Source organism: Stegodyphus dumicola, chromosome 8 (assembly GCF_044657685.1).
Source record: "Stegodyphus dumicola isolate Sdum_Otavi_A_Nest chromosome 8, ASM4465768v1".
Taxonomy (NCBI): Eukaryota; Metazoa; Arthropoda; class Arachnida; order Araneae; family Eresidae; genus Stegodyphus; species Stegodyphus dumicola.
In genome coordinates, this window is record NC_140775.1 from 181,433,460 (window position 1) to 181,577,638 (window position 144,179).

Genomic DNA, 144,179 nt, shown 5'->3' on the forward strand with positions numbered 1-144,179 from the left:
ACTAAAATGTATATGATATTTCTAAAATTTACTAAAATATGTGTAATTACATGAAAAAACACAGTTTTTTGTAAAATATTTCTTATCGTTTTATATAGAAATATTTATAAAACAATCAAATTAATAAATATTACTTAGATTGTAGCTTAAAACCTAATAAATAATATAGAAAACATTTTAGTGAAATTTAATAGAGATATCTTTAGAACATTTTGAGTAATTACATTTCTTGTATGTAAAAACACTAGAAAAATTAGTTTTTCAGAAAACGTATTTAAAGATTTCACATTAACAGAAAAACTGTTCTGTTGTATTTACACACTTAAAATTCTCCACATTTGTACATCACACTCTCCATATCTTTATACTTAAGTAATTTTGATTTCCTATTTGATTTTAATTTTTTTCTGGCTATTTTCGAAATGAGCGACGAATGAATTTTCGAGTTCTTTATTCTTTCGTTATCAATTCCAAAGTAATTTTTAATCATTTCTTGTTCAATTGATATGCCTAAATGTTCAAACACAGGAAGTAATCCAAGATACCCTGAATTAAAAATTAAAACGGCTATATATGCACCCAGCAACATAGTCTTTATACCTAATCGCAATGTTGCCAAACCCAGTTAAAAAAACCGCAATGTTGCCAAACCCAGTTAAAAAAACCGCAATGTTGCCAGTCCCAGTTCAAAGAATTAAGGCAAATAATTATTCCCAGAAACAAAAAAAAGTACCCAGAATTAAAATGAAATGTTTTAGCACAATTTTACACATAAACAGTTAAAAAAAACACGGATAACAACATTGTTTACCTTTACGTTGAGCCTTTTAAATGGCACTTCCGGTCTTTCTGCTTTCACTTCCAGTGCAGTTAATTGGCTATACCTTCTCTTCTAATTATCGCAAACGTAAAAATGAACCATTTTCGGAATCCTACAAAATTGACCTTTCAAATTGGGCAATAAAAAAATCGAATTTTTTCGCCGAAATCTTTTTTTAACGTAGGCAGATAGATACCTTAACTTACAGGATTTGAAAATTACTGCGGCAGTGAATTAAAGAAAGCTATTAGTACCATTATCTTTTAACCAAGTATTTTAGAATTTAGCAGCATTGCTTTCTGCGTATCATTTTGAGATTCTAACTTATTGTTTAGTTGTAAATATCAACGAAATTCTCTATGCTTTTTCATAACGATGCATTGGGTTATCATATAAATAATTTTTTCCCTATTGAGCTAAATGTCCTGGGGGACGGGATACAATACTTGCGTCAACTTACTAGAGCAGGTAGTAATTTTATCTCGGTCTTATTCTTAATTAAGATTTGCAGAGGGCACTTCGATTTTAACAGTTATTTTTCCAAAGTGGCAAAGGGGTTTTTAGGCATAATTTGATTTGTGAGATCAGTTAAATAATTATTAAGAAGAATATTAATGTTGTGTATAAAGATCGATAGTAAACGTACTCCAGTGTAAGCGGAGCTCCAGGAATTACGAGCCAGAAAATATAGCCTAAAAGACGATCGTCTTCCTGGATGATCTCTTGAGTTCGTCAAGGACGTTCTCCAAACTCTGGCAGCAAAAAATACCATCGTAACTATTCAGAATAAAATTTTGATGTGTGCACTACATGACGTCCTTGCACGGAATATTAAATTATACCCATTTTTTTTTTGCATTTCATTTAAACTTATCGGATTGAATTAAATCTACTTCGTCGATAGCGCATGAACCACAATAGAATAAATGCACTCTTTAAAATTCACTACATTTGTTTACCACAGCGACACTCGTGCCCTAGGTTCACTTAACAGCATTAAATTTCATTCATTTTTTAACTCAGAATGCACAAAATTTATATCATCTTACGAATTATCTAATCGTTGCCACATGTTCTATACAAATACTATAATAAATCTAAAATTAAGCAAAGAACAACAACATGAACAACAAAAAAGAAGTAGTTTTTGACAGACGATTCAGTATTTCTCATTCAATTAATTCAGTTCTCACTTCGCGACAAGGCAAAAATATATTAAGATTCAAGATGTCTGTATTGAAAATCAGGAAGTAAATCTTAAACACTTATTTCCTTGAATAAATTGCAGAATGGATTAAGCATGATTTAATTTGCAATAATCAAAGAAGGCGTTATCTTTGTTATTGCGAAGCTTACAATACTTGCGTCAACTTACTAGAGCAGGTAGTAATTTTATCTCGGTCTTATTCTTAATTAAGATTTGCAGAGGGCACTTCGATTTTAACAGTTATTTTTCCAAAGTGGCAAAGGGGTTTTTAGGCATAATTTGATTTGTGAGATCAGTTAAATAATTATTAAGAAGAATATTAATGTTGTGTATAAAGATCGATAGTAAACGTACTCCAGTGTAAGCGGAGCTCCAGGAATTACGAGCCAGAAAATATAGCCTAAAAGACGATCGTCTTCCTGGATGATCTCTTGAGTTCGTCAAGGACGTTCTCCAAACTCTGGCAGCAAAAAATACCATCGTAACTATTCAGAATAAAATTTTGATGTGTGCACTACATGACGTCCTTGCACGGAATATTAAATTATACCCATTTTTTTTTTGCATTTTTTTTTCTCTAGATTGGCAACAAATCTACTATTCTGCTGTTTCAAATGTAAACAAGCAATGGCCGCCATGGAAAATTATTAGGCTTAGCGGCACTTAAACAACTTTTAAATTGTTGATAATTCTGAAAATACTGCATACTGATTTACTAAAGGCATAAAAACATTAACTGGAAGATAAGAACTACATAATTCAATCATTTTTAAAGAAAAAAAAATTACAAACATGTAAGAATAAAGAAACTGAGATCACTGAGCCGAGTAACAAAGTGGATATATATATGTATATATATGTATATATATATTTATATACTTTTGGGGCGGCCGATTGCAACCAAAATACGAGGTGCACATCTACATGTTATAACAGACCTACCTATACACAAAATTTCAACGTTCTGAGGCTACTCGTTTTTGAGTTATGCGAGATACATACTTACGTACGTACGTACATACGTACGTGCGGACGCCACGAAACGTTCTCTTCAGAATTCATTTTAAATTAGTTTTATAATTTTGTCGGGGGAAAAGAGTCTTTTATCTTGTCCTTACGTACAGATGTCACGCAAAAACATCGTTAAATTGCATTCGATAGCATTGAAAATGTATATTTGCATTGGAATAGCATGATGCCTAAAACTTTTCGCGATTACAATACTTCCTTTTTACTTCGTACAAGGAAGTAAAAAAGATGAAAGAGAGTGTACTTTAGATTAAAAATTAACGTTATCTTAGTTTTGAAAAATAGAAGAAGAATAAGAAAACCGCATTATGGGATGAAAAATCCTTTTTTTTCCTTGTACGAAAAGGAAGTAAAAGAAGTACTGTAATCGCGACAGATTTCGCGTATTATATTTTAACAAAAATATCCCTTTTGACAGCTCTTGAATCCATCTGAATAATGTCTTTGATATCTACATGTACGAACAGAATAAAAGTCTCTTTTTCCCAAAACGGATTAAAATATGGATTTAAAATAGTTTCAGAAGAGATTTTTTTCCGTGATGTCTGTGAGTACGTACGTATGTATATATCTCGCATTACTCAAAAACAACTAGCTTCAGAACGTTGAAATTTTGTATATGAGACTGCTATAGCATGTAGCTGTGCACATCCCTATTCGGTTGCGATCAGCCTCATCGGAAGTATATATAATAATATATATATATACATATATATGTAAGATGTAAGAAAATAACGATAGCTGCTTTAAAAATAATTGGCGACCTCAAAATTAATATTCTAGATTTTGTGCTCTCCCCCTAAATTCATCTGTTCTCCCAAATTCAAGATCCTTCCATGATTATATAGCAATCCCAAATTAACCAATCATAGCTTAGGGTACTTTCTGCATGTACTTGGCATAAATACAGCTCGCAAATAAACTATGTAATCCTCTTCTCCTAGCTTCCACCCTTCCAAGATCCACGCTGGTTTGCTTGTCCGTCTAAAAATCTGCGTATATAAGAAATTACTGTAATTGTTTATGATCTAAATATATATTGTCCACGAAGAATTATTCTAATGTGCCTTGTAATAAAGATGGTAATCAGCTGAATTTGGTTTGGTATCAACATCTTCGTCCTGTTTTACCGCTCTGTTATCACAACAAAGCTTCAAAAATATTACATATATATATATACACCCAATCTCGGTGCTCGGTGAGCTCAGTTCTTTAGTCATATACGTTGTCGATAAATTGCGCATTTTTTACTTCAAAATTAATTGAATTATGTTGTTCTTATGTTCCGGTTAAGATTCTTATCCCTTTAATTAATCTGCATGCAATAGCTGTATAATCATCAATAATTTAAAAGTTGCTTGAATGCAACTAAGACTAGCACAGCAGCCATTTGTTTACATTTAAAACTTAGTAGAACAGTAAATTAAGTCAGTTTCCGCACCTTCAGTGTCTTTTTGCAGAGTGGGACCAAAAGTTAATGTTCAGTTTTGTGCACCGAGAAATCTGCCTTCCAGCCCGCTGGCCGAACTTCTTGTTTTTGCGTAGAAACTTTAATTTTAATTGTAAAAATTGCTTTTAAAACTATTTTAACTGTATTTGGCGTTTCATGTTTTTCTATATTTTGTGATTTTATGTATTTTTGCCTTGTCGTGAAATTATAACTGAATTAATTGAATGAGAAATATATCTCTAATGAAATAAGTTTAAATGAAATGCAGCAAAAAAATGTGTATCACTTAATAGGCTGTACAATGAAGTCGTGAGGTGTCCACAGCACATTTTTTTTCCAAGAATTGCTATACAATTCTTTTCAAGAAATGTGTAGCTGGAAAGTATTAAATTAAAAAAAATCTATCGTGTTTGAATTTCATAAAATATGTATTAAAACGGGCTTGAAGTCTTTGTTTTGATTTATTGCCCAATGTCAATAAGTTATCACGGTTGAAACAATATGCATGCCTGTAATACTGGTTTCAGTGCTGACTCATTAGCTGTTCGCAGAAGCTAAATATCAGGCTCCATTTTACAGCACGTCAGCAAATGTTTTTTAATGAATCGTATGTTATATAATGAACATAATGCTATTTCAGATTTAATCAGGTACATACGTAAATTTTTTATGTGTTGATTAAAAGTATTAAATGAGTAACAGTATTCTAAGGTATAAAAACATTTTTCAATCCTCATAAAGCTAATTTTATTAAGGGGACTCATACACCTTAAAACCCATAAGATCTTCAAATATGTGACTATTGCAAGAATTGGCATAACTTTGTTATTTTATAAGGAATTACTTCCAACGTTTTACAGCTGACTGCATAATATAGCTGATTTCTGAAATAGTAATTAGAAAGTTTGTGTTGCCACAAATATTTTTATAATTTAATCCGCTTTGTGACAAAAGTTTTCGTCATGTTTCCACCTTACGCGCACAGTTTAAACATTCTGTCGCATAATTTAATTCCATATTTAATATATAGCTTTTATAACATTTGAAAACTACTGTGAACCAAAATTTCTAAGAATTTCGTGTTAAATTTTTATTTTATTTGGAATTGTGTTTATAAAATGTATTTTATTAAAAAAAATTGTAATGTTTACGTCCATAAAATTTTTCAATATTAAAATATTTATCAGATATTTGGTTCAGTTAGAAAATAGTGTCCATATAAAGAATTCCATCGAATTTCAAGTATGTACCATTAGCCATTTTTAAAATATCATGCGCGCAAGGTGGAAACATGGCGAATTTTTTTTTCACAAAGAGGATTAAATTACAAAAATATTTGTGGCAACACAAACTTTCTGGTTACTAGTTTCCAAAGCAGCTATATTATGTATTATGTAGTCAGCTGTAAAAGTTAGAAGTAATTGCTTTTAAAACACATAAAATAGCCTAATTCTTGCAACAGTCACATATTCGAAGATCATAAGGGGTTCAAGGTGTATGAGCCCCCTTAAGGATGTGAAAGGTGTGCTTGTAATTATTTTTTAACATACACAATTGATTAGCTGAATATAATTTAAATTGAGACTGAAATGGTAAAATAAAGGAACGCTATTTTAACAAAATACAGTTTTTATTTTGGTTAATTATGGAGTTCTAAGAAACAAATGTTAATTAAAGGTATGTTTAAATCATAAGATAGGATTTTATATGTTAGCGTGTTTAAGAAACACTTCATATATACTTTCAGTTAGAATGCACTGAAATAGATAAATATCATTGTGATTTTCCTAACTTTATGTATGTCTAGGTATGTATTTCTAACTTTATATATTTCTAAGTAGTAACTTCATGTATTTATGTAATTTATGTATTTCTATTTGTGTATTTTTCTAACTTACCTAACTTACTTGGTATGTATTTACGCATTTCTAAGGAAAGTATTAGATAAACAGTAATTAAAAATATATGAGTGCTTGAAAAAGTGATAATATTAGCTTTCACAATCTGTTTCTGACGAGAAAAGTTTGGTAAAATGCAATTTTAAAAACTATATATAAATTTAATTTCGAAATCCAAATTTAATAATTATATACGCGCATAAAAGAATTTAAATATATAAGAATTAAATCTTACCCGTTTTCCAAAATAAAAGTTTTAGGATTCCATTCTAAATTGCTTTAGATATCGTTGCCAAATTGAGATGTACAGACTAATTAAATTAAACGTGTATATCTAAAAAAATAATTAAATTAAACATTTTCATTTATTTCCATTGTTTTCAAATACTAAATATTTTTGCTATTAACAATTCATATAAACTTTGTGAATAAATATTCCAGAAGAGCAAAAGAATTGACCAGAAAAGTTTAATCTTTTTACTAACTCCAAGCAGTAACAATTTTACAGGTGAAGAATTCCGGATATCTTCATCAATTCACGTGCCAAATATAAACAGTATATCGAACGTAAAATAATTACGTTCGATATATCGAACGTAAAATAATTACGTTCGATATACTATTATAATTGATCAGCTAACAGTATCCACGACCCTCCCCACATTTTTCATATATTTTCCTAAATTTTAAGATAGTTTAATAAAACAAAGAAACTTGAAATTCTGGTCTAATGACTAACAAGATTTCAAAGGATACCCTCAGCTGGGTAGAAGATTAAAATCTGGATTGAATTTACAATCGTGGAGACAATCGTGATCAGCAATTATACAGTTCAATTTTACAGTCAAATATAAAGCTCAAATTAATGCTGCAATTTTAGTCTATGTTTCTAAAATATATATAATACATTTCCAAAAAATGTATAAACATTTTTATAAATCTTCATGTATACTTCAAGAGAAGGAAGTAAGTATGTTTACGAACAAATGCACAAGTTATGAATCTGATTCAAGTATACAGACATAGGTACAAGGTTGTACATACATATACTGTTTTGTGTATAATTTATTTTACACATGCGTATATGTATCCCGTAGAATCACGTACACAAATGTTATATAATATATTTACAAATATATATATATACGTAGATACACTTAAATACTGTAAAAATAGATATACATAACAATAGAACACTGTACCAACTTACGTAAACCGTAACAATATATATATATATATATATATATACATATATTGAATGATCTAAAATTCTTTGAATTTGAAAATATTTTTTCTAATACTTGCACAATAGCTGCAAAGTAAGATAATAATAATTTATTTACTAAAGAAATATTGATTATATTATCTCCTAATATAAATTTACTAGAATGTATCAAAATTAGGTAACCCATAAGTAGGAACTCAAATTACGAATTTTTTTTTAAATGAACTTGAATGTAAATCATGAAAACACTTTTTAAGGGGACTTGAATTTAAGCCAAGACTAACAAAATTTCAAACTTTGAAAAAGAAATTACAAAATTAAATAAATTAAAAAAATATCTGAAATGTTACAGATTTTAAATTACGTCTGAAGGGGCGGTTTTTTAACGTTTTATGAGTTACCTTTATTTATTAAATATCATGTTCTTCGAACTTAAACCATAAAATTCAATTCAATAGCAATGTCGCAAAATAATTTTAAAATGAGACTATCTTTAGAATTTCCGATACACAGTGCCGCGCGCTGGAGATAAAAAGGTTTGTTTTCCTCCCGTAGAGTGTTGACATTGCTCGCTTTGAAATCCTTGAGTTTGTTAATCAAAAATTTGTTAATGTTTTACAAAATATGAAATCGATAATAAAAAAAAATTTAAATTTGGTCTTCCACATGCTCATATTCGTAGGAGGATTACGTCATTCAAAATTCGGTGGCTCTATGTACCGTTGTTTTATCACAATGCGAGAAACATACATAGAATTATGCAGATTTATCATTATTTAATTTCTTCAAATATAATGCAGGACTCTAAACATTTGGTGGCAACAGTTTGAAAAGTGAATCGGACATTTATAGTGATTGAACGCAAAATCGCAAAACAGAAACAACAGTCCTTCAGAGACAAACAAATCAACTCCCGTTCAATGAACAATAATTAATAAATGCGAAGAAGTTTCGTCCATATATTTACGTACACACATATATATGTATGTATATTTTGAACGTATGTATAATTTATTTTACACATATATATGGCTTTGTATATATATACATACTGTTTTGTATGTAATTTATTACACTATTTTGCATACTTTAATATTTTGTTTGCTGTTTTTCAGTCATACATTGTGCTAAATGAAGTTCGATAGGGCAGGGGTTTTCAACCAGTGGTACGTAAAGATGCAATGTTTTTTAAAAATTAAATTCAAAAATTAATTAAAACCCCAACATCCTTACTGAGGTTTTTTCTCTAACACTCGTAAAGTTATGCGATCTGAGCTTTGTTCAGGATAGGTGGTGGTAGTAGTACTTTGTAGTGGTGGTAATAAAGGTTTTCAGTTTTTGTTTAGGACATAACTGTTCATAAAATTGGAACAAGCCGAGGTAAGATCAAATTATTCTTAAAGATTTAACTTTGCTCATGTCAGCTAAAATGAAAAGTAAATTTTACTCACTCAGAGTCGTTTGACAGATATAAAAATGTATAAACACATATTTAAAAGCAGAAAATGGGATATTTACAAGGAAATTACAAAAGTTTACATTGAAACACATATCAATTTCACACGGCAGTGAAGCATAAAATTCCCAAATTTCTCTTGCTTAAAAAAAAAAAAAAAAAAAAAAAAAAAAAAAAAAAGATAATTTTAATTCTCTTTCTTTTCTATGTGATTCTATGTTTAGTTTAATATTCATGCATTTTCAGTTTCTTTGTACATATTCCATACTGTCATATATTTTAAAGGGGCTCATACACCTTAAACCTCTTATGATCTTCGAAAAATGTGACTGTTGCAAGAATTGGTATATTTTATTTATTTTAAAAGAAATTACTTCCACCTTTTTACAGCTGACTACGTAATATAGCTGCTTTAGGAACTAGTAACCAGAAAGTGTCTGTTGCCACAAATATTTTTGTAATTTAATCCGCTTTGTGACCAACGTTTTCGTCATGTTTCCACCTTGCGCGCATGATATTTTAAAAATGGCCAATGGTACATACTTGAAATTGGATGGAATTCTTTATATGGGCACTATTTTCTAACTGAAGCAAAAATTTTATGAATATTTTAGTATTAAAAAAATTTATGCGCGAAAATATTACAGATTTTTTCAATAAAATACATTTTATAAACTCAACTCCAAATAAAATAAAAATTTAACATGAAATTCTTAGAATTTTAGGTTCACAGTAGTTTCCAAATGTTATAAAAGCTATATATTAAATATGGAATTAAATTATGCAATAGAATGTTTTAAACTGTGCGCGCAAGGTGGAAACTTGACGAAAACTTTTGTCACAAAGCGGATTAAATTATAAAAACATTTGTGACAACACAAACTTTCTGATGACTATTTCAGAAAGCAGCTATATTATGTAGTCAGCTGTAAAAATTTGGAAGTCATTGTTTTTAAAATAAATAAGTTATCCCAATTCTTGCAATAGTCACATATTCGAACATCTTATGGGTTTTAAAGTGTACGAGTCCCCTTAAATTCTCATTTTGTTTAGTGTTTTACTTTTTCGTTTGTGTGTTTATATATTACTGCTGTTTTTCTATTTCCGTTTATATATTTTTCTATTTGTTAAAGTATATACAGATGAAAAAAAGCACATATTATTCAATGTTAAAATTAATATTAATTCAATCCAAAATAATATTCTTATTCAACTGCATATAAAGGTACATAAACACTAAAAACGGTCGCCAAATTTAAATATAATACGTATTTTTAAGCCAAACAGCGAATCTTCGCCAAGAAAATGAAACGAATTTTTCATTACTAGGTGTCATAAAATTCGAACATTAGCAGGTGGGAGAGAAGAAAAAAAATATGGAACAAAATTCTATCAGAACATTAAGTTCCTTGATGCTACGGTTGGATATCTATAGAAACTGGCTCTTCCTTAGCATTGGTAGATATATTGGAAACCCACAACCCTAACAATTTCGACGGAACATTTCTACCTTTAAAAAGTGCGAAATAATAATAATGAAAAAAATCTCATCTCTTGGTTTTTGATTTATTTCACTTTCCACCTCTCCTTATCTTTTTTGGAAGGTTTCAGCGTTTAAAAATAGAAAAAAAAAGTCAAGTAAAATAAACGTAAAAAAATTACCCACACGAGCCAAAAAATTAAAGCAGAAACTTATGCGTTAGGAAAAAAAAACTCCCCCCTTCCAAAACGATAAAAATGAGAAGCCAACGCTTTAAAAGTGAGGCGAAAAAATATTTAAAATAAAGTTATCAAGCCACCGTAGTGGAAAAAGGTGGTAGGGAAAAAAGAGCATTAGATTCTCTGCTCTGGGTGATTAATGCGTCATAACTGCTGGCGAATTAAGACTCTTCCCCATATATCCCCACTTAACTAATGACGTCAGAAAAATATATCTGTCCCTTTCCTGTCTAATACCATCACTTAGCTGCCTAACATGGAAAGGAGGTTCCAACGTACTTGCGAGTTTCAGCAAACAGGATTAGTTTCATATAATTTTATTTTATTTTTTTATCCCTCTTTTTTTCTCTCCAGCCTGTCCTACCATTAATGCTTCGGGGTTTTGAAGAACTGTTAGCAAATTACCGGGTTTCGGTTTCTTATAATAAATAGTAAGCTGTTGCAAAATGTAGATGCCGCAGTAGTTTAGTATTACTAAGCATTAGTAAAATACGATATTTAAACGTAATTTTTTCGCTTCAACTCGCAAAGAAATCTGACAGTACTTCAAAATGATGAATTATGCTAAAGTACTTTTCAGTAGCGATTACTAGACGGGGGAGATGATGTTTACCAAGATGAATTGTTGTCCAGTGGGAATAGATACTTCAAGATGCAGCGAAACATTTCTCAGCGTTTTAATTGGCATTGCTAGTCTATCTTCTGAATATAATGTTCTAAGTGGAGCACTCAGAACGATTTTTGAAAAACCATTTATCTCCTGTGGGAATTATTGTTGCTTTGGTGTTTGATATGTCTGTTTTGAAAAATGTTAAATATATCACATTTCTTTCAGAAACCCTAATACTTTATCTTGGAGATAAAGTACTTTATCTTGGAGATAAAGTATGAAGATGGAATAAAAGATAATGTAATTTGTTTTGAATATTAGAATTATTTAATGTCAACAGCGAACCATTAGTGCTATGTTTTAACTGTGACACATGTTTTTAGAGAAAAGGCAGAAAATTTTGGCTAATTAGATGGGGAACTTCAGTGACTTCAAACTGAAAGAATATTTACCACATGTGGCCCTTGAACCAACTTTATTGAGGTGTTCGGAATGTAATTTCGTTTTCCCCAACAGAGAGTTTAATTTTCTTTTGTTCTTTTTTTACAGCCAACTTCACACTTAAGATGTGAAGCATAATCATTATACATTTTGACAGCTGATATAGCAAAGCTTGTTTATGTTGATACTGCGCAATAGTTTTTGGTTGGTGCCCTTTCAAATATGGAAACTGAACTACAGCATTTTCGGCACATTTTACATTTTTATATCGAAACGGTTAAAATGCTGTTCAAGCAAGAAAAAAAATTATCGGTTGCATATGGAGAACATGTATTGACAGAACGCCGAAGTCTAGGTTCGAGTCCCAACGAGTGACTCTACAAATCGTCTGAATTTTTTACAATATTAATATTTCGCTCTTGTCTGATTTTTCTTCGAATAAATCTGAAATTCGCGGCGTTGGCTTGTAATGTGGTCAAGACTCCAAACCATTTTTAACAGCTCTATGCAATTTCCACCGTAATATTACATTAAAGATAGTTAAAAGCTTTATATCAAGGATTTGTTGAGTATTTCGCATACTCTTCACGGTTATTATTATTTATATTAACTAGTTATTTATAATTTAAACTTTTACGATAACTTCTCCCTTTCGTTTCTCCACCAGAATGTAAATGAGTTAGATAGTACTTAAACTGAAGATTTTGGATTGTAAGCCAGAACGTGTTTCTGCCAACTCAGATAACTTGTAATTATTCGGCTTTGTGTGATCGCTGCCAACATTTAAATTTGGTACTCCGTTAGAATCAATGATCCAACTTAGATTAAAATTTAATTCTATGGTCTTTGACTACTATTCTACTTTTAAATTGGAACTGACTGTTCCTATTTAAATAAAAAATCTGATGTGTATACCACATGACATCCTTGTACGAAATATTAAATTATACGCATTTTTTCTTGCATTTCATTTAAACTTATTGGATTCAATTAAATCTACTTCGCCGACAGCGCATAAACCACAATAGAATAAATGCATTCTTTAAAATTCCCTCTAGTATTTGTTTACCATAGCGACACTCTGGCGCTAGATTCACTTAACAGTATTCTATTTCGTTCATATTATAACTCATAATGCACAAAATTTATATCATTTAAAGAATAGAATTATCTAATCGTTGCCACATGTTCTATTCAAATACTATAATAAAGCTAGAATGATGTATGAAAGAAAATAAGTAAACAAAACAAAAAAGAAACAGTTTTTCACAGACTATTGAGTATTTCTCATTCAATTAATTCAGTTCTCACTTGGCCAGAAGGCAAAAATACATAAAAACTCAAACTATCTCTATTAAAAATTACGAAATAAATCTGAAACACTTATTTCCTCGAAAAAATTCCAGAAAGGATTAAGCATGATTTAATTGGTAATAATAAATGAAGGCGTTATCTGTTGTTGCGAAGCTAAGTTTCTCTAGATTGGCAACAAATCCACTATCCTGCTGTTTCAAATGTAAACAAACAATGGCCGCCATCAAGAGAAGTATTAGGCTTAGCGGCACTTAAACAACTTTAAAATTGTTGATAATTCTAAAAATATTGCATAGAGATTTACTAAAGGCATAAAAACATTAATCGGATGATAAGAACAACATAATTTAATCATTTTGAGAGCAAAAAAATTTACAATTTACAAACATATAAGAGTAAAGAAACTGAGATCACTGAGCCGGGTAACAGAGTGGATATTTATATAAATATATTTATATACGTTTGGTGCGGCCGATTGCAATCAAAATACGAGGTGCACATCTACACGTACATACGTTCGTACAGACGCCACAAAAAATTCTCTTCAGAATTCATTTTAAAGCAGTTTTATAATTTTTTTGAAGGAAAAGAGTATTTTATTCTGTCCTTACGTACAGATATCACACAAAAACATCGTTAAATTGCATTCGATTGCTATCAAAATTGATATTTTCTTTGAAATATGCTGCCTGAAACTTTTCGCGATTGCAATACTTCTTTTTTACTTCGTACAAGGAAGTAAAAAGTTTAGGTAAACTTTTATCTCACTCTTAAGTTACTTCCAGATATAAGAGATAATTTGCTCTGTTATGAGATTTTGGACTCTTTATCTTTCACCAGATCAAGAAAAACTCCACAACTTCTAGCATTTTTGAAAAGACGAATTATTGAAAACATAATTGGTATTCACTGCGGACATCGAACTATTAATACATTTTGCTGAACAAGTAAAAATTTCCAAATGGCAGACGATAAATGTGATGCATTTTTATTTCAAAGAAAAAGAAAAATTTTTTGTGTGTTATCTTTAATTATTAAATATAATGTTCTTCGTACTTCAATGACATAAAATTCAGTTCAATAGCAATATCACAAAACCTTTAAAAACCCCGAAACAGCATATCTTTAGAATTTCCGATGCATAGATAAAAGTGTTTTTTCTCCGTGCAGTGTTGCCATTGCTCGCTTTGAAATCGTTGAGTTTATTTGTTCGTTGTTTAAATCATTGAGTTAAATCGTTAATAAAAAATTCGTTAAAGTTTTGCAAAATTTTAAAATGATAATAAAAAAATTCGAAATTCAAAATTCGTTCTTTAAAGTGCCCATGTTCGGTTGGAGGAATACGTTATTCAAAATTGGATGACCCTACGTACCGTCGTTTTTTCACAATACGAGAACAATTCATGTAGATTCTTCATTATTTAGTTTCTTTAAATATAATACATGGCGATAATATTTAGTGGCAACAGTTTGAAAACTGAACCAACGCAGAAAGTGAAACGACGCAAAATGCCGTCTTGTGACTAATAGCTCTTTGTGTCAGACGTTATTTTGGACTAATAACAAGAAACATTGTCTACCAAACCATTTCAACAAAGTTTCGGAGTGCCTAAATTATTATGTGCATTACTGGTTAACACTTTTGAACAAATTATTTTATTACAAGGAATATTTTGATGCTACGTATTTTACAACAAGCAAGGTTTAACCCTTTGCGGCACAGTGTGTCCTGTCTGAACACACCTAAAACTTTCCTTCTGTACGCACAGAAAAATTGAATGAGAAGGATTTATAGGTTACTCTGAACCTTCTTTATTTATAGTAGATGGTAGCTCAACACAAACCAGTACATATATTTTAGCCATGTTTAGTTTTTTTAAGACCCTCATTTTTCAAAGAAATCTTCCAGATTTTTTAGGGTATAAAAAGAAATGTTTGAAAAGGAATTTCTATGTTATTTTTTTGGCTGTATGCCAATCTCCTTATTCTATATTAGTTTTAAATTTTTAACTTCTAGATTTCATGAAGGTAAAAATTTAAAACTAGTATAGAATAAGCAGAAATTCTTCTAGAAATAAAATAAATTCTTCTAGACATGTTGCCTAAAATCAAACAGCGAACCTTAGTAGTGCCCAGACCGGGCTCACCGATAATCTAGAACAACTGAGAGTCTGTATTCTTTGTTTCGCCGCATCTCATCGGTCAATTCATTGTTTCAGCACTCTTTTAGAAGCTCTATTCCAATCAGTGTGCCCACGTTGGGCACATCCACAGATTAAAACGATAAGTGCTATCTTCCACAAAATTTTACTTGTGTACTCCTCTAGTCCTAATTAGACTGCCTACTTTTTTTTTTTTTTTTTTTTTATCAAAATTCCAACTTTAAAATGTAGCGTGCCGGAAAGTGTTAAAGAAGAGAAAATATAACACGTTAAAAAAATGTAGTTTTTGTTTCAAAATTTACTACAAGCGCTGTGCAAATAAATTTCAAAAATAAAAGTGTCCGAAAACAATGTGAGCCATTGTATTTTATTTACATATAACATTAGCAACATTTATACAAACAGAAGAATATAACAAAAATAGATCCGATACATCTCCAAAATGAATGAAAAACATTTTGAGATTTGGAATCATATTAAAATTTCTAATCCCTTCATAAATATATTCATAAGTTATGCAAAGAAGTGAGCTAAAATTTGCTCCGGAGCGGAACAAGCATAATCAAAAACCTCCAATCTTTACTTTTTTTTTATCCCATCTTCGTCTTTTTTTTTTCCTGGAATTTTGTACTCGTGTAACACGCCACTTAAATAGATTAAACAATTCCAGCGGCTTAAAAGTCTAGATTCCTCATTAGGATTATCTCAAAAATAAATGGAGATATATGTATACAAAAAAGGGAAAGATTAGTCCAGCTTTTTGTGCTCCCTCATTCATCCATTGGTGATACCTTTCTTGCAAATATTACGCAGGGTATTAGACCCACTCAACATTAATAACAACGAGAATATTTAATGAACGGATTTGGGAGGAAACTTTCCAATTATTTCCCCTCTTTTTGCACAAAGCTGGAAGGAGTTAATGACATTAGGCCTAAAGAAGGATTAGCGGTGGAAGGTGTACCGGCGATGTAAGAAAAAATTAAAAAATGCTAATTGCATATATGTGCTATGCAGCTCTGCTTGCATGTGTTGAGTAATGTAATTATACGGAGTTGCCGCTATCCGGTTAGTTTTCCCCCATCCGCTGTTCTTTTCACAAGCAGCGCCACCTGGTAGATCATTCTTTAACGTTCTAAGAAACGGTACTACAAAAGGTGTTTAAAAGAAATAGCGCGAAGTAGTAAATTGCATCTAGTTTTATTCTCTGAAGAGATTTTACTTCAGGAGGCATTTTGTCTTGAGGAAATGTTTAATTTGCCCAGTTGTTTTGTTTGTTAAACTGGAGAGGTTAGAAAAAGTTGGAAAGAATTCGGTTTATGCAAACCTTTTTTCGAGAGTTTTTTGTAATCATTCGGACCTTAGATTACGAATGTACCGCCTCTGCAATCTTTTTGAAAAGCAGACGTTTGTTTCAACGGAAACATTTCTTCTGTGTTAAAATTTGTTATCTTAATGTTATTTAACATCAAATTAAACCGCATAGATCTAAAGTAAATTAATAAAAATTGTTTTTTAGTATATTTTAATACACAGACCATTTTGTTTTGATTAAAAAAATTATAAATTATTATTATTATTTTTTTTAATTTGCCGCCCAGTGTAGTGGTTAGGAGAGTCGACTGCGATATCAAAGGGCCCGGGCTCGAATTCCGAAGAAGACATGGTTGCAACTGTCCGTCCCGTCATATTGATATGGATATGGTGAAGTGTGGTGAATATTCATTGTTCCGTCCCTTCATAGGAGGCAAAGGTTAGGTTCGTCCATAATAAAGTAACCACCACTTCTGACCTTAGTAGTGGCCAAGCCAAAGTCGTCTAAGGGCCTTCCATTGAGGAAAAATATTTTAGGCAGTAAAGTTTACTCACGTATCAGTACATCCTTCATATAAATATTGTTACGTTTTTCTTTTCTGACACCAGTTGTTACATTATTTCCTTCCTTCACGTTCGTACAGGGTTCGTGTGGATCTGGAGTGAACAACGACGACAGCACTTGATGGAATATCGAAACACACTTTATTTATCAATATTAATCAGGACAGCTCCAAAGTCACGTTTTACAGTCGTCGAAGTCAATCAGCGACACAGCCTTCAGATTATCAGGCCGTAACGGTGGAGAGAGCGTCACTGCAAAGCCCCAGAGTATAGCTCCTGACTCTGCTCGGTCGTTCTCGGAAGTCCACGTACTCTCGAGACTTTCCACGCTACAACTCGCGATGCACTCGACGACACACAGAGCACAGCTCCCGACTCTTCGGTTCAGAAATTCTCGGAGTTCAATACACTCTCTCGACGATACTAACTCGCGATACACTAAAGACTCTCTCGATGCACTCGACGACCCACTCGGCGCTAGACTTCGAGACACTCGCTCAATGACTGACTATCAGCTCGCTAGACGAGGCACACTGAATACGGACTAGCAGGGTTTATGCAGCTTTCGGTTTGTGTTCGAGAACATTCTGAGCTAAACCGGTAAGAATTCGTTCCAGAAGGTTCTCCATCCGTCCATGGCATATCGCCAAAAAGAGATTTCTAGCCAAATGTGGTAACCCTGCCTTCCCTTGTCATTTATGGCAACCCTAAACCTGCCTTGCGTGGAAGCTATCTCACCGTGCCTGTACATTTCGTAACAATATTATATTACTTAAGCTAATTTAACGGTGAAAGCTAGTTGATGCCGCTGACGGTGGCAGAACTTGTGGGGTTGGCTGGAGTCACAATTTCATCACGACTCGAGGAATGTTGCCGGAATGTTGCTGGTTTTCTAGTTAGTGGGGCTAATACCTAGGGAAATATTAGGTGGCCTCTTCACTTCTACATAACATAACATAACATATAAATATCATATTGATATCATGATTAGAATGCATAATATAAAAGCTTTGCGGGCCTTATTTGTATATAAAAGACAGTTAAATTAAAAATATCGGAAGCAAATCTTTTAGTTTGCGTTTTCATTGCATTACCAGTGGTACCAATAGAACCCGATAATTACCGATGTAGTAATTACCGAACCCGATGTAGATAAGTACGAGAAATTTTAACTACTTTAAATCAAGCTATCCTATGTGCAATAGATCGAATCACAAAATTCAAACTGTGCCACAAAGGCAAAATTATTATTCATAGTGTGTAAACATTTCGAAGAGAGAAATTAATATTTTTCACTTTTTTAATTGTCAATATTACGTACAAATTTACTTCTCAGAACTGAAGCATTTTAAGTTGAAAAAAAACTTCAGATTTCATAAATTAATTTTAAATAGCATTTTTAGAGAAAAAGTACATTTGATGCCGGAAAACAATAAATTAACTAGCCAAAAACACTTCTAATGTTACTAACTATCTAAATTAAATATATGAAATTTAATTAATTAATTTAAAAACAATAGAAATTTGGAATAGGAAGTTAACTAATTAAACAATAAGACCATCAGAGTCCGTTTGCTAGGCATATAACTGGAAAATGAATAAAAAGTTGGATGCATGTGAGGATGGGTTTGAAACTGATGATGTCTTCAACTTGAGAATTGTTTGGATCATTTTAAATGGATATGAGTTCTTCCTCAATTGAAATGTATACGCCTCTTTAAAAATAAAATCAACTGATAAAATATGTTTCAGACACTGGCAAAGACATAATTTGAAACTAAACTTAACTCTTTAGCACTGAGAGAAACCAAAACGTGAAAAACCCCTAAAACATTTGAAACGTCCATGTATACGAATTTCTTTTGGAAATGGATTTCCTTCCTTTCTTTCCTTTGTAGACTGCTACAGCGTTAATAATAACAAACTTAACTGAAGTGATTACTCCCTCTTTGTGCAGTCTTCCTTTAGGGCAGGATTGCAACTGGTATTACCATCAGCTAAATGTTGATGTTAAACAAAGGAGAGGGAAGGTACATTCAAATAACACACCTACTTTAGTTGCTTTCAAAGAATGATTGGCATATCATTTAAAAACTTCCGAAACCAATGAACCATGCACCAACGTAATGGGGGAAAGCACCAGATAGAAAATGAGCATAAGCTTTCGGGCGACCTGGGCGATATTGCTGTAAGAATTAAACTGCGACAATATTAGAATCAGAGCAATAAAATAATTTACTCTGAAACCCTCCATCTAGATACAAATTATTAAAAAAAAACAAAACATAGCTGTCATTAGTTGCTATTTTATCAGAAACTTCAGAACATCACAAAACACCATGAACATTTCAGCATTTTGCTACTGCATTTTCAGTTGATATCGAATTTCTCTTGAAGTGAAATTAGGCTTCGAATAGGGAAGTGTGAAAAATTAACTATTCCGTCGGTATCTTTTGAATCACAGCTAACTTCGATGTGTAAGTTGCTAACTGGACATGCTAACCACATACAGAACAGAAGTACATACTGGAGAATGCGATAATTCTTAACATATTTACCATTTGGGAGACACTAGAGAACCAGTCGACCAGCAAGCTGTGTTCTCGGCGGGATTAGAACGAATCTTCCAGCTGCTAGCTGGAGGTGCCAACCATTCAGAGTAAGACAGCATGTACGGAAGAGGGGCTACATTCTTAAAATATATCTCACTGAAAGGATGATTGAGAAAAGACACGAAACAACGCCGTACAAATCCAAATAGTGTATCATGCGCGCCTCTAGAGAATTCAGAATTTTTTTTAAAAGTAAACGGGAAAAATAAATTGTTTTTTCTCCGAAATGCGAGCCATGGTTTTTCAACTTCTAATCACTTGCACTATAACAGCACGTATGAGGGAATGGAGTAATTCTTTACAGTCTGAGAAACCTGGAAAGGAAATGCATGGATTTGCAAACTAATGTGCTACTTAAAATGTATTTATGTATAGCTTTATAATTAAGAGGACATTTATTAAGAAGAGTTGTTTTAATTAATCAAAGAAACTGATGGTACTTCATGAATATATAACTGAATAAAATACAATATACATCTACCAAAAGAGGAGAGTTAAGGAAAAACTTAGAAATGAAACCTCTCTCTCTCTCTCTCTCTCTATATATATATATGTAATAATAATTTTCCATAGTCAAGAATACACTTAAAATTCTAACTGTATGGTCTTTCCATTTTTTTTAATGGCGACGTTCTCTTAATTGAAAGTACGTGGAATTAAATCCACAGCCCCGTAGTCAAGTTGTTTTTCCCGCCTTTTCTACACGTACAGTTATAGAATGTTCTGGAAATATTTAAAGCGAAATGGAATGGCTGATGAGTCTGACGTCATTTCTTGGAAGCTCCGCCTTTCCAGAGGCTATAAAAGGACTCGCAAAAGAATATCGGTGTCTTTTATTTAATGTAACGATGCAATAAACTTCATACAAAATATTATTAGTAGTTCTTTTTTATTTACTCCGGATATCTGATTTTATAACTGCATTTTTCTCCTGAAATATAATAAATGGATCCTGTTTTTTAAACCTATCGTCTGATAATTTAAGCTACGACTACATCTATGATTCTTCACCTATCTATTTATTCTGGACAAAAGCTGGTGCATCACATGTATATATATATATATATAAAAAAAATTTTAAGACTAAATAGGTCTTACGTCTAATTACTTGTTAGCTTTACAATTTCCTTTTCAATTATATATATATATGTGTGTGTGTGTGTGTGTGTGTGTGTGTGTGTGTGTGTGTGATGAAAAGGACTTAGCAATATTGACGGCGTAGAACGTAGAATGTTAAATCCGTAATGAACAGCAAACTTGTCAGCCGAGGCATATTAAATATTTACCTATAATCACAATTGATATTTGCAGTCACAATTTATTTGGCACTCTAATCACACCTATTCAAGAGCCTTTACATTTTTCATGCTGTTGCGATAGGAAGAGAGCAGCAAGGCAGCGTCTCAACAGGAACAGAGGCAGGAGCAAAGTGCACAGTTATCCAGTATGGAAGCTAACAAACAGACAGGTTTCAGTTCTCGAAATTTTGAGTTCATGTTCCGAATCAGTTACGTTAAAGTTTAGGCTTAGGTTCCGAATTAATTACACCATCAGCGTTATTAAAACTTATGTATGGATTGATCTAGAAATGACGCAGTCGGGAGAAATTTCAATGCGTTGCAGATGCTAGGAGGAAGGTATATAAAAATCTAAAGAACAAATTTAAAGAGGTATTGCTAATTAAGTTAGTATTTTATTAGAGACTTATTTCCTCATTTTATATTTTACACATTAGACTTATTTTCTTATTTTATATTTTACACACACACACACACACACACATATATATATATACAATTATGCATAGTCATCCACAGATTTGCATCTACTTATATGAAGAGTCTTGGAAATTATGGCGCCTTTAACGAACAAGGACGATGCAGCGAAACTCATAACATAATGCCCACGTGAAACGAAGTAGAGACAAAGAAAAATGCTAACAAATACGTTTTTCTCCTCTCATTTCAGTAATTATATCCGCGTTCTTGATCTCTTTAAAAAACCTTGTCAACAACTATTAAAATTTATATCTTAATTAGTTTTCAGGAATAATGGGTCACACACTTTGAAGAATACCGTCTCTGCAAGGGGGGACAGCGTAGAAAGAAGACATCGGTAACAGCGGTGCATACCTTTCTTAATTATGTAAGTTCCCGAATTCGTAAATGCTTGCATTTAGAAAGGCAGGGAAGGTATTATTTTTAGGTAGGAACGCGTTTCCCTTTCATTTTAGCTTACAGAATTAATGCTTAAGTATTTTTTTTTCTTTAAAGTCTTGAACAAATCTGAATGAAATTTATAAAAGCAAAATCCAGCATGAGGTTTCTGATTTGAACTCTTGATGAAGTTTTTCAACCTAAGTGACTTTTAATTTCAATGAACTCATAAAAAGAATTTATTTTTTTTAAGATTGTTTACTTGTTCAAAAAGATGAATTTTTACGTTCATAGGACTGTACTATCTTTAAGACACAATAACACGCCGAATAAATAGTAGTTCAGAAGTCAAACAACAAAAATCAGCGTTATATTTACAAAATTTTCACAGGACTAGTTTCGATGGTTTTACCGAACCACCATCCTCAGCTGCAAAACCGCAAATGAACAAGATAGGAAAAAATGATTAGATAAGATTAAGAAAGCCTGGACAAGAATAAGCAAGTGGCGCCATCTGTTGGTGAAACCAGAACTAAAACATAATTTCTTTAAAGGCCGAAGGCAAATTTGGATTGGAATTAGGATCGTTAACTAGAACAGAAAGATATTTATGAATGTGAAATGCCTCTAGAAAATCCAGTTCTCCAATGGAAGATGTTTTATGAATAATTTTGGCAGCAGAAAAAATTGAAAGTGTGATTTTCGGACCAACAATGTTGCGCAACAGAAGACTTCTGTGTTTCCTTTTTTCTAACGTATGCCTCATGTTCCTTGACGCGAAATTTTAAGGCTCTCTTAGTTTGGCCAATGTAAATTAAACCACACTGTACTATCTATAAGAGCTTATAGATAGATGTTCCGAATTGCATTTTTTTTTTTTTTTTTTTTTTCTACAAAAGCAAGCTCTAGCCGTTTATAGGCATTGGCCACAACTAACGCCGGACGTGGTTGTTTTAATAGGTGGACCACCGTTTCTTCCTGTGAAGGCAGAGACAAATCACATCCATAACATTACAAAAACTATAAATTTTCACGATTTTTAGAGATCTGAACTAAGTCTGTCATCAAGGACTGTCGAATTCAGAGGGCCGACCGCTTAGTGATATGACTGATATCACTTTCAACTGTAATGAGGACTAAAGTGCAACAATTAAAATGATTAAATTAATTTAAAAGGAAGAACAATTAAAAAGCTGTGAGTAATTCAGTCTGCAAAATGTTTCCGATAAAGCAAATACTCAAAACGCTCTAAGACAGCGGTTTCAAACCCAGATTGCATGCGGGCCGAACCCTTAAACTGAAAGCAGCTGAGGGTCAGAACATATTTATCCAATTATCTATAACCATATAGGGTATTTCTCCCGCCTTCTTAGCGTGCCTTCATGGTGCAGTTGTCTGCACGTTGCCCGCGTATTCCAGAGTTCCGTGGTTCGATTCCCGGCGAAGTCGTTGCTCATTTTTCAAATCTCCTGCTTCACCCCCCCACAAAAAAAAAAAAAAAAAAAAAAAAAAAAAAAAAACTAATGTCTCTACACTGGCGCCCGAACTAAAAGGGTCATGATTGATGATTCTCCACATCCAGGAATTAGATATTGGGTCTCCTAAAAAAACCGCAGTCACCCTTTAAAAGGGGGGATATATAAGGTATTTCTCCCGCCTTCTTAGCGTGCCTTCGTGGTGCAGTGGTCAGCACGCTGGGCGCGTATTCCAGAGGTTCGATTCCCGGCGAAGGAATTGCTCATTTTTTATCTTGCCTTGCTTCCAAAAATACCTAAAGTCTCTACAACCAAAAATAATAATCATAATAAATAAAGAAAATTCAAATTTATATTTATTTTCAGTTTGAATTCTGCATGTTGGTACTTGGAAAAAATTTTCGTTGGTTATACATCGTAATTCAAACGAACTGACAGCTAAATATGAGATTTTAAACTGCCATTTATTTTAGGCAATTCCAGCATGTTGATTTAATCCTTAAATAATTTTAACCGCTAAACCGAAAATTTCAGAATACTGAAGCGCCTCAGCTTTCCTCTGCAAACTAAATTTACTGACTGTACCGATGTGAGAAATTCTTTCACGTTACACTAATCACGTGGTCTCACGTTAACTACCATATAATGACGAAGATCCAACCTATTCATTCTCTCTTTTTACCTTCAAAAGCAGTCGCACATAGTCCATATCTCACAAGCTCAGTCAATATCTTTATGTCTACCAAACTATAAGCAACTTCTTTGCAAGCAAAATCCATAACTAAAATGTATTCGCGGGCCGCATAAGATTGCTTAGAAGGCAGCATACGACACCACTGCCTCTAAGACTCTCGACTAAGAAGAACTCTTACCTCCTGCGAGATCCTCATAATGAGAAAAGTAACTTAAATTTAAATAACCATTTCCATGTATTCAATAGTAATTGTCTACATTGTTAATAGAGCGTGTAAAGGTAACTTATCTATTCTCGTTGCCCACTTACTATTCCGTACCAGAATAAAGTTTTTAGTGGTAGTAGTAACGAATAAGTTTTTAGCATAGCGTTGTAGTATGTAAATTATGCAGAAAGGGTATTTAAAGGAAGGTTTCACTTACTTCAGAAGAAGAGCTTAGGAGTCTTTAGCGGCGCTTTTTTGACGTTCGTTGGTTATACATCGTAATTCAAACGAACTGACAGCTAAATATGAGATTTTTACTATGACTTTATCAGACTACTTCGTTTTTTACGTTACTTCGTTAATTTATGAGACTACTTCGTTTCGACATTTATGAGACTACTTTGTTGTTTAAAGCTCGGCCGTATCGCACATGCCTGCTGCTATTCGCCGGTTAACTTAATTAAGGACCAACTACGTTACCATAATTTTGCACAGCTTCGGCTAATTTAGTTTAGCATTAGATTAGTTTTTTATTTCCTTATCTTGTTTTCATTTCTTGCATCTTTCTTATTTTAAGTTTCTAACAGTTATTTTAATTTTTAAACATGCTTTAGTATCTATTCTCGTTTCCCACCTACTCTCCCGTATCAGGAATAAGGATTTAGTATCACGTTTCATCTAAATGAGGCGAAAAGGGTCTTAAAGGAACGTTTCCATTTACTTCAACAAAGAGCCCAAGTGGAGGCTTTTCTGTAAGCCCCAGAAAGGGGCCATCTGTGTTCTTAGTTTGAGATAATAAAGGGTGAGTTTAAGGGGAGTTGGAACCCCAAAATCTTCAAAAATTGTAATTTCGGATGTTTACATTTTCAAATTCTCTACACTTTTACCTTTCTAAAAATACCATTCTTAATCTCTATGAAAATTAGAACTGTAAAAAAATCTAGTTTTAATTTATCATCTACTGCTTTGATCAATGAGGATTTCTACATAAAAACGTTTTTCTCCAAACGTGATTTTTTTTATACTCGATGTACCTTTTCTCAGAAACTACTGCTCACAGGTATCTAAACTTTTTATTACTTATTTATTAGGTTCCCTAATATTTACTGAAATGAGCTTTATCTAATAAACTTAGAAAAAAAATTTAATTTTTTTGTGTGAGAAAAGTGCTAAATTTTACTATGCCTAACAAAATATCCTGTAATTTACTCTAAAATTCAAAATGTTTCAAAAGCTCATTTCAGTATAATCAGATATGTATACTTTAATTACAGAAAAAAATTCAAGCTTGCATCTACAGCAGATTTTGAGAAAAGGTACATCGAAAATGGCCAATTTAACATTGTCGGTATAGGGGTTTCTGATACCCCTTAAACCTTCTCGCGACTTTTCATTTAACTTCTTGTACTCAGCAATAAGTTGCTACTTAGTTTAACAGGATTTCTAATAAGTTAAGCATAGACAAAGTAGTTAGGAACATTACAAGCTTCTGTAGATTTATAATAAATGTATTTTTAGTTTCACACGCAGTAATACGTACCCTGACAAACCCAACGAATACCAATTACTTCATGGAGTTGCCCCATTAGCTCACCAGGGCCCTCAGCTGAAAAAAAGCGTATTTCATTAGACAATGGTGCAGTTTGTCTTCTTGAGCAGCAATAATTCAAGCAAATGAATGCTGAAACTTATGGTTTGGTTTGATTTATGAGATTACGGCAAAGCCTCGAGGGTTAAGGAAGGGATGCGTTCGTGGAGGACATTCTAAGGGAAACTGGCTCCTATACACGTTGCATGTGGGGAAAATCACGAGAACGTCCATGCAACCAGTCCATTTGCGAGCTTCGATCACCGAATCTAACTACCAGTGTTCAATGACTTTACCGCTTGGCCGCTGGCGGGCCTGCTGAAATTTACGAATTGTTAATCTCCAAGTTGAACTGTTTGTGCATATTAACTCTTTAAAGGGCGGTGGTTACCTACAGTAACCACCTTTTCTATGAACATCTTACTCGCTCGTTTAAGTGGTTTTTCAAGACTGGTCGTAGGGATGTGTTCTTGTGGGTGGTGGTCACTGACGCTAACCACCACAAGTGGTCATTTTTTTCACGCGTCTTGGAAAAATATATAACCAACCAAAATTGTATGTAACTGTCGCATATAATTTCATTGTAACACCGGATAACTCTACATATAATAAAAGAAAGAGTCCGTGTGTCTTTCGTTCGCGTTGCGAGTAAGCTAATTGACCCAGAGCTACGAAATGTGTACATAAGTGCATCTAGACAAGAGCCAGTGCACCTCGAAGCGAATTTTTCATAAATTAGAATCAGATTTTTAAAATTTTATCTTTTCAATTTTATCGCATCATTCTGAATAGTTTTAATCTTTTAGAAATATGGTTTTCGCAAAAGATTTTCATTCAGAATGTTGAAAATATGAGACAAAATGCTGCCTTTTTTTCTTTTGATTTTTGGATACAGAACACGCACATTGCAATCTTCTTATTCTGACGCGCGTGTGTCTCGCGAGGCACAACAGAAAGAATTCCCCTTTTTTCCCCCCCCTCTCTCTCTTTTTAGCTAATGGCAAACAGGTTTGTATATTTTGAATTATGTCATCCACAAGGTACATTTTGATTGGTTATTACGATAGTTTCATTCTTTTAGAAATGTGTTTTTGGCAACATGTTTTCATTCATTGTTTTGGATGCTGGACTGAAGACTGCTTTCTCTTGAAAATATGAGATTTATTCATTAGTTCATTGTAACTTTTATATTATGTTTTAGTTATATAATTTTAATTATATAAAAGGTTTTGCATGATTTGTTTTAGGAAACAAAGCTCTTAACTTCCTTTATACCATTTGAATTCTTAAGAAATTCTTTGCAACGGAAAGTTAATTTATTTATTAGGATAATTAGTACTTATTTGTATTAAGGGATATTGCTTATTTCATTGTAATTTTATTATATATAATGATTTTTTTTTTATTTATTAGTCCAAAGGATTTGAATCCCGAAGGACTATTAGTTTCGTTTTGGCATTTGCGTCGGACTCATAAATGTCGGTTCACTTTTCAAACTGTTGCCACAAAATGTTAGAGTCCTGCATTATATTGAAGAAATTAAATAATGAAAAATCTGCATAAATGTATGTATATTTCTCGTATTGTGATAAAACAACGGTACATAGAGTCATCGAATTTTGAATAACGTAATCCTCAAACGAATATGAGCATGTGGAAGACCAAATTTGAAATTTGGAAATTTGTTTTATGATCGATTTCCTATTTTTAAAACTTTGACGAATTTTTGATTAACAAACTCAAGGATTTCAAAGCGAGCAATGGCAACGTTGTGCAGAAAAAACATTTTTTATCTCCAGCGCGTGAGTCTCTGTATCGGAAATTCTAAAGATATGCTCGTTTTACAACTATTTTGCGATATTGCTGTTGCACTGGATCTTATGGTTTAAGTGCGAGGAACATGATATTTAATAAAGAAAGGTAACACACAAAATGTTAAAAAAAACGCCCACGTAATTTAAAATCTGAAACATTTCAGATTTTTTTTTTTTTTTTTTTTTTTTTTTTTATAAAATGAAGTTGTTCTGCAGAGTAAAATTCTGCGCATTTTTTTAATTAAAGGGGGCTCATACACCTTAAACATCTTATGAGCTTCGAATTATGTGACCTGTTGCAAGAATTGAGATATTTTATTTATTTTAAAAGTAATTACCTCCAACTTTTAACAGCTGACTACATAATATAGCTGCTTGGAAACTAGTAACCAGAAAGTTTGTGTTGCCACAAATATTTTTGTAATTTAATCAGCTTTGTGACAAAATTTTTCGTCATGTTTCCACATTGCGCGCACGATATTTTAAAAAATGGCTAATGGTACATACTTGAAATTGGATGGAATTCTTTATATGGGCATTATTTTCTAACTGAACTAAAAATTTGATGAATATTTTAATATTAAAAAATTTTATGCACGAAAACGTTGCAGATTTTTTTAATAAAATATATTTTATAAACTCAGCTTCAATTAAAAATTTAACATGAAATTAACAGTTTTTTTTGGTTTACAATAGTTTCCAAATGTTATAAAATCTATATATAAATTATGGAATTACATAATGCAACAGATAATTTTAAACTGTGCGCGCAAAGTGGAAACATGACGAAAATGTTTGTCACAAAGCGGATTAAATTATAAAAATATTTGTGGCAACAAAACTTTTCTGCTTACGATTTCGAAAAGCAGCTATATTATGTAGACTGCCATAAAAAGTTGGAAATAATTGCTTTTAAAATAAATAAGTTATCCCAATTCTTGCAACAGTCACATATTCGAAGATCATAAGGGGGTTTAAGATGTATGAGCCCCCTTAACGTTCGGTATTCCCTTTAGGCATTTTTCCGGTACATTTGAAAGCCAGACGAAGGCTAGCCACGTAGCTGCTAAATAAAACAAGAGTTTTGCTGAAAAAGCTAACTGCCTTTTGCTGCCGCTCAAAGAGTTAAATATGTCATATTCAGATTAATTAAAGTATTTTGCATTCGAAGAATATATATTTGGTATTACGAAGGGCTTTAGAAAACAATATATTTTATTTAATACGCATTACTATGCGATTACGAAAAGAAACAAATTGAATTTGAGAGCATTATATAAGGGTTTTGAACTAAGAAGGTAAATAAAATGTTTAGTAATATACTATAGCAAAAACGGAATAATTATATTCTTATATTAAAATTGGAAAGTTTCGCTGCAATTACAGCTTTTTATTTATAATCAAAATTATCGTAAAGGAAACTAAAAAATAATAAAAAATGTTTACATCTAGAGATTTTACTGAAACAGGATTAAATACTTTCAGATGCAAGCAAATTTTTCCGTGTTTCTAATTATGACCATATGCTTTGAGAGATAAATTTAATTCAATTTCGCGAGCGCTAAAAACAGAAATCCCCCCCCCCCCCCGAAAACTGACACAGCAAATTTCCTTAGATAATTTATCCAGAGTTCACATTCATTTACATATCACGTCTACTCAAAATTTAATTCATTTCATACAATCCGGAATGGAAATCACAAAGCAACATCCCGTCTCCCCCTTCATATTAGTTTTAATAATATCACCGTCCTCGAGAAGTTAGCTTCTTCTTATTATTTGTTTTTTCATTATCCACCGATACATATTCCATTATTATTTTCCATTAATTTTCTCGCTGCAATTTGCTAATGGGAACCGAAGGCCGCTATTAGCCGGAGATAGCACATCAGGAAATATAATCTAAAACCGAGCAGTTTGGTTCGCTTTTCTTTCCCCCTACCCCCACTGGGGAGCGTGATTACAAACGAAAGGGGAGGAGGGAGAGAATTTCTGGTATAAACGCACCTTATTGTAATTTTCTAAAACGCCAAAATTGCAGTCGAGTATTAGAAACAAAAGTTGAGTATAATGGAGCAACGGAGTTTTAAATTAAAAAATAAATAAATATTGATAATAAATAAATTAACTCCGCCAAGGAAATGATAATAATGATAATAATAATGATAAAAAAATCCTTTTCACTCGGAGCATTATACCTGTTAAACTTCTCTTCAGAGGGAAATCCGCAGCGCTAATGCAGTAATTGGTTTTTTAATACTCCCTTTTTGTTTTTCTAACATTTGCATTTTTGGTATCGTGCGCAAAAGTTAGGCGCTTGATTTACTCTAAGGTATACGGGTTTTGATCTCACATGTTGTTGTTATTATTATCATCACTATTCATGTTTATCTTTTTTATTATTTTAGGTTACCTTCTGATTTGCGCAAATCGACAGATTTCTGCAATAACTGCATTTATAATTGAGGAAATTTTAAGCCTGTCGAGGCGCAGAATTCGCTCTAAACGTCGCACCGAGTAAAAAAGAAGCGAGGAACTTAGAGAGTAGAATTTGAATACTAATTTTGCCAGTTTACGTGCAGGTTTGGTGTTCGGATTCTCTGGAGACTTTCCTTCCAAGCACGAGTCAGTAAATGAATTACAAAAGCGTTAAATTTAATTTTCCACCTAGAATTTGGAAGGCTGAAAGACGTTCTTAAGAACATGTTCAGCATTCTGATGCCATTTTCACTTTTTGGAAGCGTAAAGTGAAAATTACTCTCCACTGAGATTTATATTAAAAATTAGAATAATTCTACTTATTACATATTATGGTACATCTTCGCAACCTTTTGATATTACTTCAAAATACCAACTAAACTTTCAATGACTCAGTGACTCGATTTGTTACTTAGCCTTTAGAAACATTGCTTTATTTCGAAGTAGGAGACATGAAAAATAAGAAACGCCTTCACGTGTCGAGATCTATGTGGTTCGCGGGGGCTCGAACCATATAACTCTCCACACGCGTCGAGCGTGCTGACTACTGCACTACCAAGACATGCTAAGAAGGTGGGAGAAATACCTTATATATCCCCTTTTTAAAGGGCGACTGGAGATTAAGGGACTCAATCGCCAAATCCTGGTGGTGGAGAATTGTCATCCCCCACCCTTTTTAGTTCGGGTGTTACTGTAGAGAGCTGGCTGTCACTGATATCAATGGCTATAAATGGCTGTCGCTGATATCAGCACTGTTGCCACTCGAAAAATGAGTGCGATAATTCTGTGCAGTTTTTAAATTTAATGTTTCTCTTAGATACTGAATGTTTGTCGAGAGAAGGCAAAGGAAAGTTGGTAAATTTATTTATTAGGATAATTAGTATTTGTATTAAGGAATATTGCTTATTTAATGGTAATTTTTTTTATATGTAATATATTTTTATTGAATTTTGTTTTATAAAATTGTTCTGCAGAGTAAATTCCTATGCGGTTTTAAAATTTAATGTTTAGTGTTCGCTTTAGGCATTTTTATGGTACATTTAAAAGCCAGACGAAGGCTTTTGAGATAAATTAAACACCATATAACAATAGATAAATTCAAAACAAAATAATAAAAAAAAATTAAAATCTGAAATGTTTCAGATTTTAAATTAGGTCCAAAGGGGCGTTTTTTAACATTTTGTGTGTTACCTTTCTTTATTAAATATCATGTTCCTCGCACTTAAACCATAAGATCCAGTGCAACAGCAATATCGAAAAATAGTTTTAAAACGAGCATATCTTTAGAATTTCCGATACAGAGACTGACGCGCTGGAGATAAAAATGTTTTTTCTGCACAAAGTTGCCATTGCTCGCTTTGAAATCCTTGAGTTTGTTAATCAAAAATTCGTCAAAGTTTTAAAAAATAGGAAATCGATCATAAAACAAATTTCAAATTTGGTCTTTCACATGCTCATATTCGTTGGAGGATTACGTTATTCAAAATTCGATGACTCTATGTACCGTTGTTTTATCACAATACGAGAAATATACATACATTTATGCAGATTTTTCATTATTTAATTTCTTCAAATATAATGCAGGACTCTAACATTTTGTGGCAACAGTTTGAAAAGTGAACCGACATTTATGAGTCCAACGCAAAATGCCAAAACGAAACTAATAGTCCTTCGGGATTCAAATCCTTTTGGACTAATTAAGCTTTACGATATAGTAGCTAAAATACGTAACGTAATATGGGAATAATTTAAAGTGTAAAATTAGTATGAAAGGCATCAAAGTTCACCCTGGAAAGACACCTTTAATTATACCATTATACACGTAATTAAAGTAGCCAAATTAATTAAAATTTCACACTACTAATCAAATTTTACTTCCTTTTCAAGTATTTGTCAATACTGCAAGCTTTCAGTCTATAACTTCATTTGACAATGGTAATCATTTCTCACAGAACCCTAAATTCAATAAAATTCGATTTATTGAAAGTAACGAGGCAGAGTATAACAAACCCAAGCTTCTCGTGGAGCATCGAAGCCCACGGCGTAAAGTTCATTAAGACTCAGCGCGAGGCTCCAGTAAAAGGATACAGTAATAGGATGCCAGATCCATCAGCCACAGCAAAGGAAGAAGATGCGTGAAAACTGGACTTGCCTGTGGCTCTGCAGGTAGCGTAGTAATTGAAGCCCATATCTAAAAGCTCACATCTGCTAATGGAAACTCCGTCTAACTTTAAATTTCTCCAAGGAGTTAGAACAGCGGTGCCTCTGTCCGCAAAGTCCGTTCTACGAGTCAACGAGATCAGATCTTTAAGTTCTGGAAACTTTTCCGTACCTCGTGGATTCTTCGTTTGTGTTTGGATTCTTTTGATGTTTAGGGAGATGGTCGAGGAAAAGGTGTTTTCCTGCCGCACAGTGGTGGTAATATATCAAAGATCTACATTTGCGACTTTCCTTTGTTAGGAGAGTATGGACTCTCCAAATAATATGTCTCGTAATGAGCTTAAAACTGGCTCTTCTTCCGCACGTCGTGCTATTGAGAGTTCCTGTTCTGAAAGAAATCATTAACTGACGTATTAATACTTTTATAGGTATTCAGTCGAATTTCCTCTTATATTAGGACTGAAATGTATATATCCGGGGTATAAGAGAAACATGTTTAACCCGGCTGAAGTCGCACCAAGAAAAGTTACTAGAGTGGGCGCGTGGGGTGTCACATACCCCAATATTTAAAATACGATAAAAAATAGTTTTATTTAGTTTTAAGCGGTTTTTCTTGTTCTCGTGTATTATAAATACGTGAATAATAATTGGGTTTCAAAAAATTAATTTCCAAAATAATCTTAAAATTAAGGTAAATGAAAATAATTAAAAAATAAACATCATGCCTCTAAGTTTCATTGCATCTCTTATAAACAATGCTTATTTTATTTCTTCACACTTTGAACGAAATACATTCATGTGTTCTTGGCACAGAATGTTTTCACATTTTAAACATTGCATTCACGTTCTTCTGTCCTTGGCGCGAGGGCAAAAAATGTATCACATCTTTCTTACTCAGTTGTTTCGAATTTCATGTATTCGTTTTAATTCTTCGTCGAAATTTCTGCTTTTGTTTTGCATGCAGTACGTCAGTTTCTTGGTAAAGTATTAATCTCTGATCTTTGTTCAATACATTAGCATTACAATTTCATTAATTGTAATGCTAAGTTCTGCAAAAACAGACTTCTGTTTGTGGTTGGTGAACTAGCAGTTGAACGTAATATAATTCAAGCATTTATTACAGCAACATTCAGTGCAGGAAAGAAAATTATCATTGGCAACCCCCTTGTTATTCTGGCATTTGAATAAATGGCTGACATTTCATCCCCCATATCCACTGCTCCTTTAGTCATATTATAAAAACATATAATTCCTTACGTTTTATTTTCTCCAATAGTATCATCTATAGTATGATCGTTATGTAATGTTGAAAGCATAAGAACAGTTTTTCCTTTTTTAGGAACATTAGACATTAATGTTTTATCTTTTTCGAAACGAAAACACTGTAGAATATATTCCTAGTTTCATCTTCAGTTTCCGAAATGCAATCTTCATCGCTTTCAAATATTTCTAATAAATATCACAGGCGTTGCATCTGCAATTCATAAGGAGTCATTCTTTTTACGATAATGTGGTTAGAAATTTTCAAGAATTTAATGTCAAGTACTTTAAAATCACTTGCGAGTAGAAATAATTACTGTTACACTTCAGAAATAAATTTCTGAACTAAATATTCGGTCAGAAAAACACTTACGCGGACAGGCGCGTGGGGTGTGTCATACCCCAGTTCCAACAAAATACCGATAAATCTGTTTCTGAAACACACAGGCAAAGAAAAAGCTGTTCTGAAAGTCAACCACAACTAGAAACTCAGCTACTGAATGCAGCACAGAATTTCAGTTTCACAAGTTAGGAATATTCCACTTTTATGTAGGGGTGGGGTATGACACACCCCACGCGCCTTCCCGCGGGTTAAATGCGACCACTATCATAATTATGGAATTTTAATTTATTTTGTGGTTAAATGAAAATGCCAGTGAACACAATAACGCACATTTGATTGACTATTATCATTTTTCGAGCAATACTGTAACAAAAGTGTATTATCTTAAAATCTGAAACCTCTCAGATTTATCATTATTATTATTATTATTATTATTATTATTATCAGCAACTGAAAAATCGTTTGTACAGCACTGAAATTTCAGTATTCATTTGTACCTGGCATACTAGATGTTTAATTTACCTCGTGGTATAATTTAATGTTATTTAAAAATTATTCTGCTTTTTATTATCCTCATTTTGGATAAGATAAGAATTCAAAATATATGTTACCCTGAAACACCGAAATTGGAGAATGTCGACTTTCACCGGAGAATGTCAACTTTCACCAAATACGTCGGTGAAAGATCGAATATTTCATTACATTCTTGTACATTCGGACCCTCACCGGTGTATGTCGACAATCACAGATATGCTCTGGTGTAGGTCGAAAAGAGAGGAGTGTATGTACACGCTGCCATTCCAAAAGGAAGTGTTCCGCAAATAAATGCAGTTGTAAAAGCAAGGGCCTCTTGTGCAATTCAAAGTGTCATAATAGATTAAGTTGGTGCAATAAATAAGATTTGAATCACATAATTTGGTAAGTTTATAACTTCTATTATTTTCTTTTCTCATTTTGAATGTACTGTCTGTTTTAAGTTCTTACGTTCTTCAGTTCTTATTCTGAGTCTCAAGTGCGTTTTTTCGCGAATGAATTACGGAGAAGGAAATATAATATTCTTATATGTTCAACATTCACCATTAGTACATGGTGAATGTCGACATTGCCCGGTGTAAGTCAGAAATAAAAGTATTTCGAAAATATTTAGGACATACACCAAGCGACTATGTGAATGTTGACATTCACCGGTGAAAGTCGACATTCTCCAGATTTCGGTTTTTTACCGTATCATATACACATTATATGCTAAGCGGTCGCTAACCTAATTGTGGTAACAGAGTTCACCCTTTAAGAGGCCATTTATAATTTTTTGAAGCCATGAAACATGCAGAATTCGCAGTGCCAGGACTCGAGCTCTGGAACGTGGCGTAAATAAGGGTATGCAAGGAATGCAGTCGCATAGGGGCCCGAAGGCTTAGGTGGCCCATGAATGTCCTGCTGAACTACATTTACATATTTAAACTTAAAATACGGATAAAAATCATATATTCGAGTAGTTTAGTGTACCAAAAGGTTTTCTTAAAAGAAAGGCGAGGCGGGGATATTTATTTTCTACAAAAATTGTATATTCAAATAGTTTTCTTTATGAAATTTATGATAAATACGTTTTATATTTAACAAATGTATCATTTACATTATAAAAGTTCTTGTTTATGACTTGTACATTATTGCATAAGTCATGTTCGTAAGCTCAATTGACCACAGAGCGCTATATATTAGTGTAATTTCTTCTTTGTATGTTTACCTATCAGGTTGTCTGTCAGTTTGTAACATAACCAGTTATTTACTAGCTTGCTAAAATAAGCGAAAAACTTTGATTGGCGCAGATTTTATATAGAAACTCGAAATATACTTGCATGTAAAACCTACTGGATTTTATTTAAAAATCTCCGCAAATGTACACTTTCTTTCCCCCTTTTTTTAAGCACAGTACATTTCTTGGGGGGGCAGGAACATTTTTTGCACAGGGGTTCAAGAGTTCTAGCTGCGCCGCTGGCTCTGGACCTTCCGACTGCTAGATGGATGTGCATCTAATTACAGTACAAAGGCATGCGTTAAAAATGAGATATATTCATTACATTCTCCCTTAATGTCATTATGTAAATATGTATATGCACAGCACTATTTATACGTGCACTGAAGTAATTTAGTTGCAACCGCCTTCTGCGCACATGTAGTGCATATGTACTAGCCCTGCATGAAAGCTCCCCCAAGTTCATTTGCGTAATTACAGAAATAATTATTATGTTCTATACGTAGCTATATGAAATCTCTCGCCAACTTTAGATAAGGGTGGACGTGGTGCTGTACTGATTAATCTTTACGGCAAAGGGACAGTGCCCACGTCCACCGTCACTTATCACTTACATTCTCCTTCACATAAAAGAAGATCCGGTGGGGAGGTAACACGGTCATGAAATACAGGTGACGACGAATTATAGTCCTATGCATTTCTGTTCGGGCGCCATCTGTAGACCATTTTATACTTTTTCAAAGCCGAGAAATGACAGAAATCAGCGACGCCCTCGCCCCTCGCTTGAGGTTGAATTACGAACATTTCGATTACTATCCGGACGTGCTGCCAATTATACCATGAAGGCACGCGGTAAGAGGGGAGAAAATTCCTTACAGCCTCAGGTTAGGTAATTGAGGATGTGGTACATATTAATATCCGAGGAAATTTATCTGCATGTATTACAGTGACAAAAGCAATTTAGTCAAGTGTACCTGAACGTTCAAGTTCTTTACAACAAAGGCTACGATCATTTTAACCAAACAAAATGCATTGCTAGGGAAGTTTAACATGTTTTTTTTTTTTTTTTTTCGAGATTTTAACATATCTTCACACTCTGACTTAATAACTTATATCGCAGAGAGTAAAAATTACTTTTTCTGGGGTTTTTTTTTAATACCCCTCTCTGGCATAAATAATTTGAGATCATGCAAGACATGCGTCTTAACAGTAATTACCTTTCTTAACAGGCAAGCAGAAAACATACTTTGTAAGCAGAAATTCCCCGCGTCATAATTTTTCGGATTTAAATGAGTTTACTTCATCATCACGTCTAACATCATTAGCAGTAATTAGCACAAAAATTTTCTCGCTATTCGCAATATTATGTTTATTGCGAGGTACTTCTGCGAGAGAGAGAATCTAGCCTAATCAGCGTAATTGCAAAGTAGGAGAAGTAGTAGTTTTCTTTTGCAATGCAAGGAATACAATCTTTTGGGAGAATTAAACCAAGTTTTTTTTTTTTTTTTTAACATTTTTTACTTTTACGAAGTTCTTTGATTAAAAAAAAGATTCTTTAATTCCGAGGACGTGTAGGGGAAAAATATGCTACTTTCTAGGGAATTATGCTAAAATACACCAACGTTTTCATCAGATTTCAGATATATTCCCTGAAGACATACGAAGTACGAAGAACAATAGCTTTATAGAAACAGAGCAGAAGGGAGGGAGGAGCAAAAAAAAAGCTTCTTTTTTTTCGTTCCATTCCGTCCCCACGCCTAGCAAGCATTTTTTTACGCCCTGCTTGGATTAAATTTAATGCCAAAGGACAATAACTTCAAATAAGTAGGAAAAGAAATGAGAAATGTTATCGAGACTGTATGTAATGAGAGCTGAATATCTCATTAGTAAAAACTTCTTCAAATATGATGCTCTAAAAAATCCTTAAAAAAGTAGGGACCTGTTCCTCAGGATTTTCGCAATGCATAGGGGAATTTCACTACGCTTTACTCCTAATTAAAAACATCTCGAATTGGGTGGCGAAATTTATTATACAAATAATAAAAATTAAAGCATAGTGATAACAACTCCTCGAAAATAAGCGAGCAATTATATTTTCCTTTGCATTTGGCGTGATCTTTCTTTTCCCACATGAGAATAGAATTCAGATTTTCATTTTTGTTTCTTAACTTGGTTTTGATCTTACTGCGAACAATGAGACTTCGCCCGTCTCCTTTAACTATTAAGCACAACTAACTATTAATTTCGTACTTTGATAAAATTCATGATTTGTTGAGTTATTTTGTCCTTCATGAGGAGGGTAATTATATTTACATTTAATTAATTTTGATATTTTCTTAAAAGGAAATTGCTCTGTTAGGGAAGAGAAAATGAGTTTTTTTTTTTCAAATAATTGAAAACTCTAATTGAATGTTTTAAATAAATTAAAATTATAAAAACTTAATACTTAAGATTTTAGGTAGAATGGGAAGGTAAATAATCATCTTCAAATTTAAGCATCTGTTTAAATAATAAACTGTATTTGAAGACGTAAAACTGAGTTAAAAGAATCAATTACGTGATTCTTTTCGGGTTTCAGTTTAATTAATGTGCAATGTAATAAATTTCAGGGGATTATCCGAGAACATATCCGTTAATTTACAGAATTCTTTTGCTAAATGTATGATTGTTAATTAAGATATGCAAAAGTTGATAGTTAAGCGAAGAAAATAATATAATTAGTATAATAAATACGCAGAATAATTACTAACGTAATGAGCTGCCCAGACGGTATAGTAGTTAGGGGAGGTAAACCGCTGAGTTGGCTTCCGACCCAGCTATATACATCCATGCATAATTGGTTACCAACAATAGCGGGAGTCAACCACTAGCTACCAGACCCCAGCCCTGGGCAGCCCCGGCTGAGCAGACGACATTTATAAAATGACAAGGTATTTGAAGAAGAGTAAAATCAAAATATATGTATATACATATAAATACAAACTCATATACAGATATATACACACTTACATACATAAATATTCCGAAACAAATAAAAGTATACATACTCTCACTCATATTGATATATACATTCATACATATACGTTATCATGATAGTTAAAGTTTACAAGAAGCATGTTATTGAGGTACGCGTGATCCTTAGTATAAATTAGGTACCATAAATAAAAGATATAAACAAGTACGGATACATTACAGCATTCAGATACAATACGAACTTTATGTATGAGAACCTGGCACAGCATAAATACAAAATTACATACTGAACATACATATCACATACTCTGTTGCTGACATATTGAACTAACTTATATAGACTTTTATGACTACTATCTTCCAGTGTCAGAAGAGTAATTGCTAGTACAGTAGTCAATTAATGTTTTCTGTTTCCGCTGGGCAACTCTGTTACTTTGTAGATTCTGGAACCAATTTGGCCAGAATCTGGCTCCTGGTTGCTTGAGGCTGTTAAATGATGTGTGTGGGCAGGAGAACACAAAATGATCTGGATGACCTTCCTCCCCACATTCACAGTTACCATTCTTTCTCAAGCCGAAGCGGCAGAGGTATGAAGGAAAGGGCCCATGACCAGTGAGGAAATACATCATGTAATTGCTATTAGTTTGTATTGTTGTCTTGACCTCGGGAATGAGATTGTAAACACGTCTGCCTGTGGAGGCTTGATCCCAACGTTCTTGCCATATTCTTAGGAGCTGATGGAATGTCCGACTCTTTAAGTTCGAGACTGGCCTAAGGGTCAGAACTTCTCGCAAAATGGGTGAATCCGCTGCTTCCTTTGCGACAACATCTGCTCTCTCATTTTCTTCTATTCCCGTATGAGCGGGCACTCACATGAGTGAAGGGTCTTTGCGAAGCAGGCATGTGGGTTAGAATGTCTCTAATTCTTAGGGGACTCTGACTGCGATACCGAAGACCCCGGGTTCGAATCCCGGAGAAGGGATGGATGTAAATTGTCTGTCTTTTCATAGGAGGCAAGGGGGGCCTATTTCCACCAATTGGGTGCTCCATAATAAAGAGACCATCACATTTGGCCTTAGGAGTGGCCAGTGCCGGCACAGGCAAGCGCCCGCCATTGGGGAAAAACCTTATTAAAGTAATGAATCCCCAATTAAAGCTTGAAGGAAGAAATCATAAAATGCTTTGAAATTACACTAACTTTTGTACTAGTTTAAACCTCAGAGCTAGCTTCCGCCCCATATACCCATACGATTTTTGTACTAGTATACATCATCGTCATACTATGTAACGTACCTCCTTACAATTAACTTTTTGATAGTTATAAACGAGCACAGATCGCATTACAGTTCGTACGGCAAATGGGCACAAACGAGCACGGCTCGTATCACATATTTACTACTGATAGATATGGCTTCGTATTTGGAAGAAAGAATTGCTTAATCTGGCAGTCGCTGAAGGCTTAAAGATGCTCCTTTAATTCAGGTACACTACGCAAAAACGAAAAAAAAAAAAAAAAAAAAAAAAAAAAAGACAATTTTATAGCTCCCGTTCTACTGGACCGATTGACAAAATTCAAATTCCGTTTTCATGTCTCTAAAGCGCGGCTTAGGCTATATATTAGATATATTAGATTTATATATAGCATTGTTCTAACATAGGTATTTTGACACAAAATTGGACTTTTTCTGATATAAATTACCTTTCTTTCCATACTTCGATTCTACGACTCAAATTATGCCTAGATATTAAATTTTGTAAGATTTGGGGCGAATTTTACGGAAAAATTCAAAAATTTAACTTAACGCAATTTTGCCAGTTTGCGCCAAGAATAATTCACTTGGAAAAAAATGAACAAAAAATGTGAAAAATAGACTGTCTCCCTCCCCCAGAATTCGAACCACAGACCTTCCATATGCATTCTGGCTGTTGAACTAACCACATAAAACACGGAATTGAGCTTTAGATGGTCTCTTGTAACTTTAAGCACTCATTTAATTTTTTTCTAGAAGACACCAAATAAGTACAGTAATATATGTTTACGGAAATGGAGTAGCTAGCTAACTAAGATCTGTACCTACTCCTACAACTTAATGCTACTATGGGGGTTCTCATACGTTAGCTAGTGTCCTCCTTATTGAGCAGGGAGCACGGTTCGACCACGCAATTATCAGTCGTCCTCTGCGACTTGCCTTTGCCGGGAAGTGCAACACATCGGCAAAAGCCTTTCCCAACCAACAACCCTTATGGGGAAATGGCCTTCTCAACAAACTCCGCAGAATTTGGAGATATTGGAACCGTTAACATGATGACTGGTCCATCATGCCACCCAGTAAAATAAATATTAAGTAGGAACCCAGCTCGTATTTTTCGGTACAGGTCAGTTCGACGCCAACGTTTCGACGCCAACGGTTCGACGCCAGCGTTTCGACGCGTGGTCAATGCGACACGAGGTCGTTTCGACGCGGGGTCAGTTCGACGCCATACTTTTCGTATTTTTATTTATTTTTAGAATAAATTTGCATCATCATTCAAATAAATTTGGTGTCATCATCATTTGGTGTTTCACACCCCACATTATGGGAATTCATAGATGGTGTCAGGCATGTTCAAAAATCACTGGATCAATGTTATGAGCAATTTTCACGTGGAGATGAACCGCCGCACAGCGGAATAGGTATCTGCGAGCTGATATGAGAATGTAAGTAATAGTTGGAGATTTTGAAAATCGAGAAATAATGGAATACCTGAAAGGTGTAGCGCATAATTTTGCAATGGATTAGTATAGTAACAGTTCTGTGATGTAATTTTATTATCTCTAATCTTATTTTAGTGTGTAATCTTATTTATCTGTAATTATATTTGTCTCCAATATAATATAACTACTTTGTAACCATATGTTTATTTTCCATTTGAGTATTTTTGATGCTGTTTTGTGAAATAAATAAATAAAAAACCCTCCCTTATATCCCGGAGCCTTGACGTTGGCGAGGGGGCTTCTCACTAATCTGGGACACAAACAAAAATCTAGAACACTTTCACACATATACACACATATATTTATTTCAAATAGGCATGCAAACAATCGCTAATTCAATAAATAAAAATCAGTCATATTACTTTTATATTACTTTATATTTATTCTAAAATAAAAATACGAAAAAATATGGCGTCGAATTGCCCCTGCGTCGAAACGTACGGCGTCGAACTGCCCTGGCGTCGAAACGTTGGCGTCGAACCGTTGGTGTCGAACCGTCGGCGTCGAAACGACCTGCTTCGCGTATTTTTATTTAGAGCATTAGACACGTGGTGACTGGAGGCAGACTGAAGGAATCAGTATGATTTCAGAGTTTGCAAGAACGAATGCAACCACGCGACAAAAATTTGACATGTGTTTACAGCCACATGAAGTCAATCATGTATCACCTCCGAATTGAATCGCATTAATATTACGCATTCAAAAACACTAAAACCGCATGTAGCCATCCCGTTGACGCTACGACGTCAACGGGAAGGTTGTTGAAGCTACGACGAAAGTTGAAAGTTGTTGAAACTACGACGAAATAGTATGCTTCACGGTTTCAGACACGTGATATTTTGTAGAGGGGGCGGATGAAGAATTCGTATCGTTAGAAAATCCATCAAGGAGAATGCATCCACGCAGCACCAAATTAGCTAGTATTTACAATCACATGCAGCACGTAAGCACATAACCATTGAACTGGTTTTTATTAACATTACGCACTCCAATGAAAGAACTCGACATGTAACCATGACGTTGAGGCGTTAGCAGAATCGAAAGTCAACTAACGGTATTTGATGGCATTAAACACATAGTTATTTGTGAAGAATGGTTGCGAAATTTGTTATGGAAGAAAGCTAACTGTGGTAGAAGCAATCGAGGCTATTTGAAAGAAACTAACTGGTATTTACATTCAGTATTCAAAACGACGAAAATCAGGTACAACCAATCTGTTTAGCCACAAGTCATTGAATGAGCCGTCCAACCGGTATAGTAGTTAGCGTTGCTGACTGTCGTGCCGAAGGGCCTGGGTCGGAATCCTAGAGAAGTCATGGCATGTTTGCAAATGTATAGTGGCGGCGCTCTAAATATGCGGAGAACCAAAAGTCCTCTCGTGTGGTTTGGTGGAAGGGGACAGGTGTTGGAGACCCTCGGATCGTCCCCCTAGGGTGCTCTCCATCAAACTTTGGGGCGGAACTCAGATAAATCGCACTGTCACTTGAATGGTGCTCAAGGCTGTTGCCAACGGCAGGCGTAATCTAGCATTACTCGCCACGAGGAATGTCATGGCCTTAAGCTGACAACGTCAGACAGGTAAGCATAAGCAACAGCATGTTGCTTATGCATGTTACAGCGGGGTTCATTTGAATGACGAGGTTTTAGAATCGTATTTAATGGGGGTGTAGGTGCTATGATAGGGGAATTTGTGCAGTCTCGGAATTCTTTGTTTTCCTGTTTTCTGCATTATTTTTTAATCTACTTTGCAGGATAATTTCGTTCTGAGACATTCACCAGAGGATGACTAAGTACTTCGTGATTTCCAGAACTAGAATGGTACCCAGTATGCACCACTACTGATGTGTAATTATTGCACCTACATTATTATAGTTATATATATACCTAAATTATTACAGTTATATTATTATAGTTATTGCACCTACTAGACGAGAAACTAAATCACACAAATGTACCTGGATTCGGATGCATTAGTGTGCAAGCTGGTTTCTACGGCACAATAATGTATGGAACACGCGTACTGAAGTTAACTGCATTTTTTCATAACTTGGCAAGAAGGAGAAAAAAGACGAGAAGGTGAGATTTTAAAACAAAAATTGTATAAATTTATTCTAGTAACCCTTTACAATTCTTACAAAGCTTAAATATTAATTTTTCATTCCTGAAAGACTTCTTTAGCCAATGGTGAGTTGCAGATGGAACTTTTGAAATGTCATCAGAATTTTATAAAGAATCAAGATTTGTTTTAAATTTACATTTATATTATTATTGAAAAGCCAGGAAAAAATATGTGGCATTATTAATAAATTTAAACATTTTAATAAATGTAATTAAGGTTCCTTTCTCCTAATACCCAATTATTCTACCTACACAGAGATTCATGGTTGTAAGTTATAAGGTATTTTCTCCCTTGAGTATGGCTTCATGGTGTAGAGGTAGCATATTCGACGCGTATTCGATAGGTCCAGGTTCGAGTGCCAGCGAAGGCATTGTTCATTTTTCATGTCTCCTGTTTCAAAATTCCTAATATCTCGACAGTGGTTAAAAGGTGGTGGAAGACAATTGGTCACCACCAAGATTATGGCGCCTCTAATCCTTAGTCGCCCAATAATAGGGATAAGGTACAGTACACCAAGGAGAAGGCTCACCCAGATTTGGCTAGCTCGAAACCGCTTAAAGTTCTAATCTCATTATTTTTCGGCTGTGCGGGACTGGACGTCGAAAAGGACAATTCTCAGAACCGCACATTTTCAGGGAACCCACGTAGCTAGGTTACCATTTTCCGTTACTACAAAGACTTCATCGCCAAACAGTAATCGATTGGGAACCCGTGATCCTTCAGAAGCAGAACTTTCGTCTGATTGGTTGATCTCTATCCGGGACAGAGGTCCAACCGAGACATTCTCGGTGAGGTTTGAAAAAATCCCGCGTCGATCAAAACACCGTTTCCGTAGCTAGGCGGGACTTCGTTTACAGCGGGGTTCATTTTCTAGGAATCCTTCCGTTTAAACCAGTGCTAGCAGAATCTCGTTTCTCAGAAATGTGCCGCCTAGCAGGGACTGTCGCTAAAAGTGATAACCTCTTTACACGGTGAAACGCCCCAATACCTGTCAGCTATCCAAGACGGCGTAACCCCCCCGTCAACTCTGGGAGGACATATAACTTCACACTCTCGGGGGTTTATGTAAACAAAATGAGAGGTGGACGGCCACGCATCCACCAACAAAGAGACAAAAAAGTACATGGTAGTCCGTCCTCAAGAGTCGAAAAAGAGGAGCCAAACCCGCAAGGACAACCTTCGTAATCTCACCATATAGCAACCCCACAGCCAAGGGGCAGACAAGACAGTACCAGTACAGTCCCTGCCAAGCCTAAACCCATCCACCGAATGAACGGAGGTTCTAGTCCTGTGAAGGCTGATTGTGGTTGAGACTGTCTAAGTACAGATCCGACCAAGTGCTTCCCAGGAATTCTCCGAGTAGATAAGGTATTTTCTTCCTCCTTCCAGCATGCCATTGTGGTGTAATTGGTAGCATACTTGACGCGTATTAGAGAGGTCGAGACTCGAATCCCTCCGACGACACTGTACATTTTTCGTGAGTCTATAAGGTATTTCTCCCGCCTTCTTAACGTGCCTTCGTGGCGCAGTGGCCAGCACACTGAGCCGGTATTTCAGAGGTCCCTGATTCGATTCCTGGCAAAGGCGTTGATAATTTTTCATCTCTCCAGCCTCCAGACAAATCCTAATCTCTATACAATGGCGCCCCAACTAAAAGGGTTGTGGATGATGACTCTCCACACATAGGATGTGGCGATTAGGTCCCCTAAAAACCCCAGTCGCCCTTTAAAAGGGGGAGTATATAAGGTATTTCTCCCGCCTTCTTAGCGTGCTTCGTGGTGTAGTGGTTCTGCACGCTGGGCCGGTATTCCAGAGGTCCGTGGTTCGATTCCCGGCGAAGGCGATTGCTCATTTTTCATCTTGCCTGCTTTCAAAAAAATCCTAATGTCTCTACAAGTCTAGGACTTTCCGCCGTCGCCATTTCCTCGTGTCCGTTTCGCCGTCGGGGTATTTCGCCGTCGGGACGTTTCGCCGTCAAGAGTTATTTTCTTTACATGACTGTATTACATCTTGCCATATTATGCTCGTAATAAATTTATTTAGTTTAATAATTCTGTTCATTTTTTGTATACGTAATTATAGTTAATTACAAATTTGAGATACAAAGAAATTAGACATAGTTAGTTAGAAAATTATGTCAGTATGAAAGAGGACTGGGTAACAGAAGTTACTCTGATGGATATCAGATAATCTGATGGATGGATAATAATATATATAGATATATTTGAATAAACAAAATTTGGTTAACTTGAACAGAAATCAGATTATCCATCCATCAGATTTACATATCAAATTTTGTTATGTTCTGTCTGTTACTCTGATGTAACAGAAGGTATATTATCGATTTCAAATTATGCAGGTACAATATTTACATGATTCGTCAAAAATTCTTCAAATTTTAATGGACTAGTTCACTATTATATACATACAATACACCTAATTATCACACTTCGAAAACCCTTGCAAATATATTGTTTCTCGAGAAAAACGTTAATTCTAGGTGATATTTAGTAATTCTAGAAGATGTGTTTAATTGCAAAAGTTTTTTTTTCTTTTAAATTTTCAGACAGCCAGAGGTATGGAATAGGTAAACAAAATTCGTAAGTTAAATAAACTTAATAATATAATATGGCAAGATGTAATATAGGCATATAAAAATACAGTGGATGGACAAAAATATGGAAACATTTTGTGAAATGCATGTTTGAAAAGAAAGATTGATTTTAATGAAATATGTAGGTGGCGTTGGCATTTTTGACTACTGACGCCACCTATAAAACTTCGTAAATGTGCTAAACAGTTCAGTTGTTGTCGGAGTACTGTTATGTGAGGTTATCATTGCATTATGTCAGAGTTAACAGACTTCGAACGTGGGCAACTTGTTGGAGCACGTATGGTAGGTGCTTCCGTAAGCAAGGTAGCAGAGGTGTTTAGTGTTTCAAGAGATACTGTATCGAAGATTTATTCCGCATATTTGAAAAGCGGAAAATCATCATCTGCTAAATCACAGCGCGGACGAAAGTGTGTCCTGAGTGATCGTGACAGACGATCATTAAGGTCAATTGTGACGAAAAATAAGAAGACCACAGCCGCAAAAGTTACTGCTGAAATGAATGTTGTGTTACCGAACCCTGTGAGTACCAAAACAATTAGAAGGGAGCTTCATAAACAGGGAATTGCTGGCCGTGCTGCAATTGAGAAGCCACTCATCAGTGATGCTAATGCCCGTAACAGGAAAAGGTGGTGTTTAAGTCATAAAGCCTGGACTATAGAGCAGTGGAAGCGAGTAATATGGTCTGACGAGTCTTCTTTCACATTGTTTCCCACTTCTGCCCGAGTTTACGTCTGGAGAACGCCATCTCAAGCCTATAATACAGACTGCTTGTTGCCAAGAGTGAAACATGGCGGGGGTTCTGTTATGGTTTGGGCAGCCATATCGTGGTTCTCTGCTAGCCCCATGATAACTGTGTCAGGGCAAGACTTATGTGAACATTTTGGCCGATCAAGTTCATTCCATGGTACAAACTTTGTTCCCCGATGGTGATGGTGTCTTCGAAGACGACAAAGCCCCTGTTCACACAGCTCACATTGTCCAGGACTGGTTTTTTGAGCACAAGGATGAGTTGTCCCATCTCCCCTGGCCACCACAGTCACCAGACCTGAATATTATCGAACCTTTGTGGTCTACATTGGAACGGAAAGTGCGTTCTCGTTATCCACCGCCAACATCGTTATCTGAACTTGCCACCGTTTTGCAGGAAGAATGGTATAATATTCCCTTGGCAAACATACAGGAATTGTATTTATCCATTCCGAGAAGACTGCAAGCTGTTTTGGATGCCAACGGGTTTCCTACACCATATTAAGCAAAGAAACATGTTTTTTTAAAGGTGTTTCCATACTTTTGTCCAACCCCTGTATCTCTTAAATATAAAATAGGTAAACAGAATTATTAAACTAAATCAACTTAATATTATACAGCAATGTATAATACAGTCGTGTAAATAATAATATGTACTGACAGCGAAACGTCCTGACGGTGAAACATCCCGCGGCGAAACGGCCACGTCAAAACCACAACGACGAAACAGCCCTGGCGAATAGTCCCATTCTCTTTTTCACAACTCCTGGCTTCAAAAAAATCCTAATCTCTTTACAAAACCGTTATAAAATGAAATAACAGTGCAGTTCCAAAGCATAACGTAATTTCGAATTCAAAATAAAAATCATATTTAGTTTTGCATGGGTTTACTAGATCTTTTAAGGTATCCGACCTCGTCCGGGTACCATTTTTTTAAAAATGGTTTTTATTTTAACTATAAACATATTAATTTGAAGATAAGCATATTGATTAATGAAAACAGCTTAAAACATAAGGCTGAGTAGTTTCAATTTTGAAAAATAATGAAAAAAAGGATAATTTTTCTTTAAATTTTGCCTTTACGGCAACAACCACGGTGAAAAATTTATATATAAATATGCAGTTTTTTTAATATGTATTTATATTTACACTTGTTTTGTATGCAATGAAGCAAAATAATTAAGAAATATTCAGATATTCTTGAGATATGTCAAAATGTATAGTATTTACCGTATATTTTCCTATTATTGCATCCAAAATCTAAAAATAAAAAGTAACAATTCAACTTCTAATTAATATTTCTAAAATCTTCCGCTTCAGAGCATGCATCAGATTATATGAAACATGGATAGAATGCATCATTTAATTTTATAATTTCATTTAATAAGTAACCTTTTACGAGTTTGAACGAAATACAAATCATGTCGTAATTATAATAAAGCGGGACAAGAAAACATCTTGTTTTGTTTCTTTAAAAAGAAGAAGGAAAAGAACCGTTTGCAGCATTGCAGAAGTGAATTTGATAAATGAAAGTTGTCAGAATTTTGTTGTTTTAAATATTTCAAACATTTTTGACGAAAATCTAAACATTTTGATCTCAAGAGTAATGAATAAGAACAACACTATGAAAAAAACGGCTTATTATTATCATTTTTTTGTTATCCTTGATTAATGAAACTAGGATTTAGTTTAATAAATTGAATTATTTCCTTCCTTCGGTACAATTTCATTCGTTACTTAGATTTATGTGATTAAGAAATAATGATTATTGATGCAAGTCTCTTATGCAGGAAAATAATTTATTCAATTAATGCAAGGAACTAAAATAAAGAAAATGTTTAAAATATGTATTAGATTTAAAACCATTTCTCAGGCATGGGGAAGCCGTTGTTTCGAATTTCACCAAAACATAAAATACGAACATCTTTTCTTCCATGTAATTCAAAATAAAATGTTTAAATTTCAATCTTACGAAGCTTGTTCTTATACGTAGATTAATGAAGATCTAGGCATAAGTTAAAAATTACGAATTTTACTAATATTTCCACACCTCAGAGATAAAAAGATTCTAATTGCAATTGTAATTAATATTTTTTACAGTTGCAATAAACAGAAAGAATTATTTTTTTTTCAGTACAACTGCTGTTGCGAAAAGCGCAAATTTTATACTTAGGGATGGATAATAATATATATTCCTCTACATGTATAAATTTTGAATATTTCGATGAGCTGAATTTTTTACGTATTCTCTAAAAATATTTTTTCATTTAACTCAGTTATATTTAATTTGTTAATATTTTAGCAGAAGGATAAAATGATTAATAATTGTGTTTTTCGGAGCAAGAAATATGTAAAAACACCTGTACTCTTATCGGAGTTTTATATCTTATCGGAGTTCGGGCTGCACAAGTGGCTGAGTGCTTAAGACCACTATATACTGGTTTGGGTTCAATCGCAGGCGAACGGGCATGGTTGGTTTCAGTGGTTTTTCTCATGTATAACGTGAATACGAGCCACTTTCCCTTAGAAGTCCTCCACTTTCCCTTTTTCCTCCATAAAGGCATCCCTCCTCTTACGCAGAGAACGCTCGTGGCTTTTGATATTCAAACCTAACCTAACTTCACTGGAATTCGAACCAGTAATCTTTTAAATGCTCGACGGACATGCTAACCAGTTACATCAGGAACACCTGCACAGGGAAATGCAATAACTTTTTTTAAACTATTTTCTTCCATATACAGAGGATGACATGGGGGAAGCCACGAGACACAATTTACCAAATCCAAATGATGGCGACATATTGTCCATTATATTTTTGGTTCCGATGCCGTTAGATTATTCGAGAAGGAAATGCCAAAAATCAGTATTCTTTCCCTCGAATTCGAGTCATTTTAAGCGTTTACGCCACTAGAGTACGCAAGGAAAGATGAAATAATTAACCCCTTAATAAATTAAAAACATATTTTTTATATTGTAGCTAGTTTAATTCTGATTTTATATCGAACTATGTATTAAAACCTTTCTAGTTATTTAATGTACGTTCAGTGTACATAATGTACGCTTATTCATGTTTAGTGAAAGATATATTCTATGAGCATGCAAATTTACAAAATATGAGAATTTGGGAAAGTATGTACAGACTTAACCATTAGTCATGAAATTATGATTCATGACTGGATTAGATCAAGAAACGTATATTGATTTATCTTCGAATAAACTGAAGAAGGAAATGAAAAGAATAAATAGAAGAATAAAAGAACAGATATCATTTATCCAGTGATTTCTGTTCAAGTTAACCAAATTTTGTTTATTTTACAAATGACAAACATTAAAGCTTTAAGCCATTAGGTCACGGGCTATCCAGTATTATGTCTTCATACCGAGAAAGTTCAACAGAATTATTTAAGCGTTCAAAAATCATAGGATGATTAGAGTCACACAAAATGCAGTATGGGGAATCTTCCACTCCAGTTCTGCAGAGCTGATCTCGCAAAGAGTTACTCCGTTTAGACGTCTAAATAGAGCTACCCCGGTCTTTCCTGGGAAACTGGGGATGAAAGTTGTCTTTTAGCCCAGAATCCATACCACGTTGAGTCATATCCTCTTAAGAATTTTCTTAACATTCAGGTTAACAAACAATTTAGTCGTATAAAAAGGAAGCGGTCGATTAATGCGTTGCATTATCAAAGTTCACTTATTAGCCAATATGCCAAGACATCAGCTTTTTCATTTCCCATAATTCCACAGTGGGCTGGAATCCACTGGAAAGACATTCTGTGTGCCGTTGCCTTAAGCAAAGGCCTACCGTCTAAAATTCTTTGGAACTATTTTGATAATTCAGAAGAGCTTAAAACGCATGGTTGGAATCTCACAATTTGACTGCCTTTACAAAAGAGTGGAAACGAATCAACAGTTGTTGAATAGCCACAGCAATAGCTTCGATTTCCCCATCACAAGTGGTAGTAAGAGGGACCATTGGTAAGTAGAAGCTAAAAAGTTCGGTATGGATACCTGCTCCAACACCGCGCATTCTCTCTAACATACAGCCATCAGTGTAGAGCCACTTCAACCACTCATTTTGAGGATAACGAACTCCCAACAGTTTCAACTTTACCAACTAAACTGCGTATTATGCGATTAAATATTAAAATGAGGTAAAGTAAACAAAATGAAAATACTAAATACTGTAAAACCTGAAATTAGATTTTAGCTATTTCGAAACAAATATCACTTACGGTCTTCAAATACATTGCACTTGAAATCGAAATTCAAAAAAGACAGAGCAAGTTTTCTGTAATTTTTATTTTATTTCATTTATTTTTTAAACGGCATTTTGAGTCCAATCACTATAACAGGCTGTATCACTTCTCAGATTGTTGCCACCAAATATTATCGCCTTCTATTCTATTTAAAAAAAATAGATAACGAAGAATATAAACGTATGTGGGCATTTTCGTATTGTGAACAAACAACGTTACCTAGAGTCATCAAATCTTGAATAACGTAGTCCTCTACGAGAACATCAGCACCTGGAAGCTTGAAATCGGAAATTGTTTTAATTTTCTGCTTCATACCTTGTAAAAATTAGAAGAATGTTTGATTAAATAAGTTAACAATTTCAAAAAGAGTGGTGCACACTCTGTACAGAATAAGACATTTTTTCCTTCAGCGAGCGAGAGTCGGAAAGTCTAAAAATACAGTTTTAAAAAATTTTTAGTCAACGTGGAGTATGCCCAAATGCTCTCGAAACATGTAGGTGTCTTTAAATAAAAAGAATTGCCCGTTTAAGCTTAATATAAAATCTGAATTTTCCGATTTTATCAGCGCAAACGGCTTTTGTTTTGACATTTTGCGTTGGAAGCTTTAATTTAATTTTAAGTCTGAATCATTTCTCAAATTGTTGCCACCAAATATTATCGCCCTATATTATATTTAAAGAAATTAAATAATGAAGAATATGCTGTAAAACAACGGTACCTAGAGCCATACAATTTTGAATAACATGTAAATCTCCATCCGAATATCTGCATCTGAAAGCCCATATTTGGAATTTAGAATTTGTTTTATTATCTATTTCATAAATCATTTAGGAGTTTTTTATTATGAAACTCAGATATTTCAAAGCGAGCAATGGCAACACTGTACAAAATATATATATATGTGATGTACCAGCTTTAGTCGTAGCTTAAATTATCAGACGATAAGTTTTTTTTTTTTTTTAAAAGGATCCATTTATTATTATTCAGGAGAAATAACAGTTACAAAATCAGATATCCAGAGTAAATAAAAAGAATTACTAATAACTTTTTGTATGAAGTTTACTGCATCGTGACATTTAAGAAAAAGCCCCGATATTCCTTTTGCGAGTCTTTTTATAGCCTCTGGAAAGGCGGAGCTTCCAAGAAACGACGTCAGCCTCGTCCGCCAATCCAGTTCGCTTTAAATACTTCCAGAACATTCTATAACTGTACGTGTAGAAAAGGCGGGAAAAACAACTTGACTACGGGGCTGTGAATTTAATTCCACGTTCTTTCAAATAAGAGAACATCGCCATTAAAAATAAAAAGAACGTACAGTTAGAATTTTAAGTGTGTTCTTGACTATGGAATTTTATAATTACATATATATATATATTTCTAGCACGCGAGACTGTGTATTGGAAATTCTAACGGATATGCTCCTTTTAAATTATTTTGTGATATTGCTGTTGAAATTAATTTTATGATTTAAATGCGAAGAACATAATATTTAATAAATAAAAGTAACACACAAAACGTTAAAAAACCGCCCCTTTGAGTAATATAAAATCTAAGAGGTTTATTTATTTATTTATTTTGTGTTTTTTTTATTAGTACAAAGGGGCTTTACCCCTGAAGGACTATTGTTTTCGTTTTGCGATTTTGCGTTGAATTACTATAAATGTCCGTTTCACTTTTCAAACTGTTGCCACCCAATGTTAGAGTCCTTCATTATATTTGAAGAAATTAAATAATGAAAAATCTGCATAAATGTATGTCTATTTCTCGCATTGCGATAAAACAACGGTGCACAGAGCCATGGAATTTTGAATGACGTCATCCTCCTACGAATACGGGCATGTGGAAGACCGAATTTGAAACTTGAAATTTGTTTTATTATCGATTTCATATTTCGTAAAACTTTAACGAATTTTTGAGTAACAAACTCAACAATTTAAAAGCAATGGCAACACTCTATGGGGAAAAAAATTATCCCCAGCGAACGGAACTGTGTATCGGAAATTCTAAAGATAGGCTCATTTTAAAATTATTTTGCGATATTGCTGTTGAACTGAATTTAATGGTTTAAGTGCAAAGAACACAGAATATTTAATAAAGAAAGGTAACACACAAAACGTTAAAAAAACGCCCCTTTGGACGTAATTTAAAATCTGAAACCTTTCAGATTTTTATTTATTTATTTGTAATGTTGCGCGCTTCCAACCTGCACGCAACAATAGTGATGACTGCTAAGAACTGGAAAGTAGACCAAAGTCTTGAGAAGGGTTTAAATCCCTTTTTATTCAACTTTAGAAATTACAAATGCGTGCTCTTGACGCTCACAAACTACGCCGACCCGGCGGTAAAATAAAAATAAGAAACTAAGAAAAGAATAGTAACAAGTGACTAACTACGAGGCTCTCTAAAGGGAACTAACCTCACCGCGTTCTAAAATACCGCTGATAATTCAGCAAACTTCTGAATATTACGTTGAAAGATTCACAAACTGCCGAGGCAAGCACACAGGCCGAAACGCGTGGTTCTTCAATTTCTAACAAGCCACCTCCACGCTCGTGAATCAAGAAAAGCCCACCTTCAAACTCGTTTCCCTTCTATTTAACTCAGATTACTTCTGCTGACAATTTGAATCCTTGCGCGTTCTACTAAAATTTACATCTTCTGGCATTGGCAATTCCAGGGGAAAGTAAGGCTTGACAGGAAAGATGGTTTAGACTTAAAATAAATGTTAGTTAAAATAAATATAAACCCTACATATTTATTTATTTAAATCAAATATATAGATTAGATGGTTCACAATGTGTAAAGGATTCCGGTGTCATAAAATCCAACTTAAACCTTGCCTATTTTAAATACTAACTTATGAATCTGCTTCATTAGAAATCTGAGGGGGCGCAGGAAATTCCAAAAGAGATATATGGTCCACTACATCTGAGTAATTAGTTCCCGCAAAGGTTCAAGTGGACTCTTCCAATTCCTGTCTGTACCTGAAACCAAGTAAGTCTGTCTCGGTTAAGCCTCGGCGCATGTATCATTCTCGGGCACTGCAAATGAAGCGTATACCGCACTAATTGGCACCGCTGTCATGCCCCCCTGAAGATGGCACCGTAGGGAGCCCTCTCCCGTTTTCGAATCGGCGGCCAAGATGTATAGGGGCTTCGCGGCTCGTTGGCCCCAACCAATGCGGAAAAGAGTGAGGAATTAACTGACGATTGAAATACTCGAGAGTCGGCGATTAATTAGCGACCGAAATGTTAATGAAAACTCCTGAGTCTTCCATCTTTCGCTCGCTCTCTTCCTCGTTCGTCTGTCCTTTGCTAAAGTTGTCCTCTAATGTGCTTCATCTTCCGGCGGTAGGATGCTCTATTTGCATGTCGCAACTCGACTTGATGATGATTTTGCATTTGCATACATATTTACTTGTAGTTTTAAAAATTAAAGAAGGAAATCATGTCATTAAGGACAAAAAATAGTCATTATCACTTTTAAATTAGAATATTTCAAAGCGCACTGAAGTAGCCGGCGATGAAAAATGGATTACAGAACGGCTTAAATCTTCAAAGATTAGCGGTTCCTTGCTACTTCTAGTCATAAATTATACACTCTAATTTAATTTAAACTCTGGGTAATATTACTTATTAGATTGCTGTATGACCTTTCGTCCTGTCTTAAAACACCGTACACACACAGTAAATACGTGTCTTAACTGCACACACTGTAAGGTATTTTCTCCCAGTATAAACAGTTGATTTTAATAAACTGTGCGGCTGATCTTTGGAATATGGTAACAGGTAGTTTGGCAACATTTTGGAGGCGATAAAGGTTACTACCTAGGACTTTAGTAAGAATGTGAGAAGTACTCAGTTCCGATTACGCATTATTTTGCGTGAGGGAAATGAGAGATCATGAGATATGTCATGTGACTTTAATGGACGAATTACAGTTCTTTAATCGGAAAAGGGGGTAAAAATTTGGAAAAATATCAGTAGTAATATATTATTTTGTATTAAGCTTCATTGCGCGTTGTGTGAAATAGTGTTGATTAATTTTCGGATTGCATGGCGCTATGTAAAGTGAAAGAAATTAGCAGTAGTACTGCAGCCGATTGGAACTCTTTCTGTAGGGAATTGTATTATTCATTGCGCGTTGTGTGAAATAGTGTTGATTAATTTTCGGATTGCATGGCGCTATGTAAAGTGAAAGAAATTAGCAGTAGTACTGCAGCCGATTGGAACTCTTTCTGTAGGGAATTGTATTAAGCTTCATTGCGCGTTGTGTGAAATAGTGTTGATTAATTTTCGGATTGCATGGCGCTATGTAAAGTGAAAGAAATTAGCAGTAGTACTGCAGCCGATTGGAACTCTTTCTGTAGGGAATTGTATTAAGCTTCATTGCGCATTGTGTGAAATAGTGTTGATTAATTTTCGGATTGCATGGCGCTATGTAAAGTGAAAGAAATTAGCAGTAGTACTGCAGCCGATTGGAACTCTTTCTGTAGGGAATTGTATTAAGCTTCATTGCGCGTTGTGTGAAATAGTGTTGATTAATTTTCGGATTGCATGGCGCTATGTAAAGTGAAAGAAATTAGCAGTAGTACTGCAGCCGATTGGAACTCTTTCTGTAGGGAATTGTATTAAGCTTCATTGCGCGTTGTGTGAAATAGTGTTGATTGATTTTCGGATTGCATGGCGCTATGTAAAGTGAAAGAAATTAGCAGTAGTACTGCAGCCGATTGGAACTCTTTCTGTAGGGGAGTGTGCGTGTCACGTAATGAAGATTCTGAAGAAGATTAGGTAAGTTAGTATTTTTAATCATTTGAGGATATTATTTTTATGCATTGTTCTAAATGTAAGGAGTAAATAAATTAATATGCTATTATGGAAAATTGTTATTAGCAATGATTTAGTTTAAAGTAATTAGGATTGTAATCTAATTTTTATTAATTTAATGTATGTGCTTATTTATATTTTAAGTAGTGTTTTATAATTTAATTATATTTTAATTTAATGATCGTGATATTGTGAGTTATATGTTTGTAGTATTTTGGAATACGTTTGAGAAGAATACATTGAGTATTTTCCCGCATTTTCGTGAAATTTTTCTAATTTATGAGAAAAAAGCAGTGTACATGGATATAGTGAAGAGTGTGCGCAATGCCATTTTTGTGCAATTCTGGGATGTTTTTTTAAGTAAAAATAAGTCGACGTGTTCATGGTTTAATTATATTTTAATTAAATGATAGTTTTGTGAATTTTATGTTTGTAGGAATTTGGTATACGTTTGAGTGGATGTAAACGTGCATGGAAATAATTTAAATATTTGAAACTAAGTATTTGTAATGCTTGCGGTATGAATTCGTTGGTGACGTTTATAATATAATAGATGATTTAGAGGTAAAAGTTTTTGGATATTTTATTTATTTTATATGTGGAAATGTTCATATTTGGAAAGGGTATATACTTTTTCACGATCAGGTAATTTCATATATGTTCTTTAACGGGTTTAAAAATTCAGAAAATTGTCATGCATTTTCGTGAAATTTTTCTAATTTATGAGAAAAAAGCAGTGTACATGGATATAGTGAAGAGTGTGCGCAATGCCATTTTTGTGCAATTCTGGGATGTTTTTTTAAGTAAAAATAAGTCGACGTGTACATGGTTTAATTATATTTTAATTAAATGATAGTTTTGTGAATTATATGTTTGTAGCAATTTGGTATACGTTTGAGTGGATGTAAACGTGCATGGAAATAATTTAAATATTTGACAGAAAGTATTTGTAACCATTTTTAATGTTTTGTTATGAATTTGTTGGTGACGTTTATATAATAGATAATTTAGAGGTAAAAGTTTTTAGATATTTTATTTATTTTATACGTGGAAATGTTCATCCTTGGATAGGGTATATACGTTTTCGCGATCAGGTAATTTCATATATGTGCTTTTTACTGAGTTTAAAGATTCACAAAATTTTCCTGCATTTCCGTGCAAATTTTTGTAATTTATGAGAAAATAGCAGTTTAGATGGATAAATTCAAGAGTGTGCGCAATGCCATTTTTGTGCAATTCTGGGATGTTTTTTTTAAGTAAAAATAAGTCGACGTGTACATGGTTACTGTGTATGTGCGATTTTGAAAAAGGCGGCAAGGAGTTTGCGATTCTGCACTTTTTCCCAATTTTTCAGTTAATATTTGTCATGATTAAGCAGTTTTGTTCCATAAAATTTCTAGCATAAGTGTAATTCGGCTAGGAGATTGTTGGAAAAAGTGTTGAGTAAATAAAAAGAAAAGAAATATGTCTTTACTCCGTGAAGACAAAATGGCGGCGAAAAAAAAATAGGGGGTTGCTGTAGCAGAGTTGGTCGCCAAATTTTCGCCAAAATATCGCCAAGTTACCATAATCCATTTTTGTGCAATTCTGGGATGTTTTTTTAAGTAAAAATAAGTCGACGTGTACATGGTTACTGTGTATGTGCGATTTTGAAAAAGGCGGCAAGGAGTTTGCGATTCTGCACTTTTTCCCAATTTTTCAGTTAATATTTGTCATGATTAAGCAGTTTTGTTCCATAAAATTTCTAGCATAAGTGTAATTCGGCTAGGAGATTGTTGGAAAAAGTGTTGAGTAAATAAAAAGAAAAGAAATATGTCTTTACTCCGTGAAGACAAAATGGCGGCGAAAAAAAAATAGGGGGTTGCTGTAGCAGAGTTGGTCGCCAAATTTTCGCCAAAATATCGCCAAGTTACCATAATCCATTTTTGTGCAATTCTGGGATGTTTTTTTAAGTAAAAATAAGTCGACGTGTACATGGTTACTGTGTATGTGCGATTTTGAAAAAGGCGGCAAGGAGTTTGCGATTCTGCACTTTTTCCCAATTTTGCAGTTAATATTTGTCATGATTAAGCAGTTTTGTTCCATAAAATTTCTAGCACAAGTGTAATTCGGCTAGGAGATTGTTGGAAAAAGTGTTGAGTAAATAAAAAGAAAAGAAATATGTCTTTACTTCGTGAAGACAAAATGGCGGCGAAAAAAAAAAATAGAGGGTTGCTGTAGCAGAGTTGGTCGCCAAAAATTCGCCAAGTTACCATAATTCAAATATCAACCAACTGTGCTGCAGAGCAACTAGTATTCTCTCAGGTGACAGAGATCCCATGTTGATCCAAGTCAACAATACAGCACCCATGGTGTCAAAAATATATTTTCTACGCTCCTCCATCATCTTTCTCTCTATGCTGGACGTTCTCCCTCCTTTCTGCATGCCTTCGGGGTGTAAGGGTTAGCAAACTCGGCGCGTATTCGAGAGGTCCATGTTCGCGTTCTGGCGAGGGCATTGCTTATTTTTCACATCTTCTGCTTCAAAATAACCTAATGTTTCTACAACATCGCATAGAATACTACAAAATATTGATTTATATTGCAGTGGCACACGCTAATAACAGCGAAAATGTAAAACAATTAAAATACCAATCGGTGCTTAAGCCTGAAGTTTACAACTAAGGAGAATAATAAAACTGAACATCGATAGTATCTGCCGAAAACATCGCGTCAAAAATATTGCGAAAGAAAACTTTGCAGAGAAAACAACGGTGAAGAAAAGAAAGCGGTTAAAAAATAATGCACCTACGAATCATTGCAGGCGTGTGTTTTTAAGGTTTTAATAGTTGTAAATGTACGTTCGCATTATGATCTGTGAGCGCTAGAAGGAACGAGGAATATTTTTACTTCTATATTTTCTAAAAATTGAAAATTATTTTATGCAAATATGCATCATTTGTAATGAAGAATTACCGTGCGCCACCAGGGATGACCACTGTTTAAGTAACTGTCTCTTAATATATCGTCATCCGGGCGTAATTATTGTGACTAATCAAGATTTACAGAATACAGGGTCTACATAAATACACAAATTCTGGTGAGTTTATTAGTTACTACTACTCCTACTACTATCGGATACTACTACTACTACTACTACTATTAGGCCCATATCACATGTCGTTTGTTTCACTTGAACAACTGTTTCGGACAATATTTTTCACTGGTTTACTTGTAAGGATCTTAAGTTTTACTAACGTTTATTTTATTTTAAATCTTTAATATCACTTCTTATTTTCTACTTCCGGCCAGAATTAAAAGCGTTAACTTATTTATGCAAAATTTGTCTGGCGAACGCCAAGTACTTAAGTTGTGGCTTTTTGCCAAGCGAGAGAGAGGAAGAAGTTAGTCGAAGCAGGCCGCTTGCCTTAGAAGTTTTACTCGGTTGCTGGTTGCCTTCCAGGCCAGAGGTTTAATCCTCGTGATAATTTTAAACGTATTGTAGTGTTAACAGTTCTCTGTACTACATACGGCTTCCTGTTAATATAAGGCCAATCTTCCACGTTTATTATTCCAAATTTAAGTTAGAGTTTAGTTATATCTTTATATTCTTACGTTCAGACCACAAGTAGTTGGTCTCTGTATTCCGAAGTACGGAAATTATTGTAAAGAGTGAAAAATAAAGGGTTTTGTATACCCTTCTTGTGTATCTTGTCTACTTCCCACAGTTATTGAACATAGCTTTAGTAAGCTCCCTGTTCCGAGTCAGGTCCTTGCATGTTCCCAAAGAAAGTAAGAAGGAACATTAAACCTGATATACTATTTAAAGAAAGACGTGCAACTTTTTCCTTCCTTTCCAAAAAATTTCAAGTTGTTCGTTTTCAACCAATCAGCTATCACCTTGTTTGTAATGAGGAACCAGTTTCTACTGTGTTAACCCCAAAGCGATCTATGGTGATTGGCTGTTGTGACAAAGCAGGAAAATTGTTCCAAACAGTTGTTCTTCCGAAACAAACCGCCGCGTGACATCTGCCTTAAGAGCTTCTCATTCTCATAAGAATTTTCATTTAAACTCCAGTGAAGATTATTGCCTTCATATTTCAAATTTAGGCATAAAAGTCTTGAAAACGAGTCTTCATGCACTATTGCAACATTTTTTTTTTTTTTTTTTTCATTTTTATCTTCGTTTGATATTTTTAAGCAAGCATATAGGTAAGCATCACAAAAGCATAAAGTAAAAAAGTTTCGAAATTTTCGAATGCCAACACCCACTTTTTCCCTGCGAAAATTGATCATCAATGACCAAAGTAACATTGCAGAAGGAATCTATATACAAGTTAACGTTTTATGGCATCTTTCAAGGTCCGATAAATTTTGGGGATTTGATGTGCGTCCTAGACTTCAGATAACCCCAGAGCTAGAAATTCATCGGAGTGAAATCTGGAAATCGCGGTGGCCACGAAACTGTAAAGTATGGGGGACACCAGCGATGTACCATAGGTCAACTGGTAATGTCTTCCCATACTAACTCTTTGAGAGCGAATAAAAAGGGGAGGTAATTGCAAGTTTTATAAGAATTTGCATAGACTGAAGCTTTTCAAAAGGTCTAAAGTTTGCCTATTATGGTACATAGTGCAATTCCACAGTACGCCCCGCATCCAGTATTGATTAAAAATAATGGTGTAGGGCATAAGTAGATTACAAAATATTAGGAATACAATTTGAGATTCACAAGATAAATTGAACATCTGATTTGGTGCAACAAAAATAGGAGATAAACATAATTAATAAACAAATAAACATAATGAGATAATTATAATTAGTACTGGCAACACAATGTTAAATGAACTGTTATAATAATGCTAAAGAGGTGGGTGTCCATGGGTTATTTCAGATATATTGGTTTATTGCAGTTTATAAAGTTCACAAGCGGATCCATTTTGTCCGTAATCACAGCATGTAAAAGTTCACTAAGTTTAAACTGTATGTGGACTTACACTTGACAGAGATCTAGGCCATAGGAAGAGAGTCGTTGCACAATTTTCTGAAACTTTGGATATTGATGTTTATCTTTAATTAATATTCTTTGGAATGCCAGGAGGACAGCTCTTGGGGATTTTATGTGAATATCCTCAGTTAAGGGGAATGAGAAAACGTAGTGATCAGGAGTTCCCTGTTCCCCACATATGCAGATGACAGAATTTGCCAAATTTCTTGCGTAGAAATATGTGGGGAAGGGTCCATGTCCTGTTATAAAGTAATTTAGGGAAGGATTCGAGTTCAGAGATGCTAAGCTTACATTGGGCATCAAGTTATATGTGCGTCTTCCCTGTGGAGCATTGTTCCACAAATCTTGCCAAGATTTTGAAGCAAGTTGTTTTAGTTGGTACTTGAAATTTGAGCGAGGCCACGGAATGATGATTTCAGTACCATCTTGATTAATAGCTGCTTCTTTGGCTAGTTCATCTGCCTGATCATTACCAAAATGGCCACTATGTCCTTTGATCCATGAAATTTGAATTTTGTAGTTTGGGATTTTTTCCAAGAAGAGAATTTATGTCGGATATCAATGGGCCACGAAACTGTAACGTTACGAGAGATGATAACGATTGAAACATTGTTACACGATGAAAACTTGTAATAACGGTAGACTTTTTTTCTCCCTCCTTTCTTGCGCTGTTTTTGAACTTTTACAACGCTCTCTTCTTTACATATATTTAACATCGGCAATTTTCCTCACATATGTATTGTACCAGTGCTGTTTATGGTTTTTCAACGCATTGACCAATTTGCGAAAACAAAAATCTGAAAGCTTTCGGATTTTATATTACGCCCAGAGGGGCGTTTTTTAACGTTTTGTGTGTTACCTTTACTTATTAAATATTAAGTTCTACGCACTTACACCATAAAATTCAATTCAACAGCAATATCCAAAAATATTTAAAAAAGCATATCTTTAGAATTTCCGATAAAGAGACTCACGCGCTGGAGATAAAAATGCTTTTTTTTTTTTTTTTTTTCGTACAGTTTTGCCATTGCTCGCTTTGAAATCATTGAGTTCGTTAATCCAAAATTCGTTAAAGTGTTGCAAAATATGAAATCAATAATAAAACAGACTCCAAATTAGGGCTTCCAGGTGCCCATATTTCGGTGGAGGATTACGTTATTCAGAATTGGATAGCTCTAGGTACCGTTGTTTTATCAAAATGCGAGAAACATACATACATTTACGCAGATTCTTCATTATTTAATTTCACAGGACGACAATATTTCGTGGCAACAATTTAAAAAGTGAAACGTGCATTTATTGTTTTCGACGCAAAATGCCAAAAAGAAATCAACATCCCTTTATGCTAAAAAAATTAATTAACAAAAGAAAGCAAATAAAATCTGAAAATTTTCAGATTTTAAATTGCGTCCAAAGGGGCGTTGTTTTAACGTTTTGTGTGTTACCTTTATTTATTAAATATCATGTTCTTTGCACTCAAACCATAAAATTCAGTTCAACAGCAATATCGCAAAATAATTGTAAATTGAGCATATCTTTAGAATTTCCAATAAACAGTTCCGTGCATTGGAAATTAAAAAGTCTTTTTCCCACCGTAGAGTTTTGCCATTGTTCGCTTTTAAATCGCCGAGTTTGTTAATCAAAAATTTGTTAAAAGTTTACAAAATATAAAATAGGTAATAAAACAAATTGCAAATTTGGGCCTCCAGATGCCCATTTTCGGGTGGAAATGTACGTTATTCAAAATTGGATGGCTCTAAGTACCGTTGTTTTATAACAATGCGAGAAACATACATACACTGGTGTGCAAAAATTAAGGACGAGACGGTTTTTTCAATATAACTTTGTACAAAAGCTTTCCAAATCAACACATTTAATACCGTAAGATCCCCAATACGTAAGGACATGAGTAATGTAAGCAACACTTACTAAAAGAGAAATCAGAGGGATAAAAAGAAGCTTTATTGAAAAAGTAGCATGGAGCGCAATGCGACTGAAGGCCGAAACATCCCTGTGATGGGTGTCCAGCAAGAAACATCCGGTCTTTAATAGGGGATATGATCTCCCCTGACTGCTAGGCAGGTTTCACAGCGTCTGCCCATGCTGAGAATGAGGGTGTCAATGAGTTGTTGAAGCATTGCTGCCCACTCGTCTTGCAGCGCCAATCGAAGCTCCGGAATCGTTACTGGTGGTAAGGTACGAGTTGCCAAGCGTCTGCCTAGAAAATCCCATACATGCTCGATGGGATTGAGATCCGGAGATCGTGACGGCCAATCCATACGTTCAATATCCTCACTCTCTAAGAGCTGCTCGGCAGCTACTGTGCGATGACATGGTGCATTGTTGTCCATGAAAAGGAACTGCGGACCCATAGCGCCTCTAAAAAGACGCACGTATGGAAGAAGAATCTCGTTACAATAACGGGTCCCGTTGACTGAACCTGCGTCGAAGATGTGAAGGTCTGTACGACTACCAAGCATGATGCCTCCCCAAACGAGAACACCGCCACCTCCATACCTGTCCCTTTCAATGATGTTCGAGGGATGATCGCGGCTTCCCCGCTCTCTTTAGATGAGTATGCGATGAGAATCGCTACTCAGACTGAATCTGCTCTCATCTGTAAAGAGTACTCGTCTCCATTCATTGTCTCTCCAATTCGGGTGTTCCCGGGACCACAGAGAACGCCTTCTCCGATGGGCAGGCGTTAGAGGTACACACCGTACAGGGCGTCGTGCAAACAGACCACCACCGTGCAGTCTTCTGGCCACGGTGAAACGGGATATCGGTCGTCCAGTCGCCTGTGTCGTGTGTCTAGCGATTTCTCTCGCTGTCCGCCGCCTGTTTCTTCTGGCCTGTAAGGCAATATACCGGTCATCTGCGGGTGTGGTTCCTCGTGGACGACCACTACTAAACCCCCGGATAGCTGTTCCTGTAGTTTGAAATTGTCTCCAAAGTCGTGAAACGATGCTGTGAGCAATTCCGTACTCTGCAGCCACACTTGTCACATTGCGGCCTTCCTTCAACTTCCCAATGATTCGACCTCGGGTAAAAGCATCCAGATGTCGTCTAACAGATTGATTATTCGCCATTTCTCGCTGAGGCAGCAACTCGGTGTGATTTTAATTGCTATACGGCGTGCAATCTCTTTGCCAGAATTACTGATCTTACACCGACAACATGCTTTATACTACTCAGACACTCCCCCATTACGTCTACCTGCATATCTGCGCATGTGCTACAGTACATCACCTTACTTAATCTCCTGATTAGTCTTTCTGTCCGCTCTGCCTCTTCGTTCAGCTGATATGCTAATTTTTCGAGTTCGTCCTTAATTTTTGCACTCCAGTGTACATTTTCCATTATTTAATGTCTTTAAATATAATATAGGGTGTCCTTCCGCGCAAATTGCTCCTTTGAACTAAAAAAAAGTCGGCTTCCAAATTTCCAAATTGTTTTATTGTAACCGTAACCTTAAGAGCACTATTATCTTAAAACATCAAAATCTCGAGCAAATAACTTCAAATAACAATATCCGGAATTCCCTTTCTATTGGTTGAGCGTATAGGTCACTAGGGGTTCATCATATCTGGGAAATTTGTATCTATGACGCCCTGTATTTTAAAGTGAATTGAAAACATTTTTAACTTTCCAGTTTGGGGGGGGGGTGTTGCAATCTGCTATTCAGGTTCGAAGTCATGCAAAGTCAATTTTACACTAAATTTTAGAAATTTTTTTAAAAATATTTCTCAAAGCTTAAAATTTGTTAAACTATTTTATAATATTTTAGTGAATTTTTATCTTTACACTACCATTATTTTATCCCATATTATTATTTATTTTTATCATATTATCATGCAGTTTGTTTCCTTATTTTATCACGTTTAACCCAGTTTTTTTGTAACATTTTATCATCACAGTAAAGAATGCACCAAGATATAAATATTTGTTTTAAAGGGAGAAAAATGCATTTACACGTCTGATAATACTCAAATCAAAAAAGAAAGTGCTATAGTGCCATTATTTTAGTTCGAAGCAGAAGAGATGAAAAGTGAGCAATGCCCTCGCCGTGACTCGAACCTTCGACCTCTCGAATACGCGCCGATTGTGCTGTTCATTACACCACGAAGGCATGCAAAGAAGGCGGGAGAAATACCTTATATACTCCCCCTTTTAAAGAGCGAGTGGGGAATAGGTGACACAATCGCGAAATCCTGTTGGTGGAGAAACATCACCTACCACCTTTTATTAGCTCGGGCGCCACCTTAGAGACATTAGGATTTTTTTTAAGCAGGAGAGATGAAAAATGAGCAATGCCCTCGCCGGGATTCGAACCACGGGCCTCTCGAACACGCGCCGAGCGTGCTCACTACCCTCACGCTTGTTATCACGAAGATGGAAGAAATACTTTATAAAGTTTTTCAGATTAACTATTAAACGCATCTGGATTATCTGTTGTAAACTCACTAAAAGAACACTCAGGTGCATCTAAAATTTACTTTTCGCCTGAATTCTGTGAAATCTTCAGCGAAATATCTAAACTAGTTCCCCCCCTTCTTCCCATAAAATTTTTGGAGGTTCGAATCCCGCAAACGAGCTGGCTGCATGGACATTTTCGTGGTTTTCCCCATGTCTAACGTGTATACGAGCCAATTTCTCTTAGAAAGTCCACCCCAAAGGTATCCCTCCCCTTAGGCAGATAGCCCCAGTGTGCTTTGCCGTAATTAAATAAACCAACCAAACCAAACCCATAAAATTTTGCTATGATATCATACTATAAGAATTGATATGCTAAAATACGGTTAAATTCCCCCCCACATTAAAATTTATTTATAATGATAAAATATCTATTTTAGTATTAGAAATCTAAAACTGCAGTCGAGAAGATGAAGGAAAGCTGTGAAAGGAATATTATTATACAGAAAAGTGGCTGAGATCTTTAAAAAAAAAAAAAAAAAAAAAAATAGTTTCTATAACAATGAAAAACTACACTCGCCTCAGATATATTTTAATTACACTTCATAAAATGATTAAAAACTTTATATTATTATTTTTATTGATAAAATTGGACTTCGGAAATCAATACCAGTATTCCACAGTTTCTTTTTTATGTCTATACATGTCATTATTTACTAGATCGTAAATGCAATTCCAGACAAATTTGTTAAAACAATTTTTGAAGTTTAAAAATCTTTAGCGGAATCTTTCCAGAGCTTTTTGGACTTTTATATGCAACTTATGTTATCATCGTCATGAATGTTTCATCCTTACACTTTGACACGCCTTGCCAGTGGGTTCAGTTTAAGATCTTTAATTTTTTTCTCATGAAGCCTAGCGCCAAATTTATTATCAAGGTGTTGGCATTCAACAAAATATAATATGTTTAATCAAATTACCTGTCCAAAATCTACCTGTAATAGTTTAACAAATTCAACAATTTAGATTTTTTAATTTTTGAAAATATACCTGATTTATTAAAACTAAAATATATGTAACGTATTGCAAAAATAAAAAATCTAATGTCAAACATCATGTACCCGGTACAGCAGAGTTTTTAGCCCAAAGGGCGTTAGCCCAAAATGGCTATTAATTTCAAAACGGAATTTTGCGTCAATTCACTTTTCAAAGTGTTGCCATTAAATAATAACGTCAAGTATTATATTTAAAGAAACTAAATAATAAGGAATCTGCATGGATGTTTCTCGCATTGTGAAGAAACAACGGTAACTACAGCCATCAAATTTTGAATAACGTTGTCCTCCAACCGATCATGAGCACTTGGAAGCCCGAATTTTGAATTTTGAATTTGTTTCAATAGCTATTTAAAATCTGTAAAACTTTAACGAATTTTTGATTAACAAACTAAACGATTTCAAAGAGAGCATTGGCAACACTGTACGGGAAAAAAAAAAAAAAATTATCTCCAGTGAGCGAGCCTGTGTATCGAAAATTCTAAAGATAAGCTGTTTTTAAATATTTTGCGATATTGTTGTTGAATTGAATTTTATGTGCTTTAAGGTAACTCATACACCTTGAAACTCATAAGATCTTCGAATATGTGACTGTTGCAAGTATAGGGATAACTTATTTATTTTAAAAGCAATTACTTCCAACTTTTTACAACTGACTACATAATATGGCTGCTTTCTGAAATAGTAAACAAAACTTTTGTGTTGTCACAAATATTTTTATAATTTAATGCGCTTTGTGACAAAAGTTTTCGTCATGTCTTCACCTTGCGCGCACCGTTTAAAACATTCTGTCGCATAATTTAATTCCATATTTAATATATAGCTTTTTTTAACATTTGGAAACTACTGTGAACCAAAATAAATAATAATAAAAATTCTAAGAATTTCATGTTAAAACTTTATTTTATTTGGAGTTGGGGTTATAAAATGTATTTTATTAAAAAAAATCTGTAAAGTTTTCGTGAATAAAATGTTTTAATATTAAATTATTCATCAGATTTTTGGTTCAGTTAGAAACTAGTGCCCATATAAAGAATTTTCTCCAATTTCAGGTATGTACCATTAGCCATTTTTAAAATATCATGCGCGCAAGGTGGAAAAAGGACGAACAATTTTATCCCAAAGCGGATTAAATTACAAAAATATTTGTGGCAACACAAACTTTATGGTTACTAGTTCCCAAAGCAGCTATGTTATGTAATCAGCTGTAAAAAGTTGGAAGTAATTTCTTTTAAAATAAATAAAATATCTCAATTCTTGCAACAGTCACATATTCGAAGATCATAAGAGGTTTAAGGTGTATGAGCCCTCTTAAATGCGAAGAGCATGATAGTTAATGAATAAAAGTAACACATAAAACGTTAAAAAAACGCCTTTTTTGCGTAATATAAAATTTGAATGCTTTCAGATTTTTTTAATGCATATTTTTTTTCCCTTTTCTTTTTCTTTTTCTATTTTTTTTTCTGTTTCCATTTAATTCCATTTACAGATTTGCAGATTTAGAAAACGCGTATTTGCTAGGACATAACTATTTTCCAAAAAAAGCTGAGATGATTGCTTTTAAATCCCTTAGTCTGTTTAGCAACTACAGATGGATTAAATTAAGGAAGTCGTTTAAACGTTTTAGGTTTTGCCAAATGGCAATACTCTGAGAATTGGCATATGAGATTGGAGTACGTGCTTACTTCAAACTGATGCTAAATAAATCAGTGAAACTAACAAATTATCTTTATAACCATCAAAAAGAAATCACTTTCATCAAATAATATACCTAATAACACCTACCTATACTTCCAATCCTGCATAAAATAAAACTCTGCAGAGCAGATTAAATATTTCTTATCTATACCGAGCGAAGTAATGATTGAGAGTATCGGATAAAAGAACGCTTCTGCAAAAGCAATCCTTTTTATAAAAGTGCTTGATATGTTGAGCTAACACTTCATGATCATGATGAGACTACGTATTCGCCTCCGAGGTATAACGGAATACATTAGATTCCTGGATCCTGTCGTCATCATCCTGCGCAATGGAAGGAATCAAATTCCGACCCTTAAAAGGTCTACTCGGCTGTATTCAAACAAAATCTCTCAGATCAGAGGTAAAACTCTCTTTCCCATTCACGAACCTTCCAAAGCAGGAGCAAGCGACCCTTTGTCGGCAAGCATATACTCAATCATTCCTCCTCGTTCATAATTTATTCCAGATTGCTCTCCTTTTTCCGATGTTCCCTGATCCTGTTGCATCCCTTATCCCCTTAGGGGATGACCCTACTATCCCTTTCTCCCAGCAAAAGACGGAATAGAGCTTCTTGTGTAGGCTGGGCTAGGGATCTTGTATGACTAGGATCAGTTCTGTCCGATGTTACGCCGTTAAAATGGAAGGATTTTGTCCATAAAAGCGTCTATGTATACTTAGAGGCTGTTGACTAAGTTCGGGGTATAAGATCTAGGTAGGTTTCGCAACAGATGACAGATGTAAGTCTTGTGATGGGTTATACACAGTGCTTACAAAATAATTTTCGTAATTATAGTTCAAATATCGGAGTCAAAACCACTCTGAAAAGGCAAAACAAATTTTGTTTTTGAATTTTTAGCCCAAAGGGCGTTAGCCCAGGAGGGCTATTAATTTCAAAATCGCATCTATATCATTCAGTATTCATATTCGCTTAAGGGGTATCAGAAACCCCTAATACCGACAATGTTAAATTGGCAATTTTCGATGTACCTTTTCTCAAAATCTGCTGTAGATACAAGCTCGAAATTTTTTCTGCAATTAAAGTATACCTATCTGATTATACTGGAATGAGCTTTTGAAACATTTTGAATTTTAGAGTAAATTACAGGATATTTTGTTAGGTATAGTAAAACTTAGCACTTTTCTCACACAAAAAAATTAATTTTTTTTTCTAAGTTAATTACAAAATGCTCGTTTCAGTAAATATTAGGGAACCTAAGCCATAAAAAGTTTAGATACCTGTGAGGCTGTAGTTTCTGAGAAAAGGTACATCGAGTATAAAAAAATCACGTTTGGAGAAAAACGCGTTTTTATGTAAAAATCATCATTGATCAAAGCAGTAGATGACAAATTAAAACTAGATTTCTTTACAGTTCTAATTTTCATAGAGATTAAAGAATGGTATTTTTAGAAAGATAAAAATGTAGAGAATTTGAAAACGTAAAAATCCGAAATTACAATTTTTCGAAGATTTTGGGGTTCTAATTCCCCTTAACATTATAAGCAAGAAAAACTAGAATACCGTTAATGACTAAATGTTATAAAGCGTAAAAATAAACATCTATTTAATGAACTGTAGATTTACATAAACTCAAGCTGTTAGCAGTCAAAAGAGAATTTTCGTTATTAATTTTGCGATGGGAATCAATTTCAAGCAAAATAGTGAGCCTCAGACAATCTGCAGCATATTTTAAATTACAATAATTCATTAATTATAAAAGTAATTATGAATGTAGGGTTCTACTATGTAAATGATAACATGGAATAGTCTTTTAGCAAATTTCTGCAATAAAAATAAATTTACATAATTACATAATTATAGTAAATACATAATTGCAATAAATACTGTGATAGAAAATACATTTAAACAACTTTTAAACTTTTCAATAACCAAGCTAGTTCATTTGCTTTTATTTAGGATGATAACTGACCAATATAATTTATAATTAGCCCAAACAGCGTTATCCCCAACGGCATTTCAAAATGGCGTTTTGCTTTGATTCCCTTTTCTAAATGTTGCCACCAAATATTATCGCCTTGTATTATACTTAAAGAAACTAAATAATGAAGAAGCTGCATAAATGCATGAATGTTTCTCGCGTTGTGAAAAAACAAAGGTACCTAGAGTCATAAAATTTTAAATAACGTAGTCTTCCAACCAAATATGAGCACTCGGAAGCCTGAATTTTGATTTTTGAATTTGTTTTATATTCTGTTAATTAAAATTTTGTAACACTTTAACGAATTTTTGATTAAGAAACTCAACGATTTCAAAGCGAGCAATGGCAATACTGTACGAAAAAAAATGTTATCTCCGCGCGATAATGTGTACCAGAAATTCTAAAGATATGCTGTTTAGCTGTTTCTACGTACTTTGTGATATTGCTGTTGAATAGAATTTTATGTGTTTTAAGTGCGAAGAAGATGTTATTTAATATATAAAGGTAACACACAAAATGATAACACAAAAAAAGCTATTTTGGGAGTAATATAAAATCTGAAAGCTTTCAAATGTTTTTTTATATCACTCATCTCATAACATTTAATATGCAAATCGCTTGTGATTCTAAAAATAACCTTAAGACAACCTAATGTTTACAAACACTGACGAACATTTTTGTGTCGTACTATAAGGTACTCCCGCCTTCGTAATGTGGTGGTCAGCACGCGCTACACGACGCGTATTCGAGAGGTCCGTGGTTCGAGTCCCGGAGAGGGTATTGCTCATTTTTCATCCCTCCTGCTTCGAAATAACCTAATGAGACAACCATGGCGCCCGAACTAAAAGGTGGTTTATCATTACCAGGATTTGGCGACTGGAACCCCTAATCCCCAGTCGTCATTTAAAAGGGGGTTTATATAAGGTATTTCTCCCGCCTTCTTAACATGTAGTGGTCCGCGCACTTAGCGCGTATTCGTAAGGTCCGTGGTTCGAGGTTCCGGCGAGGGCACCCCTCATTTTTCATCACTCCTGATTCGAAATAATATAATGATTCTACAGTACTCAGAGTAATATTCGTCTTTGCATTTAATACGTATTTGTCAGAATTTTAGAAATATTTTGAAAAATATTGGATTGGCAAGAACTTAATTTCAGTTCGAACATACGGACAGGGACGTTTCTTGCTGAGGTGTAGCATGTGAAAGTACGCGGGTGGCTAAAATCAGGGGCGGCCGGACTATCGCCATACCACGCCTAAATATTTTAAATTCATTGTAAGTACTTGTCATATGTAATTACGTTTTATACAATGCGTCATATGTAATTAGTAAGTGAGTATAAAGTAAAAATTTTATTAATCACTGAGTATGTTTTTTTTTAAATAGGGGGCGGACAGCAATCTTAGGAAAGTATGCGGGCTGCCAATGGCCAATGAACGGCCCCGCATACAGATAGCGTTATGTTCGTTTTATTAATCTTATTATTTTTTTCTTTTGAGATTTGGAAGCTGACACTTGTAGCTCGTTATAGAAACCAAATTCCGCGTATTTTTATTTGAACCTGTTAGCTTACGGTTAACTTTTAACATGGGGTTCAAAAATAAACATTTTCGACATATTTTACTTTTTTGTTCTCATAAAGGCGAGAAAGTGGCTGAGGGCTCACAAAGAGATATGTGAAGTTTATGATGCTGATTGCTTAACAGAACACATGTGTCAGAATATGCTTGGAAAATTTCGTTCTGGAGATTTTTCACTTGAGGATGACCAGCGTTCTGGCCAGCCTTCTGAAGCTGATAATGGCAACATTAGAACCATAATTGAATCGAACTGTCACATAATTGCGTGAGAGACAACAAGAATATTAAATATATCATATACAACAACTAAGAACCACATAAGATGTCTTGGACTCGTTAAGAAGCTCGATATTTGAGTTTCACCACGAACTGAATGAAATTCATTTAACAGCTCCTACCAATTTGGCTCCTGTCGATGCTACTATCAATTTGGCTCCTGCCGATGCTCCTACCAATTTGGCTCCTACCGATGCTCCTACCAATTTGGCTCTTACCGATTCCTTCCTGTTGTTACTCAGTGTGGAGATGCTGGTGAACGATCATAAGATGTCTTGGACTACATAAGAACCACATAAGATGTCTTGGACTCGTTAAGAAGCTCGATATTTGAGTTCCACCATGAACTGAACGAAATTCATTTAACAGCTCTTATCAATTTGGCTCTTGCCGATGTTCTTACCAATTCGGCTTCTGCCGATGTTCCTACCAATTTGGCTCCTACCGATGCTCCTACCAATGTGGCTCTTACCGATTCCTTCCTGTTGTTACTCAGTGTGAAGATGCTGGTGAACGCTCATAAGATGTCTTGGACTACATAAGAACCACATAAGATGTCTTGGACTCGTTAAGAAGCTCGATATTTGAGTTCCACCATGAACTGAACGAAATTCATTTAACAGCTCCTACCAATTTGGCTCTTGCCGATGCTCTTACCAATTTGGCTTCTACCGATGCTCCTATCAATTTGGCTCTTGCCGATGCTCTTACCAATTTGGCTTCTACCGATGCTCCTACCAATTTGGCTCTTACCGATTCCTTCCTGTTGTTACTCAGTGTGGAGATGCTGGTGAACGATCACCATTTCCACCAGGGCAAAGATCCAGAGCGAATTGTGAAACGATAAGGAGTACTATTTTCGGTATAACTTCGAAGTAATATCATAAAGTCATTACTCTAGCAAATGGTTGGAACGCTGAGACATGTAATTATTTCGAAGACATGAGACATGTGACTCCTCAAAATAACCATTTCGAAGGTACTGATATTCACATTTAGGTTCTTAATACATTTTTTGGCAATAGGGCTAGTCTGAGATTTTATTGGTAGAAGTATGCTATAAGAATTACGTTAATTTTATTAACAAATTTTGAGTTAAACTTCCTTTCCTTTCGATTCTTAAATTCAACTTACCACTTCCGGCCAGAACGTAATTTTAGAATCACGTTTGAATGCATAATGAGGAAGAGCGGTATTTAACCATGAAGTTCTTCGGTCTTAGTGAGAGAAATAACAGGTATTCTGTCTGCACGCGTCCTCTTTTTTTTAGGCTACTCTCTCATAAGCTATTATTACTCTCGACAGTACTTTAGACCCTTGATAGTTTCACAGTCTATTAACGTTAAGGGGCCAAATCTGTTAGAATTTTGATAGCTTCGGCTATATCTCTTTAGTTAAGATTGGTTTAGTTTAATTCTTAGTTTCTTAAGTTCAAGCCCAAGTGTCGGCTTTATTGTACACTCCAAGACGGAGTTTTGTTAAACTTTATTTTAAATATTGTTGTTTCCTGTCACACGAACTCAAGCGATTATTCGCTTACTAGTTCTTATTCTTCACTTTCAACAGTAACTTAGAATTACCCAGTGTGGAATCCTACAATGTGAATTTCAAAAATCTATATTTTCATGTGGGGGTGTTGAGCATACTAACAAGCTGAATATAAACTTCCTTACACTACTTAATTTAACTTACTGCATGTTAAGAAAATTAACTTTACTTACCCCTTGCTAATTTAACCCTTTGCGGCACAGTGTGTCCGGTCTGGACACACCTAAAATTTTCCTTCTGTATGCACAGAATTGAATGAAAAAGGCTTTATAGGTTGCTCTGAACCTTCTTTATTTATAGTAGATGGCAGCTCAACACAAACTAGTCCATATATTTTAGCCATGATAATTTTTTTAAGACCCTCATTTTTCAAAGAAATCTTCCAGATTTTTTAGGGTATAAAAGGAATTGTTTGATAAGAAATTTCTATGTTATTTTTTGTCTGTATGCTAATCTCCTTATTCTATATTAGTTTTAAATTTTTACCTTGGAATCTTGCCTAAAATCAAACGGCGAATGACAGGTGTGCCCAGACCGGGCTCACCGATAATCTAGGACAACTGAGAGTCTGTATTCTTTGTTTCTCCGCATCTCATCGGTCAGTTCATTGACAACAATGCTCGTTTCAGCACTCTTTTCGAAGCTCTATTCAATCAGTGTGCCACTTTGGGCACACCCACAGAATTAATAAGATAAGTGCTATCTTTACAAAATTTTACTTGTGTACTCATCTAGGCCTAATTAGACTGCCTACATCTTTTTTTTTTTTTTTTTTTTTTTTTTTTTATCAGAATTTCGACTTTAAAAGTTAGTGAGCTGGAAAGGGTTAAAGTGAAATAGAAAAACTGAGTTTTCATTTTAATGTTCTTAGAACAGCGGTCTCCCACTGCCGGCCACCGAAGAAATTTCATGCGGCCCGCGAAGGCATTTCATTTATGACTTTGTTGCAAATACAAAGATTTCAAGACTTTTAATTATTTGAAGTCCGAGTTTATATTATTTTCATTACCATTAAAAGTTAATGTAATCGCATCAAAAAGTTTATAAATGGGCTAACTGTTGTGGAGGTGCCCGCCAAAAACATCGCAGCAAAAACATCGCGGAGAAAATAACGCAAGGCGTAAACGTCGTAATATAAAACATCGTGGAAGAAAAGAAAGAAACGAAAACACGTCGCAGTTCTAAAACATTGAGGTACGAAATATCGTGGTCGAAAATGAAGTGGTTTAAAAACTTCGCACTTTATAAACATAGTCTTCGAAATTATCGTGGTAAAAAATAAAATACCTGTAAATCATCGCATGAAGATAACGTCGCAAATAAGCGTTTGTCAAGTTTTAAAAGTTGTAACTGCATTTTCGAATTATGATCTGGGAGCGCAAGACAAAACAGATATTTTTACTTCTGTATTTCATATTTTTGGAATGAACTAATGTATTTTCCCTGGAAAATTGAGAAGGAAACTTAAGCATTTAAAAAATTAAAAATGAGTAGAAAATTAATGCAACTCATAGCACTTAATAGAATCTTAAATTTACATAGCTAACAATGGTTATTTTTAAATTAATAAATTTTTATAAAGTTTTACTGATAATTGTTCATGAAAAATACAGTTTTCGTTTCTAAAAATATTTAGAAAAAGGAAGATAAATAATTGCATAAGGTTACCTCTATACAAATTGCTTAGTTAACCCGCGAGCACAGGCGGCGGGTATGTCATACCCATGTGCATTTTTCTTTTTGTATATTTCTCGCCCATTATTTCATAAAAGGACGAAACTTGGTGTAGCTGAGTTCAAGATCACATACTTAAATGGGGGAAATTCCTGAGGTGGCAAGTGCAACGGTTTTTTAGGAACAGCATTGTTCGGGCATGTCATACCCGTGCGTGTACTCGCGTTTCTCAGTGAGTCACTTCTCACTCCTCGTTTTCAAGCTTTTAGTATAGGTTTTTCTTGAGTTGTAAGCATGGCGCCGTATATTCCTTACGATGAAGAGATGAACAGATTGAGAAATCTCCTTGAAACAGTTTCTTCTGATGAGGATTCATTTAGTTAAGAAGAGGAAGATGTTAATGACGAAGAATATAATAATAATCATGATTCACCTATAGAGAGTAGTGATTCAGATACAGAAACAGAAAATGAAACTCTAGAATGTAGCAATAAGTTTTTATGTTGGAAAAAATGGAACAAAAATAAATTTCGGTCTAATGCTAGAATTGGCGCCAAAAATATTATAACTAAACTCCCTGGAAATACAAAGTATTCTAAAAACTTCTCAACACCTTTAGATTCCTTGTCATTGCTTATCGATGAAGATATGTTAAAACATGTAGTTAACAATAAAAATATTTATATTTATTCAATACGAGAAAATTTCACTCGTGAACGGGATGAGTACTTTTCTCAAAGCCTTAGGGATGCAGCTAATAGAAAATGTTCAAACTGAACGACGGCGAGCATCTGTGGTTCCTGATTCTGGACAAACACTGACCACCGATGAACATGTTAACAATGAACTGTCCCCCAAAAAACCTAAAATGACTTACAAGAGGTGTACAGAGTGCCCCCCAAAAAAGGATAGAAAGACTACTTCACAACTTCATTTGTGAAAATTGTAGCAAAAATATATGTATGGAACATATGACCTCATTTTGTAAACAATGTTCACATTTTTATTTATTTTTTTTTGTAAACAATGTAGTTTGTAAACAATGTTCACAAAACATTTTTTATAAACAATTTTGTAAACAATGTTCACAAAATTGTAAGTAAATAATTTTTCCTGGCCTTATTGTTTCCTATTTTGTCTAAAATGAAGTATTAACTTGGTTTTACATTTAATTTCTTTTAAAAAAACGATTAATTTTTTTGACAAATTTTTAATTACAATCTTTTTATTCGGGTATGACATACCCGGCGCGTGTTCTCGTGTTCGTCGGATCGGTGCGTGTGCTCGCGGGTTAATGATGAAATTATTTCCTTTCACGTTTATTAATCTGTTATTGTTTTAATGAAAATTATATCTCGTTTTGTTTTCGTTTATTCTTATAGCGACGTTAACATTTTCACCCTCTTTCCTTCTTGCATTCCCAAATCATTTTGCAAACATGCATTTACAACTTTTAAAACTCGAAAAGTGCATGTGTGCGATGATTTGTACGTATATTTTTTACCACGATATTTTCGACGGCGATATTTTTAAAGTGCGAAGTTTTTGAAACGCTTTATTTTCGACCACGATATTTTGTACCACGATGTTTTAGAATTTCGGTCTTTTTCTCTTTGCTTTCTTTTCTACCACGATATTTTGTACTACGACGTTTTCACCTCGCGTTGTTTTCTCCGCGACGTTTTCGTTCGCGATGTTTTTGCCGCGATGTTTTCAGCAGTAACCGTTGTGGATATAGTCGCACACTCAGCCTTTTCTCTGCTAATAATATGATTTCATGTTTTAAGGTTATAAGTGAAGCATGTATAGCTCACCTCAAGGTCCATGATATTAACCAATTCTGATTGGTGGATTCAGTGAGCTATGCGTATGTAAATGAAGATATATTTAGTCTTAGAATGCTGATTTTATAGACTATCTATTCGAGTATATAGTTACACTGTAGTTAAGTGAACTACGTAGTATATTGCAAATAAGCTTAGCAGCAATAATTGCTGTCAGCGGATTTATTGCGGTAAATCTTTTGCGCAGAATTGTATCTTTTCCTATGATATGTAAACAAATCTTTATTTTTTGTCTAATGGAACCTTTGAAATTATTTATCTCACAAATATTAATTTAACACGTGATATTAATCTCATTCAAAGATTTCAGGATGAAAATTTTATTAATTTTTATTCTTAATTACCAAAAATAAATCAGTTACGAATTTTTGTACCAAGATCAATCTCTTTTTTGGGGAAAACCTTCAAATATGAACAGCTTTTTTTTTCACAGTTGAAAATTAATAAGAAAAATTAAACGATTGACTGATGACCGATGACCATCTACCATCTATAACGAAGATAACTGAGAATAATTACTCACCAAGGTTACAAACGTTACCAAAATCGAAACGCTATCAAGTGTCAAGCTGTAGTAAGAGATAAAAGAAACTTACAGTTATTTACATACAAAAGTCTGTATTTTTATTTATGCTTCGAAGAAAAATTTAATAAATATGAGAAGCAGACCCAGTTTTCGATATTTATTCTTAAATTTTTGTCTTACTTGGAAACTTTTCTTCTGAGAAATTAAGAAAATTTTCATAATTTCTTTAAGTAGGTTACTTAATGATAAATTAAACATGTTAGGAATATTTTAAATAAACATTAAACCCAAAATTTGGTATTTAGCTGTTAATGTATTTGAATTATAAAATATAACCAACAAAAATGTCCGACAGATATACAAAACTTTAGATTTCAGATAGAAAATAAATATAAATTTCAATTTTTTCCCTTTGCGATATTATTATTATTATTATTTCTGTATGTTGTGAAAAATAGTTAGTAACCGAAATTTAATATTTATTTAAAATATCTTTTATTATGTCAATAAAATTTTTTTAATTTTGTTGAAAAGGATTCGCTATTTTCAAATGTGGCATATGCCCTCGGGCAATTTGAGTATGAGAACACTGTCTTAGAATATAGACTTTCTTACGATCGCAACTAATTGCCCAGAGCCATTTTGTGCAGTTCATTCTATAAGGAGCTATAATTAGTCTCAGTATTAGTCACTTGATAAAAAACATATGCAGTTTTGTGTAATTTTCACTCAATTCCTTTTCACAATCACTATAGCTGATGTCTTTCACTTAGTAACGAAATCGTGTTTAAATATTTATCATTAATACTGATATGTGTAAGATTAGCGACTTAGAGTATATAGAATGTGAGTATATAGAACTGAGCATATAGAACCAAAATTACGATATACATTACACTCTAGTTTGTAGATTCATAAGGGTTTTTATTGCTGCAGACGTTAAAAATGTACAATCCCCTCGCCGGGACTTTAACCTGGACCTTGTAACATATACCCACCTCTGACACACAAGACTTCCTGTTTTTGTTCAGAGACTAATCATCAGTTAGAACTTTGAGGAAAGGTGTTGCGGAAATCCTCTGGTGCGGTTCATGGATACAGGGACTTGGTAATTACCCCATTCCAGGTATTTCCGATAAGACTTTTAACAAAACGAAAGAGAGGATCTTGCGTGTGAGATTTTTATGTAGTAAAAGACTCGGAAGAAGACGCAATCCAGCGTCGTGGCTGCATCCAGCGGCCATTGTGTGAATTACGGCTGTAATGGTTGATTATGTTATTTAATAGTAATCAAGAAATTCTTATTAAGTTTTTAAAATAAATATTTAAAAACAACTGTTCTTTTCTTTCACCCAACCCGGGTGTTCAGACGTTACAACCTCTCGAACAACTAATTGTCCAGAGCCAACAACCTCTCGAATACGCGCCGAGTGTGCTAACCGTTATAACACGAAGGCATGCAGAATGGAGGGAGAAAATATCTTACATACTCACCCTCCTTTTAAAGGGCGACTGGGTGTTAGGGAACCCAAACGCCAATCCTAGCGGTGCGGAATCATTTTCCAGCACCTTTTAGTTCGCGTGCTACTGTCGAATTATTAGGTATTTAAAAAAATAGAAATAAAAGCCTGTAAGCATGAAAAATAAGCACTGCCCTCACCGGGATTCGAACCTAGAGCTCTGGAATACGCGCCAAGTGTGCTACCGTTACATCTATGGAGGTAGGGAATAAGAAGGAGAGAGCCTAACCGGTTTCCCCCATACACTGCTTTGAAGAACTGGCTTTGAACATTACGTAGTTCATATTTTGTAAACCTTTAACGAATTCTTGATTAACAAGCTCAAGGACTTCAAAACAAGCAATGGCAACACTGTACGGGAAAAGGGGGGGGGAAATCGCCGGCGCGCGAGACTGCGTAATGGAAATTCTAAAGATATGCTCTTTTTAAATTATTTTTGGATTTAGCTGTTGAATTGAGTTGTATGATTTAAGTGCGAAGAACATGATATTTAATAAATAAAGGTAACACACGAAACGTTAAAAGCAAGTCCCTTTGGGCGTAATATAAAATGTCAAAACTTTCACATTTTTTTTTATGTCTTAAAGGGTATCAGGAACCCCTATACCAACAATGTTAAATTGGCCATTTTCGATGTACCTGTTCTCAAAATCTGCTGAAGATACACGCTTGAATTTTTTTTTGTGTAATTAAAGTATACCTATCTGATTATACTGAAATAAGGTTTTGAAACATTTTGAATTTTAGAATAATTTACAGAATATTTTCTTAGGCATAGTAAAATTTAGCACTTTTCTCACACAAAATAATTTTTTAATTTTTTTTCTTAGTTTATCACATAAAGCTCATTTCAGTAAATATTAGGAAACCTAATAAGTAAGCCATAAAAATTTTAGATACCTGTGAGCAGTAAAAATCCCCGTTGATCAAAGCATTCGATGACAAATTAAAACTAGATTTTTTACAGTTCTAATTTTCATAGAGATTAAAGAATGGTATTTTTGGAATGATAAAAGTGTAGGGAATTTAAAAATGCAAAAATCCGAAATCACAATTTTTTGAAGATTTTTGAGTTCCATCATTTTTTGTTTGTTTGTTTATTTATCTCTTCTTTTTTGTCTACGTAGAACCTTTGTTTTATTCTATTATAATTAATAACTTTAATCCATCTCACCTTCATAATTTTTGCGCTCATACATTTGATGATTAAGTGTCTTTCCCTTAACGAGACAATAATCAATTGTAAATTCTGAAGCCATATGAAAGACTCTTTACGCTGGAGGACCTGGACCTACATCATCAACCTTTCCTCGCTGAGAACACAAATGAAGAGAACACATCACGTTGTGGACGTCTAGATGTCAATCTTGACAACTAAGAACGTGACAACCATCGTTTAATTGCCAGCTCCCCCCCCCCTCCGCTCCTTACTCACTCGTTGTCTGCTTCTCCGCAGATACCCATTAGGCTTAAGAAGCCGAAGACTTCCACATACCCCCTCGCCTCACACTTTACCACCTCCCGTAAATGTTTGATGGGCTGTTCCATTAGGGGTGCCTTCCCCCTCAACAAGATAAGCAATATTCGCCTTCGCAGTCTACCCATACACGATTCTTGCTTTAAATCCGGCTGCTGTAGACATGGTGGGCTACTTAGGTGGACATGCTTTCAGACTTACTGAAGTAAACAGCGCCGTTGGTCCTTCTTTTCCATCCCCCGCCTTCTCTTTGTGTCTCCCCCGCTTACAATCAAGTATGTGCCAGAGCTTATCCCTTTTCCGCCTTGAATCTAGGATAGTCTTCTTTTTTTTCCCACCCTTTTTTAACGTTTGGAGGGGGCCATTCATAAAAGGCGTTACATTGCTTTTCAATAAAAGCACTTTGCCTCGGCATCAACGATTGCCAAAATTTTCTCCAAAAGTGAAGATTTTGCGCAACTGGGAAGTTCTGTATGACGGCTGTGCAGAGATTATATTGCTCCGGAGCCCGCAGGAGCCTTGCTCCGGGAATACTAGTTTTGGGGATAATTCTTAATTCTAGCCGGATCGCTAAATAAGAAGACTCCGGTACATCTTTTATGCAACTGAACAACAATTTCTATAGAAATTTGATGTTCAAAATTTCATTCTTAGTAATAAAATTTTATTAAAAGTCGCTTATTAAATTTTAATTTATCTCTTCGCATTTTACTAAATTTTACTTTATCTCCTTGCATTTTATTAAATTTCAATTTATCTCTTTGCATTTTATTAAATTTTTAATTTATCTCTTTGCATTTTATTAAATCTTTAATTTATCTCTTTGCATTTTATTAAGTTTTAATTTATCTCTTTGCATTTTATTAAATTTTAATTCATCTCTTTGCTTTTTATTAAATTTAAATTTTAACTATTTAATTACTTAAACTATTAATTATTTCATTATTTTAATAAGGAGTTACTTGATTTTTTTTCAATTATTAACGATTTTATTTAGTCATTATATTTATTTATTTACTCTTGTTTCTCTCTCCTGAAGGCCTTTTGTAGGGCTCCGCTACTTCTAATTATAGAAATTAAACCCTGCAGTTGTGTATTTGGGAAGCCTGAAATAAGGGAAAGATGAAGCTGAGCGTGTAGTTAGAAATACGTATATTACAAATCACAGCAGGTACTGATGTAAAAATTGTAAAACGCAAATTCAAGTAGAATACAAACGGAAAAAATAATTCAATGCAAATTAGCTGCCAGTCGTTCGAAGAATATTAATTTTAATGATTACATAAGACTACAATTTTCAGATGTAGATTTAAACCTTCCGTCAAATAAAATGATTCAGATTTAAAACAAAACAAGCCCGAAAAAAAAAACAATCATAACCAATCTTGTTTTGGTTATTATATTAATAAACAACAAAAAAACTACAAAAGCATAATTTGAAATTGATTTCAGTATTATCCAAACAAGCGATTTTTCGCTCAGTGAGGCGGCCTGTCAGTGTTATATTTATTGGCTGAAGATGAAATAAAATATTTAAAAATTAGATTTTTTATAAATCAAAATTTAAAAATCTGATGTGTACACCACATGACTTCCTTGTACGGAATATTAAATTACACGCAATTTTTCTTGCATTTTATTTAAGCTTATTGGATTGAATTAAATCTAATTCGCCGACAGCGCATAAACCGCAATAGAATAAATGCATTCTTTAAAATTCACACTATTTGTTTATTATAGCGACACTCTGGCGCTAGGTTCATTTAACAGTATTATATTTCGTTCATATCATAGCTCAGAATGCACAAAATTTATATCATTCAAAGAATTATGGAATTCAAAGAATGGTCTCTTGCATCGACCGTCCACTTCACTAACTATATTTGCCTAAAAACACTGTTTTATAGGTCTCTTGCCTTGACCATCCACTTCACTAACTACATTTGCATAAAACAGTGTTTTTAGGCAAATATAGTTAGTGAAGTGGATGGTCTCTTGCCTTGACATTCCACTTCACTAACTACATTTCCACAAAACAGTGTTTATATGCGAATATAGTTAGTGAAGTGGATGGTCTCTTGCCTTGACCATCCACTTCACTAACTACATTTCCATAAAACAGTGTTTTTATGCGAATACAGTTAGTGAAGTGGATGGTCTCTTGCCTTGACCATCCACTTCACTAACTACATTTCCATAAAACAGTGTTTTTTTGCAAATATAGTTAGTGAAGTGGATGGTCAAGGCATATGCAAATATTGTCACCACTAAAAATTCCGCCAAGGCGGACCGCTACCTTTACCCTTTTTTTAAAAAGCTACTGCTCTTTCAATTTTTTTTTTTTTTTTTTTTTTAAGAAAAGCCACTGCTTTCTTGATCATTCTATTAGACATTGTATCATCAATATAGCTTCATTTTGCCAGACTTATTGCCTAATAATTTCCATCCTTAGGAAAAGGTAATAGCAGCATTTGCACATGCAAAATTATAAGTCTTTCAAGCCTTAACTAATGAACTGATGTAAATCTCACTAAGAAAATTGTTAAAAAATTTGCTAAAACTTCAATTATTAAGTTTAGAAGCGACAAGTAGTAGTCTATTCGTTTCCCATTTCAATACGGCTTCAGAAATATGTAAATTGATTAACTGTATTGTATTGATTAACTGTATTGTGTTATTATGTAAATTGATTAACTGTATTGTATTGATTAACTGTATTGTGTTATTATGTAAATTGATTAACTGTATTGTATTGATTAACTGTATTGTGTTATTATGTAAATTGATTAACTGTATTGTGTGTCTGTATTGTTGTGCGCGTACAGGTTCCTAATGGTTTGAATGCACACAGATCCGATGATAACTTGATAAAATGTATTTTACTAAACGAAACACTTCAGAAACTTTTCACAAAAATACTCGAATAGCTCTTCGTAGTATCACACAGCGCAATCAGTAGTTACACTTGAAACTACTAAAAGCGTTAAACACAACGCATTGCAAAGAGCATAAATAAACAAAATTCCGACGGTGATCTCTCAGTACTCTGCCCTCATGGATTACGTTTAGGGACGGGATGCGATTACAGTTACACATAGGAACCAATTACAGTGCCAATTATAGTTATACAGGGACTGGACTAAAATGTCGCCAAGTTTGGCGAGATTTGGCGCTTACTTTCCACATTTGTTGACAAAAATCAAACGCAAAAACCATCGCCAGCTTAGTGATATCTCGCCACTTCAGCGACAGCCATTTAGTGTACGTTTAAGAGACTAGCCCCTGTATTCGTATTTTTTCGGCACAGCTTCATCTCTTTCAATCACTTCATCTTACATTATAGCACAATTATACCACATTATACTACATTATAAGCTACTACAATTTCCATATAATTTAAATAAAATTAATAACATGAATCAAAATTCCTAACAGTATATTTACGTATATATAACTAGCGGAAGTACACGATGCCAGTTAAGTTAGACTGAAAGCAATGTATCTAACAACAGAGAGAACGATACCGCTTCTATAATAATGATGCAAGAAATACGATTCATAGTCATATATTTTTCAGTTTGATGCGATATGAAACCCACATAAAAATTCCATAAAAAGTAATTCAAAAGCTAATTCATTATATCAGCAGCAATGGCAGGCAGTTTTTAATGATTTTCGTCTTTCTAATCAAATGGTCGTAAAAGCTTAAGTTCCATCCAATATTTTACCCAGCTTCAAATTTAGTCGATTAAATAGCGCAAAAGATTGATCATAATTGATCAGAAATCACTGCAAACAAACAAACACACAAACAGGCATTCTTCTTTATATGTATAGATTTTGTAAAGCTTACAAATTTTTTATTAACAAACTGTACGATTTGAAAGCGAGCAGAAGCAACACGTTTCGAAATAAAGCACTTTTATCTCCAACGCGCCAGACTGTTGCAACTCGGAAAAATGAGTGCGAAAATTAATGCTTTCAGAGTTTTTAATTAATATTACGGCTGATTAAAATCGTACGAAGACGGAATAGACGAAATGGCTTCCCACGAATTTTTTGAATGGAAATAATGAATTTAATGCTTGGCAATACAATTTTTATTGCATCGTAAGACTTAGGAATTTTTTTATTAACAAACTCTGGAATTTGAAAGCGAGCAGTGGCAACCACTTTCGAAATAAAGCAGATTTTCATCTCCATCGTGCGAGACTGTTGCCACTCAGAAAAATAAGGGCGAAAATTAGAGTTTTACGAGTTTTTAATTAATATCGCTAATTTTAGCTATTTTTCTTTTTTTGGAAAAAAGTGGACGTCGACACCTTTTCCAGGACCCAGAAAAGAATAGTAGAAAGTTTGGTGACAATAGGCTATAGTAGTGATTAAGTTATTAGCGAACAAACACACACAGAGACTTTCTTCTTTATATAGTACTAGCAGCTTCGCTGCCAGCCTTCGTCTGGCTTTTAAATGTACCGGAAAAATGGCTGAAGTGAACAAACACCAAAAGTTAAATTTAAAAACTGCGTAGAATTTTACTCTGCAGAACAACTTCATACAAAAAAAGTTATTACGTATAACAAAATTACAATCAAATAAGCAATATCCCTTTATACAAATATTAATTATCCTAATATTAACCAACTTCCCTTTGCAAAATCATAAGAACTCAAATGGTATAAAGGAGGTTAAGAATTTTGTTTCCTAAAAAAATGACTCAAAACTTTTCAATATCTTAAAAACAGTAAAATGAGCCATAAATAACATAAAAGGATACAAAAAATAAAAAATTATGTAAAGCAAAGTATAATTAATGATATTTTATCTTATATTTTTAAGAGAAAAAATTACAATGAAGTAAGCTATATCCCTTAATACAAATATTAATTATCCTAATAAAAAAATTAACCAACTTTCCGTTGAAGAAAAAAAGATCATGCAAAACGTGTCAACATCTTACAAACAGTGAAATAAGCAAAAAATAACAAGAAAGCAACTCAAAAAACATAAAATTCCACGTAGAATTTTACACTGCAGAACAACTTTATAAAAAATCAATAATGTATTATATATATATATAAATGACAATGAAATATGCCAATCTCTTAAAAACAGTGACATAAGAAATACGATGAAAAATTGTTGCCAAACCCACATTTCTAAAAGAATGAAACTATTCAAAATGATGCGATTTCATCAAAAATCTATCAACAACAATAAGACAGGAAAACTGTTGCCAAAATCACATTTTTAAAGATGTGAGATCTGTACTCGGAAGCTTCATTTAAAAATCTTTTAAAAATACAAAATATTATCATTTTTCCAAAATTCTTTTTGTAAAAGCAGTCGCAAGGATGAAAGTTTAACGTGTCCAAAAATCAAAGAAAAATAAGCTATACATTTTTAAAAATAAACTTTTTTAGAAAAAATCCCGTTGAAAAGCTGTTAAGCTCCCTTTGTTAAATAAATTCGTATTTAATTGATTTATTGAAACACGAAATTTATTTTAAGTTCGTAAAATAGCTAAGTGCCTACGTTTCATGACGATGTAAAAATGGAGTGTGTAGACAGAGTAAAATCTCGCTTTCCTATAGACCATTATGTCGCAATATGACGCGATTTCGTCACAAAACATAAAATAAAAAAAATTCGAATTCGAATTTCGAAAAAATCGCTTCGCGGTGCACTGGCTCTTGTCTAGATGCACTTATGTACCAAATTTCGTCTATTAGCTTACACGCTTATGGGTCTATTAGCTTACGCGCAGCGCGAACGAAAGACACACACACACACAGACTCTTTCTTTTATTATATGTAGAGAAGAGATATAGATATCAGTAGATGAATTGTTGCTCGCATCCTTAACTTCAGACAATATATAAAGGCGAATAACTACTGTGTGTTTATTTGGCCACCTCTAACAGAATAAGAGAATATGTATCGAAAGAGAGTAAGTAATAAAGTAAAAAGTATCGAAAGAGAGTAAGTCGTAAAAGTTGTGTATCGAAAACACTGTAAATACAACTGCCGTGTTTGTACTGTTAAATTTGCCCCAACATAAATCAAACATTTCTTACAAAACTTAAGTGAAAGTTTTGTTAAAATATCAAGCTTGCAATATAATTAAAATTTAACCAAAACTAGCCAGTGCTACTTACAAGATTTCAGAAATTCAGGTATTTGAACTACATGCAACAGACTTTACAAAACAAAAGGCAACTTACAACTCTTCATAAACGCAGCTCCAGGAGAATTTTAAAAAAGAAAGAAAGCAAGTTGGCTGACTTTTGCACTATTTACTGACATTTCTAGAGATGATCCCGGATTTTTTTTTCAGGAAAAAAGAAGGAGAGAGATTTTTCATTTGCTGAAACTTGAAATTAGTATCAACTTGTCAATATTTAACATTTTTTGACGGAAAAGGTCGTTGTTCTCGAATCAGATGTTAATCTCGAAACCGAATTTTGTGTTGAATCGCTACAAACGGCGTACCACTTTTCAAATTGTTGCCACAAAATAATATCGCCCTGAATTATATTTAAAGAAATTAAACAATGAAGTATCTGCCTGAATGAATGCATGTTTCTCGGACTGTGAAAAAACAATGGCACTCTAAACCATTTAGTTTTGAATAACGTAGTCCTCCATATAATATCGAATATAAGCACCCGGAAACCTGAATTTTGAATTTTATATTTCATATTTTATAAAACTTTAACGAATTTCTGAATAAAGTCAACGATGTCAAAGCGAGCAGTGCAACACTCTACGGAAAAAAGAAACATTTTTATCTTCAGCTCGCGGGACTACATATCAGGAATAAAGATTATGATCGGCAATAAAGATTATTTTAAAGGTATAATGTGTTTATAAATGTTTTGTGATTTTGCTGTTGAACCGAATTTTGTGTGGCGCAATGTGAAAAATGTGATATTTAATAAGTAAAATAAACACACAAAACGTAGATAAAAATATAAATTAAAGATAAATTAAATAATGATAAAAAGATAAATTAAAGATAAATTAAATAATGATAAAAAGATAAATTAAATAATGATAAAAAATAAATTAAACAATGATAAAAAGATACATTAAAGTTTTGTAAAGCCATCTCAGTAAGAAAACTGAACATTGATACTCTGAACTAAAATAAATAAATAAATATAAAAAGACAAAAAAATCTGAAAGGTTTCAGATTTTAAATTCTTTCCAAAGGAGGCGTTTTTCTAACGTTTTGTGTGTTACCTTTATTTATCAAATAACATGTTCTACGTACTCAAACTATACAATTTAGTTCAACAGCAATATCGCAAATTAATTTTAAAATGAGCATATCTTTAGAATTTCCCATACAGAGACTCGCGAGCTGGAGATATTTTTTTTTTCGTACGGCGTTGCCATTGCTCACTTTGAAAGCGTTTCGTTTTCTAATCAAAAATTCGTTGAAGTGTTACAAAACTTGACATCGATAATAAAACAAATTTTAAATTAGAGCTTCCAGATATCAATATTGGGTGGAGGATTACGTTATTCAAAATTGGATGGTTCTATGTACCTTTGTGTTATCACAATGCGAGAAACATACATACATTTATGCTAATTCTTCATTATTTAATTCTTTTAAATATAATACAGGACTGTAATATTTCGTGGCCACAATTTGAAAAGTCAACGGACTTTTATAGTGTATCAACGGAAAATGCAAAAACGAAATTAATAGTTCTTCTGGGCAAATTGCCGCTTTGGACTAAATAGGGGGGGGTAGTGGAGTGAGTGTAACAGCAGACTGGTAAGCTGTGAGCACAGCGAGAGCATAAAAAGCCCTAACAAACCCTTTAGGGTTGACCGTTAAAATCTGAAACCTTTCAGATTTTTTTTTTTTAGTCCAAAGGGGCTTTGTCCCAGAAGAACTATCGTTTTCGGTTTGCGATTTTGCGTTGGTTCACCAAATGTCCGTTTCACTTTTCAAACTGTTGCCACCAAATGTTGGAGTCCTGCATTATATTTGAAAAAATTAAATAATGAAAAATCTGCATAAATGTATGTATATTTCTCGCATTGTGATATAACAATGATACCTAGAACCATCGAATTTTAAATGACACAATCCTACTGCGAATATGGGCATGTGGAAGCCCTCATTTGAAATCTGGAATTTGTTTTATTATCGATTTCATATTTTGTCAATCTTTAACGAATTTTTGATTAACAAATTGAAAGAGAGCAATGGCAACGTTGTACAGAAAAGAAAAATTATCTCCAGCGCGTGAGACTGCCGATCATAAATTCTAAAGATATGCTCAATTTGAAACTATTTTGCGATATTGCTCTTGAACCGAATTTTATAGTTTAAGTGCGAAGAACGGGATATTTAATAAATAAAGGTAGCACACAAAATGTAAAAAAAACGGCTGTTTGGACGTAATTTAAAATCTAAAACCTTTCAAATTTCGTTTCTCCTTTTTTTTCAGATTTTTTTATCATACATTTTTGCATCTTAATGATACTTTACTAGCGTAAAATGACACACGAGGTCATAATAATCGTGATAAAGGGAAGACCCAATCCTTCTAGTTCCACTGGACCATATGATTATAAAGGGTCGACCCCCTCAAAACCACAAAAGGAAAGGAGAGAGAAAAAGAAGCTAATTAACTAAAAATAATTGGGGGTTAATTAACGAACTAAAAAAAAGGAAGAGACATACAAACAACGAAGCACAACACCAAACATTCAAAATCCAAAAACAATTAAAAACCCCACGGGTAAACAGAGTGGCGGAAACTCTCAAGAAACAATCATTCACATGAATTTTCGGAACAGGCACAGGCGGTCCAAAGCCATCGAGGAATTCCAAATTTAAATAACCTGCAGAAGGTCAAACCGAATTCCATACAGTATTACTTTAATAACATATTATTTGTATAATCATAATTCTATTTAAACTATTAATTTATTTTAAACATTTACTTTAATAGTCCTACCACTATCTGACTTCAAATGTATTAATTATCTTTAATAATCATAGAAAAGAAGCTCCAGGACTGCCAATAACCAAAACTGGAAAAATTTAAGATTGCTATGTATCATATTAAAACTTTAGTAATTACTCCATTAAGAACAGAATATAAGAAAAACATGACACATGAGGTATATGATCTTTGCGGAAAGAAGTACCAAAGCAACAAAACACAGCATATCCGTTTACACAGAACTGTTATTCACAGGTTTGCTTCAGCTGGTCTACTTACCACTTCACTTCAGCTATTCGGCTCAACTAACACGTACTTACCGACTCAACAAATCGTCTTTCCACGTATGATTCCCATTTCTCGGAAACGTAACAATTTAACTGCCTACCTGAGACCCTGCCTAGGACAAAATCACCTTCTTTGGAGCTTCATTCTCTTATTTTTACTTCTTCTCACGCGCTACTGTAGGCGCGCTATTGGTAAACACTTCGCGCTTCTTTTGCAGCCCCCCCCCCCTTTTCAAGAAGGAGGGCGGCGGTGCTCCAGAGGATCGAAGATATTTTTAGACGATGAGGGTGGTGCAACCGCTAATGACTCGGTATCAAATGGTCTGTTGACCAAAGCTAAGTGTCGGTTTCTTGAAATGTTTCGCAGTTATCTGTTCCTTAAGAAAGTATGCTGTCAGACAACTGGCAGTTCTTAGAGGGATATAACCGTTTCCAGAGCAGGCCATTCACTGGAAAGTATACTGAGTGGAACAGTGAAATGAGTTTTTACTTGGTGTCGGTTATAGCTGAACGTAATTTAAAAAGCTAGAGTTTTAATTAAGAGCTTTTATGTTTCAGTACCATGAAAGAAGATTCGAGAATTAAATTAATAATAATTTAAACAACACTAATTATTATATATCAGTATTTAAAATTATTTAATTCTAAGCTTTTAAATGCATAAATATTATTTGCCATGATAAATATTTTTCCCCGAAGGAAATGTTACACTAAGTTGTCCAAAACGATAGTTTTGATTTAGTAAGAAGTCGTTTGCGCTTTGGATAAAGCAGCTGGATTTAAGGTTTTAATATCGCGGTATTTTAGAAAACTGTGAGCATAATTCTTAATATTATAATTTTACACATACTTTTTAATTTCCTTCAAGTTTTATTTTCTAATAAATATAAATGAAACTAAACATTTTATACCTTCAAAGCTCATTTTACTTTACTATGAGTTATATGAAAATTTTGATAATGTGTTTGATAACGCAAACACGTTATTTATTCAAAAAATATACCAATTAAATTATTCAAAAATAATTGATTCAAATAATTAACTCAAAACGTGTTCCAAATGTTTGTAATGTTGCGCGCTTCCAACCTGCACGCAACAATAGTGGTGACTGCTATGAACTGGAAAGTCTTGAGAACGGCTTAAATCCCTTTTTATTCAACTTTAGAAATTACAGATGCGTGCTCTTGAAGCTCACAAACTACGCCGACCCGGCGGTAAAATAAAAATAAGAAACTAAAAATGAATAATAACAAGTGACTACCTACGAAGGCTCTCTTAAACGTAACTAACTTAACCGCGTTCTAAGATACCGCTGATAATTCAGCAAACTTCTGAATATTACGTTGAAAGATTTAACTTTCTACCGAGGCAAGCACACAAGACGAAACGCGTGGTTCTTCAATTTCTACCAAGCCACCTCCACGCTTGTGAAGCAAGAAAGCACACTTCGAACTCATTTCCCTTCTAATTAACTCAGAATACTTCCGCTGACTATTTTGTTCTACCGTTCTACTAAAATTTACATACTCTGGCATTGGCAATTCCAGGGAAAAGTAAGGCTTGACAGGAAAGATAGTTTAAACTTAAAATAAATGTTAGTTAAAATAAATATAAACCCTACATGTTTATTTTACTTCTTTTTCCAGTTTGTAGGTATTAAAATAAATAAAGTAAATAAGTAAAATAGGGAGGAAAGCGAAATCTGAAAGAGTTCAGATTTTAAGGTCGCACAAAAGGGTTTAAAGTTTTTACGCTCTCGCAGAAATCGCAGTCTACAAGTGTGTCACAGTCATTCCTGCTAATCATTCCCCGCCCCCGCACTTACGCCACAGACAGTTCACCAACAAAAATCACAAAAATTTTGACACCAGCATACGTTTAGAATTCCCGATGCAGTCTTAAGTGTTGCAATACATTTTTATTTTTTTTCAGTCTTTTGTAAGTTTATGATATGAGTGTTCAGTTTTCCTAGTAATATTGCTTGCAAAACTTTTTTCGTCTTTTATTATTAAGGCTTTGCGTGTTAAATTTATTAATTAAATATCGTGTTCTTCGCATAGTTCAACAGCAAAATCACGAAATATTTAAAAGCGACATATCCTTAGAAATTCCGATACACATTCTGGCGCGCTGGAGATTAAAATGTTTTATTCCGTACAGCGTTGCCACTGCTCAGTTTCAAATTGTTTGAGTTTGCTAATCAAAAATTCACTAAAGTTTTACAAAATATGAAATAGAAAATTCGGTCTTCCAGGTGCACATGTTCAGGTGACAGAACAACATTATTCAAAGTTCGATGGTCCTAGGTACAGTGTCGTTTTTCACAGTGTACGAAACAGCCATACATACATGCATCTTATTCATTATTTCATTTCTAAAAAAATAATGCGCGGAGGTAACATTTGGTGGCAACAATCTGAAAAGTGATACAGCCGTTAGGAATAGACGACGCAAAATCCTGTTTTCAGGTTACATAACTCTAATTAATACCAGATTACCAATAAATAAATAAATAAAAAGCAAATATGAAAGGTTTCAGATTTTGCATTACATCCAAAGAGGCGTTTTTTTAACATTTTGTCTGTTATCTTTATTTATTAAATATCACGTTCTTCGCATTTGAACCATGAAATTCAGTTCAAGACCAATATCATAAAATAGTTTTAAATTGAGCACATCTTTAGAATTTCCGATACAGAGTCTCGCGCGCTGGAGAGAACAATGTTTTTTCTGTACAACGTTGCCATTGCTCGCTTTGAAATCCTTGAGTTTGTTAATCAAAAATTCGTGAAAGTTTTACAAAATATGAAATCGATAATAAAACAAATTTCAAATTTCAAATTTGTGCTTCCCCATGCCCATATTCGCAGGAGGATTACGTCATTCAAAATTCGATGACTCTATGTACCGCTGTTTTATCACAGTGCGAAAAATGTACATACATTTATGCAGATTTATCATTATTTAATTTCTTCAAATATAATGCAAGTACTCTTAATATTTGGTGGCAACAGTTTGGAAAGTGAAACGGACATTTACAGTGATTGAACGCAAAATCGCAAAACGAAAACAATAGTCCTTCAGGGACAAAGCCCCTTTGGACTAATAAAAAATCACCGAGTTGATAAAAATGAGCATTTGCTGGTTTGTCAATGTTAATTATTGCATTACCAGTTTAATTAATTATCTTAAAATATTATAATTATTAATTATATGTGTGGTAGGCGATGACTTTTGCCAATGTTCCGTAGTAAATGATCTGACACATGCTGCGTTAATAAACGTTTTTAAAATCTAAATATTTGCTGAAAATTTTATAATTTTACTGAAAAAAACTAAAAAAGTAAATTTTTACTCTTTCATGAGAGTAATGAAATTGGAAAAAATAAAACATACATTTAATTTTAAGAAATGAGTTTTTAAATTTACATTTGTTACAACAAATACTTCGCTACTGAAACAATAGGACAAAAAATGCAAAAATAAATTAGAAGCATATTATGCAAAATATTTCAGAAATATATAATACATAAAATTTGCAAAATAATCCAGAAATTATTTGCAATTTGGTATTCGTTTTTTATATATTATATTAGTCGATTATAAGTTTTTGTAATTTACCTTTAACGATTCCGCCTTTTATCGTAAGAGTTTAAATTTATCTGATATTAAACAATAAATATATCGTTACGAATTTTTAATATATGTAAATAATTTTAGCGAAATTGTAGTATTTTTTCTATAATGCTACATGAAATACTTGAAAGAGCCGATGCTATGTCGAAAAAATAAGATTTACAGAAGCTAGGTTACTTAACATTGAGTAAATGTCTGTCTCACAAAATTAGCGAGATATCGCCAAGTTGGAGATGATTTTGGCAAATTAATTTTTGCCGTCAAATTTAGCAAGAAATTACCAAAAGTCCGGCCTCTCAATAAGTGTAACTGGTATTATGGTTGAATTAATGTAATTAATCTGTATATGTAACTGCATCCGTATCCGGCCTTCATTTGCCTTCTAATAACTCCGAGAAGTAGAAGGTACTAGAAATTCCTGGGCAGCCGGAGAAAACTATATAAGATCGGAGAAAACTATATAAGATCGGAGAGAACATCAATTTCTCTGTTGCTAGGTAAAAGCTGAATTCGGAGTATCGAGATATCCGTGAGAGTTTCGTCTTTTAGGTGCATTTTGCACTGCGTTGTGTTTAACGTTTTTAGTAGTTTGAAGTGGTAACTAATGATTAGGCACTGTAATACTGAGAAGAGGTGAGGGAGTATTTTTGTGGAAAGTTCCCGAACTATAAAGTGGTTCTCTTAAGGGGTATCAGAAACCGCTACACCGACAATGTTAAATTGGCCATTTTTGATGTACCTTTTTCTCAAAATCTGCTGTAGATACAAGCTTGAAATTTTTTCTGTAATTAAAGTACACCTATCTGATTATACTGAAATATTTTGAATTTTAGAGTAAATTACAGAATACTTTGTTAAGCATAGTAAAATTTAGCACTTTTCTCACACACACACACACACACACATACACACACACACACACACACACACACACACACACACAAAAAAAAAAAAAAATTCCAAGTTTATTACAAAAAGCTCATTTTAGTAAATATTAGGAAACCTAATAAATAAGCCATAAAAGTTTAGATACCTGTGAGCAGTAGTTCCTAAGAAAAGGTAGATGACAAATTAAAACTAGATTTTTTTACAGTTCTAATTTTCATAGAGATTAAAGAATGGTATTTTTAGAAAGATAAAAGTGTAGAGAATTTGAAAATGTAAAAATCCGAAATTACAATTTTTTGAAGATTTTGGGGTTCCAACACACCTTAATAAAATGAATTTTATCAAGCTATCATCGGTTCTGTGTTCATTCTAACAATGTGAATAAATGAAATTTTGTGCAGATTTTTTTCTTTAGAAATAAATATAAAAAATTCCCATAATAAATGTCCTGTTATTTCCTTAAAAAGTATTCCATGTTATCAATGAAGGATTAAATGGCTAATTTGCTTTCATGATTGCCTTTATTTAATTGCTATAAAGAGCTTTTTTATATTTATTATATCAAAATACTATCTAGCAGAAAATCGTTTAAACGACGTTTCTCGTCTCAATACTTATAATAAACAGTTGTCTTCAAAATCATTGTGAAAACGTCTTAAAAATAATCATATACAACATCATAAAGAAAATTAATACACCTTCAATAATAATTTCTGGTTCAGCTGTTTTCATTTTCCTAAACTTGCACAGATTATTCTAATTTTCTAATAGTTTTTTTTTTAATTTTGAAACCTTTTCCTTTATTATCTTGCTTCCCACCTACAGCTCCCAGCCAGATTTAGTTTTCAGTATCGAGGTTTATGCAGATGAGGTAGAACCAGTATTTAATGGGAAGTTCCGTCAATTCCGGTAGAAGATCTCAGAAGTCCTCAGTAGAACATCTTCGAGCCACGTCGTTGCTTACGTGCCTCTTTGTATTCGCTAGTGAGGTTTAATTAGTTACCAGTGCAGAACCTTTAATTAGTTACTAGTGCAGAAATAACTCCTTCGGCTAAAGTTTAGTTAGGAATAAGTTAGTTTCTTATTTTCTATCTTAAGTTAAAGGCCAATGGGAGCCTTTAAGTCCGAGAGGGGCCAACCATTATTATTCTTTGAGTGGAATAAAAGGATATTTTAAGGGGACTCATACACCTTAAAACCCATAAGATGTTCGAATAGGTGATTGTTGCAAGAATTGGGATAACTTATTTATTTTAAAAGCAATTACTTCCAACATTTTACAGCTGACTACATAATATAGCTGCTTTCTGTAATAGTGATCAGAAAGTTTGTGTTGCCACAAATATTTTTATAATTTAATCCGCTTTTTGACCAAATTTTTCGTCATGTTTCCACCTTGCGCGCACAGTTTAAAAAATTCTGTTGCGTAATTGCATTCCATATTTAGTACATAGCTTTTATAATATTTGGAAACTACCGTGAACCTAAAATTTTTAAAATTTCATGTTAAATTTTTATTTTATTTGGAGTCTAGTTATAAAATGTATTTTATTAAAAAAATCTGTAATGTTTTCGACCATAATTTTTTTAATATTAAAATATTCATCAGATTTTTGGTTCAATTATTTGTTACTTTAAACAATAGGGCTCATTTAAAGAATTCCATCAATTTCAAGTATGTACCATTAGTCATTTTTAAAACATCGTGCGCGCAAGGTGGAAACACGGCGAAATATTTTGTCACAAAGAGGATTAAATTACAAAAATATTTGTGGCAACACAAACTTTCTGGTTACTAGTTTCCAAAGCAGCTATATGATGTAAAAAGTTGGAAGTAATTGCTTTTAAAATAAATAAAATATCCCAATTCTTGCAACAGTCACATATTCAAAGATCATGAGGGGTTTAAGGTGTATGAGTCCCCTTAACCCTTCTTTGGGATTTCTATAGCGGTAAGAAGAACAGCGAATAGTCGCTATATTCTTTTCCAAGGTTCTAGTTGCCAAGTGCACTTAATTGAGCTACAACCGTGTAACCGTTACACCACGAAGGCATGTTAGAAGGAGAGAGAATGTACTTTATGCATTAATGTTTAACAGGTTCTCTTAAAACATCTTAACTCAAAATTATTGTTGAAACATCTTCAGTCGGTTAGCACTTGCTTTCAACTCCATAATCGTTTTCTACCTAGAGATATACAACTGACATACTCCACTTTTCTTTTCACAGTAAATCCAATAGCCGGCAGTTGTTAAAAGTTTAGAAATCGAGCTTAATAGCGGTACTTTTTCTGAGCGGTTAATATTTTTTTATTTTATTTTAAGGAGTGTATCTGGAGAACTTTCTCTACTTAAAAGAAGCTTCAGCGATTAAAGGAAGTGTGTTTCAATGGGTACGCATAAATCGTCTCACCTTCTCTCATGCTTGTAAGATATGAGAGCCATTTTTGTCTTATGGTTCTCATTTTGTTGTTTCATTGGAAATTTTTCTATTAAAGCCATATCGGGATTCCGAAAGCTGATATGTAGGCTTTTAGTCTATTTCTAGTTGTTTTTATTTGAAAAACAATATATATTTCAAAAATAAATACTTTTACCAAATAGCTTAAATGCTGTTCTCTACTAATGATGTGGAATCAAGCGTTTGCCAAAATGATATATGATATGAATGGATTACCTAATAGTTGTTATAGTCCTTGAATTTTTAGTGCTTGAAATCTTAAGATGCTTCAGTTTGATAACATTTCTGAAACTGTTCATATGCCATATGACGTCACTTCCGAAACAATAACATGTATTTTGATAAATATATTAATGTTTATTTTTTTTAAATGCTCATTAAAAATTCGTTGATAATAAATCAAAATGAAATCTCTCAATCCTGCACCACGTAATTGTCTGCTAAAGCAGATATTATCTAACAGTTATGGCATCCTATAAATATATAGTTTCCGCACATATTATTGGTAAAAGAAGCGCTAACATTATGTAGACGTCAATGCTCATTACCAAAATGTGACTTTGTAGAGTGTCTTAAACTTTTTAAGGCAATAATAATAACAACAAGAAGAAGAACTACAAGAAGAACAACAAGAAGAACAACAAGAACAACAACAAGAACAATAACAACAAGAACAATAACAACAAGAACAACAACAACAAGAACAACAACAACAAGAACAAGAACAACAAGAACAACAACAACAAGAACAACAAAAAGAACAACAAGAAGAACAAGAAGAAAAACAACAAGAAGAACAACAAAAACAACAACAAGAACAACAACAAGAACAACAACAAGAACAACAACAAGAACAACAAAAAGAACAACAACAAGAACAACAAGAAGAACAACAAGAACAACAACAAGAACAACAACAAAAACAACAACAAGAACAACAAAAAGAACAACAACAAGAACAACAACAAGAACAACAAAAAGAACAACAAAAAGAACAACAACAAGAACAACAACAAGAACAACAACAAGAACAACAAAAAGAACAACAAAAAGAACAACAAAAAGAACAACAAAAAGAACAACAACAAGAAAAACAACAAGAACAACAAAAAGAACAACAAAAAGAACAACAACAAGAGAAACAACAAGAACAACAAATAGAAGAACAACAAGAAGAACAACAACAAGAACAACAAGAAGAACAACAACAAGAACAACAAAAAGAAACAACAAGAACAACAAAAAGAACAACAACAAGAACAACAACAAGAACAACAAGAAGAACAACAACAAGAACAACAACAAGAACAACAAGAAGAACAACAAAAAGAACAACAAAAAGAACAACAAAAAGAACAACAAGAACAACAACAAGAACAACAAAAAGAACAACAAAAAGAACAACAAGAAGAACAAGAACAACAACAGGAACAACAAGAAGAGCAACAAGAAGAACAACAAGAACAACAACAACAATAATAATAATAATAATAATAATAATAATAATAATAATAATAATAATAATAAATGAACTGTGGTCTCGCTGCCATGATAACCACGGATCTTCCAGCTTAGTTAATCGTTCTAATCACACTATGAATCGTTCTTATCATGAACTGTGAAACAACTCTTTATTATTATGGGCCACAATACTTCTCTGAACAAGATCTTTTCCGTTCCCTGTTATGGTCTGTATCTCTGCTTTTGAAGCAGAGATACAGATAGTTGTGTTTGCTGCACGAAAGGATCAGGTAAAGGTAAAAGTCTAGGAAGCACCAGAATCTTCATTAGAGATCAAGCAGGTATTACTAACCGACTATAAGAAGAAGAATAAAGCTGATGATAGTTCTTTAGAGGGAGGTTTAGAATTTTATTATTAAGATAGAAGGACTAAAAGAGGAGAAAAGTTATTACAAGAAAATTAGAAGAACGGTCATTAGAAGGGTTACTGTGTAGAGATATTAGGCTATTTCGAAGTAGGAGACGTGAAAAATGAGCAATGCCCTCACTGCAAATCGAACCACCGACCTCTCGAATTCAGGCCGAGTGTGCTGATCATTTCATTACAAAGGCATGCTACGAAGGCGGGAGAAATACCTTATATACTCTCCCTTTTAAAGGGCGACTGGGGTTTTAGAGGACCCAATCGCCAGCAACAGTTATAACTGTGGCATGTATCCCCATGGAAAGGCCATTGATAATGTATATAATCAATGTGCAGTAACCACGTTATGAGATAGTTGATATTTGACGGAGAACGTGTGCACCATCCCTTTACAGTAATGGTTAATTGGCATATGCAACACATCCACCTCTATCTGGAGTCAGATGGGCCACACAGGCGCCTCGCACCATACACCGAAACCCAGCGACCAGGCCATCCAGGTGGCAATCCAAAAGACCAAAGAAGCCCACGTTATGAGATAGCTATGCATAATACCATAACGGTTTAGTAACGTCTGATCATTGTGCATTATTCTCAGGAATAATTCCATGGAAATATCCTCAAAGACACGATGGTATTTTCCTAGAACTTTGGACTCTTCACTTCTACTTTTACTATGACAATGGACTCATTTAGTGATTCAAACACAAAGACATATTTTTGTCTAAAGTTAACCCCTCCCCACGAATAATCGTTGCATTTCTATGCAAGGTGACTAAGCACCAACAGAACAATACTAGAACAGGGTAGTTACGGTCCATGAAAGTCTTCAGTGACAACGAATAAATTTACGTCTGTCGGTGATACCCTGAGATTCTTCCACCGAACAGACATCATTCCGCATGGATTTCTAGGACGGAAGCCTGTTCCGTGACGTATAGTATAGTGGTGGTAAAGAATCATTATTCACCACCTTTTATTTCGGGCGCCACTGTAGAGACATTGGGTTATTTCGAAACAGGAGACGTGAAAAATGAGCAATACCCTGGCTGGGAATCGAACCACGGACCTCTTGAATACGCGCCGAGTATGCTGACCACTATACCACGAAGGCATGCTAAGAAGGCGAGAGAAATACCTTATATCTGTGTCAAGGGTGAATGAATTATTGGTCCACCGTCTAGTATTAATGTAAAATTTCTATGTAAATGTCTTGTTAGGCTAGCATCCGATGCAGGCCAACCGAAAGCCCAGCGGGGTACAGTAGTGCGGCGCAGCAATACCTGTAAAAGTCACTGACGAAGTTCTGGTGCTCCGTCCTCTTCTTACTTTCAATATGTTGCTTTGTCAAATATATGTACTTGGCTATGCAATGTATCCCGATCCAGTTGTTAGTCTTCTGAATTAAGTCGAATTCTGAATGCTTTACGCATTTCCCATGTATCACTACTTCCAGTCACACACTGATGGCTATTGTATTCTTTTATTTTTATTTCTTTTGGTATATCCTCTGTGTATTGCTGTAATCATTTACATTCATTATGTCACTGTGTTCTCTGTTTTTATGTTATATTGTCATTAAGTCTAATTCTACTGTCTATATTTTACTCATTGTATATTATTGGGCTGCCCAACATCAGACTGTACTTTAGCTTATGTATATTCTATATTTGTGTGTATTACACCTTTGTAAAATTTTTGCTTATTGTCAAAACTCGCCCTTTTTGGCCCCGCATGCTTTTGTTATTTTATTTAATTAATGTTGGGCCTGGGCGGTTGTTGGGACTGTCTTTCGTGGGCATTTGGTCTGTTGGACTGCCCCCGGGTTGAATTTGGCTCTGAGTATGGGCGCCCGGTGCGTGGCGTCTTGTGATTCCTATTTAGGCTCTAGATATAGGTGGACGTGGTGCTATACCGATTAACCTTTTGGTAAAGGGACAGTGCCCACGTCCTCCGTTGCTTATCGCTTATCGCTTTCCCTGTCCCTGGTCCACCGGATGAGACCAGATCTAGAACTCTTTGCACCTTTGGAAAAGAGGGACGTCTAATAAAGGAAGTTTTACATCAAACTAGCATAGAAAATATCATATAACAAATTTATAATAACATTTAATATAGGAAAAAACAGAAAACTAAATATAAAATAATACATGAAATATAGCGTAATAAATACATAATGTGTCATATAATAAAATTGTGAAACGAAAGGAGCAGCTGACTATTACGTGTTTAATTGGCCACAGTCACCAGGATAACCACCATGAACCCATCCACGCTGACTAGCTTTCGTAAACTAGTCAGCGTGGGCGGTTAATACTAATAACACGAAATAAAACTGGTTCATTCCTAACATACTGTGCTGCTGCCTACTCAGCCGTGTGAAGCTGTATACAGGCTGCTTCAAACACTCTTACAACGTGTACGTTTTCCACAGTAATAGGATTACAGTGGCACGCTTAGCGATTTAAACTAATGGCTTCATGGTAGAGTTAATTCTAAAGATGGTTAATTTACTAAGACGCTACTTGTGCGATCCATGGTGACGTTTCTAGTGCAGTACTCTCTTCTACCTATCTATTTTAGCTAAGCGTTGTTACACATATTCAGTTGTATATAAAGTTCTGCACCGAAATGCATATTTTCAGGTGCTCTATTCGTTTATCAATGGCTCACATGTTGTAATTGCATGTTCTTCCTACATAAGTGTATAAGTTATTTGTCTCATCTTCTTGGCCTTCCTTCGGGATGTGGTGGTCTGCACGCTGGACACGTATGCGACAGGTCCGCGGTTCGATTTTCGGCGAAGGCGTTGCTAATTTTTGATCTTGCCTGCTTTTCAAAAATACCTAATGTCTCTACTAGTGTCTGTGCTAACATGAGTAGCTGCAGTTTAACTATGCCTATGCCATGCTTTATGATTTTGTCTCTCCCTGATGGCTCAAGATGGTGCATATGTTTAATCCGAAAACGCTCGCTCTGGGTCCAGTGGACCCACTCGATTAAACAAATCTTTCTGAAAGCCCGCTTATTTCACCCAAGTTGTTGAGTTCCTGCGTAGTTGCGTCCAGGATCACCCTCTTCATGTTTCCGAAATGTTTCACCAGGGCTCATTATGTTTGAGTCGTTTTTGATCGAATCAGATCTGTTAAACACAGCGCGCCTATTCACGTTCCGCTTCGTTGTAGATTTATGATAATCTAGAAAGCGGCAAACATGTTGCGTTCTTTACCGTACAAGGCTGCTAAAGTTGTTGTAACTTTGGTTTGGGTTATTTAATTATGGAAAACCAATGGTGCCTAAGGGAAAATCTCTTCGTGGAGGACTTTCTAAGTGAAGCTGGCTCGTATTCACATTACACATGGACAAAATCAATAGCACGCCCATGCAGCTAGCCCGTTCGCGGGGTTTCAAGCCTCCGACAGAACTGCTAGAGTGCAGCGATTTTACCACTCGGCTACAAGTGGGCCTAATTATTACAAGATATTTGAACTGAAGAATTTATTGAAGAAAATGAGGATGAAATTGATCACGAATTTTTAGTTGGCATGACGATGATTCAAAAACTGATATAGATTCTGAAAACGAAAATGAGAATGACACAAATTGCTTTATTAGGGGAAAAATATAAAGCTGAAGTGTGTTTTCCCAGCAAAAAAAGCACAGATAAACGAGTAAAAAGCAAGCGGTACTCCGAATGTGGAAAATATTTGTGCTTGGAACACATGACAACACTTTGTTCAATGTGCTGCTAATATCTGTTGTTGCATTTTTTCTCTGCGTCCATAGTGATAATAAAGCGAAGACAGAATCGATACGAGTAGAAGTACACTATTTTCCCCCTCCTAGTGTTAATCTATAATACGTTTTTCTATTCCTTTGAGAAATTTTATTTCATAAAAACGTTTGGAGAAATTAAAAATTTTAATGTGCATACATTTAAGTTCGATCACAAAATTTATTTTTGGCATATATGTAACACTTTTTCTGAAGATTTTAAATTTTTTATTCAAAAAACATTAGGTGAATCTTTGGGAGCCAGTGCGCGCACTCATGTAACTCAAATCAGCGCCTGATCCCCAGTTAAGTCTTCTATAAATTTTCATATGCTGGTCGTGATTAATCTGGGTCCGTGCTATGCCATCAATTCAACAGAACTCATGCCACTGTTCTAACATCTTTCAACAGCTGGCATCGTTAAAGTACGTATGGCTAATATTCTGCACAGATGCCGAATCGAACTGCGTCTACTGCTGGCAGTCAGGAGCCAATATCCAGAAGCATTCTAGTTCGCAAAAAAATACGAAATTTTGCTAGTAGTGATATCAAGATCACCTCCCTTTGAACTTTTAAACTTTGGAAAAATACTTTATAATCTATGAAGTTTTCCTGTTAGATCATACTGTGCCGATAACAGGCAGAGAAGTTTAGCTCGAATCCTGCAAATACTGAGCTTGCTCTTTGGATACAAACTCAGCTTTCAGGAGTTTGAGCGTGTTTTATTTTCATTAAACATTCTCAATGACCTTGTTGTTAGGAAAAATGGTTCCGAAGGTTATTTGAGAATTGCTTCTAATAATGTGCATTTGCCGCAGTATACATTAATCGCAGGAATGGCGGACAGATGGCTGACGAAAATACTACCAGGTAGTATTTTCTTCCAGGAATTGATTCCAGCCAATCCTTCAGGAATTGAATCCGATTCCATTCGGTTGAGCAACCAGAGATTCGGAATATTCGTCCTTTGTTCATAGTTCGATTCTCAGCAATTGAACTTACCACATGAGGCTTCTTGGTTTTTCGCTGGTGCAACATAAACACGCATCAGCTTCTTTGTAAATTACTTCATAAAACTATCTTACTAGAAGAAACAGCCATTGGATATTTTTCCAGGAAAAATTAACCAATCAGCCAGTCGTTGAATCGCCTTATGGTAGGTATCTGTGCCGCCTGCAGGCAAAAAAATAAAGCATACTTTATTTTGGAGGCAGAGTTTGAATCCTAAGGTAAAGTATGGATGCTTGTAAATATACGCTGTCTTTGCGGTTGGAAGCAGTTAAAATATGAGCGATAGAAACTTGTTGACCGTGACAGGCTGCTAATAGAAAAAGGGGGCAAAAGATCCTTGGATCCTTTCACTGGGGTGTTTTAACCCTTTCACTACTAACGGAACATATATGCCTCACTAAAAGTTCCTGCTGTGTTAAAAAATACTTGGAATCTTCTAATTGTTGGGGATCATCTTCCAATAGTTGGAAAATCAAGATGCCGCTGTGTTCGTTGCACACAAGAAAACAACCAATACGAGTTGCCCAATGTTGGGTTATGCAAACAATGCTTTTTACCCTGTACCATGCGATGTAAATCTATCTCATATAATAAAATTTTCCAGAATAATAGGTGTGTTAGCAAGTCGATCGCTACGTGTGGGACGTATGCTACGTGTCCCACCATTAACTACGGCTGGGACATATCCGTCCCAGTCTAGCGTCTTGAAAACCATACGTCAAAAAAATCCCAAGTGTTAAATTTTACTTACTAATGACATATTTTGTTCACTTGGGTATAAAAAGGGTAATTTGTTTTTAATTCGTAATCAAAGGGTTAAATTAAAATTTTGGTGGAGTTGGGTAGTCGATTATAAGGTATCCAAAGCCTTGGCCAATGATGTGCGCTCTGTTAGTCGTAGCCATGACTATATTGTGGACTTGATATGAGTAGTTATGTCGCGATCAGAAAACACGTCACAAAAATCAACCAATGAAGTGTAGTAGATGAGTATAAAAAACCAAGAAAGAACCAATGAAATTCTCAAATCTTCGCAAAATTCTACAATTATTTCTTTATTTGTATTTTCCCTGAATGGCCGACTCTTTATCGATATGGGCCACTGCCGGAAGTGGTGCCATTTTTATTGTGGAGGCACTTAACAGGAGGCCATCTTTACCTCCTATGAAGCGGACGGAGAGTTTCAACCATGCCTTCTCCGGGATTCGAACTCAGGTCCAGCGGTATCGTAGTGGATTCCCCTAACCACTATACCATTTGGGCGGCACTTCTACAGTTACGTCTAAAGAAATACTCTTGTCTATAGATGATTATTCTCCTTTTATTAACCTGCAATTCTGGGAAAATGAAATGAATATATGGACTACGGAAATTCTAATTAAAAAACGGGACATTTTGAGCAAGAAATGCGTGCCGTTAATTAGAAAATTACTAGGTCATAATCAACATATGGGAATGACTTAGAATGATGTTCATTACAGAAATCAAATACCTTTTCTCTTAAGGCTAAGCACCATATATAATTACGGAAACATATTTAGAATTTTTGACTTCAAAATTATTGTTTAAAGAAAGCGTAAAATGTTTGCATTGTGAATTATTCATCAGCTTTACTCATTTCTTTGAATATCTTCTAAATTTACGCTGAAGCTGCAAAAAAAAAAAATTATAATGTGATTATTATGCCGGATAATCCATTAATTTCATCCGCTTAAGCGCATTATCCGTAATCTATGTTCCCCAGCAACTTTACACGATGAGAAAATCGTATCATATGCCGTAATCTTAATTACTTTTACAAGCTATTTTTTTCCGGCACTCCAAAGCGCATGCGTATTAGAGGAAAATATGCATTTTAACTCTGTCGCACGAAGCAGATAAACACACAATAACAAAAAAAAAAAAAAAAAAAAAAAGGCAGGGGGGACGCAAACTTCAATTTTTACTCTGCGATTAGAGGAAAACAGATTCTTTAAGTAATTATCGATCTTCGTTATTTATTTTCTCATTTGGTAAGTGCAGGAAAAAAGAAAAAAAATAGATTAACACAAAAATAGCGAAAAAACATCAGGAATTGTAATTCGAAATTCTAATTCAAATAATACGCAGCCCAGTCAAACACCAAAGCCAGAGAAAAGATAGGGTAAAATAATAATATTACCAAAAAAAAAAAAAGTGCATGAAAAAGTATTAATTGAATTACAACGTGTTCAAAATGGGACGCATATATCGCTGTTTAATCGAAGTTTTGTGTTTTGTTGTTTTATTGGTTCCTCGGGCACTAAGTGGTGCAGGGCACATTTTGACGACATCATTATTTTTTGTGATTCCCTTTTTTCCTAGCCATATCCGCGAGGTATTTCTATTCTTTATCTACTCTGCTCACTTTTTATATTTAATTTCTCTTTTTCGCTTATTTTTTCCATTCCTCTTTCATTCATTTTCAGCTTTTGAAAACTCTGTCACCATGAGCAGTGGTTAATTCAATCGCATAGCGTGACAAAAAAAGAGAAGGAATAAAAAAAAGGATGACTGAAAAAAAAAAAAAAAAAAAAGAAGTGATTAAAAAAACAGGGTATAACGATTTGTGACCAAAGTCCATTTTCTAGCTCAAATAACTAATTACATTTTACCTCATTGCCCAAGGGGAAGATATTAAATATTTGAATTCCTTTATTTGTAGGTTGGAATCCAAAAGGAAACTCACATTTAATCCAAAAGAACGTTAGCACGAATGTACGCGTAACATTAGTTTGAAAACCGGATTTTGTACCGTCCACTATAAACGGCGAATCCGTTTTCAAATTGTTGCCAACAAATGTTATCGCCCTGTATTATTTTTAAAGAAATTTAAAAAAAAATCCGAAAGCTTTCAGATTTATATTACGCACAAAGAGGCGCTTTTTGCGTTACTTTTATTTATTAAATATCATGTTCTTTGCACTTAAACCCATAAAATTCAATTCTACAGCAATATCACAAAATATTTTTTACAAAAAAGCAGCACATCTTTAGAATTTCAGATTCGGAAAAAATTATTTTATCTTATTTTTATCTTAAAAATTATTCTCTTAAAATTATTTTTATCTTAAAAAATTATTCCAGCTCTTGAGACTGTCTATCTTTAGAATTTCAGATAGACAGTCTCAAGCGCTGGAATAATTTTTTAAGATAAAAAAATTTTAAGAGAATAATTTTTTAATTATTTTTATCTTAAAAAATTATTCCAGCGCTTGAGACTGTCTATCTTTAGAATTTCAGATAGAGAGTTTTAAGAGAATAATTTCTTAAGATAAATATAAGATACAAATATTTTTCTTTTCCGTACAATGTCGCCATTGCTGTCTCTGAAATGGTTGAGATTGTTAATAAAAATTTCTTTAAGTTTTACAAAATATGAAATAGATAATAAAACAAATTCGACATTCAAATTTCGGGTTTTTTAGTGGCCATGTTCGGGTGGAGGACTACTTTATTCAAAATTTGATGTCTCTAGGTAGTTTTGTTTTCTCACAGTGCGAGAAAACATACATATATTCATGCAGATTCTTCATTATTTAATTTCTTTAAATATAACACAGGACGATAAATATTTGGTGGCAACAATTTAAAAAGTGATTCGCCGTTAATAGTGAAACTTCACAAAATGCCGTTTGAGACTAACAGACCATAGATCTTCAGGGATACCGGCCCTTATTGCTAAAAATAACGAAGAATCTGTATGTATGTATGTACGTTCCTTGAAGTGTGAAAAACGACGGTACCTAGCACCTAGAGCTATCAAATTGTGAATAACGTAGTCCTCCTCCCGAACATGTGCACCTAGAACTCCCAATTTTGAGTTTCCAATTTTATGTTTCATATTTTGTAAATCTTGAATGAATTTTTAATTAACAGACTCAACGATCTGAAAGTGAGCAATACCGTACGGAATAAAAGAATAGTATCTCCAGCGTGCTAGACTGCCTATCGGAAATTCTAAAGATATGTTGTTTTTAAATATTTTGCGATTTTGCTGTTGAATTGAATTTTATGTGGTATAAGTGCGAAGAACGTGATATTTAATAAATAATGTTAACACACTAAACGTTCATGATAATGTTGCGTGCGTACGGGTTCGGGATAAATTGAATGCACAAGTCCGATGAAAAGTGAATAAAATTTATTCTTATCCCAAGAATAAATACAAAATGCTTAAATTTCCTTAGAGATTTCCGTACAATATCGCAATATCTCATAGTAGTTACGTTTTAGACTACTCAAACGTACCACAGAACTTAATTCAAAACAGAGAGAGCTAATCCGTTCTCACCGCGAATTCGCTACAATCAATCACAACACTAAGTAAACAACTGAATTGAGATGTTTTCCTCCAGCTTTTATAAGCTTTTTAAATCACGCACGAGAACCTTCTCGTATTTTCTCGACTTTTCTGGATAGCGAAAGAGTACAATTACGAGATATCTATTATTCAAATGTTAAATGCACGTGCTCCTGCATTTTTAATTTTTCGTCGTAGCTATTTCTGCAAATAAGTCTCGTGTTACATTGCACGGCGATATACAACAATTTTAATTAGAAATTATACAAAACATAGCTAAATAAAAACACAATAAGCGTTTTGCATGCCATCTTACTAAGAAAAGTGAACTTAGGAAAGTGATGAACTTAGAAAAGACTGAAAAAAAATAGAAAATTGTTTGCCAACACTACATCGTTAAGTGCTGCAATATCGCTTTTAAAATTTTTGTAATTTTTCTGAGTAGTGAATAGGTTGTACACTCATGTCCATAAATTAAGGTTAATGCAAAATCAGGCAAAGGAAGAGTTAGAAGCAAAACAAATTTGACTTATTTGTAAAACTTATTTATTAAACAAAAGCTAAAGAGCAAAAACCGATGCTATATGTTTGATATTATTAAAAAAATTAGCGACTTTTTCTCCCTGGAGCAAATTACAAAAAATATATTTACAAAAAATCAATATTACATGGCTGGTATGATTGCTAATACATTGTATGTCTCCCAGACGATGCAATACAGTCCGTACAACGCCTAGGCATGCTGAGTATCAAATTATCGATCTGATCTTCGGGGATATTACACCACTCAAAACGAATGCTCTCCGAAGTGCCGGTAGACATGTAGGAGGAGGTTGATGGGTTGCAACTCGTCGGCCAAGCATGTCCCACACGTACTCTACTGGATTCAAGTCCGGTGAGAATGCTGCCCAGTCCATACGGGTGATATCCTCCGATTGAAGGCATTCGCTTACGATGTTTGCACGGTGAGGACGGGCGTTGTCATCCATAAACACAAATTGTGCGCCCATGGCGCCCCGAAACAAACGTACATGTTGTTGTAGAATGACGTCCCGATAGATTTGGCTTGTCATGGTTCCAATTTGAACATACAGGTCCGTTCTAGAACCCAGAATGATTCCACCCCAAACGAGCACCTCCTGCACCTCCGTAACGGTGTCGTTCAATGATGTTTTCTTGATGGTAACGGATACCTGGAGCTCTCCATATGAAAGTCCGGCGAGAATCAGACTGCAAGCTAAACCTGGACTCGTCGGAAAACATCACACAAGCCCACTGTTGCGGTGTCCACAATGCATGCTCTCTACTCGAGGTTAACAGCAGGCGACAGTGAGTTGCAGTAAGTAGAATGCATCTGACAGGTCTACGAGCATATAGACCAATCTGCCCTAAGCATCTGTACACGGTCTGCCTTGAAATTGTCGTACCAGTGACTGAAGAGAGCTGACGAGACAGGTCTGAGGCTGTGCTCCGCCTGTTTCTTTTGGCAGTAACTGCCAAATACCGGTCCTCATTCGGCGTTGTAACTCTGAGGCGACCTGTGCTGTAACGTCTACTCACATTACCATCATCTTGGAATCGTTCCCAAAGCCTGGAGATGACACTCTGGGCAATTCCAAGTTCGTCTGATACTTCCAGTTGGGTACGGCCGCATTCCAGAGGGCCGATAATTCTACCACGTAAAAAATCATCCAAATGCGTCCTTTGTGTCATAACTATTCGGTTATTGCACTGAAATGCTTATAAAGCGTCTGCAAACAATTTTACTTCTTTGCCTGTATTCCTTATATATCACTCTCGTCATTGTGACGTACCATCGGTGTCATCTGGTTACTTCCTGAAATTTGCATATGATTCTTGAAGATGTGTGTAGTGATTTTACAGGTGATATAGTTATTTTAGAGTTCGATTCCCGCGTGTCTGCGAATTATCCTTAATTTATGGACATGAGTGTAAATGCGAAGAAAATGGTGCTTAAGAAGAAGCTAAAAAGAAATGGATTAGCAAGAATGTGTGTAACAGCAGATTGGTGCTCTGCGAATTCAGTGAGTGCTTAAAAAATCTTACAAGGTATTTTCTCCTTATTTTTTGCATGCCTTCATGGAAATAATAAGCAAATATAATTGGAAGCATACTCCATGCATATTCGAAATGTTCAAGGTTCGAGTCCCGGCCAGGTTTCACGTGTTCTGCTTCAAGCTCGAGCCTGGACGCCTCGAATATGCGCCGAGTGTGCTAATGTTACACCACGTAGGAATGCAGAAAGAAGCGAGAAAATACCTTATAAATATAGAACCTTAACAAATCCTTTTAGGGGATAGTTAAAATCTGAGCGCTTTCAAATTTTAGAAGTCAAACAACAAAAAGCAGCGTTATATTTTCAAATTTTCGCAAGACTAGTTTAGATGGTTTTACCAAACCACCATCCTCAGCTGCAAAAGCGCAAATGGACGAGATAAGATATGATGATTAGATAAGATAACATAAGAAAGCCTGGACAGGAGATAAGCTACTGGCGCCATCTGTTGATGAAACCATACATAAAACATAATTTCTTTAAAGGCTGAAGGCAAAGATGGATTGGAATTAGGATCGTTAACTAGTATTTTGATAGCTTCGGCTATATCTCTTTAGATAAGATTAGTTTAGTTTCATTCTTAGTTTCTTAAGTCCAAGCCCAAGTGTCGGCTTTTTTGTACACTCCAAGACAGAGTTTTGTTAAACTTTATTTGGAATAAAAAAGGGATATTTTACCATTCTATCTTGTTGTTTTATGTCACACGAACTCAAGCGATTATTTGCATATCAGTTAAGATTCTTCACTTCCAACAGTAACTTAGAATTACACAGTGAGGAACCCTGCAAACTGATTAAGGGAACTCATACACCTTAAAACCCATAAGATGTTCGAATAGGTGACTGTTGCAAGAATTGGGATAACTTATTTATTTTAAAAGCAATTACTACCAACTTTTTACAGCTGACTATATAATATAGCTGCTTTCTGAAATAGTCATCAGAAAGTTTGTGTTGCCACAAATATTTTTATAATTTAATCCGCTTTGTGACAACATTTTTCGTCATGTTTCCAACTTGCGCGTATAGTTTAAAACATTCTGTTTCATAATTTAATTCCATATTTAATATATAGCTTTTATAACATTTGAAAATTACTGTAAACCTAAAATTCTAATAATTTCATGTTAAATTTTTATTTTATTCTGAGTGGAGTTTATAAAAGGTATTTTATTAAAAAAATTTTAATGTTTTCGTCCATAAAATTTTTCAATATTAAATTATTCATCAGATTTTTGGTTCAGTTAGAAACTAGTGCCCATATAAAGAATTTTCTCCAATTTCAGGTATGTACCATTATCCATTTTTAAAATGTCATGCGCGCAAAGTGGTAACATGGCGAAATATTTTGTCACAAAGAGGATTAAATTACAAAACTATTTGTGGCAACACAAACTTTCTGGTTACTAGTGTCCATTGCAGCTATGTTGTGTAGTCAGCTGTAAAAAGTTGAAAGTAATTGCTTTTAAAATAAATAAAATATCCCAATTCTTGCAACAGTCACATATTCGAAGATCACGAGGGGTTTAAGGTGTATGACTCCCTTTAAAAGAGCAATTCAAGCGATTCTATTATGTGGCATCTACCAGTTGAAACAGTTATGCTTCACATTTGACAATATTTATCGTTTTATTGGTGCAATCATATTTGTTATTTGTTTGTAATAACACCTATAGCCATTCTATCGTCTGGGTTTTGAAACAATAGCAAAATTGACAAGTACAAGTAAAGTTAGTAGGAAAAAAATCTGAAAGCTTTCAGATTTTATACTGCATCCAAAGGGGCGTTTTCTTAAGTTTTCGGTGTTACCTTTAGTTATAAAATAGCATGCTCTTCGCACTTAAACCATAAAATTCAATTCAACAGTAATATCACAAAATATTTAAAAGAGCATATCTTTAGAATTTCAAATACACATCTCGTGATATTCGTGATATTTTTTTTTTCCGTACAGTGTTGCCATTGCTCGCTTTGAAATCGTTGAGTTTCTTAATCGAAAACTCATAAATGCTTCAAATTTAAAAATATGAAATAGATAGTAAGATAAATTCCGAATTTGAGCATCCAGATGTCCATATTCGCATGCAGACGAACGTTATTCAAAACTGGATGGCTCTAGGTACCGTTGTTTTATCACAGTGCATCAAAGATACATATACATTTATGTAGATTCTTCATTACTTCATTGCTTTAAATATAATGCAAGGCTCTAATACTTGTTGGCAACAATTTGAAAAGTAATTTGTTGTTTATAGTGAATCAACACAAAATGCCAAAACGAAACGAATAGCCCTTCTGTGCAAATAATCACTAGTAAAAATTAGTAAGAACTAAACAAATTCTTTGTATTTGTTATGTTTCAAAATATTTTTATGCCTTATTTTATCCTTCGCTTTACAGGTGGCGCTGTTTTCCCGCCAGATGTTTTTCAGCACATGCATTTTTATTTTTTTTTTTGTGGCAACAGATACAGTGTCTCACAAAAGTGATGGGACACTTGTGCTTTACAAAAGGAAACTAATAAAATAAATTAAAAAAAACATGTAAACATTTTTGTGGGTGTGTTTCATACTTAAATTTAGTAACAATTATTACATAACATACATTTTTTCAAAATATTAAAATACTAATTTAATAAAAATACAATTGTTTAGAACGGAGCAAAAAATGGCTCACATAAGTGACGGGACACCATTAGATACTACTACGTAATACAATAAAAATATTTTTTGGGTTTTTATTTTTACTCAAAAGCAATTAGCAATAATTTATAAAATCGTCTGAAGTCTTTCTCTCCAGTTTGTTTTGGAATTTGTGTTTTTTAGCTCTGTGCAGCCATGAATGCTAAACGAAAAGAAACTTTGCCTGAAATTTGAAAATTAATTATTAATTTGCATATTGAACGTGAAAAATCTATTAGAGAAACTGCTGCAACAGTTAACATGAGTCATTCAACAGTTTTCAATATCATTAAACGATATAAAAGGAATCATATGATTCAGGATAAAAGAAGACCTGGCCGATCATCAAAGCTATCCAGTGGAATAAAGCGAATTATTGTTCAAAATATTTAAAAAAATCGAAGAATGAGTGCTCCTAAAGTTGCTGCTGATTTACAAGCATTATATGGAATAATTGTTAATCCTGAGACTATTAGAAGAGTAATTCGATTTGCTGGATATCACGTTAGAGCACCAAGGAAAAAATTCTTCGTAAGGTGAAAATAATAGAAAACTCAGACTGGCTTTCGCAAAATCCAACTTAAATAAGAACTCTGATTACTGGAATGAAGTTATATTTGCTGATGAGAGTAAATTTAATATATTTGGTTCTGACGGTAGAATCTTGGTGTAGAGAAAACCCAGGAAAGAATTTCGCAAACAGAACTTGGTGCCAACAGTAAAACATCGTGGAGGAATTATGTATGGGGGTGTATATCGTCCGCTGGAGTTGGTACTCTTGTTTTTATTGACAGTATAATGGATCAGTACACGTATATTGACATTTTAAATCAAAATTTGAAATCTTCAGCACGAAAATTGATCCTTCATAACGATTTTAAATTCTACCAGGACAATGACCCCAAGCACACTGCTTTGACCGTTAGACTCTGGTTGCTGTATAACTGTTCTGAAATAATAAAAACACCACCACAATCTCCAGACTTAAATCCCATAGAGAATATTTGGCAAGAATTGGAATCAAGAATTCGCAAACACACCATTTTTTCAAAATAACAATTAAAATCCTTGCTTCAAGAAGAATGGGGTAAAATCACTCCAGAAATCACAAAAAAATTCGTCGAATCCATCCCAAGAAGATTAAATCACGTTTTAAAAGTAAAAGGAAATCCAACAAAATATTAAAACATTTTAAGAAGTAAAATGTTTGGATAAATATTTGATGGAAAAGTAAGTGTCCCGTCACTTATGTGAGCCATTTTTTGCTCCGTTCTAAACAATTGTATTTTTATTAAATTACTATTTTAATATTTTGAGAAAATGTATGCTATGTAATAATTGTTACTAAATTTAAGTATGAAACACACCCACAAAAAATTTTTACATGTTTTTTTAATTTATTTGATTAGTTTCCTTTTGTAAAGCACAAGTGTCCCATGGAATAAAGCGAATTATTGTTCAAAATATTAAAAAAAATCCAAGAATGAGTGCTCCTAAAGTTGCTGCTGATTTACAAGCATTATATGGAGTAATTGTTAATCCTTAGACTATTAGAAGAGTAATTCGATCTGCTGGATATCACGGTAGAGCAGCCAGGAAAAAATTCTTCCTAAGTGAAAAGAATAGAAAACTCAGACTGGCTTTCACTGGCTTTCGCAAAATCCAACATAAATAAGAATTCTGATTACTGGAATGAAGTTATATTTGATGATGAGAGTAAATTTAATATATTTGGTTCTGACGGTAGAATCTTGGTGTAGAATCTGGTGTAGAGAAAACCCAGGAAAGAATTTCGCAAACAGAACTTGGTGCCAACAGTAAAACATGGTGGAGGAGTTATGGTATGGGGCTATATATCGTCCGCTGGAGTTGGTAATCTTGTTTTCATTGACAGTATAATGGATCAGTGCACGTATATTGACATTTTAAATCAAAATTTAAAATCTTCAGCACGAAAATTGACCCTTCATAACGATTTTAAATTCTACCAGGACAATGATCCCAAGCACACTGCTTAGAACGTTAGACTCTGGTTGCTGTATAACTGTTCTGAAATAATAAAAACACCACCACAATCTCCAGACTTAAATCCCATAGAGAATATTTGGCAAGAATTGGAATCAAGAATTCGCAAACACACCATTTCTTCAAAACAACAATTAAAATCCTTGCTTCAAGAAGAATGGGGTAAAACCACTCCAGAAATCACAAAAAAATTAGTCGAATCCATCCCAAGAAGATTAAATCACGTTTTAAAAGTAAAAGGAAATCCAACAAAATATTAAAACATTTTAAGAAGTAAAATGTTTGGATAAATATTTGATGGAAAAGTAAGTGTCCCGTCACTTATGTGAGCCATTTTTTGCTCCGTTCTAAACAATTGTATTTTTATTAAATTAGTATTTTAATATTTTGAGAAAATGTATGCTATGTTATAATTGTTACTAAATTTAAGTATGAAACACACCCACAAAAAATTTCTACATGTTTTTAAAATTTATTTTACTACAGTTTCCTTTCGTAAAGCACAAGTGTCCCATCACTTTTGTGAGACACTGTATAAAAAAACCAAACAACACAAAACCTGAGTACAGTAAGACCCCGCTTAACGCGGGAGATACGTTCCATCAAAGTAGAGCGTAATGCGAAACAGCGCTAAACGAGGCTATATTTACATGTAAATATTGGGGTTAGGGGAAGATGGCTAGGAAATTGGTTAGGTATTAAATTTAAAAAGTATGTTTTTTTAATAAAAATAAAACCAAACATTTATTTCTTAAAGCCCAAATTAATACCACATTATTATTTCTTGCAAAAATAAAAACAAAATATAAATAACAAAACGAATATTCTTAAAAAAAAAAAAAATAAATAAAAAAAAATAAAATAAAATAAAATTCTAAGTCAGTCATATTTAGTTAGCCTTCCGCATTTTCAGTGTTCTGCCTTTTTGTGACAAAAGCATCTAATGTTGTTTGCCTTTTTCTTTTGCGTTGTTCTCTTAAAAGTTCTTCATAAACGGATAGAGCATCTCTAACACCACGCCTTACTTTTGAGCTGCTGTCAAAATTCGGATAATTTTCAATGAATTGATCCATTATTTCAGTTATGGTAGACAAACTCCTTTTTACAAATGCCATCGAAAGTTCTTTTTGCTCTTCTTCTGAATCACTGCTGTCAACATTTTTGTTTTCTTCTTGTTCAGTTAATTCCTTGAGCTCATCATTAGAAAGACTAGCCGCTGCTTCTTGAATTATTTCTTCGACATCTTCCACATTGACCCCTTCAAAATATGTCTGTACAAGACCGCACCAAACAAGAAATACAAGTACACTCTTTCGGATATGTATTTGAAACCTATCGCTGCATAATATTTCGGGGAATCCCCGTATGCTGCGAGCGATTTTGTGGAATCCCCGGGTTGAAATAAAAGAGCGCTAAACCGAAACAGCGCTAAACGAAACAGCGTTAAGCGGGGTCTTACTGTATTCCATAAAAATGTCAGTAAGTAAAAAACTTTACTAGTGAATATAAGAGTCTAAATCTTATTTGGCTTGTGTCCATATTTATTTGTGTCAAAGTCAATGGTTTCCAGGTAGCTATAAATCTATAATTCAGTCTGTATTGAAGGTAATTATTAATTATTGAACTTGCCTTCAAACAATATTGATTTATATATATACACTGCTGCTTATTGTATGGTTTAGTACTGTTATCAGTTTCTTTGGTTTTGATGATGATTAGCGTGTGGTGTGTCAAGAGACGGGTGACGTGTGTTGTGAAAATACTAAAGAAACAAAATATGGTTATTCTTTGGTAATAAATTCGATTTTAGTTTAACTAACAATTTATTTTTAGTTAAAGCAACTTTATTTCAGTTTCATTTTCACCCGCACTTTCCTGCCATAATGCTAATCAAATACTTTGACTTACTAGCGATTTGACTGTGGCGTTGAGTGCTTCTAGCCATTAGACTTGTTTCCGCCGACTTCTACGAGTCAGAGCCTTCTGAAAGTTAAATTACCCGGAGAGCTGTTAGGCTAGTTTAATTGCGTTTTATTTTAAGTTCAAAATTACCTGTTTGAGTCAAGCCAGAAGTGTTCGCTTTATGTAAGCCACAGTTACTTGTTTATGTGTACCTTTATTCAATCACAAAGCCCAAGTGAGCCATCTCTTCATGTATATATGATTGAATAAAGGGTTCTTTACATCCTTCTTCCGCGTCTTCTGTTGAATTAAGACTTGTGCTTGTTAGTTTATGGTACCTAACATTACGAAACTCTTTAAAGTAAAACAATAATTAATATCCATTTTAAATAATGTTTTCATTTATTTAAAGAATGATGATTTATTTCCCATGAGTAAGTTTACTTTAGTTAGAAATAAAATAATGAAATATTCTTATCGTATTGAATTTCTTCGAATATAGTATCTAGCAAGATATGTTCATTTTTTCTTCCCTGTAACTCGAACCTTGCCAATTCTTATTGTTGTTTCTGCTACTTCTTAGGCCTCAAATCCTCCATAAATAATTTAAGAATATGAAAATATAGATGAATCAGGAAAATCGTAAACTGAATGTCAGTTCGTGTTTCCTTTGCTGTGACAGGTCGGTTCTGGTACTAGGCTGGTATGATGTTTAACAGTTTAGAAGGGAACGTTTCGGAGTTACATTCGCAAGTAATTTTCAAGATTTGTTAGTAAAGCGAAAACAGTTACTACGTGGACGACTCCATTTTTGAATTTAGGGCAGCTTTTTCTCTGAACGCATCGAGGAAGGAGAAAATTACGCGAATACTTTTAAAATTTTCAGAACTTGATGTTAAAAACTATAGGGAAAACTATGCGAGGAATGCAGTATTCATTTCCAAGTTTTTCCCATATTCTCGTTTTTTTAGTTTTCTACAGTAAAATGTTTCCGTAATTATTATACATGCGCTGCATTTGAGATTTGAAAAAGCTATTTCGCTAGAATTAAATGAATAAAACTTATCTTTTGAGCTAGTAAAAGCTTTTATTCATTTGGTTTGTTAGCAGAGATTATGAAGGTTTTAACCGCTCAATGGTCGCAGCTGTTTATACCAAATTTATTCATATAATAGTGGCAACAAAAGAAGCAAAAATAAAGCTCTATAAAAAAATCTGAAAGCTTTCCAACTTTACATTAAACTTAGATATTATGTTCATCGCTTTTAAACCATGAAATTCAATTCAACAGCAATGTGTCAAAACAATTTAACAAGAGCATATCATTAGAATTTCCGATACACAGTCTCGCGCGCAGAAGATAAAAATGTCCCCCCCCCCTCCTCGTCGCACAGCGCTGCCATTGCTCGCTTTGAAATCGTTGAGTTTCTTAATCAAAAACACGTAGATGCTTTACAAAATATGAAATAGATAATAAAACAAACTCCAAATTCGGGCTTCCAGACGCCCAAATTCGGGTTGAGACGGACGTTATTCAAAATTTGATGGCTCTATGTACCGTTGTTTACATACATGTGATGTATCAGCTTTAGTCGTAGCTTAAATAGTCAAACGATAAGTTTAAAAAACAGGATCCATTTATTATTATTCAGGAGAAATAGCAGTTACAAAAATCAGATATCCGAAGTAAATAAAAAGAACTGCTAATAACTTTTTGTATGAAGTTTACTGCATCGTGACATTTAAGAAAAAAGCCCCGATATTCCTTTTGTGAGTCTTTTTATAGCCTCTGGAAAGGCGCAGCTTCCAAGAAATGACTTCAGCCTCGTCAACCAATCCAGTTCGCTTTAAATATTTCCAGAACATTCTATAACCGTACGTGTAGAAAAGGCGGGAAAACTACTTGACTACGGGGCTGTGGATTTAATTCCACGTACTTTCAAATAAGAGAATGTTGCCATTAAAAATGAAAAGAACATACAGTTAGAATTTTAAGTGTATTCTTGATTATGGAATTTTATTAGTACATACATTTATGCAGATTTCTCATTATTTAATAATTTTAAATATAATACAGGACGATAATATTTGGTGGCGATAATTTGAAAAGTGATTCAGACATTTCCGACTCAAAATCCCGAGAGGAAATTAAGAGCCCTGCTGTGCTAACGCCCTTTAGGCTAATAGTTACTTTGTCATTAGTAACTTAATTTGTAATTATATAAAGTATTTCTCCCACTTGCCTGGCGTGCCTTCGTGATGTAGTGGTTCGGCACACTGGACCGGTATTCCAGAGGCCCGTGGTTCGATTCCCGGCGAAGACGGTTGCTAATTTTTCATCTCTCTGGCTTTTCCAATTAACCTAATGTGTCTCTACAGTGGCGACTGAACTAAAAGGGTTTTGGACGAGGTTTTTCCAGACCCAGGATTTGACGATTGGGTCCCCTAAAAACCCCAGTCGCTATTTAAATAGGGGAGTATATAAGGTATTTCTCCCACTTTCCTGGCGTGCCTTCGTGGTGTAGTGGTTCTCAGGTTCAGAGGTCCGTGGTTCGAATCCCGGCGAAGGAGGTTGCTAATTTTTCATCTTGCCTGCTTCCAAAAAATCCTACTGTCTCTACAATTATTTAATAAATTTATCAGGGGTACTATTTCTTCTAATTACCTTTACAAACATAACTGTAGTCCTGAGTAAGGAACAGGGAGTTTTCTTAAAACTATGCTCGTGGAAGTGTACAAGATTGGACACAAATGGGAAGGGTTTAATTACTCTTTATTTCGCGCAGTTTACAGCCATTCCCGCACTGCGGGATAGAAAGACCAGTACGTATGGTCTAAAACATAAAAATAACAACTACAAACTAACTAAATTAAATAAGAACTAAACTCAAATACTTTACAAGGGTATTTGAGTTTAGTTCGCGAAGATTGGTCTCTATTTGTTTGTTTGTTTGTTTGTGTAATTATGGCAAAGCCTCGAGGGCTATCTGCCTAAGGGGAGGGATGCCTTCGTGGAGGACTTTCTAAGGGAAACTGGCTCGTATACACGTTACACATGGGAAAAACCACGAAAACGCCCATGCAGCCAGCCCGTTCGCGGGATTCGAACCTCGGATCGAACTACCAGTGTTCAGCGACTTTACCGCTCGGCCGGTGGTGAGCAAGACTGGTCTCTAAAGCTTTAAGTATGTAGTGAGCAGAATGCGAGAAACTACATTACGTCTTCAGGTATCAAAGAGAACTAAGCTCTGGCCTCAAAGGCAGACAGGAACTGACAGAAAAGCGCGCGTGAGGTAAGGTAGCGAGAAGTCTCCCTCTTGGCTAAAAATCACAACTTAAATACTTAATAGTTTGCAAGCTCAGTTTGCATAACCAAATCAGTTCGCGTTTATTTTGGCCGCAAAATGGAAAATAAGAGAGGATAGTAAAGTCTCAAAATAAACTAAACGTTGAAAGGGACGGTGGACTTCAAAATAGTTAAAAATCGACCAAAATATTGAATTTGTCTCAATTTTACTGTCATAATATTCCATATACAAAACTACATCGTATGCAAAAAACCGAATTCAAATATTCTAATTTTTAAAGAAGTTACAAGTGTTTCAAATGTGTTAACAACGTAAACTTTGCCCTTTAAATTTTGGAGAAAATGTAAAAAAAAAAAAAAAAAAAAAAAAAAAAAAAAATGTATTTTAACAGCTATTTAATGATGTAATAATTTATATATTTGCCCCCAAAAAGTGTTTATTTCTAAAAAAGAGCTAAAAATGTCAAGTATTGACAACTAATTATGAATTTAACTTGTGTGAATGCTATACGCGTACAACAGAAAGAAACAAACTCGTTTTCCCTACTGCATAAAATCTGATGTGTACACGACATGACTTCCTTGTACGGAATATTAAATTATACGCATTTTTTCTTGCATTTTATTTAAACTTATTAGATTAAATTTAACCTACTTCGCCGACAGCGCATAAACCACAATAGAATAAATGCATTCTTTAAAATTCACTTTGTTTAACATAGCGACACTCTGGCACTAGGTTTACTCAACAGTATTATATTTCGTTCATATTGTAACTCAGAATGCACAAAATTTATATCATTTAAAGAATTGTCTAATCGTTGCCACATGTTCTATTCAAATACTATAATAAAGCTAGAACGATGTATAAAAGAAATTAAGCAAACAAAGAAACAGTTTTCCACAGACGATTGAGTATTTCTTATTCAATTAATTCAGTTTTCACTTCGCGAGAAGGCAAAAATACATAAAAACTCAAAATATCTGTATTAAAAATTGCGAAGTAAATCTTAAACGCTTACTTCCTCGAAAAAATTCCAGCAAGGATTAACCATGATTTAAATAATAAATGAAGGCGTTATCTTTGTTGTTGCGAAGCTAAGTTTCTCTAGATTGGCAACAAATCCGCTACTCAGCTCTTTCAAATGTAAACAAGATCAATGGCCGCCATCAAATTAGGCTTAGCGGCACTTAAACAATTTTAAAATTGTTGATAATTCTAAAAATATTACACACAGATTTACTAAAGGCATAAAACCCTTAACCGGAAGATAAAAACAACATAATTCAATCATTTTTAAAGTAAAAAGTATACAATTTACAAACATATAAGAGTAAAGAAACTGAGATCACTGAGCCGGGTAACCGAGTGGATATATTTATAAATATATTTATATACGTTTGGCACAGCCGATTGAAACCAAAATACGAGGTGCACATCTACATGTTATGGTAGTCTTATATACAAAATTTCTGAGGCTACTCGTTTTTAAGTTATGCGAGATACGTTCGCACGCACGTACGTACATACGTTCGTACAGACGCCCCGAAAAATTCTCTTCAGATTTCATTTTAAAGCAGTTTTTTAGTTTTTTTGGAGGAAAAGAGTCTTTTATTCTGTCCTTACGTACAGATATCACGCAAAAACATCTTTAAATTGCATTCGAAAGCGGTCAAAGTAGATATTTTCGTTGAAATATGCTGCCTGAAGCTTTTGGCGATTACAATACTTTCTTTTTACTTCGTACAAGGAAGTAAACAGCGTTATCAACGTCGCTTGAACAAAAGTAAAAAGAGAAGTCTACCTGCTTGGAAAAAAACAGAAATAGTAAAAAATATTGTGAAGCATTAAAAGATAATGTAAATGTAACAAATGAAGGTAAAACATATGATGGGAGCGAATTTTAAAAGTTTCATCGGATATAATGCATAAATTTGTTTCTACCTATAACTTCGAATCACATACCAATTTGCGATATGTCCATTTTTCTCATATTTAATATTATGAGATTAAAAATAGTTAAATGATACGAAAATGTTATCTAGTGTCTACATATCCATATTTAAAGATAATTTGCTGTTTCTCATGACCATGTATTAAAGGTAAGTTTGAAGAAAAACTTTAAATTCGGTTTTCTCAAAACAAAATTTTTCGCAGTTCGTAGCTCTTGAAAATGCGTCTCATTTGCAGTTTTATAAATGAATGATATTTGGAAGAAACTATCTTGTTATATGTTACAGTAGATCTGCGTATGCGTTTTTGGATATGAGGTTATTAAGAAGTTTAAACTTGTGATAATGTTTAACAAAAGGTGACATTTTTCCAAAAATTGGGTTTAACTTCACGAAAATCCTTTTTAAAAATTTCTGACCCATCATATTCAATAACGGATGCACAAAAGTTTTTGTCAAGTCTTTATAACTAAAAGAAAAAATTAGGAAAAAATACTGAAAATTAGAGCGCAAGGATCATTTTAAATCTTTAATTAAAATAATTAATTATTTGTTTTAAAAATTTTTAATTTAAAATAAATTAAAACTTTGATCATATATTTTATACACTGATGTTATACTATGTATATGTGTAAAATTTCTTGTTGAAAACACAAAAACTTAAAAAATTAATTTTTAAAGTCCACGGCCCCCTTAAAACCATTACAAATTTAATAATTCAAATACTGTTAGTAAGCTCTATTCCCTAATGAATCGAATAAGCGGACATGTGAAATACAGCCAAGATGCTGATGTCAATGTAAATAATAACTAAAATGATAATGAATAATGCGTAGCGTATTCGGAAACTAAGTACCGTTTCATTCTAGCGCCGTCGCAGCGCTGTGGTAGGCGTTCCGAGCATGCGCACTAGTCTTTCTTGTTCACTGACTTTCAATTGTCGTCATTTTGGTTGCTCTATGTTGTGTTTTCAGTTTGCTGTGCACATTCAAAATGTTTAAGACAATTAGTTCTCCCGCTGACTGTGAGATTCGTGCCGTGATTAAATTTTTGAACGCGAGGAATGTTAAACCGCCCGAAATTTATCGTCAAGTGACAGAACTTTACGGTGAATACGCGATAAGTGATGGAATGGTGAGAAAGTGGGTAAGAATGTTTAATGCAGGTCGAACAAATGTCCACGCCGAGGCTCGGAGTGGTCGGCCTTCTGTTGTCACCGATAATTTGGTAAGGAAAGTTGATGAAGCAATTCATGACAACAGACGCTTCACAATGACAACTCTTTCAGAGGCATTTCCACAAATTTCACGTACTGTTTTGTTCGAAATTGTGTCTGACCGCTTGTGTTGTATCTCTCAAATGAATTCTAAAAGGTAAAAAGAAATCTCTTACCTTTTCTTTCACCCGGGAGCCGAGCTTGTTCCATTCTAATTCTTATTCGATGAAATATCTAAATAATTCCAAGCTTTTGCATAAAAACTGACACTTCTATATAAATAAAGATATTATATTTAGATACAGTTATATACAATTATTAGATTACATGAAATTACGCGCTCTCCAGCTAACAGTCATTCAAGTTCGGGTTCAGAGTTCTTACTACCTTCTTCCGTAAGATTATTCTCGAGTTTAGATGTAATGGTGCTGATAGTTCGGAGTTTAGATGTGGAGGCGCTGATAGTTCGGAGTTTAGACGTAACATCACCTCCCACCATTGAGATCCGACGATGCGGAGGAACTCAATACACACAGGTCCAGTCGATGAGGAGGCCGAACAACTCGTCCAGCTCTGGTCATCACTCGAGGACTTGAGGCAGGTTCTGGAATACTAGCAGCCTGATCAGCCTGACCAGTTGCATGGTCGTTTCTATCTCGAGGTGCTCTGTCGGGGAACGGATTCGGAAGTAGAGATCTCCAACGGGAAAAGCCGGGGCACTGGACGAAGCAGAATACCATTTCTTGTCTTGACCCTCGCTAGTCTAACTATTCCGTCTTTACTGGGGAAAAGCTCGACTATCTTGGCTAAAGGCCAATGTATGCGTCGTCTCTGGCTGTCTTCCAACAGAACGACATCGCCTACTTGCAACTGTTGAAATTTTCCCTTCTTTATTGCCTGTTGTCTCAACTGACCAAGATATTCATTACGAAATCTGTTTCGTAGATCATGTCTTATTCTCTGCCGGTATTTGGCTCGACGGTTTAGTTCTTTGGAATCTACGTAGTCCATATCAGGAACTCCAGATGACGGCAATTCTTGCAGAAACATCATAGGGGTCAGTGGTGATGGATCTTGATTATCCTCTGATACATATGTGATAGGTCGCGAATTAATCACTTGTTCTCAGTCACATAATATAGTGTGTAATTCTTCATAATTTAAGGACGTTCGACCTAACACTCTTCTTAAATTTTCTTTCACCATTGGCACAAGCCTCTCCCACCAACCTCCCCACCAGGCGGCGGTCGGAGGGTTGAACTTCCATCGTATCCTTTGGATAGAAGCAGCTGAACATATGGCGTTCCAATTAACTTTCTTAAGAACACTGTTAGTCCCTACAAAATTAGTTCCGTTGTCGGAATATATCATATAAGGTCTACCTCTTCTGGCAATGAATCTACGTAAAGATTGGATGAAAGTTTCTGTAGATAGAGAAGTAACTAGTTCGAGGTGAATGGCTCTATAAATGGCACATGTATACAAGACTATCCACGCTTTAGACCCCTCACGGAGATAGAGAGGACCCGCTAGATCTACACCGACGACTTCAAAAGTCGCCCCTTCTCTGACTCGATCTTCGGGTGGAAATCCTGGCTCGACTTCCACTCTTTGTGAAACAAATCTTTTACATCTTACACATTTTCTGATAATATTTCGAATACTTTTTCTGGATTTTAATATCCAAAAGTTTTCTCTAAGATTTGTCATTTAAGTGCTGACACCAGCATGCTGGAGTTCTAGATGTTTCTCGTAAATTAGTCTCTCAACAAGAATATGTTTTGAAGGTAAAATTATAGGATATCGGAAATTTTCATTATCTTGACGCTGTAGGACGTTCGTTTTGGCTCTTAAAATTCCATTTTTGTCTACGATTGGTCTCAGCGCACGAATAGCGGGATCGTTTATGCCTGTAAATGATTCTTTCTGTACCAATCTACAAAGTGCCTTTTCAGCATTCTCCAATTCATCAACTGAGACATCAGGAGTGAGGTTTTTATCTTTGTTCTTTAAATTGTGATAAAACCTGAAAATCCAAGCGATCATTCTCACGGTTTTTCTATATGAAGAGAAGTATTTGTAGTACCGGTCCAAATTGTCTCCATGATCTAGAAGAGTCAGAATTGTTTTCCTTTTTTTCTTGTTTATAAGTTCCTCATCAGGCTTTTCTTCTACATGGGGCCACTCGTCTTCTGGTAAGTAAAGCCACGATGGGCCCTCCCACCATGCCGATTTCTGTAATTGCTCAATAGTACATCCTCTCGATGGGAGATCCGCTGGGTTTAAACTTCCAGGTACATGCCTCCAGTCAGATATTTTGGTAAGCGATCTTATTTCTTGTACTCGATTGTTAACAAACGTATCCCATGCTTGATCCCTTCTTATCCACCCCAAAGCTGTAGAAGAATCACTCCAGAGCACTGTTCTACAATTCTTAAGTTTCAAATCTGATAGAATTGTTTTGGCAAGCCTGGCACCTATCAGACAGGAAAGAAGTTCAAGCCGTGGAATCGTAAGTTCCTTAATAGGGGCTATTCGACTTCTCGCACTTACTAACTGAACCTTTACACCTTCGATGGTTTCAGCTCTTAAAAATGCACATGTGGCATAGGCTCTTTTACTAGCATCCGAAAAAACGTGGAGCACTACGGTATCTTCGTTTTCGTAATCAATATTTAACCAACGAGGAATTTCAATCTGAGATAGCAGAGGCAATTGGTTCAACCAAGTCCCAAACTGCTCACTTAGGGGAAGAGGAAGATCTTCATCCCACTTAATCTTCTGGTTCCATGTTTCTTGCAAAATTAGCTTAGGAATTACAGTTATCGGTGTAGTAAAGCCAATGGGATCAAAAATTATCTGGGTAATTGACAAAACTTTTCTTTTGGTAATAGGTTCTCTCAAGTTAAATGTTTCTTCGATCTTGCAACTCAAACTATCTTTTTCTAAATCCCATACTAATCCTAATACTGGGACAACTTTCGTCTTGCTCTCTATCTCATCGATCATGTCAATGCGAAAATTTGATCGCCAACATCTCAAATTGAAATGCCCTGAAGCCAAAATCAATCTTGCTTCTTGAACGAAATTTTCAGCTTCATCTACGTGATTTAAGCTAATTAACGAATTATCGAGGTAAAATGAATCTTTCAAAATATTAGAAGTTTCTACAAATTTTTCTGGGACTGTAGTCAAAAGGTGACTAAGTGTAGCGGCTAGCAGAAACGGACTTGATGTGAGTCCAAAAACAACTCGGTTATGTCTGTAAATTTTAAACTTATGTTGATTATCGAACCATAGAAACCTTAAAAAATCTCTATCCTTTTCTGCTATTTTGATTTGACAAAAGGCCTTTTCGATATCAGATGACACTCCTATGCGATATTTTGGAAAACGATTCAATATACGTGGAATAATTTCTATTAAATTTGGTCCTTTACTCAGACAATCATTGAGAGAGGGTGAATTCTTAGAACGTGCAGATGCATTGAAAACAGGCCGTATCTTTGTAGTTTCACTAGACTCTTTTATTACAGGTCTGTGTGACAAGTAGTGCACTCCTTCCTCCTTTTCCTCAGTTACTACCTCAATAATATCCTTCGCTTCCCACTCATCAAATATTTCTTCGTAATCTTTTCTTCTGCGTGTGTTAATTAGTTTACTTTCGGTTTTGACGAGGTGTCTTTCTGCCACAGTACGGTTACTGGATAAGACGGATTTATCTAAAATAAAGGGTAAGGTTACTTCATATCTCCCGGAGCTATCTCGTTTTACACTTTTTAAGAAATGTTTTCGGGTTTCTTCTTCCAAGGCACTTTTCGTTTTGTTTTCCTGACTTGAAATCCCCAAAGTGTCTAAACGCCAAAGATTGGACAAATTTGTATCGGAAACATGTAAGGATAAAGAAAGAACGGACAGGGAACTCGACGTATTCGCATTCTCTTTAATCTTGCCCATTAAAGTCCAGCCTAACTTGGTCTCAAAGGCTACGTAATCCCCCGCAAAATGTTCAATTCTTTCAGTGAACAATTGTGCTGCGGTGTCCGCTCCTAACAGCATATGAATCTCTTCCGGATTTTCTTGAAACAGACAGAGATTTCCATTCACATGATTGTCGTTGATAAGGATTCCCCTTTTTTCCATTACTTTAATTAATTTTTCGTCTTTGATCTTAGGTAGTGACGAACAAATTTTCCTCTGGTCTAGTGCTTCGATTTTACACCTGTACTTTCCATCCAAACTAGTTAAATCTATTTGATAACGATTATGATCTTCCGAAACTTCTACACCCCCAAATAACCCATGTTTAATTCTTTCAGTTCCTATCTTTTCTAATTTCAACGTTTTAGCAGCATATTGACTTATGTACGTGTTCTGACTTCCGGTGTCTATTAGCAATCTTAAATAACCCTTTAAGGTTTTCCCAGCTACCCCTACGACCAAAGTTTGTAAATAAACTTCAGAACGGTTGCTTTGATTCGAAAGTACTTTATTTTCAACTTCCTGGACAGTTTTGATCGTTCCCTTTTTACTCTCGGAATTAATTCTGTTGCACATAATCGTAGAATGCTTAGAGTGACAATGAGTGCAAAAAATGTTAGAATCACAAAATTTGCTGATGTGACCCTTATTTTGTAAACACCTAAAACAAGTGTCATTTTTGCGTAGTATTTCAACCTTTTCGTCATTAGTTAGTTTCTGGGCAATAGGACATTTATGGCTTGAATGGGAAAAATCTCCGCAAAAAACGCATGCCTTAATCAATTTTTCTTTAATACCCGTGGACACTAAATCAGAAGCAGAAGAAGCTTTCGTTTCTAATTTATTGCTCTTTCCATCACTGAAATGACGAGTGTTTATTTTCTGGACTGCATACGCAGACTGACGACGCCCACTATTCGCTGTCGAATGCTCTGAATTCTTATTTATGACTTCCGCCCTTTCGCGTGAATCTAAACATTGAGCTATAATCAAGCACAAGTTTTTAATATTACAATACGCACTTCCATTACTCATTCTGTTAATCTCAAGCAAAATATCCTGGGGAAGTGATTTCAGAATTATTGGACATAACACACTTGATAAATTCTCGAGAGACTGACCCAAATTTTCTAAACATCTTAATTCGATAGAAATATTATCATAAAATTTTCTAAAGGCGCGAACATCATTCGAGATTTTCAACGGTTTAGTGTTCAAAATGTTATTTATGTGGGTGTAAATGAGCACATCTGTTTTCGCAAATCTTTCTTTTAGAAGAGCAATTGCGGAATCGTAATTAGCAGCAGTAATCGGTAATCCTTCGACTGTATTTAAAGCAGAACCACCTAAATGAGCTTTCAAATAATTAAATTTGTCTATTTTATCTAATGAATCATTTTTATGAATGGCAGACTCGAAACTGTTCCAAAAGGTTAGCCAGTTGTTTATATCTCCGTAGAATTTCGTTAAAGTTAACTTAGGTAATTTAATTCGAACAGACTCGTTATGTTTTGGTTCGCTTTGACTATCACTACTGAACTGGTTATTTACTACCGTTTCAGTAGATTTGCGTTTTAATTCGTCGATTCTTTTGGAGGTACGGAAACTGCATTTAACGACCTTTTGGCGATATTCTTCAGATTTTTGGAATTCAGCATCAAATTCTTCGACTTTAAAACGGATCAATTTCCGAAAGCTGCGATTCCAAATCTTTAAGCGATTTCGTTACTGATGTTCGGAGAGTTGCGCGCTTTTTTTTTAATTTATTTAAAATCTCTTCAGACATGTTCTTAACAGTTCAAAAATTCAAAATGTAATCAATAATTGTATTCTTAATCTTTATTGTATAATTTAAATTCTTATTCTTAGCTCGGGCGTCCCGGCAGGGATGCCAAAATATTGTTGTATCTCTCAAATGAATTCTAAAAGGTAAAAAGAAATCTCTTACCTTTTCTTTCACCCGGGAGCCGAGCTTGTTCCATTCTAATTCTTATTCGATGAAATATCTAAATAATTCCAAGCTTTTGCATAAAAACTGACACTTCTATATAAATAAAGATATTATATTTAGATACAGTTATATACAATTATTAGATTACATGAAATTACGCGCCCTCCAGCTAACAGTCAATCGAGTTCGGATTCAGAGTTCTAACTACGTTCTTCCGTAGGATTATTCTCGAGTTTAGATGTAATGGTGCTGATAGTTCGGAGTTTAGATGTAACAGCTTGAATTATCGCAAACTGTGTTCCCGATGGATTCCAAAAATGCTCACTGATGTTCACAAAACAAAGCGACTTGGTAGTGCCCTGACATTTCTCACGCGGTACAGTGATGAGGGAGAAAACTTTTTAAACCAAATTGTGACAGGTGATGAAACTTGGGTGTGTCATTTCACACCAGAATCGAAACAACAATCGATGGAGTGGAGACACACACATTCTCCGAAAAAACAAAAGTTCAAAGTGAGAATGTCATCACAAAAAATTATGTGCACTGCCCTCTGGGATAGGAAAGGCGTTTTGCTTACTGAATTTCTTCCCATAGGTAATAATAATTATAACTAAAACTGGCAGTTTATGCATTACAGCTCATATATCTCACAATATCGTAAACAACATCAAAACGGCTAGAAGAATTTAGGTTAGATCATAACGATAAGGCTTATAACATCCTTCCGATTTGTCATTGGAATCCGAATTTTACTCCTTTAAATATATAAAAATAACATCTTGCCTAATTCCCAAATTAAAAGTCTCAAAATTTAGGATTCCATTTTAAATTTTAAAAGAAAATTTCATTTTACTAACTGCAAAGGCTATTTATTATTTACAGTGACAAAATCTAGAAAATTAATTTTCACTCAGAAAAAATATTAAATAAAAATTTAGTTACAGAACACAAAAAAATATTTTTTAAAGAACACTCTTCCCCCAAGTTGACAGTTCTGATATATTCTACTTCATAACAACATTCATTTAATTCAGTGTGCACAATTTTAAACTAGGCAGTTTAGTGTCAAAAATTTTAAACATTCACTGACATACTCATGTTCATATTTACATGACTAGATATAGAGAAAAAACGAAATTCAATATGTAGCTAACCCCTAAATTTCTTATAACTTCATCGGAAAGTGGTGGCACGAAAGGGAAAAAAACTAACCCAGTAAAAAAAAGAAAAAAAGACTGGGGAAACTCGCACTTTTTATTATAATTCATTTATTTCTACTTTCTTTTCCCACCCCGCTTTATTCCTAATTTTGGCGCATGCGCAATGGTGCGTGAACTTTCAGATAAGCAACGTCATTGTTTCCGAAGCCAGCGCTCTTTCCTTCATATTGTTATTAGCGCGAAACGTTTAGCGGGCCGCGCTAATTATGCACCGCCCCAAAGACAAAGGGTTGGGGGGGCGAAATTTCCCTCTTTTATATGTTTTTATTATTATATGTTATTCAATCTTTTTTTATTTCCCGTTTCTGCGATAGAAGACTCGTAACGCTTACGCAACTGATAACTGGTTCGTTTTTCATCATTTTCGCAGCAAATTGAAAAACTGATATTCTCTGTCTCCATCGTCTTTCGCGTTAGGAGACGTAAGGGACTGGGTAAAAATTGCTCAATTTCTTTTCCCAAAATTAATAATTATTTATAAATACCGTATTTCCTGACGTACTTCTTCCCCCTTTTTTTACTAATTTTGTTGCCCGAAAATCGAGAGGGGAAAAAAATATGCAAATAACTGAATTCCCGAAGGGCGCAGGTACATTAAATGCAAATAATTGAATTTCCGAAGGATGCAGCTACAGTAAGAATACAATAAATGAAAAGTATTATTAGTAGCGTTATATTTATTTGAAAATATGACGCTGATTTTTGTTGCTTGACTTCTAAATTAATATTTCTTCGACGTGTTATTGTAGCTTAAAATGAAAAGTAGTTATAGATAGACTATAGGTAACTATATTATTTCTTTAAAAAAATTATATTCCTATAAGATCCATAGTAATATTAAAATTACAATATCGAATACGATGTTACCACTCCTTTTTCCCTGTAACTTGAATCTAGCCTTTTCTTATTCTTGTCTCTGCTACTCCTTATGCCTAAAATCATTTGTAAAAAAATAGGGAAGATGAACGTGCAGCTGACTTCGTGACATCATAGACTGAATGTCAGTTCGTGTTTGCTTACCTATGATGACATAATGTTCACCAGACAAAAGGGAAAGGTTCTGCATGGCCTTCGCAAGTAGTCCGCGTGGGTGTGTCTCTGATAGTAAGACGAAATCAACCACTATGTGGAAGAATTCAACTGAATGTCAGTTCGTGTTTGCTTAGCTATGATGGCATAATGCTCACCAGACAAAAGGGAAAGGTTCTGCATGGCCTTCACAAGTAGTCCGCATGGGTGTGTCTCTGATAGTAAAACGAAATCAACCACTATGTGGACGAACTCAACTGAATGTTAGTTTGTTTTGCTTAGCTATGATGGCATAATGCTCCCCAGACAAAAGGGAAAAGTTCTGCATGGCCTTCGCAAGTAGTCCGCGTGGGTGTGTCTTTGATAGTAAGACGAAATCAACCACTATGTGGACGAACTCATTTTAAGATATAGAGTAGCTTGTTCTACGAATGCACTCAGAAGGGGAAGATTTACGCGACTATTGTTTTTTTTTTAATTCGTGTAAATCTCCCTTTCCTCAGTAAAGAGTTTCATTTTTCTCTTCTTCGTTAAAAAGCTTGGGGGGAGGGATATGCGAAGCACTGCGATTTTTACTAAATTGTAATGAGAAAAGAATAAAAGAAATCTTAAAATTCCAAATAGAAAATTTCATTCGTAACAAGTAGAATATGCAAGTATTTCTAGTTTACAGCCTCCTGTTCTGAAGAATACTGGTGCTAATTTACTGCTCCGTGATTTATTGATACTTCATTCGGATGTTTAATTACAGAGAGAATTAATTTGTAGGTTGAATTTGAATATAAAATTCAAATACGTTTCTTAAATGCATTAATAATATGAAAAATGTAAAATCATGCTCATTCTACGAATACTAATGTTAATTTGTTGACAAATGAAATATTGACATATCATTCTACTATAGCAGGAATTCTAGGCATGTTTACTGGACATTTTAATGCAAATTATATATACACATGAAATAATCAGGATGTTGAAGACAAGTCGTTGACGATGGTAATCGATGCCTGTAGTTGTAGTTGTAGTTTACAGACTTTTTATTTCCTTGTGGGAGTAAAAAGGAAGTATTGTAATCGTGAAAAATTTCGGGTATCCTATTTCAAAGAAAATATCCATTTTGACCGCTATCGAATGCAATTAACGATGTTTTTGCATGACATCTGTACCTAAGGACAGCATAAAGGATTATTTTCCCCCAAACGAATTATCAAACTGAATTAAAGTGGATTCAAAAGAGATTTTTTTCCTTGCGTCTGTACGTACGTATGTACGTACGTATCTCGCATAACTCAAAAACGAATAATCTCAGAACTTTAAAATTTCGAATACAAGACTGCTAAAATATGCAGGTGTGCATCTCCCTTTTTAGTTGCAATCGGCTGCTCCAAATATAAATATAAATATATATAATTTATTTACTAAATAATATTGATTAATTGATTATATTATCTCCTAAGCTTAATTATATATTTGTAATAATAAAATTCCATAGTCAAGAATACACTTAAATTCTAACTGTATGTTCTTTTAATTTTTAATGGCGACGTTCTCTTATTTAAAAGTACGTGGAATTAAATCTACAGCCTCGTAGTCAAGTTGTTTTTCCCGCCTTTTCTACACGTACAGTTTTAGAATGTTCTGGAGATATTTAAAGCGAACTGGAATGGCTGACGTCATTTCTTGGAAGCTCCGCCTTTCCAGAGGCTACAAAAAGACTCGCAAAAGGAATATCGGAGCTTTTTCTTAAATGTCACGATGCAGTAAACTTCATACAAAAAGTTATTAATAATTCTTATTATTTACTCCAGATATCTATCTGATTTTTGTAACTGCTATTTCTCCTGAATAATAATAAATGGATCCTGTTTTTTAAACTTATTGTCTGATTATTTAAGATACGACTAAAGCTGATACATCACACACACACACACACACACATATATATGTATATATATATATAGTAGGTAGGAACATTGCAGCAACCTTGCTAAAAAGTTACCAGTAGCTGTAGCTCCACGAAATGTTATAACATAGTACTACATAAACAATAAGAAATTTGTCTGGTAAAACTGGAAAAACTGTATAAGTGCGATAAAACTGCCAAATTTTAGTGCTAGAAGACTTGCTAATGCACGAAAAAAATTAATGAATCTGACCGTTGTGAAATGTGAAAAGTTAACTCACATGAAAAATAGATATAATGTTGTATGATCTTAAATTCACTTAGTGCGAAATCGAGTTATTTTACTACTTGCGCAATAGCTGCAAAGTAAGTTAATAATTATTTATTTACTGAAGAAATATTGAATTATATTGTCTCTTAATATTAATTTTAGTAGAATTCTCTAGAAAGAGTGAATCCATAGTTAGTAAGTTTAATTCCGAAAATTGTTTTAAAGTAACTTGAATGTAAATTGTTTAAAATGTTTAACGGGGACTTGAGTTAAATCATGAATAACAAAATTTCAATTGTAAAAAGAAATCAAATTAAAAGCAATTAATTAAATTAAAAGCAAGTAATCATTGCCATTGATCGGAAATTAGTTGACTTTTCAAGGGGAACAAACCAACTCCCGTTCAATGAACAATAAGTAAGAAATAAATACGAAGGTGTTTCGTCCTTTACTCAAGTAATAAGGTGATGCCAAACTGGCAATTTAAGTTAGGCCAAATATTTCTGTGAATTGAATGGATCCAAGAAACAATGCAGATCACTAAAGAACTCATTTTGATAAAGCATTTTCGTTAATTCAGTTTTGAGTGAAAAGCAATTTATGCAGTAAAATTGATAAATTACTTGAGTAATTTTCCCCCGACATCCTTTTTATGCATTTTAATTCAAAACTGTTTGTAAAAAATTAAACATTGGAAATTGGCATTATGCAATAGAACTCATATATATCCACTCCGTGAGCTCTCCTTTTTTATACTTATAGGTTTGTAAATTGCGCATTTTTTGCTTTAAAATTGATTGAATTATGTTGTTCTTATCTTCCGGTTTGGGTTTTTATGCCTTTAGTTAACCTGCATGTTATAGTTGTAGAATTATCAACAACTTAAAAGTAGTTTAAGTGCGGCTAAGCCTAATTTTTTATACTACAGCACACATATCTGTTTACATTTCAAACTTAGCAGAATAGTGAATTTGTTGCCAATGTAGAGAAACTAAGCTTCGCAATAACAACTAACGCCTTCTTTTATTATTTCGAATTAAATTATGTTTAATCCATTATGCAATTATCATTTAAGTTATTTAATTATCCCATATATTGACTCAGCACAGCTTCCACAACAAATTCAGTTTCTACGCATTCAGCGTCTTTTTGCCGAGGGAGACCAAAAGTAAACTTTCTGTTCTGTGCACCAAAAAATCTGCCTTCTTGTCCGCTGGGCGAATTCCTTCTTTTTGCTTAGAAACTGCAATTTTAATTGTAAAATTGTTTTTTAACAGTTTAGCTGCATTTGGTGTTTCATATTTATATATATATTTCAATTTTTAATATAGATATTTTGAGTTTTTATGTATTTTTGCCTTATCGCGAAGTGAGAACAGAATTAACTGAATGAGAATTGTATCTCTAATGAAATTCGAGGAAAATATTTAAATGAGAGGCAGAAAAAAATACGTGTAATTTAATATTTCGTACAAGGAAGTCATGTGATGTATATATCATATTTCTTATTTTTTGTTAGCAACCAGTTTTAAGTCAACACGGGTAAGGTAGCGGTTAATAAGGTAATGTAAAGGCACAGGTAAAGTACAGGAACAGAAACTACTGCAGGTAAAGTAGATTCTGTTCTTCAAGAGCTTCAGAGGTTACGGATAGCTGCTCAGAAGGAGCAGAGAGAGAGAATGCAACGTGTCTAAAATGAAATTCGGGATCGGAATGATCTGGTTTTGGTTTCCCTTTAATTATAATTGCTTAATAAAATGTTTCGGTTCCCAAATCTCTCCACATTTGCAAAACCTGTTCCCAGCAGATTATCGCCTTCCTTGCCACCTGGAAAAACCTCTTCCCGGGCGGAAGTTTCGTAACCCAAACAATCTCAGATCTAACAGTACAAACCCATAGTTTAATCTTAGAAAAAGTTCACGTAATTATGTAAATTAAATCAGCATTCAAAATAAGATAAACACACTTGAGAACGGAAAGAATATTTTTCTGCATTGGGTCAGTCCATAAATTCGTGCGCATTTTTTGGTAAATTTTTAAATAATATAAAAAACACAATTTAACATTTTAATGAATTATATATTTTCCTCTATTATCTACAATGTCTCACCATCTTACAGGCAGCTTTTTTATGCCATTGCTGTAGAAAGATTCTAGTTTTGATGCAAAAAAACTTGAAAGTTCATTGTGTACATCCTGTTTAGAATTTAATTTTTTTCCCAGTAAAAAATTTTGTAAGGCACGAAATAAGTGAAAATCACTTGGGGCAATGTCTGGGGAGTAAGCAGGATGTGGCAAAAGCTCCGAATTAAATTCACTAATTTTTGCAGAGGTGTTCGAGCCGTATGAGGTAGCGTTATCATGATGAAACAACACTTCTTGATATTCACCCATCGTGGGCGTTTTCTGTTCAATTCTGAGTTTAGACGGCAAAACGGGGTTCATCATCAATGCTGCTTTTGCCAACTTAAAATTTTTTAAACCATTTCTGGGTACATACGAATAATCTTACAGAGCACATATATAGACTTCAATCCATTGCTTTTTAAAACCGTCATTTTGCATGAAAACAAAACTATCAGGTAATAAACGGATTATAATTAATTCTTTCAAAAATATAGCTGCAGTTAAAAAACAAATTTCCAAACAGACGAAGTTTCTTTATAGCACAGCAAAATCGTCTAAAACGTACGCGAACTGCATCTGTATGAATGCAGATCTACTTCATAATCTATGATAAGATCAACACAAAAATATATAGAAGTCTTACAGATGCAATTTTTAAAGCAACCTGAAATATTTATATTACTTTTATCAGAAATATATTTACAAAATTATTAGTAAAGTGTATCTATTCGCACAACAGTTCATAGAATATAATTATTCTGAATTTATTAAATAATATTGCTTCATAATTCGTCAAGTATTATCCTATTACGTTCAGAGATCATTTAAAAATTATTTGTCGATTCTCTCAGTTTTATCTTTATTTTAATTGCGGTTGTCACATTAAAGTTTAAAAGCATACCGACAGTGCTTAACAATATGTTTAAATAATTTTAACGTTTTTAGAATGACGTAAAGTGTTATGAAATTAACTTTTACTTTTAGTCAACTTGACACAGCAGTTTTCCGACCTCCAATTATCACATAGAACCTCAGGCATTAGAAAAGTGGCATAATTTCCTTTAAAATTCTTTTCTCACTTTGAATTCCCTTTGAAATTGTAAATTAGCTCGCTTACGCTGCAAAAAATACTAATTAAAGAAAAGCAACGCGTAAAAGTATACATCTTTCCCTTGAGACCGTCAAAAAACTGCATAAACCCTTCTCGAAATATTGGAAATTAGCGCACACTAATTTTTACGAATTCTAAATTAAATACAAACAACTCGAGTTATAAAAAAGGATACAAACAGGTGCGAATTTTGAAAAACTCATAACATTTTACAAGACGCTACACAAACGACTGTAAATTACCTAAATTAACGGAGGTGAGGGGGGGCGGGAGGTCTCACCCTAGGGAAATCACGCGCAAGACGAGTCCATGAATTATTGAAAGAGGACAGGAAAATTAAATAAGTGAAAATTGAAATGAGAATGGGTATACAATTTTGCGTAATGACGGCTTATTCAAAAGTTCATCAAAAGCTTAGGGAGCCAACTTTAACCAAATATACTGATGGATTTGTTTTTTATCTTGCTGAAATAATCTACTCGTCGAATGAAGTGCAAGCATTATCCCATTTGCTGGCGATTATCATTTAGTTCATTAAACAGTGCAAGGTATGTGAGGTATTTGCAGTGCGAGGGTACCCCATCGAGTTTAATTAAAAATGAATATTTATATTTTCTTCGTCTTTTGCATAATAACCTGATGGCGGGTTTTGTTGGCGACGATGCGCTAATACAATAGGAAATGGGAAGTCTGCAACTTGACAATTCCTCGCCTCTTCAAAACTGAGGTAAGTTTAATGTTTAAAAGACAGGCAGGTACAGGTATGAAAAGCTGTATGAAATTACAACATGTTTTGGAATTAGATATGTTTTATAGCTTCTGTCAGTCTTCATTGCTTTTATTTATGGCATTATTTCTTATGTTAAATCTTTTCCGCCCTTCTGCTTTCTGTCAACTCCACCAGAAATGCAAATCAAGTGATATATACAGGGGTTGGACAAAAATATGGAAACACCTTTAAAAAAACATGTTTCTTTGCTTAATATGGTGTAGAAAACTCGTTGGCATCCAAAACAGCTTGCAATCTTCTCGGAATGGATAAATATAGTTCCTGTATGTTTGCCAAGGGAATAATCTTACTGCAAAAAGGTGGCAAGTTCAGATAACAATGTTGGCGGTGGATAACGAGAACGCACTTTCCGTTCCAATGTAGACCACAAAGGTTCGATAATATTCAGGTCTGGTGACTGTGGTGGCCAGGGGAGATGGGACAACTCATCCTCGTGCTCAGAAAACCAGTCCTGAACAATGTGAGCTGTGTGAACAGGGGCTTTGTCGTCTTCGAAGACACCATCACCATCGGGGAACAAAGTTTGTACCATGGAATGAACTTGATCGGCCAAAATGTTCACATAAGTCTTGGCAGTCATGTGCCCTGACACAGTTATCATGGGGGTAGCAGAGAACCACGATATGACTGCCCAAACCATAATAGAACCCCGCCATGTTTCACTCTTGGCAACAAGCAGTCTGTATTAGAGGCTTGAGGTGGCGTTCTCCAGACGTAAACTCGGCCAGAAGTGGGAAACAATGTGAAAGAAGACTCGTCAGACCATATTACTCGCTTCCACTGCTCTATAGTCCAGGCTTTATGACTTAAACACCACCTTTTCCTGTTACGGGCATTAGCATCACTGATGAGTGGCTTCTCAATTGCAGCACGGCCAGCAATTCCCTGTTTATGAAGCTCCCTTCTAATTGTTTTGGTACTCGCAGGGTTCGGTAACACAATATTTATTTCAGCAGTAACTTTTGAGGCTGTGGTCTTCTTATTTTTCGTCACAATTGCCCTTAATGATCGTCTGTGACGATCACTCAGGACACACTTTCGTCCGCGCTGTGATTTAGCAGATGATGTTTTTCTGCTTTTCAAATATGCGGAATAAATCTTCGATACAGTACCTCTTGAAACACTAAACACCTCGGCTACCTTGCTTACGGAAGCACCTACCATACGTGCTCCAACAATTTGCCCACGTTCGAAGTCTGTTAACTCTGACATAATGCAATGACAACCTCACATAACAGTACTCCGACAACAACTGAACTGTTTAGCACATTTTCGAAATTGTATAGGGGGCGTCAGTAGTCAAAAACGCCAGCGCCACCTACATATTTCATTAAAATCAATCTTCTTTTCAAACATGCATTTCACAAGGTGTTTCCATATTTTTGTCCATCCACCGTATATGTGAGAGTAAATCCTTGCACACCATTTACTTCTACTTCAACTTAGCAGAGCCATGACGTAGTGCAGATCAGCTTGAAACGCAACAGACGAGCTTTGAAGTGCTGGAGACGAGACTGTACCGAGTGTTGGTTTGTTCAGTTTTCATTTGCAGTTGCGTTAGAAGACGCAATATAGGAATTGTGTTCTTTGTCTTCAACTTAATGTTCATCTCATAAATAATGGAATAACTATTGTATTCGCAAGCTGCAAGAAGTGGAAATCACGTTTTGTTAGATATTTTTAAATTCCTACTATTAGCTCCCACTCTTCCTATATCTTGTTCAAATTTTCAATCATTAATAAAATACTTTTTATTCAGCCACTCAAGTTCAAATACATTTTTTAAACCTTTGTAGTGGATGGCACTTGATGTTCATGCAGTTTTTTCACATATTAAAACTTTCTTTTAATTTTAATTATTATTATTATTATTATTTTTTTTTTTTTTGTATTTAAAATTTTTTTTTCGTATTTTTAAATTTTTTTTTGTTGACCTAAGTAGGAATTGATTTAAAAAAAAAAATGTTCTTTATATTATTTGTTAGCTTCTTTTTGCTTTAAGTCGAAGTATACCGTCCTTGAATTTGAGTTCAATTTGGATCCAGAAATTATATGGCAATTTAAAAACGCTATCCAGTGTTCAGAGTATTTGTAAAAGTGTAATTTTTCAGCATGTCTTAAACGCAAAAATCTTTATTCTATGCAAAGTATGGGGAAAATAAGGAAATTTGAACACACTCACAAACTAAAACTTATTCATAATTTTCACTGTTTTATGAAAGAAATGATGGAAAATATTAATCTTAGACATAATAATTTGAATAATATACTTAATAATTGCAGTTTTTTTTAACATTCTGGCATATACGTATTATGTGCAAAAAGAAATAAATAATGAAAGTAAATCCTTGGTTTGTTTTGGTTTGGTTTATGTGATTATGGTAAAGCCTCTAGGGCTATCTACCTAAGAGGAGGGATGCCTTCGTGGAGGACTTTTTAAGGGAAATGGGCGCGTATACATGGGGAAAACCATGAAAACGGCTATGCAGCCAGACTGTTCACGACTGGACTATACGTGTTCAGCGACTTTACCGATTGGCCACTGGTAGGCGAAAATAAATCCTTCAAAAAAAGGTTTTCAACATAATTCTGTTTTGCACTCTAGACACCAGACTGCTAGAAAAGTTGCTTTATCCTTGTCATTAAAAAAAAAAAAAAAAAAAAAAAAAAAACTGAACGGGCTTTTTTTTTAACATTTTGTGTGTTATTTTTATTTATTAAATATTCTATATTTATTTATTGAATACATTTAATCTTCGCATGTAAAACATAAAATTCAGTTCAACAGCAAAATCGCAAAATAATTTTTAAATGAGCATGTCTTTAGAATTTCCGATAGAGCCTCGCGCGCTGGAGATAATTTTTTTCCCCCGTATAGTATTACCATTGCTGGTTTGAAATCGTTTAGTTTGTTAATCAAAACTTCGTTGAAGTGTTACAAAATATGAAATCGATAATAAAACAAAAATTTCAAATTCAAATTAGTCCACCACATGCCCATGATCTATGGAAGATCACATTATTCAAATTTTGATGGCTCTAGGTACCGTTGTTTTATCACAATGCGGAAACATACATACATTCATGCAGGTTCTTCGTTATTTAATTTCTTTAAATATAATACAGGGCGATAGTATTTGGTGGTAACAATTTGAAAAGTGAAACAACGCTTATCGTGAATGGACGCAAAATGCCAAAACGAAATTAATAGTCCTTCTGGGCAAATTACCCCTTTGGACTAATAAACTGTGCACTTTTGGGGGTTTTCTTTACTTCTTGCCACCAATTCCTGATTAAGAAAATATTTTTTCATAGCAGCAGCAGCATTTTCTGATCATCAGTTCAAACGAATAATCCACCAGAATGTCACTTGTACCATTTTCAGTATCCTTCCTTTAAGCCAGGAGTTCCCAGGAGTAATTTTAAAGTAAATTTTAAAGGGGATCAATGATGATCAAAAAGGATCAATCTCGGATCGAAAGTCGAATATGCACCTGCACTTGATCGCCATAATCAACATCAAATTTATTACAAAAAAAAAACTAATGTGTACACCACATGACTTCCTTGTACGGAATATTAAATTATATGCATTTTTTTCTTGAATTTCATTTAAATTGATTAGATTGAATTAAATCTACTTCGTCGACAGCGTATAAACCACAATAGAATAAATGCACTCTTTAAAATTCACTATATTTGTTTACTATAACGACACTCTGAATGCACAAAATTTATGTCATTTGAAGAATTATCTGATCTTTGCCACATGTTCTATTCAAGTACTGTAATAAAGCTAGAACGATGTATGAAAGAAATTAAGCAAAAAAAACTGAAAAGAAACAGTTTTTCACAGACGATTTAGTATTTCTCATTCATTTAATTCAGTTCTCACTTCGCGACAAGGCAAAAATACATAAAAACTCAAAATATCTATATTAAAAATTACAAAGTAAATTTCAAACGCTTATTTCCTCGAAAAAACATTCCAGAAAGAATTAAGCATGATTTAATTGGCAATAATAAATGAATGCGTTATCTTTGTTGTTGCGAAGCTAAGTTTCTCTAGATTGGCAACAAATCCACTAGTCTCCTGTTTCAAATGTAAACATCAATGGCCGCCATTAAAAACAGGCTTAGCGGCAATTAAACAACTTTAAAATTGCTGATATTTCTAAACATATTGCACACAGATTTACTAAAGGCATAAAATCCTTAACCGGAAGATTAAAAACAACACAATTCAATCATTTTTAAAGCAAAAAATGTACAATTTACAAATATATAAGAGTAAAGAAACTGAGATCACTGAGCCGGGTAACAGAGTGGATATATATATATAAATATATTTATATACGTTTGGTGCGGCCGATTGCAACCAAAATACGAGGTGCACATCTACATGTTATAGCAGTCCTATATACAAAATTTCAACGTTCTGAGGCTACTCGTTTTTGAGTTATGCGAGATACTTACGTACATACGTTCGTACAGACGCCACGAAAAATTCTCTTCAGAATTAATTTTAAAAAAGTTTTATAATTTTTTCTGAAGGAAAAGAGTACTTTATTCTGTCCTTACGTACAGATATCACGCAAAAACATCGTTAAATTGCATTCTATAGCGGTCAAAATGGATATTTTCGTTGAAATATGCTGCCTGAAACTTTTCGTAATTACAATACTTCCTTTTTATTTCGTACAAGTATCAGGTTCAATGTTCCGTCTTACCTTCTTCGGGAACATGCAAGGACCTGACTCGGAACAGAGAGCTTACTAAAGCTATGTTCAAAACTGTGGGAAGTAGACAGGATACACAAGAATGGTATACAAAACCCTTTATTTTTTCTCTATTTACAATAACTTCCGTACTTCGGAATACACAGACCCGCTACTTGGGATCTAACGTAAAAATATAAAAATAGAACTAAACTCTAATTTAAGTTTAAAATAATAAACGTGGAAGATTGGCCTTATATTAACAGGAAGCCGTATGTAGTACAGAGAACTATGAACACTACAATACGTTTAAAAATTATCAAGAGGATTAAAACCTCTAGCCTGGAAGGCAACCAGGAACTGAGTAAACTTCTAAGGTAAGCGGCCTGCTTCGACTAACTGCTTCCTCTCTCTCGCTTGGCAAAAAGCCACAACTTAAATACTTGGCGTTCGCCAGACAAACTTTGCATAAATATTTTAACGCTTATAATTCTGGCCGGAAGTAGAAAATAAGAAGTGATAGTAAAGATTTAAAATAAAATAAACGTTAGTAAAACTTAAGATCCTTACACAAGGAAGTAAAAATTATTTTTAAAACAGTAATTATTTAATTTTTTAAAATATGACTTTATCCTACACAAAAGAAGATATCATAGAAAATGCATATGAAAGAAAATACAATAAAATTATTTAATATATTAAAATATTAGTGATAATTTTTAAATGTATAAATTTTTATGCAATAAAAGCAATATAAAAAGCAAAGCGCAAGAACACAATAAAATACACAATTATTAAATTACGAAGAAAACGTAAAATTGAAATGGAAAACAAGATACAGGTCGAATATTTGTGAAAGAAGCGCTTTAAAAATTAAATTAAGCCATTTTATGTCAAATATTAAATAAAACTACATCAATACATTCAACGCAGTCATCCCATTAATTAAAAGCGAACTTTTTTCAATTATAATCTGTGATTTCGTTTCTGAAAACTGTTTATATTTCTGAAATTAAAAATAATAAAATACAATAAAAACAAAATCTAAAAGGTTTCAGATTTTAATTACGTCCAAAGGGGCGTTTTTTAACATTTTGTCTGTTACCTTTATTTGTTAAATAACACGTTCTTTGCACTTTAACCATCAAATTCAGTTCAAGAGGAATATCGCAAAATAGTTTTAAATTGAGCATATCCTTTAGAATTTCCGATACATAGTCTCACGCGCTGGAGATAAAAATGATTTTCTTTTCTTTTTTGTTTTTCTTTTCTTTTTCCGTTCCCAATGCTCGCTTTGAAATACTAGAGTTTGTTAATCAAACATTCGTTAAAATTTTATAAAATATGAAATCGATAATAAAACAAATTCCAAATTTCAAATTTGGGCTTCCACATGCCTATATTCGTAAGAGGATTACGTCATTGAAAATTCGATGGCTCTGTGTAGCGTTGTTTTATCACAATGCGAGAAACATACATACATTTATGCAGATTTTTTATTCAAAGGGGCTTTATCCCCGAAGGACTTTTGTTTTCGTTTTGCGATTTTGCATTGAATCACTATAAATGTCCATTTCACTTTTCAAACTGTTGCCACCAAATGTTAGTCCTGCATTATATTTGAAGAAATTAAAAAATGAAAAATGCACCGAGTGTGCTGACCACCCCACTACGAAGGCATGCAAAGAAGGTGGGAGAAATACATTGATACTCCTCCTTTTAAAGAGCGACTCGGGGCCCCAATCGCCAAATGCTGGTGGTGGAAAATCACCTTTTTAGTTAGGGCCCCACTGTACAGACATTAGGTTATTTTGAAATACGAAACATGGGAAATGCCCTCGCCGGCACTCGAACCTCGGACCTCTCGATTACGCGCCGAGCTTGCTGACCTCTACATCACGAAGGCACGCTAAGAAGCCGGGGAAGAAATACATTATACAACTATTATGCTTAAAATCATTTGAAACCGCAGGGGATTAAGTTTTAATTATTATTTAATTTAGCTATTCAATTATTATACTGTTAGTCTTAAATCAGTAACCGTATTTGTATTCTATATGTAT